At 38.8% G+C, this 144179-nt stretch overlaps 6 protein-coding genes and 1 pseudogene across 9 annotated transcripts in view; 4 read left to right on the top strand and 3 right to left on the bottom strand.

Moving 5' to 3' along the window:
* ncaph (non-SMC condensin I complex, subunit H) overlaps window positions 1-469 on the top strand; it is an 11138-nt gene extending 10669 nt beyond the window's left edge. Inside the window, exon 18 of the mRNA XM_073861234.1 lies at window positions 1-469. This exon is cut by the window's left edge and continues 25 nt beyond it. Coding sequence (XP_073717335.1) covers window positions 1-35 — 35 coding nt within the window. The 3' untranslated portion in view covers window positions 36-469.
* Window positions 470-821: 352 nt separating this feature from the next.
* On the top strand, window positions 822-8594 carry vamp8 (vesicle-associated membrane protein 8 (endobrevin)). Of its 2 annotated transcripts, none has more exons than XM_055199229.2 (3): window positions 822-1005; window positions 6681-6842; window positions 6938-8594. In XM_055199229.2, exons 1-3 carry the CDS (start codon window positions 979-981, stop codon window positions 7112-7114), a joined length of 366 nt encoding a protein of 121 aa, XP_055055204.1. In that variant the 5' UTR covers window positions 822-978; the 3' UTR covers window positions 7115-8594. The 2 variants fall into 2 exon arrangements, with proteins under 2 accessions (XP_055055204.1, XP_055055203.1); XM_055199228.2 differs by having other exon boundaries at window positions 823-1005; window positions 6678-6842.
* Window positions 8595-9755: 1161 nt separating this feature from the next.
* Window positions 9756-14536, top strand: vamp5 (vesicle-associated membrane protein 5). The gene is made up of 3 exons (XM_055199230.2): window positions 9756-9955; window positions 11914-12057; window positions 12616-14536. The coding sequence occupies exons 1-3, from the start codon at window positions 9953-9955 to the stop codon at window positions 12829-12831; spliced, it is 363 nt and encodes a 120-aa protein (XP_055055205.2). The 5' UTR covers window positions 9756-9952; the 3' UTR covers window positions 12832-14536.
* A 345-nt stretch (window positions 14537-14881) lies between these two features.
* Window positions 14882-53637, top strand: dnah10 (dynein axonemal heavy chain 10). The gene is given in 80 exon segments (XM_055199231.2): window positions 14882-15218; window positions 15455-15565; window positions 15648-15778; window positions 15921-16026; window positions 16115-16230; window positions 16325-16550; window positions 16722-16879; window positions 17780-18010; window positions 18151-18248; window positions 18250-18339; window positions 19507-19705; window positions 20132-20326; window positions 20407-20577; window positions 20675-20851; window positions 20960-21133; window positions 21228-21385; window positions 23078-23229; window positions 23324-23488; window positions 23581-23788; window positions 23929-24085; window positions 24337-24816; window positions 24942-25100; window positions 25244-25360; window positions 25522-25624; window positions 26213-26391; window positions 26502-26713; window positions 26895-27051; window positions 27739-27972; window positions 28415-28537; window positions 28638-28871; window positions 28998-29221; window positions 29374-29643; window positions 29720-29903; window positions 29984-30118; window positions 30208-30360; window positions 30439-30627; window positions 30836-30982; window positions 31074-31265; window positions 31869-31987; window positions 32094-32252; window positions 32389-32524; window positions 32609-32731; window positions 34271-34402; window positions 34480-34696; window positions 34790-34909; window positions 35054-35196; window positions 35296-35448; window positions 35609-35869; window positions 35973-36145; window positions 36300-36393; window positions 36467-36631; window positions 36726-36914; window positions 38045-38216; window positions 38365-38568; window positions 38770-38850; window positions 39418-39615; window positions 39708-39869; window positions 40301-40475; window positions 42205-42386; window positions 42492-42628; window positions 42732-42949; window positions 43331-43552; window positions 43658-43805; window positions 43960-44239; window positions 45746-45975; window positions 46132-46405; window positions 46903-47007; window positions 47111-47265; window positions 47610-47764; window positions 48134-48317; window positions 48479-48679; window positions 49938-50147; window positions 50284-50379; window positions 50500-50671; window positions 50750-50881; window positions 51060-51271; window positions 51428-51595; window positions 52823-53003; window positions 53101-53246; window positions 53406-53637. Coding segments are annotated over 80 exon segments (13872 nt in total). The 5' UTR covers window positions 14882-14992; the 3' UTR covers window positions 53553-53637.
* Window positions 53638-81801: 28164 nt separating this feature from the next.
* nsmfb (NMDA receptor synaptonuclear signaling and neuronal migration factor b) lies at window positions 81802-119609 on the bottom strand. 3 transcript variants are annotated; one of them, XM_055199234.2, is made up of 15 exons: window positions 119128-119609; window positions 110251-110307; window positions 109265-109924; window positions 109099-109171; window positions 103552-103620; window positions 95683-95735; window positions 94580-94669; window positions 92836-92963; window positions 92639-92722; window positions 92326-92359; window positions 92143-92213; window positions 91962-92041; window positions 91766-91868; window positions 85882-85957; window positions 81802-85129 (listed from the first exon to the last, which is right to left on the bottom strand). In XM_055199234.2, the coding sequence occupies exons 1-15, from the start codon at window positions 119159-119161 to the stop codon at window positions 85032-85034; spliced, it is 1710 nt and encodes a 569-aa protein (XP_055055209.1). In that variant the 5' UTR covers window positions 119162-119609; the 3' UTR covers window positions 81802-85031. The 3 variants fall into 3 exon arrangements, with proteins under 3 accessions (XP_055055209.1, XP_055055207.1, XP_055055210.1); XM_055199232.2 differs by having other exon boundaries at window positions 110251-110312; window positions 119128-119605; XM_055199235.2 differs by lacking the exon at window positions 103552-103620 and having other exon boundaries at window positions 81803-85129; window positions 110251-110312; window positions 119128-119597.
* Window positions 119610-119767: 158 nt separating this feature from the next.
* On the bottom strand, window positions 119768-121957 carry LOC129439348 (leukotriene B4 receptor 1-like). The gene has a single exon (XM_055197971.2). The coding sequence runs from the start codon at window positions 121700-121702 to the stop codon at window positions 120713-120715; it is 990 nt and encodes a 329-aa protein (XP_055053946.2). The 5' UTR covers window positions 121703-121957; the 3' UTR covers window positions 119768-120712.
* A 5870-nt stretch (window positions 121958-127827) lies between these two features.
* Window positions 127828-129870, bottom strand: LOC129439349 (leukotriene B4 receptor 1-like; annotated as a pseudogene).
* Between the last annotated feature and the right edge of the window lie 14309 nt (window positions 129871-144179).

Genomic DNA, 144179 nt, shown 5'->3' with positions numbered 1-144179 from the left:
GCATGACTGATATCATCATCAAACAAGGCCAATGAAAAAGAATAAATCTTTTTTACAAAATCTTTTCTTTATTTGTATTATAATTCCAGTATGTTTTTATAGTGTGTATTTTTTTACTGTATGTGTAAACCACATGTCATTCAAAACCAATTATCTAGTGAAAATGGTTTTTAGATCATGTTAAAATAAACCAGAAACCTCAACAGAATTGTTCAGTGTATCTTAAAGATGTGATAAAAGTGTGTCATTGTCAGGAAAATGCTTGGCTGTGTAAAAGCTATGAATAACAAGATTTTCAAGATCATCCTGTTTTGAGCCACTTATTTTAGTAGACATGATTGTTTCTCCGCCCTCATTAAAAGTAAAACTGAAATTGCTTTTCTCAGTCACTTTTTATAGTTTTATTTAATTAATATGAGGAAAAATAAAATGATTTTATCAATAAAGCCAACATAATTGTTTAACCTTTTCACTGCGTAAGGTTTTTGGTGTCCAGTATGATGTAATTAGTGAATGGTACTATGAATACATTCTGTGCCAGAGGCCATAAGGTGGAGTCAGTTTTTGTCCATCAGAGTCTGTAAACCTTCCTTAAATATTGTGTTTCAAATATTAAAGTGTCTAAATACACGGTTAAGGTCTTCAGAGTTTTTTTTAACTACTAGTTTAACCGAATTAAAGTCACTAACTCTGACGTCCTTTCATCGGAAAAGAATGTTGATGGGTTGATACGGAGCCTGGCTTTGTTACCTGTCAGGTGCGTGCGTCATGAATATAGCGCCCTCATGAGGATGCTATTAGTAGTAGCAGACCCCAAACCAGTTCATGTGCTGGAGAAAAAAAAAGTACAGACCAGGAAGTGTTGGCACAGTGCATAGCTGTCGGTCATTCGGAAACACATACAAACATTTTAAGTCAAAGGACTAACGTTTAATCGTTTATTGTGGATTAAATCAAAAGTCACCAGAAAAGGAAACTATGGGGCTGGGCGATCCAGATAGTACGGTAAGTGACAAAAATCAGCGATGATCAGTCGGCAGGTGCTTAAAACTTGCCTCGCCTATACTTGGAGACGTATAATAAAGACGATTTAACTGTATACTCGGTTTTAATTTCCTCCATTATAAAGCAAAATGTCCGTAGTGTTGCTGAAAGAGTTTCCACCAGAGTTGGTTAGTCTTTATTTATTTTGGGTTTTAAAGTTGTGATATGGGCGAAGCTTGTTTTTCAAGTCTTGCTTAAAGTTTCTGTTGTGTGCGTTGTACGTCGAGCTATTACGTTAGGTTACTTAACTTACCTTAAACAAATTTGCAACTCTTCACATTTTGTTTAGTCTAGCCGTCATCCAATTTGCGTTAACGGTAGAGTCTTCAGATTTGTTTACATAGTATGATTGAATTTACTTAAAACTAAAATAACCGCTAAGTTACACTGAAAAAAAATACTGTAAATAATCTGTTTTTAGATATGTTTGGGCGGATAATTGTAACAGTATGCAAATGTGCTGATCCTATCGCGCGTCTCTTGACTGCTGAAACGAGGCAGAAGAAGTGTGAAAGTTGATCAACTGTCAACGAACGTTTTTATCTTTCATCATTGCGGCACATGCAATATAGTTTAATTCCTGTTGACTGTGGTTAAATTACGTACAAAGGTAGTTTTCATTAACAATGTAAGTTTATGGATTCCTTTGAAAGCTGTTGAGGCTGGGAATTTAAGGTGACATGTACATGTTTTGGCCTTGGCACCGTATTAAATGCACTAATCATACTTACTGGTGGACATTTTATACATTCCAGCTTAGATGGTAAAGCAGTTAAGTAAACTTGAACACTAAATTAAAGTTATGCTAGTAACTTCAACTCTTTTATCATCACATTAAATCACAATAGGATCTCAGTATTCGGTGTTACCTAATAGCTTTCTACCATTCTGCAGACACAAACACAGGCAGCCATTGTGACCATTCACAGGGGGTGACGCATTGCTCTTACCAGTTTCCTGGTAACACATTTGTTTTTGAACTATCAGCAGCACAAATATACCTTATGAGATAAAGATGATCCTAAATAATAAGTAAGCTAAGTTTAAGTTAAATTAAGTGACTAAATGACACAATGCAAAAGATGGCTAATACAGGCTTCAAATATTAGTTTTATTCAACTGATATACTGTACAGTATTTGATGCCTAATTGCCTATAAAGCTATTTTAGCTAAGGCGTGTTGCATTTTTTTTGTCAGTGTCACACATAAGATGACACATTGAATCACCACATAATACTAAGCATTTTTTTAAATTCTAAAATAGCTTCATAGAAATCAATTATTGTACAGTATATCAGTGGAATAAAACTAATAGGGGAAGCCTGTATTAGCCATCTTTTGCATTGTGTCATTTAAACACTTAAAGGAAAGTTTTTGAATATTTTATTATGTTCTTACCTCAACTTAGACGGATTAATATAAACCAATTTTTTTTTCAATGCGTGCACTTTTTAATCTTTGTACAGCGCCTCGTGAATGTGTTAGGATTTAGCCAAGCCCCATTCATCCCTAAGGATCCAAACAAAAGTTTTATTTTGTGCTACCGCACCATACTTACTCGTGTAACTACTCATGTAAGAGCCTTTAAATAGGGAAAACATGGTGGCTTCTAAATTCATCCCTGTTTAGATCCTAAGGAATGAATAGGGCTAGGCTAAATGCTAACACATACAAGAGGCGCTGTACAAAGGTTAAGAGTGAACACATTGAAAACAGATAGGTATGTATTAATTTGTCTAAGCTGATGTAAGAACATGGTAAAATATTGAAAAGCTGTGATGTTTTCCTTTAAGAGTAATTTAACTTAAAGGTGCCCTTCCTCTGTCGTTTTTATTGTTTTATACTGTTGTCTGAGGTCTACTCATGACGTTTGCATGCAATAAGTAATAGGCCATTTTGTACCCTGGTTTTGAGGCTGGTTAGAGAAATGATCCGTTTTGATGGGCGGGCCGTATTGACAACTTGGAAGTAAACGCCCACTGCTATGATTGGATAACAGTTTTTCGGAGTCAAACTAACTTTCAATACTTATTTAATCTCATGTGTAATCAGTTTAATGTTAAGTGAGTGTCTTAAGACACATTGACCCTCATTTATCATTCTTGCGTAGAAACGGGCGTATATGTTGGCGTAAGATTATGCTTACACTCCTCTCACGGCCTGATTTATGAAGCTGTGCGTACCTCTGAAATTCAGGTGTAAGCAATATCTGCCCTTCATAAATGCTGCGGCTGAAAACGATCGTCATTAGACTAAAACGCCCATATAAATTCAAGTCTCCGCCTCCCCCACGCCCTCATTTTATGACATTGACACATGGAAGACGGCAAAGAAAAGAAACCAGGGAAGTGGAAAGAAACAAAATTGTTTTATTTGGGAGTTTAAAGAGCGGGATTAAAGACACATTAATAATTGACATTATGACATTTTTTAATATTTGTATTTTTTTTTTAATTATTAATGACACTTAATTGATATTTAGAAGAAGAATAATTTATTATTATTATAATTATTATTTACTGTTGCCTACATCTAAATTATATGTCTGCTTAATGGTTCGGTTAAGTTTTTTTTTTTTAAATGATATTTTAAAATGATGTAGTAACTTTTGTAGTGTGTTTTTCTGTATTTACATAGAGTTGTTTTTTAGCTAAGATCCAGTTTGATACGTAGCTCCGGAAATTAACAATTTGTTTCCATGACATCCACATGTTTTACTAGGCTAATTCATAATTTGAAATAATAATAATTGTAATAGTAATTAAGAATTATTATAATAATTAATTCCAAGGAACAAACTGTTGAATATTGGGAACGAATTTTATATTTATGACCATACTTTAGACTAAATAAGAAAAAGAAGTGTCCATAGCATAAAAGATAATTCGTGGCCATGATTTTGTCCGCATGTCATCATGATCGGATTTATGGCTCCATTCAACACAAGCATTTTACCTTACCTATTCATTTGTAGCTATTTATTTATCATCGAATGGTATGTAACTAGCTTACCTTTTGATGCATTATTACCATGTTTTCGTAGCACATCCTTGTGCTTTCTTGCAATGTGCTGCTTCAGATTCCAGGATGAATATTTGCTAACTTTTACAGTCCCTCCACAGTCCCTTTCAATGTTTTCTTCCTGTCCAATCTTAACTTTGATTTTTACTTTACACTTATGTATAAGGCTTGAATTCCATAACTTATTGCTAGACGTTTTTACAGATTCTCGAACTAGCAAATTATCAAAGGGCGTTCTGGGTTCAACGAGCGGTGCTGAGCGAGCGGATTTTTTGGAAAAAGGCGCTCTGATGGTATTACCGCACCGCTCAACGCTCCGATCCGCTCACGTGCTCTGCCCTGAAACGGCTCGCAACTTAAGGAATACATATGCATACAAATCAAATGCTTTGGTAAAGTCACACAAATTAAACATTGAAGTTCATGTTGCAAAAAAAAACCCTTAAGTTTATAAATACTATGTTGTTGTTTTTTACAGTAGGTCATAATATATCATATACTATTTTAGTTTGTCAGTGCGGTTTGTTGTGTTAGGAATTTTTTCTGTGCATTTCCTAACTCAAAATGTGCGTACACCACCTCCTGAGCAGGTGTAGGATTTGAGCGTGCCGTACGCCACCGTCCATATTGATAAATATCAAAGTCACCCTGGTTTTTGGTGTACGCTGGAAATTTGGTGTACGCACTTTTGATAAATAAGGGCCAGTGTCTTTCACACATTTTGTCATTAACCCTTTCGGCACACACACGGGTGTGTTTTATTGTAAACACGTGCACAAAAACACACACGTGTCTTTTATCCTAAACCCTTTCGATGCGCGTGTAGCAGCGCGCGCACGCACACAAACACACACACACGTGTCTTTACATAAAACCTTTCGACGCGCGTGTAGCACATATGGACCTAACACGTATCAAAAAATACATGTAAAAATGTTTTTATGTGGAAGGGCCTCTTTAAATCTAGTTCACTTTTTTAATGATTGAGCTAACAGTGTTAAAAAGTAGTTTGCTGAATTGGAGTACAGCATAACTTTGAATATAGAAATGGCGATTGTTATATTACAGAAATGTAGAAATCCAGTCTAAAGTTTCGATGTAATTTGGACATTAGGAGCATTAAAATAGGATTTCAATCACTGATTTTACTTTAAATTCAGTTCACTTTACCATGACCTTACTCGGTCAATATTAAAGAGATTAAAGGTGCAGTGTGTAAATTTTAGCTGCATTTTAGGGGCAACTTAGTAAAAACGTTAAGGGCTTCTGTAGAAACATGGCGGCCCAAAATGGCGACTTCCATGTAAGGGGACCCTCGATGTATGTAGATAAAATCGTCTCATTCTAAGGTAATAAACACATAACGGTTCATTATGAAAGGTTTTTATACACCCCTGATAATATAGTTTTGTGTATTATTTTGTATCTCTGTCAAAAGATCCTTCTAAAAATTACACACTGCCCCTTTAAGGTTATAGTTTTACTGAATGTTTGAATAACGCTATGTAGGAAGATTTATTTGTTTAAAAAAATTGCCATCGATATAAAATTATTTTTGCTGGGTTTCACAGGAAGGGTCACACATTATTGTAAGCTTTGTTTAAATCATCAGTCTATCACATGTTTAAATGCAATACACTCCAATAGTAGGGTTTATAATTCTAGTGTTTTATACACTTCTGATAAAAAGATACACAATAGAGTGCCTCAGGGATGACGTGTTTTTGTAGGCCGACCTGGAAGTTAAGGGCACACTGGTTCCCTCGCATAAAAACCTGTTCATTTTTCCCATAGACTTTTGGATTGTTGCAAAAAATAAGCTCTTTGTTTAACAAAAGTTAAAGTTTAACAAGTTAGTCTTCACAGATAAATCCAAAGTTTATGAATTTTGATGTGTACATGTATTTACTCTAAATATAAAAATCCCAACTCTGACTTACAAGTTCATTGTGTTCATCTGTGAAGATGAGCTTGTTGGGCTAAATGTGTCTTAAACTTTTGGGCTATTATTTTGGCGATAATCCAAAAGTCTATGGGAGAAATGGATGGGCTTTTTGCGAGGAACCAGTGTCCCGCTAACTTCCGGGTTGACTTACAAAAAATACATAATTCCTGTGGCACTCTATACGCATTATATATATATTCTTTAAATTTCTTTAAAATTAGAAATTAGGATTTAATTTTATTTAGGTTTAAGAGATCCTGCAGTTTCCTGCTATTGCTCAAGTGGAAGGGGAGTTTACCCTAAAAACTTGACACATCAGTTTACATTTTTATACAGTTTTTAATACTATACACATTTCCTGTATTTTCTGGATGTATTCTATTAAAGAGACTGAGAAACAATTATATATGATCACTATAACATTACAAAAACAACAAATCTAATGGCATGGTGGCCTAAGACTTTTGCACAGTATTGTACATATTATAATTTATATATGATATGCCAGATGATAGTTGATAGCGTGCCATTAAGTAAACTATATGTGCGGCATAACAACAATGAGATTATATTTCACTGTTCAGTTTGACAGTAATGCAGGTTATTTGCATAACCCTCCATATATGCTCAATGGCATTATTTGATTCATATTATCTCTGAGTCCAGCAGCAGAGAGATGAGGAAGCAGCTCAGGAGGTGGATCGGGTTAAAGCTCTACAGTCTCAAGTGGATGGTGTAAAGGATATTATGACCCAGAATGTGGATCGGATCCTGGCTCGTGGAGAGAGGCTTGACGATCTGATGGGGAAATCTGAGGACCTGCAGGCTGGGGTGTGTCTTTTTGTCCCACTTTATTTATTTATTTTTACTGTGTGTGTTTCGTCCATTTTATTTTAAGTTAACATAATTGTTTTTCTGTTTCTTAGGCCCAGAACTTCAAACATACCTCTCAGAAGGTTGCTCGTGCTTACTGGTGGAAAAATGTGAAATTGATTGTGGTTATCGTCGTGATTGTCCTCATCGTTATTCTGATAATAATATTCCTTGCTACTGGTGTAATTCCAACCAGTTCTCCTCCGCCTTTACCCACTTCGAAACCTTAGAGTTGCACTCTCTCTCTTACACACATACAAACCAAAACAATTAGGACCTACACACATAACACACACACACTTCAGTTTGCACATTTTACTCATATACCTTCATATCACTTGGTGTCTCACCACCCTGTAATGAGGTAACAGAGCTTCCATAATGACAGCTTTAAAACCTTGAAGTGGATTTTAAGTTGTCTTTTACATATTTTACTCCCAGATCATGCTAATGACCACTTCAGCTGCCTTATGGTTCTCTAAAACTTGTGAGAAAACCTCATAATATTACATGCAAACTATAATTACTAAGTACTATAGATATCCTTGAAATAATCCTATATGCTGGCATTGAATCAGAGAAGGTAATGGGTAAAAGTTCTGTCTATTGAATTATGAAGTATATTTAAGACTGATAGATTCATTGAAATGTTAGTAGGAATTATACCACATTTCTAGTCTGTATTTTGTATCTGATGGGTTACTGTCTTTGTTATTTTTACAGTTTTGTGACATTTGTAAAAAAAAATCAACCAAGTATGTTTTTCTTAAAATGTTAAAAGTAAGAATATCATTGACTTGTTTAGGGAATTTATTTCACTTAAGGAAACTTCTTGGAGTTAAGCACAAATTGTCCTCTAACAGAAAAAATTAAAAATTCTAACGGCATATACAGAGCATGTGAACAAGGTTATCTAGTCTTGCTTGTGCCCTTTAAATGGGTATTTTTTATCGATAAATGTGCTATTTGTCTTTTCACGTCATATCACTGCACTGAGTTGTACCTCCACAGTTACTGTAAAAATTTAAAATTTGGACACCGTTTGCCGTCGGTCAGCTAAAGCTTTTTTTAAAGCCGAGACACACAACTTTAATTTCTGTAAAGAGCATCAATGAGGAATATTTAGCTGTGTTGTAATGTTTAGTTTGTTAAAAAGCTCTAACTCTTGACATTTAAAAATTAGCCAATGACAATTAACTTTCCACATATCAGTAGTCGTTTCCTTCACAGGCATTCCTGGTGTTATAAGATGATCTCTTTTTAACCTATTGACTAGCTGTATGCACTTTGTTTTGGAGAGGTCAAGATGTTTTTGTCTGTTTGAATGTTTGTTACTTGAATCTCATTACGTATTTCTTTTAGCTTTCCTTAACCTTGTACATGTATTTGTTTAAAAATGTAATGTATTAGTCACCTTTATTATTATAAACAAGAAGTTTAATATTTTTTTCCATAAATAAATCTACTTAAAGTAACATTTTTAAACACATCTGTGAATTTGGAACCTTATCTAATTAAATCACCAATTTCACCTTTCATCTGTGCTCATTTTTGCCACAGAAACAGTTTGTGCTGGTTTGGTGTTTGTTTATTTGAGATGCCAAATTCACAGAGGGATTGTAAACCTTTAAAGTGCCTTTGAAGTAAATACTTGGAGGACACAAGAGACTTGTAAAAATGTTTTGGCAATAAATATTTAATCTGGCATTACTATGACTAGATAATGAGTGTTTTGTATTGGCTAATCAGCCCATCTTTTGTTGGTGAACACTATTACCAAATTTAGTTCCATTATTCCACCATAGGTTTACAATAGACATGTTTCCAAGAAGAGCCCATGCTATTTTTCAGCAATAACATAAACATAAGAAGTGTCAGCAGCTGCATTAGTATCAGCAACATTTAACAAAATTTGATTTTTTTCCCCTGTGGTTTTGTTTAACCAAAAATCTTTTCTTCCAACAGTTCACACTTCTATGAAACAGGAACCTTGATATTTCTGTTCGGTTTTATTTAAAGGGATAGTTCACACAAAAATTAAAATTCTGTAATTATTCACTTACCCTTAAGTTGCTCCAACCCTGTTTTAAATTCTTTGTTTTGCTGAACACAAAGGAAGACATTTGTAATCGAGCAAGAAACAGCACCGTTGACTTCCATAGTAGGAAAGAAAAATACTGTCAAAAAATCAGTCAAAAAAATGTGGTTACAAACATTGCTCAAAATATCTTCCCTTTTGTTCACCAGAACAAAGATATTTAGGCTATACTAATTTATAACAACGTGAGGGTGAGTAAATGTTGAGAGAATTTTATTTTGGGGTATTTTTGGAATACCTATAAGTATTTGTTGAATGAATTATTTTTAAATGTATCGATTGAGTCGATCCTTCTGTCACTTGTTTTGATTGCTTTAGCTTTTGTAAATATCCGCCTTCATATTTGATGCATTTTGCTGCTTGACTAGAAACATTAGGCTTGTTCAACTTCAAGAACCGTCAGGCGGATGACGTCAAAGTACCGCGAGACCTATGCAAGAAATCATACGGAGAGTCTACTTTCGACTCCATCTCGCGGTACTTTCACGTCATCCGCCTGTCAGTAGCAGCACCGCATGAAGTCGAACAAGCTTAGTAGCATACTGAGACAGGCAGCGTATTTTACCCATAACACGCATGACACATGAAATGCGTATTCGACTTAATGTAGCGCTGCGCAGACCGATATGCGTATGACATCGGTCAGACAACTGTGGCATGCCCCTGAAGCAGTCTCGCGGTACTTTGATGTCATACAATGATGAGTATGCGCAGTGCCACATGTAGTCGGGCACATGCACACAGCGGCTGCGCAGTGTGATCTGATCTACCCACCCAAGCTAAAAAGGGGACGGCCTTCTTTACAACAACAGTGTGCATTACGAAAAAACAACCGTGTGAAAGATTAAAGTTTTTGGGAAGTTCTTGGGAAAGTTTGTAGGAATCGATCCTACGTCGGCAGCTGGTTTCTTTATCAGATGCAGTTTACTCGGTGACAGTATTTGGTGTATAAACGTGACAGATTCATACCATGGTAAGTTGTCATTGAAGACTTGAACTTTTCGTTTCGTTTTACTAAAACATGGCTGGAACGATAAAAAATAACTTATATAAGAACAATACTATAGAAATGGAGAAGAATAACACGCACAAGCATTTTTTAGATTAAACATATAGACCGTGACTTTTTATAAAATACTACCAACTCGATACACAAATGTCATGATTTACATGATATTTAAATGTGTTCGTTCGTTCGTTCGTTCGTTTATGTGTCCCAAATGTGTTTGGGTTAAAGTCTAGATGACTTTAACAACTTTGTTTGAGTGTTAGACATAAAGTCTGTCACCAAGTGTTTGACAGCTGTTTCGCTAACGTGATGATTTAATGTGTTTTACAAGCTACCTTATATAATAACGTTAGCAGGTTATTCAAACAACTTCACTGAGATCTACTGTAGTGAAGAAAGATAAACGATATTGGTGGTGACTGTTAACATTTTGTCAAATTTTATCAAATGTTTTTAACCTGAAAAGTCATTTGAATGTCATTTAGTTTCTTTAACCCTTATTGTTGGTAAAGTTCAGGTTGGTTGAAATGACAACATTGGAAGTGTTGAATTGAAACACACAGGAGGGGGATTTCACCTAGTCTCAAGGAAATTCCATATTCATTATTGGTCAGAGTAAGAGAGGAAGGAAGGATGTAAAGAAAGGATGTGAAAAGAGGTGTGTATCCTGCAGTCCCCTGTTCATGAGACCGCATTATTTAATAGAGTTTATCTGTTTATCTAATGAGTTACAGGCTACAACTGACTTGCATAGTTTTTTTGGTGTTATAATTATAATTTGCCATTATTTCATCATTGTGTATGATTTTGATATAAATATCATTTTCAGATCTTGAGGGGCAAATATATTGAATTAAACTTTTAGTTCAACCCCTGGCAAGCACAAACCACAGACAAAACTTTGAAACTAGCAGTGATAACTAACAGTGTAAACAGCAACATAAATGCATAGCTGAAACATCAAATGGTAATTAATAATGCATAAACATATAACATTTTCATGTTACAATGCATGCTGGGAACAAGTAAACCTTTAGCACTGTTGATTGTAAAATTGTTTATTCAAATGACTCTGTTTGTCAGGTTGGGTAAACATTTGGACACAGTTTCTAAGAAAGGTCAACAAAATCTTTGTTGCTAACATGTTACGGCTAAATTTTTTTTGTGTTCGGTTTACACAACATATAAAAATAAACCGATTCCTCCTAACAAAAATATTTTTTGCAAATTCAATAATAAAACGATTTGCTGTGTGACCACATTTGTGGTTGTTTTGCAGTACAATTCTTGAGGAAAGTCTCATGATATTTATTTGTAGACAGGGTTGTCCTAAGATCTGTTATGTGATGGCATGAATAATAAGTAGTTTCCGGTGAAAGGGTTTTTTTGTTTTTTACTATAGATCGTTGACCAACCTTGACCTTATGCCTCTTACATCCTTCTTAGCACAAAGAAAGGAATTAACAGTCAGAGTCAGCTGATATACAGGATGATGCAGATGCCTGTCTGATACTGTAGAGATTGTTAATGTCAGGATGGTCACCAACTCTAAGTGACCATAATTCACGTCATTTACAAGTGTTGTTCTCACAAAGACCTCATTGTGAATGCTGTCGCTTCCAGAAAAGCACACTTTGTCTGTCTCCCATGTGCTGTTCCTGGTTAAACTGTAATTGGGCCTTTGAGAGAGCAGAGGCACTGTTCCAGGATGACATTCCCACAGCTTGGTGTAAACAGAAATCCGCTATCATGGGAGTTTTAAAGGAAATTTTCTTCTCTACTTTTTGCTCTTAGTTGTTCAGTAACTCCAGTTATTGCAAATGTCTTTCTCTTGTACTAAATATATATAGTGGGAAGATTCAGATCCAACATGGGAAAAATGTTGTTACTGCATAAATCATTTGATCTGCATCTGTCCTTAGGAGAATGGGCAAAACCGTCTCCGTAAGGCTCAGGAGGATGTGGAAGAAGTGAAGGTAATCATGCTGGACAACCTAAACAAGGCAGATGAGCGATCAACGAAACTTGGGGATCTGGAGGACAGAGCTGATGAACTACGGCAAAAGGTGCTACATTTGTGTGAATTTTAGTTTACTCTTGACAAAACATGCTTCACAAAAATGTGTGTGCTGAGGAAATAAATATTTGAGGAAACTGGTAAACATAAACAATGTTTCCGGTATTACAAGTGTTTTATGGCCTTACAAGGAAATATCATTTTTGAGTATATAAATAGTCTTTAGGTGGGATGTATGGAAAAAGTGGACAATTTACATCCTGACATTAGTTTACTATGTTAATTTTAGAAAATAATTTCCTTTGGTAATTAAATGAACAAAAACTTGTGTAATACAGTATGGCAGTTTTTGTGCACAGATTATGCAGGACATGCCAGATTCTTGGTTTGCAAGTCTAAACAAAGACTTGGTTAATTTACATTACATTAGACTTAGGAAGAAAACACATGAGTCCAGTTATAAAGCCAATTCCTAAACCTCCTACTGTTTATTAAGATGGATAGTCTGGAGAAGTCCTCCGTAAATACTGAAATTATACATTTAATAAATTTGGGTCATAAAGACTTTGATGATTAATTTGCATGTTTGTGTTCATTTTCATTTCAGGGAGAAGCCTTCTCAAAAACCTCAGCTAAGGTGAAACAAAAGAAGCGCTGGGAGAATAATAAGCTTAAAGTGATAATGGCAGCAGTAATAGTTGGAGTGGTCATCCTCATAATTGTGATTATAATAATGAATACGATTCCAGATTCCAGTGGAAATGGCTCAAGTGGTCAAAGAGCTGCAACTTCAAAGCCACCACTAGAAAATTCATCAGGATGAGGTCAATCTTAAAAAGGTATCGGATAAAAAATGAAAAATATACAATTTAAATGGTTCTACTTAATATCAGTTTGCTAATAATGTGGTGGGTCATACAAAAATGGTACCATGGCATCAACTTAATTTTTGCTTTTATCTTCATTTTTACAATGGTAGCAGTTAACATGTGCCCTTGTTGGACTTAACTGATTAATCACAAAAAAAACATGGACGGGTGTGATAATCTCAAGACAACTTTTGTGTCAAGTTTGACTTTTTATTAGTCATTATGGAATAGAACGGGTGGGTATCAGAAATGTATATTATTGCCAATGTTTTGAGCATGATCTTGTACATTTAAATGTGTTCCAAAATGTAATGTGATTGACATGTTAAAGGGACTGTTAACCCCAAAAAATCTTTTAACCTTGTTTTTCATTTACTTTGAAGTATTTGCAAAAAACACAAGTATTGATCAGCTCAGTCACCATTTACTTTCTTTGAATGGAAGAAGGTGAAGAATGAAAGTGGTTATTTACATTTACATTTATACATCTTATTGAGTTGCAGATATTAAACTGCATGAATTTGAGTAAATTATTTTTCATGTTTGAGTAAAATATCCCAATCAAGGCTTTATAGAAATAGTTCAACCATAAAAGAAAATATATTAAGGTTATATTGAAAATGTCCTGGTATATTATTTTTAGATTTCTAATAGCATTGGATAGTGCCTCATTTTTAAAAGACATTTTAAAGTGGATCCATCATCAAAAACTAATCCATATGTTATTAATTGTCTTACAAGGCATTGTAAGGAGCTATTGTAGGAAAACATTTATATTTCAATCTTTATAAACTATAGCCAGATGCCTGTTTTCAAGATAGTTGAGCTCAGAAAAACACATTTCTTCACTTCGGAATAATATGGATTAGTTTTATGGGTGGATGAGCTTTTGGAGCTTTAGAAATGGGGCACTATCCAATATCATTATATAAAGCTGAAAAGGAAATTAGCCAGGTTTTGACTGAATATAAGGTCATATACACGAGTTGTTCAAAGCTTGATTGTTTTCTTTGTTTATCTGAACCAAAACCGATTTGTTTTAAGGTTGGCTCTTCTCTCATGGTCGAAAGGATGCAAAAGCATCATTTTAAATCCATGCAACTTGTGCCATAGATATAAAGTTTCCAAAAGGCACACAAATGGGTTTGGAAAAAACAAACAAAAAAATATCTATTACTTATAAAATATGTAATTCATTCATCCTCTTAGTATGAATTCTCTGTGCCTGCATTTTTACGATGTGTTAGGCAGAACATTTACTTATATAATATATACCCATGTATTCTTCATGTAAAAGCATTTCAGTACTGCAGTTGTAACTTGAGAGAGATATCAAACTTTTGCTGCTAAAATCAGCTTGAATCTTTTTGTATGTGTGTGTATGTTGCTTATGTAAATACAAATTGTCTAAAAAAAATCATTTTTGTAATGTATATTTATTTAGACATTTATTGCATTTCACTGTTTGTTGTCTTTTGTAATGCTAGTTGAGCTTTTGTAATATCAAAAAATGAGGGTATCTGAATTGTCATGCAGTTAAACTAAGGAAGCATCAACCGGTGCTTCATAAATTAGAGGTGAGCTTTACAGTACATAGTGTATAATTGTGAGTATGGTGTATTTGTAAATTTAATACAAACAAGCATTAGGGGCGGAATAAAAATTTTTTGCCAAATCAAATTCTTCTGCACTTAGAAAAAGCAAATGCACACAAAAAATTACCAAATTGCAAATTAATTAACACCAGTGCATGCACAATGAATTTCCAATAAAGTGCCACATTTTGCAACAAGGCATTACAGTTTCACAGTTAAACTTCTTTAACAAACTACATTTATACATTTGATATTAATTAATATTTATTTTGTTTTTTAACAAATGAAACTTGCAATTTGGAATTCACCAAAGAACACACTGCTTAGGCCAGTAATTCGTAACAAAAAATAGGCATCTGGCAACCCTAACCCTTATCTGGCAACAACACAGGCCGCGTGCGAGACAAGTTGATGTTGCTATAGTAACGTCAACTGAAACCAGTATGTGTTTTAGGTTGCTGAAATATCACAGTAGATTTTCATACGATTTTCCTATTTCATAAACAAAAAACAAAGCAAAATGGCCATCGACGACCTTCGAGTGGAGTGGATTAAAAACGCAGTTTGTGTCATGTTTAACCTGCCTGATTCAGGCTGCTTTGAGGAGTTACTCGCCCGCGCTGATGGAGACGAGGAGCAAAAAATCTTACACTTTTTAAACGCAGTTACTGAAGAGGAGGAGACGTCAACGCTTTATTTCTTCAAGTATATAAGGGAAGAAGAGGTGGAGGTGGAAGTTCCTGACGGTAAGTTTTTAGTAATTTGATATCTAACGTTAGGGTTATTCAGTCCAAACTTACAGTAATATGTATTGTAACGTTTTGGATATTTAACGGTTTTCTTTAAGTAACTGTAAAACGCGTGACGTTTAACTGATATCAGGTCAGATTTTTTTGAATGCTTCACTGCACTTCATTTATTTATTTTTTATAAAAATGGTACCTGCTCATAACTAAAAGTTAAATGGTATGTAATTTCTCAGTAATTACAAGCCAAGATTCAACAGATATTGCGGAGAATGGCATTGAGAGAAGTCAGTCAGTTTCTTCTGAAGAATCCCTCACATCAAGCAGAGCCAAAACACCTGTTGACAGTAAGGTTCCTTCATTTGACCAAAAATAAATTGTTTAAAGTTACAAACAAACCATTTTATTTTGTGTCCATCTTGTTTTAAGGGGGAAAAGGGTCAAAAGGTCAAAAAGAAAACAGTCACGAGTCCTTGCACCCTACAGAAGACTCTAAGATGCAAGATTTTGCAGTCGAGGGCCTGTCAGAAGCCATAAATGAGGATAAACCTCATCGCAATGTAATACTCCTTTATTAACCATAAAGATCATTCTCTGTTTTGGGTTCATTTCAAACTCTAGAAGTTCCAGTCAATATTTTTGTTAAGATCTTTGCAATATTTTAACAAAATGCATTCTTGCACTTTAATCTGCCACCACAAGTTTGAGATTAAGGTTGTGTATCATGTGGAGCTTCATGCGGCTGTGAATAACATCCCGGAGAAATTTGTGAACTACAACGCTGTCTACTTTCTGAGGAACACTAATGGTAAAATAACTAAATCAGTCCCAATATGTGTGTTTTTGCCACTTTATTTGCTAATAAACTAATATGTCTGCTTTTTTATCTATTCCAGAAACTCTCAGTGAACCTTTGGATGTCAATGAGGCTAATCAATTGATGCCCAAACTTGTTGAGTTTGGCAGGATGAATGGCCACCCTTTAACGGTGTTTAGAGGGCTTCTCAACAATGTCCGTGACTACATATCTTATATTTATTACAGATGGAATATTATGCAGTAAAACCAGATTTATTTAAAATACTATGTCTTTCTAATCCATGCAGATCTATATCCCTCTTCTGTCAGTGAACCAGTTAAGGCTCACTGATGGTGGCTATCACGGGGCAGCTGCCTTTCAAGACAAAGACATGGTGGATGAGATAAAAGAAGATGAGGTCGATGAGCGGCAGCTTTTGGAATCTTATGGTGCTTTGGAATTCAGAGATGAACTCCTTAGCGCTGCAAATAAATTCTTAGGGGTCATGGACAACACCCTGCAGCAGCTGGAAGGTGTGCTGGTGTCTTTCATTTCAACTGTTTGACTAAAATTCACTTGTGGCATTCAGAAATGAAAGAAAATATTTCTTTTTTTTTCATAAAAAAACTTTAAGTGTGTGAATTGACGAGATATTTGTCACATTTGAATGCAATATTGAGGTTAAACCTTTTTTTTTATTATAGGTGAATTTAAATTAGACATTCCAGATCTTGATTTGAATGCTGAAGTGGAGGTGATTTCGTCCAATTTGACAATGGTGGAGAAGCTTGAGCTGTGTATGATGAACTGGCAAACACAAATCACTATTGTCATTGAAGAGCAAAAAAGGAAGAAACCGCAGGTCTGTGAAAAAAAGTTAAAAGGATGAGGGCATCTATACAAAACAGTTTATGCAACAGTGAATATTGCAAATCTCTTTATTTAAATGGGCTTGTTGCGTTGTAAGAACATGGAGGACAAGCGCAGTTGTTTGGAACAATTTAATGCAATTTGTAGTGTGGTGGTTCATTGTAATTTTCTTTTCAAATTAGTGATTGGGGATCCAACTTTTTTAAATACTTTTTAAAGGGACACTCCACTTTTTTTGAAAATATTCTTATTTTCCAGCTCCCTTAGAGTTAAACATTTGATTTTTACCATTTTGGAATCCATTCAGCTGAACTCCGGGTCTGGCTGTAACACTTTTAGCATAGCTTAGCACAATCCATTGAATCTAATTAGACCATTTAGCATCGTGCTCAAAAATAACCAGGAGGCGCAAAGATATTACGCAGTTCCCGGAAATAGTCCCCTGCTATTAAAAGTTATAAAGAGGACTATTTTGCTGCTGTGTAATATCATTGCACCTCCTACAGTCATGTTAGAGCAGCAAAGTCCTTGATTATTATGCCAGAATGAGAGTATAGTTCTTAGCCATATCGGCCTAGAAAATCGCAACCTTTAATTTTCTGTCGGTCTTAGTACACGATGTTACTACAGCAGAGTCAAGTTTTAAATAGGAAAAATAACTCTTTGGTTATTTTTAAGCGTAAATGCTAAATGGTCTAATCAGATTCAATGGATTGTGCTAAGCTATGCTAAAAGTGCTAGCGCCAGACCCGTAGATTGGCTGAATAGATTTCAAAATGATAAAAAAATCTAAAATTTAACTCTAGGGGAGCTAGAAAATGAAAATATTAAAAAAAAAAGTGGAGTGTCGCTTTAAGCAAAGATCTGACTCACTGTTTTTTTACCTCTGAAGGGACCTGGACCTTTGGCTGAGATTGACTTTTGGCGTGAACGTACTGCTGTCCTGAGTAATGTCAATGATCAGCTAAAGCTCCCAGTGGTCAAGAAGATTATGGATGTGATGCTTCGAGCAGAATCATTCACAATGCAGGAGCTGGAAAAGACAACAGCTGAGCTTATTAAATATTATGAGGAGTCTGTCAACAATGTACAATTTCTTAGCACTTTGGAACGACAATTTAAGGTAAGAAGAATCCACATTCACTTGTACTGTAGTTCCACCTCTAGAACTATAAAAGGTATTTTAAATATACATGCATATAATGTGTCATTTGTACATACTGTATGTGTATCTTATGTACTGTGCATTATATTAACTTACAGAACCTTGCCACAGGGGTGGATTTTAAAGTGGTCTTGAACACTATTCCTGAAATTATGAATGGGTTGAGAATGATCTGGATAATATCCAGGCATTACAACAGATGAGCGTATGGCATCTCTGATGGAATCCATAGCTTGGGAACTGTCGGAACGGGTTGCCAGGGTTGTGAACATCCGTGTTCTTTTTAAGTGAGTAAGAAAAAAGTTCCAAGACCCCAAGCCTTTAAAATAAACTTTGCCAAAACATACAATAAAATAAAAGCTTTTAGGCTTCAGGCACATGTAAATTAAAATAATTCTCGTCTTTAGGTAATATGCATTTTAAAGGTGGGGTGCATGATCTCTGAAAGCCAATGTTGATATTTGAGATCACCTAAACAAACACACCCCTACCCCAATAGAATCTGGACCTTCTTTTGATAGACCCATCCCAAACATATGCAACCCAGGCAACTATGTCGGTTAGTAGACACGCCTCTTACTGCTGATTGGCTACAAGTGTGTTTTGGTACTCGGCCCGACTCCCTTTTCCAAAGTGTTTTTCAAAAATCATGCACCCCACCTTTAAAATGAGGGTTAAACTTATTTTATTATTTATTACATGTAATAGAGCAGTTTCCTAGGCAAAATTAAGATTAAGCCAAGACTATGCATTAGTTTTTACAAACAAACCTTACAAAAACATTACTGGTGTGCAATGGCGGCCGGTGACTTCTCTTCCAAGGGGCACAAATTCAAAATATGTGTTCGGAGTGTCATGTGTGTAGCTCGTTATTTCAAAATATGTGTTTGTTGCGTCATGTGAACCATGTGCATCATGTGTCTTCTTGTCAAAATACATGCCTGCTGCACACGCGTCGAAAGGAGTTATGATAAAAGAGATGCTCACGTTCACAAAACACTCGAAAGACACTAATTACTTAACAGTAAACTCTGAGTACACATGAGATTAAAGAAGTATCTGGCAAACGCGAGCGTCTCTTTTATCATAAACCCCTTCGAAGCATCTGCAGCAGGCTCACGTGATGCACATAAGTTGACACATACATGACACGCTGAACACATATTTTGAAATGACGAGCCACACACATGATAGGCATACATGTTGTGACGAGCTTCACACCCTGTTGTGCATCTTGAGACAAAACAATGGCACTGTTATATTTTATGATATTTTTATTTCAGTTAAGACAACTCGAAGCATTTTAGTCTTGGACTAGACTTAAGACCTGTCCAGGAAACTGCCCCAATATTTATTTATGCTTGATTATTTTAGGAGGAATTGCTTTTCGAAGATACAAAAACTTACAGAATATTTCTTAATGATAATTCATAATGACTTTTGATATTATGCAGAGACAAAAGGGTAGTGGCCAAAGCCAAGGCTAAGGATGGAAAGCAAGTCTTAGAGCGCTGGAAGACCTGTTATTTTGAGGTCCGGGCACGGATTGAGTCATCAGATCGAGATCCCCGCTGGGAATTCGATCGCAAAAAGCTGTTTGAAAAGACAGACTACATGGCTTCAATCTGTCAGGATTTGTATAACGTCTTGCAGGTTAGCTCATTTATATTTGACATTAGGGCTGGGTGGCAATATACAGCAAATATATCTAGATAAATGTTTGCATGCAAGTCAAAGCCTCATGTGAGATAACACAATCACACTTTTATTAAAACAGCGTATGATAAAAATAAAATTGAAATACAGGGTTCACCTCCCTGTTTGAACAACATCTGTACAACATGTGAGCTGGTTGGAAAGCTCACCTCAGTATATATTTTTGGCAAAGCTTCTGTTGCAAAGAAAAAGGGTCATGTCAGACCATACCGATGTAGACAGTATCGTTTCATCCCGTATCCTGCTGGGAAAAATACCAAAACTCAATATACCACCCAGCCCTATTTGACATGAAGGAATTGAACTTAAATATATATACCTCACAGACAATAACCTACTCTCACAAATTGTATTCACTAATAGACCCTAGATGAGTTTTACATTATCTTTGGACCTGAGTTAAAAGCAGTGACGGGAAATCAGAAGCGAATAGATGAAGTTTTACGCCAAGTTGACTGCCTCGTCACACCATTTGAGGAACTTACTTTTGACCCTTTCGACATCCGTAGAATGGGAAGTTGGAAGATGGCAATGCAAGAATTTAAAACTGAAGTCCAGGTTAGAATTTGTGAAAAAAAAACTACAACTTCATTTTTTTAAAGGTGTTTTTTATTAATTGCTTTAGTTATTTTTTATAGGCTATCGAAGGAGAAGCTATCAGTTTCATTGATCAGTCCTTCAAGTCGCTGCGTTCTGCCTCTGCCGCCTTTGACCTCCTGCTAAAATTTAAGCACATCCGCTCCAGAGATGCCATCAACAATCAGTTAATGAAGAAGTTTAACGATATCCTCGCTCAGTACGCCAAAGAGGTGCCTCAAGACCTCAAGAGAAAAAAATTGTTTTTCAAATGATATCTTCATTATAAAGAGGTAATATTGTGTCATCTTTGGTAATGTTGTCATCCAGGTGGACTTTATAAATGACATATTTGTGAAGCACAAGGACAATCCACCTTTGAATAAGAATCAGCCTCCTGTGGCAGGAGCCATCTACTGGGAACGTTCGCTGATGGAGCGCATAACAAGCCCCATCGAACGTTTTATGGAGATGAAAGAGATGATGGAGAGTAAAGAGGGCAAAGCAGTAAGTTTGTAGTCACAACTAGTTTTCCATATAGATAAACGTGTGTTTTACTGTATATTATCCACTTAAAAAACACAGCCAAATATATAATCTTTCCTTTTTTGGCAGGTAAAAGCCAAGTACACAGAGGTGACAAGTTGTATGAAAGACTATGAGATGCAGCTCTATCTGAGCTGGAAAACGGAGACTCAGCAGGCTTTACCACTGCTAATGAAGAAAAGTGTGCTACTCATGGTCAACAGTGCTGGTGTTGTGTGTGCAGACTTTGCAAAGCCAGATATTGTACGTTTTCCGCAGTACATCATATACTTCTAAAAGCAATGCTTTGAAATGATACTTCATGTTATTATCTCTATATATGATTGTTATTGCTCAGGATTCAGAGAGGAATGTGGAGAGGGACGTGCGCTTCTCTGTAAATTTTGATTTTGAGCTAAAGAAGATCATATCGGAATCCAAATACCTGGATCAGCTGGGCTTTACCGTATCAGATTTGGCACGAAACATTGCTCTGCAGGAAGAAAGGTTTATGAGGTAATAAAGCAAATGTTGCACCTTCATAGTAAATATATATTTAGCATTCCCCCCCCATTGAAAAGTTATCTGTCAATTAATACACTTCCCTGACGAGTTTTTACAGCAATCTATATTTCCACTACTATCCACTAGGTGGTGCTCATACCCAACTTATGAACATTTAAGCATCCACTGATTTAAAAACAATAAAAACTCAGTTTATGTTTTGATCATAGTTTTGAATCTGGTCACTAACAAAAGTCATTTACAAAATTGCTATTATCTCAGCTTTTTTGCTTAAAATTTGGTATTTTTGAAGAAACCTACCTATATTTGAGAGGTGATAAAAAGAGAACAAATGAGGATAGGATGAACATTTTTCCTGCTTTGTTTGTTTGTTTAAAGCAGATGGTCTGTTTATTTGATGTATTGTATGTTTATATATTTCTAAAAGTACATTTCCTGGAAGGCATTAAAACTTAAAAATGCTGCCGCTGGCTGGCAACTTAAAAAAAAAAACACTGGCGGGGAAAGAGTTAAAATAAATTTGGACTTGATGTTAAATTTTAATTCTATGAGATACAGTACTGTGCAAAAGTCTTTGGCCACCAACACCAGACTTGTTGTTTTAGAAGTTTTAATGTCCATCCATATTTATTGTTCAGTCTATTTTATTTAGATACAAACAGAAAATACAGGAAATAAGTAAATAAAAAATAAGAAATTTCAGGATTAAATGTCTTCTTTAGGCATCGTCTGTGTTTAGTGTGACCTCTCTTGGCACTAAACGCATCTTGAGCGTTTTGGAGCAGTAAAAAGACTAATTTCTTTAAAGTTAAGCCCCGGGAGAGGCGGCAAAAACGCGCTATTTGCTCGTAGTTGGATGCTTGAACATTTGAGTTTACTCGCTTCATTCGCGTGTTAAAGCTGCGCGTGAAATTTTAGTCATTTGAGACATTCACCCGGAAATTTGCGTCATGGGAGGGGCTTCTGCGACTGTAATCACGTCACTACTACAGCAAGGTCCTGATTGGTTAACGCGGCGCGGTAATCCGTCGAAGTTCAGATTTTTCAAATCGCGCATGTTTCCCGCGGCAACGCTTAATTCGTATGGAACACGCCATCCACGCTGCGCCTACCGCGCCGCAGGATGCCTAATCGCACCTTTGCATTGACTTAACATGTAAACCACTTGCGCTTGCCACCTCTACAGCATTTGGTGTGAACCCTGCATTAGAAAATTATAATTACGTTTAATGCTACGTACACACCAAACGCCGGGCAGCGCGTTACTCGCTTTAGATTATTCACGGGATTTAACTTTGTGTCATGCAAATTTTTCGAGGAACCATCTGATCGCGTCTTTGCATTGACTTTGTATGTAATCTACTCGCGCAAATCGTTGAACTCACATCTGGTGTGAACCCACAGTAAGAGATCCTGCAGTTTCCTGCTATTGCTCAACTGGAAAGGGAGTTACCCCTTGACACATCAGTTTACATTTTTATACAGTTTTTAATACTATATGCACATTTCCTGTATTTTCTGGATGTATTTAGACCGAGACTGAGAAACAATTATATATGATCACTATAACATTGCAAAAACAACAAATCTAATTCTGGCATATTGGCCTAAGGCTTTTGCACAGTACTGTATGTGTTTTAAATTTGGCTGTCCTTAATTCATTTACCATGTTTTTACATGCAGGTACATAAATGGACTTCAGACATTAGTGAACCATTACCATTCTCTGATGGACAGCTTAAATGATACAGAGTTCTCACTAATGGCTGAGCACGTGCAGGATCTGAGAAAAGTGCTGCATTATGGGTGCAAAAGACTCAACTGGAATTTTCTGAGTAAGTAAACGGGATTTCACATTATTTGTGCTTCACTGTTTCCGTTTTTAAAGTTTGAAGCAAAGTAGTTCAATTCAACTTTTTTGTTCTAAAGGTATACCAGAATTCATCCAGCGTGGAAACCTGGCCACTTCAAAGTTTGAGTCTCTTATGAACCAAATTCAGAAGAATGTAAGAGACATTGAAGATAAACTTAAATTTATTGAATCAGCAAACCTTTTCAGGTTCCCAGCACCAGACAAAACAGGACATGTACCAGGTAAAAACTGCAATGTGTATTTTCATTGACTAGATCATCTAATTCCTTGCTCTGCCAAATTGTTTTGCTGTGTTTTCTTTGCGTACTTTTAGGTGTAAAGGAGTTCTTTGAAGTCATTGAGGGTGAAAGGGCAAAGGTTGTGAACCTGCTGGTAAATAAGTATGCAGCAATCAGTCCTCTTCTCACCAGGATGGAGAGTCTGATCGTGGGGACTAACACTGGCAAAGCCAAGCGCATGGCTCAGCTGTACACTTACTGGGAGCGCAAGATCTTTGATTCACTCACCAAGATGGTGCTCAAGTAAGTGTAAATATTTCCTATATAGTATGTTCCCTTGCCCTTACATCAATAGGGTCATCCTATTTTATGCTTACAGAACATATTTTTATATGGTTTATTAGTGTATTTTAATGTACTATTTTGTAAATTCTGTCTTTCAGGAATATTCAAGTGTTCAACACTGCACTGATGGGCACTACTCCACTCTTCCAAATTGACACCATCCTCTCTGCTCCTGAGATTGCACTGTATCCCAAGAGCAGTGAGGTGTACAGGCTTATTAAGCAGTCTGTTGGTGAATGTGTGGAAACCACTAGGGTATGCTAATTCGGGGACTAGATTTGCATAGCACATGATTTATTGGAAATGGTTTCTAAGCAAAAATACATGAGGCCGCAAGAATCTGATTCTTGGCCTGCCGATATTTAATTCTGTTATGAATTTAAATCTAATATGAAAGCTGGAAATACGTTTTAGTTCCAACAGTCAGGTCTTATTTGAATTGCTGTTGCCATTAAGTGAATATTTGGTCATTCCCATCACCTTTTCTTCCATTTCTTTGTTTTTAGGGGTTTGTTCGCTGGATGCATGGCAGTTGCATCCAGTGTCCTCCACAGCAAGTGATTGGTGAAGATAAACCGTTCGTCTTCACTTTTTACAGTGAAGTTTGTCAGGTTCCACAGATAAATGAGCAAATCACGGGCGTCACCCACAGTATGCAGCGTCTCCTCAATGGTGTAAGTGTCTACGTCAAGCACTGGATGAGCTACCGCTCTCTCTGGAATCTCGATAAGTCTATAGTCTTGGAGAAATTCGCAGAGAAGAAGCCCTCGTGCGTGATGTATGATGAGAAGTTTCAGTATTACATCAAGGTCAGCAAAGAGGTGGCAAAGCAGCCTTTAGTGAAGAACGAGCACATCATCAGGCTAAACCTAGAGCCACTGGCTCGTGCCGTCCTGGAGAACGCTCAGGCATGGATCACGTCTCTGGGCAGGCTGTTGAATGACTCTGTGCGAGAGGAACTTTTCAACCTCCGTAATGAGCTGTTGGTGAGGACTGTGCATCAAACTTTTCGTAATGTTGTCTGTCTGTGAATCATACTTGTCTACCAATCAATTAAAAGAAGTTGAGAATTTATGTTTTTTTGCATTAAACATGGTTTTACTGTGAATAGAAATTGTCTGATAATTTGAAGAGGAGCCCAAGTACCTTGGAGGACCTGAAATTTATTCTGGGCACCATCACAGATATCAGAGATATGTCTCTATCAGTAGAGATGAGAATCAATGACATCCAAGAGAGATACAGAACTCTTCACATGTACAGCGTAGAGGTAAGTAATCCTGACCGTGTTAGACACTACTAGAGGAACAGTAGTTATTATAATTTATAGATTGGATAGGAAAATGTGAAAGTTGGTAAGTTAAGCGTCAAAATATTTCCAATAGTCAACATGATTTACAACCTTTACAATAGGTTACAGAGGAGGAGCTGCAGCTATCTGCGAACATTGGCAATCTGTGGAGTGAGCTGTTTCTCGAGTCTAGACAGGTTGACCGCAGTCTGGGAAAAGTAAAGAAGACTTTTTCTGAGGTAGGTCGTCATTCACATTAGGCACTGTTGGTTTGTAAACTGTACAACAGATTTTGCATCCCCTCTGGGATAATTGAAGAACAGTTTTTCATACTTGGATCTTTATTGTGAAGCAACAATACTTACAATCTTGATTTTTATCAATATTCCCTCTGTCTCAGATCACTATTAATCAGACTGAGGAGTATAAACAGGAGCTTTCCATATTTGCAGAAAGCTTCAACATGCATGGGCCTGGAGCTGTGGGAAATGATCTCGAGAAAGGCAAGAGATCAAGTGCACCAAACACATTAGAGGCGGATCACACAGAACGCATTTATGGCAGTGGGAGATGCCTTCTTTGAATGGTTTTCTATTAGCCGTGAGCGTTATTTGCGCCGTTTATGCACGTGGAACGGCTCGCATTTTTGCTGCCTGCCACACTTCGCATTTTTGCAGGAGTGTTCTGACTGCCTCAAGTTGTTAAAAGTTAACTCTGTGTGGAAAAAGCGCCCAACTTCATTTGCATTTTTCCTATTGTCCATTCGAATGAGGGGAAGTTAACAGTTGCTTGAAACAACTGGATACTGCACTCAATCACTGTCTCCTGTGTGTTTGTGCAACTCTCTCCCAAGGTCAGAGCAAGCGTCCTGTTTTTAAAGTTTGTGCTAATATGACAGTTAAAAGCAAACCATAGTTTCAAGAGCGCTCATGCTTCAATATTTGCTTGACAGGACAGCTGACTCTGTGGTTGCCTAGCAAAGGCAGTGTGGCACGCCTCACGTTTTTAACGGCGTTTTGTGTGATCTGCCCCTTAGTTCTTCTTTAACATCATATCCACGTGGTATTATATCACAATGTGTGGTCTTATAGGATTGATGATCATGGACACCTACGAGGCAGAGCTAGCGAAGGTAGAGGCAAGCCGTCAGGAACTGGCTAAAGCTGAGAAGCTGTTTAACCTGCCCATCACTACGTATCCAGAGCTCCTCAATGTGCAAAAGGAGATGAACGGCCTAAGACAGATCTATGAGATTTATAAGAACCAGAAGGTTACAATCACAATTTGTAATACAGCTTTATAACTTATTATGTGGTCAAATGATCTGACAATGTTTAAAATGAAAGGCATGTTTTATTGGTGTGTGTTTGTGTTACTCAGGAAGCTAAGGCAGAGTGGTCACAGACCCTGTGGGTAAATCTAAACATCGATGTCCTCCAAGAGGGTATAGAGGGATTTATCAAGAGTTTGCGGAAGTTGCCAAAGGATGTGAGGGCTCTTCCTGTGTCTTTCTTCCTGGAGGGACGGTTGAAGGAGTTCAAAGAATCGCTCCCCCTCTTGTTGAATCTAAAGAATAAAGCTCTTAGAAACAGGTGATTGGTTTAATTTGTCGTTTTATATGTCAACATCACATATAATTTAATCTCTAAACACAGCTGGTAAGTATGATTTAAAGGATAAACGGTGTGATGTCAGATGGGGAACCTAAAACTTATCTCACCATGCTAGATTGTTATCTGTCTGAGCCCATGAGACTCACACTATGTTGTACAGGCACTGGAAGAACCTGATGGAAGGGACTGGCACTAGCTTTGAGATGAACCCAGCCACCTTCACTCTGGAGAACATGTTCTCCATGGAACTGCACAAGTATGGCAATGTCATAAGTGACATTGTTAACTCAGCTGTAAAGGAGCTTGGTATTGAAAAGGTTAGAAATCTCACAGATTTGACCAAACATATGTCTTCCTATTAAAGATAGAGCTTTAGTACTATTTTAAAGGAACACGCTGACTTTTTGGGACATTAGCTTATTCACCGTATCCCCCCTGAGTTAGAAAAGTCCATACATACCCTTTTTTGCATCCCGTAACTCTGTCTGACGCACCCACCGCTAGCCTACCTTAGCACAAAGACTGGAAGTAAATGGCTCCAGCTAGCATACTGCTCCCAATAAGTGACAAAATATCACCAACATTTACATCAGCGTGTACAAATAACAAGGTCATATGAGACACAGCCATGTTTTAATCGTATACATACTGAGAACTATATTCTTAGTAGGCAAATCACTGCTATTTGGGCGGAGTGATTAGCGCAACACTTGTGTGAACTCTCTGCTCCTCACCAAGGGGTTTCTCAGGTGCTGCGAGCAAATCACTCCGCTCAAGTAGCAATGCTTCGCCTTTTGAGATTATAGTTCCCAGTATGTATACAGCATTATTTTGTCACTTATTGGGAGCAGGATGCTAGCTTGAGCCATCAGGCAGAGTTAACTCCAGTGGATACGGTGAATAAGCTAATGTCCCAAAAAGTCGCCATGTTTCTTTAAGTTTTCCAGTGTTTTAATAAGATGCACACAGTGGCAAGCTTTTATAAGTTAAGAGTGTTTTTACAGGGAGTGAAAGAGGTAGAGGATACCTGGGAGAATTTGAAGTTCAATGTGCAGAGGTACCTAAAAGGCACAAAGGAGCATGGGTTCATCCTCGGTGCTGTGGATGAAATTCTCCAGCGTCTGGATGATGATGCAATGAACCTGCAGAGTATGGCAGGCAGCCTTTTTGTTGGTCCCTTCCTATCCACTGTGCAAAAGTGGGAGAAACATCTATCGCTTATCAGTGAGATTATTGAGGTCAGTGGGTTACCCTCAAAAACCCTATGAAATGAACACTGCCTGTAATTAATATCTTTAGATTTCAAAACACATATATCCTAGTCTACTTGACTTAAATTGCATTTCAAATGTTATGGGAAATTTAAGTAAAATATTGATACTAATGACTTTTAGTAATGGCTTCTCTAAACTGTCTCTACACTGTAATCATAAATACATCCTGATATTCACTTACAGTAGCATGCAGTTAATCGTAGTTCATCAAAGTACCACTAGTTGGGATTAACTAAAGGCTATTTTCTACCAAAAAAAGTCTTTTGATATATCCTGCCTATAAGAAATAAGTCAACAACAGGAAAGATGTATGTGGATATGTAATGGACACTTCGCTCATATGCAAGTAATTACTTAATTAGTTAACTAATTAACTGTTTTTGCTGATACACTGAAATGTGTGTAGGTATGGATGTTAGTACAACAAAAATGGATGTACCTGGAGAGTATTTTCATTGGAGGTGACATTCGCTCTCAGCTACCCGAGGAAGCCAAAAAATTTGACAATATTGACAAAATGTTCAAAAAGGCGAGTCTTTTATTGCCAATAAATGTAAATGTGTTTTGTAAGACATTGAAATGTAAAAATAATTTTTTTTAAATATATTCTGTATATATTATATCTCCAGATAATGACAGACACAGTGAAGGACCCTGGCATTAAAAAGTGTTGTCTAGTTCCAAATCGCCTGACTGATCTGCAAAATCTAAGTGATGGTTTGGAACGCTGTCAGAAGAGTCTAAACGATTACCTTGATTCCAAACGAAACGCTTTCCCGCGCTTCTTCTTCATCTCTGATGATGAGCTGCTCAGTATTCTGGGCAGCAGTGAGCCTACTTGTGTGCAGGAGCACATGATTAAGGTGCTTTTGCCATGTTTACATACAGGAAAACATCAACTGTTATAATTGTGTTGTATAAGTCATTCTCATATCAGAACAGCTCTTAAACCATAACTGTCCTTCTGCATTGTCTCTTTACACCTACAGATGTATGATAATATAGCAGCTCTGCGCTTTGATATGGGAATGAAAGGAGAGATGCTTGCGAATGCACTGGTGTCTGCGGAAGGGGAGGTGATGGAGCTCAAGCAACCTGTACCTGCAGAAGGCTGTGTGGAGGACTGGATGACTGGAGTGCTGCTGGAGATGAGGAGAACCAACCGACTCATCACCAAAGAGGCTATTTACTTCTACAGTCACCAGAAGTCTAGGTGAGGAAATGACTAATCCACCATGCTTTCAAATTAAACTTATCACACTTTTCAGATTTGCATTTGTAAGAATGTAAAATAGTTTTGGGAAGGTTTTGCTGTTAGTTTAAGTAGTTTTATCATTAATCATCATCATTCTGCCTGTCTGTCAGGGTGGACTGGATGCTTGACTACCAGGGCATGGTGGTGCTGGCAGCAAGCCAGGTGTGGTGGACTTGGGAGGTGGAGGATGTCTTCAAAAGGATGAATAATGGAGAGAAGCAGGCGTTGAAACAGTATGCAAAGAAAATGCACCAGCAGATTGATGACCTGGTGAGGCGCATCACACAACCCTTAAAGAAGAATGACAGACGCAAACTCAACACTGTCCTTATCATAGATGTCCATGCTAGGGACATTGTGGACACTTTTGTCAGAGACAGGTATGTTGCAAATACTGTGCGGTCTTGTAATTTTCAATAATTATCTTTCCTAACATGCACTTTTTTATGTGGACAGTATTACAGATGCACGTGAGTTTGAGTGGGAAAGTCAGTTGAGATTCTACTGGGTTAAGGAGCCCGATGAACTGTTTGTGCGTCAATGCAGTGCTCAGTTCTCCTATGGCTACGAGTACATGGGACTGAATGGACGGCTGGTTATTACTCCATTGACTGACCGTATCTATCTCACACTGACTCAGGTATTCGTCTTACACAGTTGTTCTGTCCTAGGTGCCTTGATTTGTGCATGTCTTATTTATATAAGCTTTGGTGCTCTCAGGCCTTGTCTATGTTCTTGGGTGGAGCACCAGCTGGGCCTGCAGGTACAGGGAAGACTGAATCCACTAAAGATCTGGCAAAGGCTTTGGGACTTTTGTGTGTGGTTACCAACTGTGGAGAGGGAATGGACTACATGGTACTGTAAAAGACCTCAGACTCATAAAGATTATTTGCTTTGCTTGGTTACATGTTGTAACATTATTACTGTGTCTCTTTATCCCTAAGGCTGTGGGGAAAATCCTCTCTGGTTTAGCTCAATGTGGAGCGTGGGGATGTTTTGATGAGTTCAACCGCATTGATGCATCTGTGCTGTCTGTCATCTCCTCTCAGATCCAAACCATCCGAAACGCTCTCATGCTTCATCTCAAGAGGTTTCATGTGAGTTTAATATATTCATGGTTAGTCGGCTTTATAAACTATATCATGGTCTAAATGTCTTGTTTTTGTGATGGTTAGTTCGAAGGCCAGGAGATCAATCTGGACAGCCGTATTGGGATCTTCATCACAATGAATCCTGGTTATGCTGGCCGCACGGAGTTGCCAGAGTCAGTGAAAGCTCTGTTTAGACCAGTGGTGGTCATTGTGCCTGACCTGCAGCAGATCTGCGAGATCATGCTCTTCTCTGAGGGCTTCCTCATGGCTAAGGTTAGGACATCTTGTATGCTGTATGAAAATTCGGCCTGTCCTTTGATTTGAAAAATAGAACACTCAGCACTAATAAAACTGTAGTGTTTACTTTAAAAAAAAGACTTTTAACATTTATATCTATGCAATTTTATTCATAGCGACTGACAGTGAATATTGACTAATATAAATATAAAAATTCCTAATTGTTATACGGATTTACTTGCAGGTTTTAGCAAAGAAGATGACTGTGTTGTACAAATTGGCACGGGAGCAGCTGTCCAAACAGGCACACTATGACTTTGGGCTCAGAGCACTGAAGTCAGTGTTAGTAATGGCAGGAGAGCTAAAGAGAGGTTCACCCAATCTCAATGAGGTACTGATCTCTCTGCAATCCTTGACCACCTAAATTAACTTCTTACAGTTCTACTACAGTTAATTTTGTAATTTTTGTTCCCCTCTGATAGGATGTCGTCTTGATGAGGGCTCTTAGAGACATGAACCTGCCCAAGTTTGTATTTGAGGATGTTCCTTTGTTCTTGGGCCTTATATCAGATCTGTTCCCTGGGCTCGACTGCCCACGCGTTCGTTACGCCAGCTTCAATGATGCTGTAGAAGCCGCCCTGCAAGAGAATAATTATATTTTGCTGCCCGACCAGGTGACTCTTCCTTTATTCATGATTATCAGTCACGTGACCTCATACGTCATCCTCTCTTTTTCCAGTTGATTGCCGCCATTTTGAGTACCTACTGAGTACTGTCTATAGCTAGCTTGCTACGATTTACAGCATATTTTCCCCCACATATATTATTTTGTTGTTTTTAGTTTGTATATTCTATGCATTAGATTCATATAGCCATAAATATGATGCAATTACATATCATGTCATAGAAAAATGAGCCCATGGAAAACTCGCGTCATCTCCACTGTTATTTTTATAATCAAAAACAGCAAACATGAAACAAAAACTGTAAATATATGAAGAACATAACAATGCAAACTTACTTTATCCGAGCCCAGCTCCACAGTCCGGTGCAACTCTGCGACGCAATTTCATTTTTATACAGTCTGGTATTTTTGCACCTCGATCTTGCTCCTTATTACCTTCTCCAAAACACTTTCAACAGTAATCTGCAGTCGACGATCAGTGAGAAGATGTTGTTGACGTCATCTGATATTCATGTATAGTCTAATCTTCAGAGGATTGGTTGCATGATCCAACAGATGCATTCAGTCCATAATTTTACATTTGTGAATGTAGGTGGACAAAGTGGTGCAAATGTATGAGACTATGATGACCAGACACACCACCATGGTGGTTGGACCAACAGGGGGAGGGAAATCTGTGGTGATCAACACACTCTGCCAATCACAGACCAGGTCTCTGTCTACTCATAACTACCTATTTATTTTTCTATAGAATTTCTAGAATTTACATGTTTTCTTCTACGCAAAACAAAAAAGAAACTCTAAATTGTATCTGTAGGTTGGGCCTGCTGACCAAAATGTACACCCTGAATCCTAAAGCGATGAGTGTGATTGAGTTGTATGGGATCCTGGATCCGGTCACACGAGATTGGACTGATGGGATACTGTCTAACATCTTCAGAGACATCAACAGACCCACAGATAAAAAAGAAAGGAGGTAAACATCATGTCTTTTCTAACCAAAATCCTGAAAAATTCTTTATCAAACATCAAATCAAAGTATTTCTAACTGATGCGGTGCTTTTATATTAAAAGCATAAAATACAGAGTTTTACATCTGCTTGGATCCACAGGTACATACTGTTTGATGGAGATGTGGATGCCCTGTGGGTGGAGAACATGAATTCAGTTATGGATGATAACAAGCTTCTCACATTGGCTAATGGAGAGAGAATCCGACTACAGAACCACTGTGCACTACTTTTTGAAGTAAACCTGCTTTATTGTCATTTAATTCAAGAGAATATTCGGTGTAATGTTTGTAGATTTATAAACAGAAGTGATATGTTTTAGGTCGGAGATCTGCAGTATGCCTCTCCTGCTACAGTTTCTCGGTGTGGAATGGTGTTTGTGGACCCCAAGAACCTACGCTATGCTCCCTACTGGGAAAAGTGGGTCAACAGCAGACCCTCTAAAGTGAGAAACAAATTATTTGGGTTCTGCCGTATCGTAGTCCAAGAATAACCGGTAGCTAGTCAGAGTTGGCAAGGGAGGCTAAGCATGCACACATGTTTATTTTAATAATGAATGTACAATATGTGCACAACAAAATGATGAAATATTTTAAAGAGCACCTATTGTCTGATTTAAGTTTTACATTTCCTTTGGTGAGTAAGTGTGTATTAGTACATGTTAACGATATGCGAAAGGTACAAACCCCAAAGTAAACGATGACGCGAGTTATCGTCTCCAATGTAAATCTCTTTTCTTAGACTAAAACAAACACACGGATTGTAGGCAACAGTTTACTTTTCTGGGCCAGATGACGTGGACTAGACGGTCATTATCATTATTCCTCCCACTTGGACTCACAGTCTGCAAGTTAACTCCTGTTTGCATTGCATTGTGATCGAATCTTTCAAACATGGTAAGGAGCGTCACATTTCTGGCTGATGTCAGAGTTATTCAGGTCAATCACAACGTACAGATTAGCTGGCCAATCAGGGACACACAGCTTTTCAAATCTGTGCGTTTCAGGAAGAGAGTGAAATCTGGAGCAACAAAAATGTACGGTATGTGGAAAGTAATGTGTTTTTTTAACCATAAACCATGCGAACACATTGTATTATAACAAATACACAAAATAACGTGTTTTTTAGCAATGAAATAGGTGCTCTTAAAATATTATGCAAATATTAGGGATGCACGGATACAAAAGTCAATATTCGATTACTTAGAATGACATCTACCGATACTCATAGTTTTGCTTTTTACTACTTGTTTCCAATTATTACGTTATCAAGCTGAAACTCTTTTGTCATTGTTATGCTGTGTTCACACCAGCCGTGGTAGAGGCGTCAAGCGCGAGTGATTTCAATGTTAAGTCAATGTGAAGACGCGCGTCTTGAGGTCTTGCGGTGCGAATGAGGCATTTAGCGTGGCGCGGTAGATGCTATTCCGCCTCATTTGCGCGAATGGCGCGAATTGAGCGTTGCCGCGGTAAACGCGCAAGTTGAAAAATTTAAACTGGCAGAAAAACGCACCGCTTTAACCAATCAGGAGCTTGCTTTAGTAGTGACGTAATTACAGGAAGCGAGCGGAGTCGCAGAAGCCCCTCCCATGATGCGGATTTCCGCATGAATGTCTCGATGACTAGAATTTCACCCACGGCTTTCACGCGCGAATGTAGCGAGTAAACTCAAAATGTTCAAGGGGCAAACTAGACTCGAAATTGAAGCCTCAAAGTTGATGTCTGATAGTGGGAAAATTGCTTCTATCTGCTAATACCGATTATAGGCCAATACGTCGGTGCATCCCTAGCTAATATTATTAAATACATTTACTAAAATGAACACATTGTCTAAACACACTTAAAGCTTAAACTGACCAGTCAGAATGGATGCTAAAATAGAGTAACTTATTTTGTTTCACAAAATGAGATAATACCCCTTATGATGTTCTGTCATCAATATTTATTAATATTTTGTTTTTTGTATGCTTTTGTTGTGTCAACAGGTGCAGGCTGATCTCCGGAAACTGTTTGAAAAGTATGTACCAAGTGCCATTGATATGATAGTGGAAGGAATAGTTGATGGTAAACAGACAGAGAAACTGAAGACCGTCATTCCACAGACAGATTTAAACATGGTACGTCAGTCCGTAGTGACCTGGAGAACATTACAGCATAGGCAGTTTGTACTGTAAAAGTCTTTTGCTCTCTGTAGGTGAGGCAGTTGACCGTGATGCTGGATGCTCTGCTTGAGAATGAAGACTTCAGTTTTGAAGATCTGGAGTGTTTTTTTCTGGAAGCACTTTACTGTTCACTGGGGGCTTCTCTCCTCGACAAAGGCAGACAGAAGTTTGATCATTTCATTAAAAGGTTGTCCTGTCTGAATGATGTTAACGATGAGAAGGCTCTTGCTGGCCCTGGAGAGATTCCAGGTAAGTTGGCCGTTTTGTAATTTTAGCTATACCACATTTTGTCCTTTTATCTGTTTCTCAATAAATAAAATGCATGTTTTGTTTAATTTGCAGTTTACTTGCCAACTCTCTATGATTTCCACTTTGATGGGACCCAAAAGAAGTGGGTTCCTTGGAACTCCATGGTTTCAACATACGCTCATAATCCTGATATGAAGTTCATTGACATCCTTGGTAAAACAGCTGATTTCTTTTCTTTCACCATCATCCTTTTTGTTCCTTTCTTTTCTGCTTTTGTCCTGTCCTATTCACTATATACATTTTATTAAAACTAATTCAAAATATTATTGTGTCTATCTATCTGCTGCTTTCTTCCAGTTCCAACAGTGGATACCACTCGTGCTAACTGGCTGTTGGAACAAATGGTGAAGGTGAAAAGGCCAGTGGTGCTGGTTGGAGAGTCCGGTACCTCTAAAACAGCCACCATACAGAATTTCCTCAGCAATCTCAATACAGATACAGTATGTTTACTGCTATAAATATCACATAAGCAGTTTGTAAACAATCAGGGTTCTCTAGCAAAAACAACATACAGTAGAATAACAATTCACTTTTTCCAGATAATGATGACCATCAATTTCTCATCGAGAACAACGTCCATGGACCTCCAGAGAACTCTGGAGGCAAGTGTAGAGAAAAGGACCAAGGATACGTATGGTCCTCCAATGGGCAAAAGGCTTTTGGTTTTTATGGATGACCTCAACATGCCAAGGGTAAGACTGGATTTGTATTGTAGGTCAGAGCTTTGTCTGAAGACTGTACATACTTGTACAACTGTATAAAAATAATACAATAACCAAAACATTGGCATTGGGGACAGAATGTTCTACATGTTTTCTCATCATATGCTGAAAATTGTCTCATTGGTCTCAGGTGGATGAATATGGCACCCAGCAACCTATAGCTCTGCTGAAGCTGCTGTTGGACAAAGGTGGCATGTATGACAGAGGCAAGGAACTTAACTATAAGATCATAAAGGACTTGGGATTTATTGCCGCAATGGGAAAAGCAGGGGGCGGAAGGAATGAGGTGGACCCTCGATTCATCTCTCTCTTCAGTGTGTTCAACATTCCATTCCCCGAGGAGGAGTCCCTCCATCTCATCTACTCTTCTATTCTGAAAGGACACACCAAAGTAATTCGGATCACCATCTTTGAACAATGAAATTTGCTGTTATAAAGTATTTAAAGTCTATTAGATGTAAAATGTTAATCTGAATCATTACTGCAATTTATAGCCCTTTGAGGAATGCATCCAAAACATCTGCGACAAGTTGACATTTTGTACACTCGAGTTGTACAAAACCATAATTAAAGATCTGCCACCGACACCCTCCAAGTTCCACTACATCTTTAACTTGAGAGATCTCTCCAGAGTTTACCACGGCTTGACACTAACCAATCCTGAAAGGTTAAGAGTTTTATCATTAGCTATATATAAAGATGATAACCTTAAAGTAGCTTTTGTTTTTTGATGCGAATTAAAGGTTAAAAACAACTTTAATGCTAATGTTTAATGTAACATTTTAAGTGTTTTACTTTTATTTTTTTACTTTGTGCATCAGGTTCTCTACGGTCACCCAGTTTGTGCGCGTGTGGAGAAATGAATGCTTAAGAGTCTTCCATGACAGACTTATCAATGAAACCGACAAAATCTTGGTATGCATTTTGACCTTCTGTAATCTATAGGAAGTATGAGATAAATGATGCACTTACACTCTGCTCTTTACAGGTTCAGACACACATAAAAAATCTGATTGAAGAGCACTTTAGATCAGACCTTGAATCAGTCACGAGAGATCCAATTCTGTTTGGAGATTACAGAACAGCTCTTAAGTCTGAGCCAAGAGTCTACGAGGACCTACTAGACTACGATGCATCCAAAGCTCTGTTTCAGGTGTGGTGATGTCACAACAACCATCATCATATCTTTGGTGGTTAACATTTTTTATTGGCTATCACACTTTACTTTTTTTATCTGACTTCTGTAGGAGATCCTGGAGGAATATAATGAAAGCAAGAACAGAATGAACTTGGTTTTATTTGATGATGCTCTTGAGCACTTGACTGTCATTCATCGCATTATCAGAATGGACCGAGGTCATGCTTTGCTGGTTGGTGTGGGAGGTTCAGGAAAACAGTCTCTTACAAAGCTAGCTGCCTTTACTGCAGGTTATGAGGTAAATTATCAGCTTGATCATTTGGGGGTGGGGGCTTATTCTAGTCTCAGAAAATTTTTTATGTTTAAGCTGCCCTAATTTAAAAACAAATTGACATCTCTTAACATATCATTGCCATTGTTTTATCTTAAAGGTCTTGTTCTTTCTGTGTTTTGCAGCTTTGATTGTGTTTACAGTGCGCAATATAACATGTGTCATATTTCACGTGTAAAAAACGTGGTATTTTTCACACACTTTACTTATCTGTATACCGCTGTTTTCAATGTCCTAAAAACGGGCTGATGTCTTTCTTGTTCTTTAAAGTCAGAAATACATAACAAGTTCTGATAGTGTAGTTTGTGTAGTGTGTTGTGATTTGACAGCAGCTTAACTTAGCAGTTCCGTTTGAGCTTAGCTGGCGACTGACGTATTCCTGTGGGCGGAGTTTAGTCAAAAACTCTTATATTGACGTCATTCAACTGGGAAGTAGAGGGCTGTAGTCCAAACCGTCCGCTCGCTGAAGGCTTTGAAAGGGGAATTCTGTTAAAGAAAATATATCGCCTGGCAGTGAACTTTGAGCTTTTTATGATCTAACAGCAACATTACACACTAACTCAAGTTTGAAAAATGGGATCAGGAAGAACATGACCTTTAAAGAGTAACTAAACCCCTGGTAATATTTAAAAAAAAGCAAGACAAGTAGGCAGACCCCAACAGTGATAGAGGGGACGAACTGAGCTCCTAACAAGGGCGTTGAACCTGCTTACGTCACGTCGCACCGCTTACGTCACGTAGTACCGCAACGTCCAAAGGAAAATTCAACTTCAGTAGCCACCGTTCAACCTGAAGAGGGTAGCACTCAGACATTTTTACACCATATATTGTAGCATTAAAACACTTTATACCCAAATGTCAAAATAGTTACTCAAATCAATGATAAAAACTACTTTAATACCATAATATAACTACGATTAATCTAAATCATGTCTGAGAAACTGCCCCTTGATGAAGCTTATACAGCCTAACGCCATATTTATTGTAACATTTTTTTATTTGCATCATTTTGCTTTCTTCTTCATTCTTTATAAACAGTCAATTTAATAATAGTAATATTGGGTCATGAATTATAATGCTGTTATGTTTATTTGCAGGTTTTTGAAATTGTGCTTAGTAGAGGATACTCCGAGACTAACTTCCGTGAAGATCTGAAAACTCTTTACCTTAAATTGGGTATAGAGAATAAGAAAATGGTCTTTCTTTTCACCGATGCCCATGTGGCTGAGGAAGGTTTTCTGGAACTCATAAACAACATGCTTACCTCAGGTAAATCATGAATATACAAAAGAAAATATTTGTAAATAACCCATTAAACGCATTTCCTTTGCTTTGTAATGTAAAAATAATCATATTACTCAACTTTTATTGATGCTTTTCATTTAAATGAGCTTTTAACAGACATATGTGTGTATAGGGATGGTTCCAGCACTGTTTCCTGATGATGAGAAGGAATCAGTCCTGAACCAACTGCGAGATGAGGCCATGAAGATGGGTTGTGGTCCATCTAAAGAGAGCGTGTGGCAATACTTTGTCAACAAGAGTGCTAACAACTTGCACATAGTGCTGGCCATGTCTCCTGTAGGAGAAACACTCAGAACACGCTGCAGGAATTTTCCAGGTCCTTGAGCAATACACAAAGGGGCGGTTTCCCTGACAGGGTTTAGATTAATCCAGGACTAGGCCTTAGTTATTTTAAAACATATAAGTAGTGTTTATAAACCTTTTTTTGTATGTTTGTAAGCATTTACTTCCATTTTCTTAATTTTCAAGCTTCAAGTCTCCTTTGAATTAATTTTCTCTTTGTGTGTGTACTTATTAGGGTTGGTAAATAATACTGGCATTGACTGGTTCTCCCCGTGGCCACTTCAGGCTTTACACGCAGTGGCTAAGTCATTCCTAGGTATGGAAAATGTTTCTTTCAATATAGTCAAGTCCAATCTTTACTAGCCTAAACTGATCTGAGCTTAGTACCCAAAGTTGGGAGGAAATTCATGATTTACATTTCCATTCATGATGTTTTAAAGGGGACATACTGTATCATGAGAATCTGTATTTTTTCATGTTTAAGTGCTATAATTGGGTCCCCACCATCAACCTAGAAAATGTGAAAAAGAACAACCCAGTAACTTAGTTTTGGTAAACCATTCTCTGCAAGCATGTAATTGAAATTTGGCTCCCCTTATGATGTCAGAAGGGAATAATGGCGCCCCTTAATCTGCACTATCCAACCACAGCACTGCCATTTAGTGCAGAGATCAGCTCATTTGCATTTTAAAGGACACACCCCAAAACAGCACATTTTTGCTCACACCTACAAAGTGGCAATTTTAAGTAATATGCTATAATAAATTATCTATATGTTATTTTGAGCTAGAACTTCACATACGTACTCTCAGACGCCAAAGATTTATTTTACATCCTAAAAAGTCTTGTAAAATGTCCCTTTTAACTGTCTGCCCTGTAACAGGTGAGAGTCCCATGATCCCAGAATGCAATGCAGAGGCAGTGATTGATCACGTGTGCATGGTGCACAGCTCCGTAGGCGAGTACAGTAAACTGTTCCAGCAAACTCTTCGTCGAAGCAACTACGTGACCCCCAAAAACTACCTGGACTTCATTAGCACCTATTCCAACCTACTGGAGGACAGAGATAAATACATCCTAGGTAAGAGAACATTTGTCTTGTGCTGTTTAGTGATTTTTGTGTCTGTGCTATTAGTATTAAATGAATGTAATGCATGTGTGCGAACGTTCCAGCACAATGCAAACGTCTGGAGGGGGGTTTGGATAAGCTGAAGGAGGCAAGTGGACAGCTAGCTGAGCTCAACATTAAACTAGCCGAGCAAAAAGTGGTTCTGGCAGAGAAGGCCTCAGCATGTGAGATCCTTTTACAGGAGATCTGCTCTAATACTGCTGTTGGTAAGGACAAATTCACATTTCAGAAAACTTGCGACTTATTCAGATTCTGGCAGACCTATTTGGTTGTTGTTCTTTTTGCATTAATAGATATTAGGGCTGGGTATCGATTCAGATGTTCCAGATCGATCGATTCCATTTCAAATTCACAAGCTATCAAATTGATTCAATTTCGATTAGATTTTCGATTCTGATTTTCGGGTCGATTTTTATACTCGATTCAACTCAATGAATATATAGATTATAAAGAATATTATATAATATTATATTAGAATATAGACTGAATGAATGCCCAGCCCTAATAGATATTATTTTTTATTTATCACATTTATTCAGATCATACTGTCAAGAAGATGAAAATGTGGGACAAGATGCATATAATGTACCTAAAACTTTCACACAGCGACATAGCAAGCTCTACTTTTCTCTTTCAGCGGAGGAGAAGAAAGCAATGGCAGAGGAGAAGGCTAAAGAGATAGAGGAGCAAAATAAGGTGATAGTGATTGAGAAGAAAGATGCTGAGACCTCTCTGGCCGCTGCTCTCCCTGCTTTAGAGGCTGCACGCATCGCCCTCCAAGACTTGGACAAATCTGATGTCACTGAAATCAGGTGGGAACTGTTCTTCTAGGTCGGCACTAGATATAGCCACAAATTTACATTTTTACAGATCAATTTCAAAACAGATGATCTTGAGATTCAAATGATTCAAATAATGATAGGAAATATATATAAAATGCTTTTATAAACATTTGTGTAATACAAAGGTGAATACATGGGATTTCTAAACAGACTGAACAAATGGAAATAACATAATATAGGCTTTTGAATATACCATTCAAGTACTTCAACTATAAAATTTGTTTCTGATTTCATTGCAAAACACAGTAGAGACAGATTGTTATGTGCCATATATGTGACCCTGGACCACAAAACCAGTCTTAGATTGCATATATATTATAGCAAAAGCCAATAATACATTGTATGAAGATATTTTGTACTTTTTTTCTACCACAAATATATCAAAAATGTATTTATTATTACTAATAGATGTTGCTAAGGACTTCATTTGGACAACTTTAAAGAATATTTGACAAGTTTGGTTCCAAAACATGATAAATGCCATTAAAAAAAGAGGTACCACCAAAATCAGTATTGTATCAGGTCATTATTAAAAAGTAAATTCTTAATTTTACACAAAATCCGTGTTATTCTGTCATATTTTCTCCCTTTTTTCCAAAACGCAATAAACGCCAGTCTTCCTTCTCTGCAGAATGCAATTAATCCACTCAACAAATCACAGCACACCATTTCACACATTGTAAACACAATGGTGGCGCTTTGTACTTTGTGATTAACAAACAAACAAAAACAAAATAATACTTTAGATTGCATTGAACCTGTGGTGGTTTTCTGTGGCGGGGAAGAAACATAAGGCACTCGGGCGAAGGAAAAATGCCGGCTGTTGCTTGTTCTCACACGACAGCATCAAACTTCCGTCATGCTTACACATTGACCCCAGGGGATCTTATGAAAAAATTTTACTTGAAGTCACCGAAAATCGTCAGAACCAAAACATTTTACAGCTGATCGCTGTCTAAAACGTTCAGCGCCGACGTCCCAAGGATGACAGCAGCAATGACGGTGTTCTTAATATGAATAAGTGTTTTGATTAATGCCATTAATGGTTTTTTTTTCAGTGTATACCACTAGTCAACTAAATGAATATAACATGGCAAAGATAAATGCACATGTATATATTGATGCAATAGATTTATAGCATTTTGAAAAAAAAAATCTGTTGTTATAATAAATCTTTGAAGGTCAAATTATGGATTTTACATTTTAATGTTATTATAACCTAAAGATGCTATGTGTAAGTTTGTCACAGAAAATAGTGGATTTCATCTTGTCACTTTCTTGGTATAGAAAACACCGAAATTAGTCAAAATGAATTTATTGCGTTTTGGAACAAAACTCTTCATTTTCTCAGTATTTAAATTTTTTGCACCCAGATTTTTAGATAGTTGTATCTTAATCAAATATTGTCCTATACAAACCATACATCAATGGAAAACTTATTGATTCAAATCTCAATATTAAAACATTGACTCTTTTGCCTGGTTTTTTGGTCCAAGTCCTCATATGTTTTTTCATGTAATCTCTTAAAGTAGGGTTCAAGTCTGGATATATAAGTCTAAAAGAAAGTAAAATTTTCCTACATAAACAACTGTCAAATCAGGCCATAAAACCATTCCAAAATGTTCCAGTTCTTTCTGTGCTTGTGGAAAATAACAAAATAGCTTTGAATGTTTCCTTGCTCTTCTTCATGATGTTGTAGATCTTTCGCCAAGCCGCCCAAACAGGTGCAGGTTGTGTGCGAGTGTATCCTGGTGATACGCAACTACAAAGAGATCAGCTGGAAGATGGCCAAGGGCATGATGTCAGAGGCCAACTTCCTGCGCTCACTTATGGAGATGGACTGTGACTCCATCAATTCAGGTCAAATCAAAACAGTCAAAGGTAAACCAGCATCCAAGAAAAGTCAGAATCGTTTAGTTTTATCATTTTATCTTGTGATTCCTATCCCAGAGGTTCTGATAAGTTATTACATACTCATTTATTCAGCCTACCTAAAAAACCTTAACACCAGTTTTGAGGAGATGCAAGCCATCAGTAAAGCTGGTTCTGGCATGCTAAGGTTCGTGGAGGCGGTCATGGGCTACTGTGATGTGGCCAGAGATATCAAACCTAAGAGGGAGAAGGTCTGATATGCCTATATTATTTGAGACTATATATGTATGAATCATACAAACTAAATCATTTGTTTTTGAATTTCAAGGACTAGCATACATTTTTGTGTTATAGGTGGCTCGTCTGGAGAAAAACTTTTTCCAAAGCAAGCGTGAGCTAGAACGAATCCAGAATGAGCTTGGTGCCATCCAGAAAGAGCTTGGAGCTCTTGGAGAAAAATATGAGGATGCCATGGCAGAAAAACAGCTTCTGCAGGAGGAGGCGGAGATAATGGAGAGAAGACTCATAGCTGCAGACAAACTTATCTCTGGCCTGGGATCAGAGAATGAGCGGTCAGTTTACTCCATAAAAATAAATGGCTGATCTAAGATAAGATTCCTGTCATCAGCACTTAAATTGTTATCTGATAGCTATTTAGATTTATCACTTTATTAAAGAAACATATAGAGTACATATACTGTAGATAGTTTCAGCAGTAACAACATAAACAAAGGCCTTTTAGAGTAATTTATATCTGATAACAATCAAAATGAACAGCAAGTAGTTCCTTAGTGAAATCATAGCTTAAGCGCATCAAAACTACACTAAGCTGACGATATTGTGCAAAATGATTCATGTTGAATGTTCATGTCTTATATCTGTGAGAAAGCTCCCATGTGTGTTCATTAGCTTTGTTTATTTGTTTTTATTTGTATCTCTGTGCTTGACCGTAGGTGGACAGAGGATCTTGAAGAGCTGAAGCAAAGGCGAGTGCGCCTTCTGGGAGATTGTCTGATCTGCGCTGCCTTTCTAAGCTATGAAGGAGCATTCAACTGGGACCTGCGCTATGAAATGGTGTATGAGGTGTGGCAGAAAGACGTGCAGGAGAGAGGCATCCCTCTGAGCCAGCCCTTCCGAATAGAAAACCTGCTCACTGATGAGGTGGAGATCAGCAGGTGAGATACCAGCTTACACAATGTACTAAGAGCATATTTGTGTGTGTGTGTGTGTGTGTGTGTGTGTGTGTCTTTTTTGGGAACATCCTCTGTGCATTGTCCTAGGTGGGGTTCTGAAGGTCTTCCTCCAGATGAGCTTTCAGTGCAGAACGGCATCCTGACCACCAGAGCCAGCCGCTTCCCCTTGTGCATCGATCCGCAGCAGCAAGCCCTCAACTGGATCAAAAAGAAGGAGGAGAAGAACAATTTGAAGGTCTAAACTTGTACCAGACCCTCTTAAATCCATCTGGCCTCTTGATGTTCATCTGTAATCAATCTTAAAAGGCATTGCCTTTTTGCTTAGGCATGCAGTAGATCTTTCCCAGGTTGCAAGATAACATATTTCACTCCTCTTTTCTGATTTGTAGATCTCATCATTTAATGACCCAGACTTCTTAAAGGGACTGGAGTTGGCCATTAAATATGGCTTCCCTTTTCTGTTCCAAGATGTGGATGAATATATTGACCCAGTTATTGACAATGTCCTTGAGAAGAATGTGAAAGGGACAGAGGGACGTCAGGTTGTTGTACTGGGTGATAAAGAAGTTGACTATGATCCCAACTTCAAACTCTACCTTAATACCAAACTGGCAAACCCCAAGTTTTCTCCTGCAGTATTTGGAAAGGCCATGGTTATTAACTATACCGGTGAGAGCAAATTTTATGTGATAAATGTACATTTGTGTTTTTTGAAGTGTAAACCTGCTTTTATATTTTTGGGGATCTTAGTTATTTAACCCTTATAAGTCCCTTGGGGTCAATCTTACCCCCAAGCCACTTTTCTTTAGTTAAAAAACATGGTTCCCTTCATCTCAGCGGAACAAGATTTTGTGACTTTTCCAGACTATATGTCAATATTCATATAAAAACTGGCATTGATTCAGTTGTTCTAAAGATGTTTAAAAAAATTACCAAAGAGGCCCTTTGGGGGTAAAAATGACCCCAGTTGAAAATGAATGGGAAATGCAAAAATATATATTTTTCTTTTTACAGTATTTGTCAAAAAAAATCTAAAAATGTCAACACACAGAAAAGTAGGCCTGGTACTAGAGCACAAATGCAATATAGAAAAGACATGCTTAATCACACACAAACACACAAAGGTATGACTGGCATAGAGAGCCTTTTTTAACAGAATTTGGCAAAAACAGCCACAGATGCAAAACAAAGATGTAAATTGGTGGGCTCTTATGCTCACACAGATGCGTGCACAGACACATGCGCACAAACACACACACAGGCTCACACACACACACACACTGTCATAGTAAAACTTACACACACATAAAGACACAGACACACACATAATGACACAAACACACATGCACGCACACACACGTGCACACACATTCAGTCAAATTTCTGTGGCATTTTGTAAAAACAGACATTTCAAAATGCATCATACAACAACTACAAAAAAATCTACTATTTGAAATAATATTTATATTTATTATAAATATTTATTTATGTCCTTTCTAATTTTTATATATACATAAATTCACAAAATGTATCACTAAAGTAGTGATGTGAGCAGTTGGCCACATCCAGTGAAATGAATCGGGTCTCTGTGGGCATCTGCTGGTCGAAATGATTTATTTCCTAAACTGTAATTCTTTTATGTTTTTTTCTAAACACCTGATGGCTGAATTCAACACATAACATCTAGATCAATATCTAAAAACTATTTAAATCAAAATTAGATCATAATTTATGTGAATTTTTCACAAAAATGTGATATTTTACAGGCAAGCTGATGGTGTAGTTGAGGAATTTAGTGGTAAACAGGTTTAAAAGTACTTCATATCTCCCAAAACACAGCATTAATGCTTAGATGGGAATTAAACAAAAAAAGATATATTATTTGTATCATTAAAAATTTTATATTTTTGTAATCACTCTTTTAGTTTCTGGGGTCATTTTTACGTATTCAGTAAAATAGGGGCTTGTGAGGGTTAAATAATGTCAGGTTGTAGGTTTTTTTTTCAGATTCCGTGTCAAGGTTTTTACTGCAATGCAGTTTCCATTATGATATTGCTTTTTTGTGTCTAAAATAGGTGTGAATATCTTTGTAATCTGATGCTTTTAACTTTGGTAATGATATCAAAATACTGTATGAAGACAATTCAACATGATTTTCTAAATACTGTGTATCAGTGACACTGAAGGGCCTGGAAGACCAGTTGCTGAGTGTCATTGTAGGATTTGAGCGGAAAGAACTGGAGGAGCAGAGAGAGCGTCTCATTCAGGAGACCAGTGAGAACAAGCGTTTGCTAAAAGATCTGGAGGACTCGCTGCTGAGAGAGCTGGCCACCTCTACTGGAAACATGCTAGATAATATGGAGCTGATCTACACCCTGGAAGAAACCAAATCCAAGGCCATCGAGGTCAGTTTGCATACACACATGCATATTGGTACTTTTGTTTTATAAATCACTGAGGTTTGGAGATAAGTGGTAAGTGTATTTTTTTAAGGAAACTGGATATGAGTTAAGTCAGCTGGAAGAACAAAACATATTTACAGTCCTTATTTAATCCAACAGGTGTTTGAGAAACTAAAGCTGGCAGAAAAGACAGCCATTGACATTGACACTCTGAGAGATGGCTATCGTCCAGCCGCTAAGCGTGGGGCTGTCCTATTCTTCGTCCTGGCTGAGATGGCTCTGGTCAACAGCATGTATCAGTATTCACTCGCATCCTTCTTGGAGGTGTTTGATCTCTCACTGTCCAAATCCTTGCCTCACGCCATCCTGCCCAACAGGCTGAAGAACATCATGGACACACTCACACAGAACGTCTACAACTATGGCTGTACTGGTACGGACACTCGATCTCTGACTCTAAAATCAGTAACTTTGCTTTCTTGTAGCTCAGTTGGTTACAGTACGGTGCAAAAGTCACAGGTTCAAAACATAGGGAATTCATCTTCTTGTCAAAGTTATAGCTAGAATGCTCTTTAAATTGATTTAAATAAAACAAGAACTGATGAACTTTGTGGGCCCTATTTTAACGATCTAAGAGCATGGTCTAAAGTGCACTTAGTCCAAATCCACTTTTGCTAGTTTAACGACAGGAAAAATGGTCTTTGCACCTGGCACACCGTCTAAAAGGGTTGTTCCTATTCTCGTAATGAGTAATGGGTGTGTTTTGGGTGTAACATATACAATAAACCAATGAGAGTCTTATCTCCTATCCCCTTTAAAAGCCAGTTGTTTAACAGTCTGTTATGACAAAGAAAATATTTCAAATAAAATCACTGTCAATGCTTTGATGAAATGCAGAGAGATAGTAAACTTAACTTAACGTTGTTTCAGGTCTGTTTGAGAGGCACAAACTTCTCTTCTCCTTCAACATGACTATTAAAATTGAACAGGCTGAGGGTCGAGCTCCTCAGGATGAACTAGAATTCTTCCTCAAAGGTGATGCTTCAGAAAAACTTTCTTTCATATAGTACTTTGCCTTCCTCTCCTTTTTTCCCCCTAAGAATACAAAAACACACATTCAGGGGTTTCCTTTCTTCAGGTAACCTGTCCCTGGAGAAGAGTCAACGTAAGAAGCCGTGTGCCTGGCTGCCTGATCAAGGTTGGGAGGATATTGTGCATCTTATGGAACTCTTTCCTAATGAGTTTGGATCTTTAGCTGATGATATAGAGAGGAATCCTGAAGAATGGAAGACAGTGAGTGGACAATTCATACATAATGTAGATGAATCCACAGAGCGATATTATGATATTTCACCCAGTCTCTGAAAACCCGATAATTTTTTTTTGCTATTTACTGTTTTCTACATAAATCACCGTACATAATATAAAGAAAACATAACTTTTATGTCTTTAATATTGACTTAGTAAGGTCATGTCAAAGATTAAAATTAATGTGAAACAATGAGTGGAATCAGACACCTGTGACTCCTTATCTTATAATTAGATTTTGATACTTCATCTTATATTTCACAGGGAGGGTCACATTTATTATTATGAATGCAATTCCAGACATATTGTCCCTCTGTTGCTGTTTTTAGTGGTACGATCTGGATGGCCCAGAGCAGGCATCCTTCCCCATGAAGTACAAAGACCACCTCACCCCCTTCCAGAAGCTTCTGCTGATTCGCTGCTTCAGGCTCGACCGAGTCTTCCGAGCTGTCAGTGATTATGTCACACTTACCATGGGAGAGAAGTAAGAGAGAGCCTACTGTAAAAACATTCGTGCACTTCACCATGATGCAGCACAGAAAATAAAGTAATGTAAAGATTTGATAGATGATATTATATTAATATATTTCAATATGAAATAAATCCATCAAATATTGGACATTATTATAATCATTTTATTTGCACGTTATAATGTATTGGATGTTCATTGTCAGATTGCATTGTGTTTGCATTGCACTGCCACGGTATTGTTTAATAAAAAAATTTAAATGAAAGTGCATTGATGAAGAATCTAAGTAATTTAATGACAGACCAGAAAAAGCATGTGTTTGAGATAAAGAAATGTTAACACTCTCTGTCATTCTATGTGTGTCTCTATCTATCTGTCACTCAGATATGTGCAGCCTCCAGTGATCAGTTTTGAAGCTATCTTTGAGCAGAGCTCCCCAAACTCTCCCATCGTGTTTATTCTGAGTCCAGGCTCCGAACCAGCCAATGATCTGTTGAAGCTAGCCAAACGTACCGGCTTTGGAGCAAACAGACTCAAATTTCTCGCTATGGGGCAGGGACAAGAAAAGGTACACATCTATAATAAATGTGCACAGACCCCGAAGCATAATACAGTACACTTCAGTGGTGGTGCAGATCCAACTCTAGAATAACATACTGTTTTTGAGATATCTACACTTGGAATGTAAGATGGCAGTAGAAATCTATAAATATAATATCTGTATTTCAGGTTGCACTGCAGTTGTTGGATACTGCAGTGGCTAGGGGTCAGTGGCTGATGCTGCAGAACTGTCACCTGTTGGTGAAATGGCTGAAGGACCTAGAGAAAGCTCTGGAGAGAATTACGAAACCCCATCCAGACTTTCGCCTGTGGCTCACAACAGAACCCATTAAAGACTTTCCCATCGGCATCTTGCAAAAGTCCCTGAAGGTCAGCATGCATTATGCCACTCGAGAATAGATGGATTCAGCAGTAACAACATAAACAAGCAGCTTTTCTGGTCAACACGTAGTTCAGTTTAACTAGTCAGACCATTAAAAAAACTGAAACTGGAAGTACATTTCGGACCAGACGTGTATCGCGTCACAGCACGTGCGTCAGGTGAAATGGTCTATAAACTACGTATTTGCTAGAAAAAGATGGCAAAACCCTTGCCTGGTGTCCATTGGTAACACACAGCACTAGCATTGCTAATGTCATTTCCAGCGAAGTTCTCACTAATGCTGCGTTCAAACCAGCCGCGGTAGATGCTTCAAGTGCGAGTGATTTCAATGTTAAAGGGACACAAGGCAGCATTTTTATGTTAATAAATCATCTTCGTAACTCGATATATGGTTAAATGACTCATTACCGGACGAATGAAGTATCTCTCGCCCGCCCCTACCGTCTGTAGGAAGAATACCCCACTTGCAACTTCGCTGTATCCGACCCGGTGTTTTTCAGTCTCGCAAAGTCTCAGATATCACGAGAAGCAGTATCACTTTACAGCAAACAACACAGAGGCAGGCGAGCTAAACACGGCTAGCGATTGTTGCAAATGGCAGAGCCAGGGAAGAAGCATTGAAAACCCTTGATGGAAGGAAAACATAACTGGATTGGAAATAAGCTGATAAACTTGGTTCCGAGGGGGGACGGACAACAGTTCGTTTTTACGACAGTGTGTTTGAAAGCATTTACTTTCAGACACTAGGGGGAGCTCGTAGAGAAATATTACGCAGACTTGCCTGGTTTCCCTTTAAGTCAATGTAAAAACACATTGGAGGTCTTGCGGCGCGAATGAGGCGTTTAGCGCTGTGCGGTAGACGCGATTCCGCCTGATACGTTGAGTGTTGCCGCGGGAAACCCGCGTGTTGAACATTTTTTACTTTAGCAGAAAAACGCGCTGCGCTAACCAACTTGCTCTAGAGCTTGCTCTAGTAGTGACGTGATTACAGAAAGCGAGTGGAGTCGAAGGCCCTCCCATGACGCGAATTTTCGCGTGAATGTCTCGATGACTAGAATTTCACGCACGGCTTTCACGTGAGAATGAAGCGAGTAAACTCAAAATGTTCAAGCGGCAAACTAGACGCGGTAGACGTGAATTTGACGCTTTAAACACGGCTGGTGTGAATCCACAGTAATAGTAAAAATGCATGTCATGAATGAACTGTAAGTTTGTTATTGTCTAATGTTCCTTATCGGCCTTTAGGTTGTAACAGAACCTCCAAATGGGCTGAAGCTGAACATGAGGGCAACGTATTTTAAGATTCCTCACGATAAGCTCATGGGATGTGCCCACCCAGCTTTTCGCAGTCTGGTTTATGTGCTGGCTTTCTTCCATGCTGTGGTACAGGAAAGACGCAAGTATGGAAAGATCGGCTGGAATGTGCCTTATGATTTCAACGAGTCTGACTTCCTGGTAAATTCAATTCTAATTTTTAGTCTTCTATTTTTGCAGCTGGTCTTATCTAAGTGTGTTTAAAATGTTGCCATCACACCTTTAAAAGTATTGTCATTGACAGAATTTAAAACACTTTTTAATTATTTTCTCTCAGGTGTGTATGGAAATTTTGGACACCTACCTGACTAAAGCCCAAACTCAAGGAGATGCCATGATACCATGGGGAAGTCTCAAATACCTCATTGGAGAGGTCAAACACATTACTAAAAATTATTAGATATAATAAAATATACCTGGCATTTTTTATGCTATATATTTAAACACCTCATGCATTAGTTGTTTAGTAAAATTTTCGAATTTGTCTCGAAAGGTAATGTACGGCGGCAGAGCTATTGACAGCTTTGATCGTAGGATCCTCACAATTTACATGGATGAGTATCTGGGAGATTTCATCTTTGACACCTTTCAGCCCTTCCACTTCTTTCACAATAAAGATGTGGACTACAAGATCCCACCAGACGGACCCAAGCAGGTTTATGTCGGTATGTCACTGCCTACAGTCTAGCATCAATCCATGGCTGGATTATGACTGTCACTCAAACTCATGCCATGTTTTGTAGATGAGATCGAATCGCTCCCCCTTGCTAACACAGCAGAGGTGTTTGGTCTGCACCCCAATGCTGAGATTGGATACTACACACAGGCTGTCCGAGACATGTGGACTCACCTCATAGAGCTACAACCACAGACAGGTACAGACTGATACTTAACATTACTTAAATAGTATGATATTTATGATTAAGCCCTTTGTCTTCCAACCTTTGAACACATGTCAGAAGGGTGCAGTTCTTGACATAATGTCTATTTTCTTAGTCAGTTATCAACTTTATTACCTGTTTAATTGCATTTACTGTCACAAATAATACGAAGGTGACTCCGGTGGTGGCTTTAGTCGAGATGAGTATATCAGCCAGGTGGCGCGGGACATCCAGAGCAAACTGCCTGAAGTGTTTGACCTGGACGTGATCCGCAAGAAGTTTGGGCTTGAGATCTCTCCAACGTCTGTAGTACTGCTACAGGAGCTGGAGCGCTTCAACAAACTCATTGTAAGGATGAGACGGTCTCTGGCTGAACTACAGCGGGTGAGTGACACTCAAGATATTGAAAGAAAGAGAGAATGATTATTTTAGCAAGCAACTACTACATGTATGTAACGCATTGGTTGTCAAAAAAATGTACATGAGTAGACTGTTTGTGATTTCTATCTAATCTGTCTAATGTGTGTATTTTGTGCCAAGGCGCTTGCTGGAGAGGTTGGAATGAGCAGTGAGTTGGATGAGGTGGCGAGAGCTCTGTATAAGGGCCAGATTCCTGTTATCTGGAGGAAACTGGCTCCAGACACTCTCAAATCTCTTGGAAACTGGATGATTCACTTTAAGAGACGGCATGAGCAGTACTGCTCATGGGTGAGAATTGAATATCATAATGCTTCATTTTCTTGGCAGACACTCTCACAACAGATAAGAATACGCTTATCTTGCTACCTACATGTGTGCTATCTTATTATTATTGTAAGATTTCATAGGTCATTGCAGAAAAAATATTTTTCTTAAGGTTATAAGAATTTTTAAGGTCTTTTTTTTATTCTCCTATGTGTTAAAAGGATCCAGATGTTGTAGCAATGCAATTAGAAATAAGTCTTTTTACGTTTTACATAAATATGATGAGTCAAGGTTTTAAAACCACAAAAATTTTCTGTGATACGTCATATAATTGATTTGATGTTTACATTTAATATGTATCAATAAAAAATATATATATTTTTAATTATAATTTAAATGCTTAATTTTTATGTGGCATACCTGTTGTATGTTGCTTAACAATAAATTGATTGTGTCCAGTAGAAAAGTTGTATGCAGACATGAAACACTGTGAAACCGTGGTATTTTGGCTTAAGGTTATCATACCGCCAAAATCTCATACACATTATATACAAAAATACATATTTAAAGTAAAGCAAATCTGTTATTGTGTATTTAAAAGATATGATGTCAATAAGGGGTGTGTATCGGCAAGAATCTCTTGATACGATATGTATCACAATACGTGAGGTGCAATATTTTGAGATATTTCCTGTTTTGGGAATATAATAGGATATAATTTTAGGAAAGCTGTCATTGAGAACACACCGCCAAATGCAAACCTTAGCAAAAATAATTGTGGCACGGCCCTATGCTTGTACTTCCTGTCACTGTTTAAGTTTAGAGATAAAAAAGAACGCTATCTAGTGGTCAGGATGTAACAAACCAACTGTCATAAATATTATATGATTTGTATTTTTTAAATATTGATATTGCTTTTTTTGAGAATCGATACATTATTTCCAAACAAAATATCATAATATTCAAATGTATCAATATTTTCTTACACCCCCTAATGTAAATTTACTAAATGTAACCCTGCTTGTAAAAACTAACTGATTTTCTCTTTTCTACATTAAATCATCCTATAAATGTAAAGAACATTCTGTGAAAATATAACCTTGATATCTTTAATATTGACTTGTCAGGTCATGTCAAAGAATGTCCAATTATCATAATTAGACCATAGGCTACTGTAGGTGTAGGGTCAAATGTGTTAACAAAGTATATTAATAAATCTATTTTTCTTTCATCTTTGTTAAAACTCTATAGGTGGATGAGGGCGAGCCTGGTGTGATGTGGTTGTCAGGATTACATATCCCAGAATCATATCTGACAGCACTCGTTCAGGCCACCTGCAGGAAAAATGGCTGGCCACTGGACCACTCCACCCTGTACACACAGGTTACACAATACATGAGTGAGGAAGAAGTCAAAGAAAGACCGGGACAGGGTAAGAAGAACACGCCTATACTGTTGGATATACAAGGAAAGTCATGAGATTCAAGCAGTGAGGTTAACGCTGTGAACCATTTTATCTTTTCCATCAGGATGTTTTGTATCAGGTCTTTATCTGGAGGGGGCAGACTGGGATGTTGAAAACTGCTGTCTGGTCCGCAGCAAACCCAGAGGTCTAGTGACCCAGCTGCCCATTCTCAAAATCATACCTATTGAAGCACGTCGGCTTAAACTTCAGGCAAGACACTCTTTATTATCTTACTCTGCTTAGTACATGTCGAAAGCATTCAGTTACAACCATCATCTCATTTTTTTGATGGAGGTGGCATTTAGCGTCTTGTGCATCTTCAGTTTTAATATTTAAGTAATGAGTGTTTCTGAACTGTTTTAAATCTAGAATACCTTGAGGACTCCGGTCTACACCACGTCCATGAGGAGGAATGCTATGGGAGTTGGATTGGTATTTGAGGCCGATCTTTACACCACTAAACACATTTCTCACTGGGTGCTGCAAGGAGTATGTCTTTGTCTCAATGCTGACTGACTCTCTTGATGTTTTCATTAATACGGTTTCAGGGTTTAACCTATAATTAAACATATATTACAAATAATAAAATGATTGTTCCTAATTGTGGCCTGTCTGATCTTATTACTTTATCAAAATGTCATTATTTTTTTCACCACATGGTGGCAGCATACAACGCTTTGTCTCAAGAACGTCTCGGTTACGTATGTAACCCTCGTTCCCTGAAGGAAGGGAACGGAGACGTCACGTCGTGACCGACGAATTGGGAACCGCTTCGCGGGTGACCTATCTACTTCGAGAACTATCAAAAACGCCAATGAACTTGGCATGCAGGTATTTGCATAATGCCGGCGCCGCCCCGCCAGGTGCGTATATAAGGCACAGGTGCATAATACCAAATCAGCTATATTATTGCTGAGAAGCCGAGCAACAGTGCCCGGCCTGAACAGCAATGGAACAGCAAACTGTGGCGACGGGACGTGACGTCTCCGTTCCCTTCCTTCAGGGAACGAGGGTTACATACGTAACCGAGACGTTCCCTTTCAGTCGGTCACTACGACGTCACGTCGTGACCGACGAATTGGGAATCCCTACCAAAACGCCACTGCAGCTGAACCCTTCCAGTGCCTGCAAAAGCCCTCCGCCCTCCACATAAGGGGCGGAACCTAAGGCGAAATGCAGAAGGCCGGTCACTACCTGTTCCTTAACCCACGATAGTGAAGCAGCGAACTGGGAGAAGCGTCTAAACTGAGCGGAGCTAGAACACTGCGGAAGCCATCCCCTAAGAAGGTTAAATGGATGACATAAAAATATATGAAACAACCGACAGGTTGCTCAAATAAGTCTCTGAACAATACATGGTATGTTAAGAGATGCAGAGCAGGCTCTGCTAAGGAAAAACGTGGAGGATTAGAACCCCACGGACTATACACACAAATGAACCCCACGTAGGGGACAAATGTGGATGCCTAGCCTACACAGGTTTACAGAGAATACATCAGTGATAGGTTGACAGCGGATGCTCCGCAACACCAGCTATCAGGGCGGTGGAGGAGAGGCAAAAACAGTTTTTTAGACGTTTTTGCCCCGATGGCCTTCCATAATGGTGCAAATGTGCAGCACCAAAATAGAGGCTCCAAGCCGACACACGAGCCGACCCTCGGCATTCTTAACTAGTTAGTAGAAAGAACCCGAGTGGAAACCGGTTCGACACGAACACTATAGAATCTTGTGAACGTATTAGGTGTCGCCCAGCCTGCAGCTCTACAAATATCTGTTAGCGAGGAACCGCGAGCCAGTGCCCAAGATGATGCCACACTGCGAGTAGAGTGGGCACGTAAATTAAATGGACAAGGCACATTCTGCTTTTGATATGCAAGGGCTATAGTATCCACAATCCAATGGGACATCCTCTGCTTGGTGACAGCTTTTCCTTTCTGCTGACCACCGTAACAAACAAAGAGCTGATCTGAGGTCCTAAAACTTTGCGTCCTGTCTATATACACACGTAGTGCACGAACAGGACATAACAAAGCCATGGCTGGTTCTGCCTCCTCCAAAGGCAGTGCTTGGAGATTCACCACTTGATCTCTAAAAGGAGTGGTGGGAACTTTGGGCACAAAGCCGGGCCGGGGTCTCAGTGTTACGCTGGATGCAGCCGGCCCGAACTGAAGGCACGATTCATCGACCGAAAATGCATGAATATCCCCTATCCTCTTAACAGAAGCCAAAGCAAGGAGAGTTAAAGTTTTCATTGTAAGAAACTTAACACTCACACTATGCAGAGGCTCGAATGGGGCTTCCTGGAGTGATTTCAGCACCAAGGACAGGTCCCAAGGAGGAATAGAGGGGGGACGCGAAGGATTCAGTCTTCGAGCGCCTCTGAGAAATCTAATGACTAGGTCGTGCTGACCCACTGTTCTACCGTTTACGGGTGAATGGTGAGCTGATATCGCAGCGATATCGACTTTAATAGTGGATGGTGACAGCCTATTCTCCAAGCGACGCTGGAGATATAAAAGCACAACACTAATCGGGCATTCTCGGGGGTTTTCTCTTCGGGAAGAACACCAGTCGACAAACAGGTTCCATTTAAGCGCGTAAGCCTGTCTCGTAGACGGCGCTCGCGCAGCAGCAATAGTGTTAGATACCTCTTGCGGTAAATCACTCATATCCTCCGTGCCCCGTCCAGAGACCACACATGGAGGTTCCACAGGTCGGGGCGCGGGTGCCATAATGTGCCCTCTTGTTGAGAAAGAAGGTCCTTCCTCAGGGGAATCTTCCACAGAGGGGCTGTCGCGAGGAGAGAGAGTTCTGGAAACCAGCTCCTGGTTGTCCAATACGGTGCCACCAACAGCACGCTCTCCTCGTCCTCCCGGATTTTGCATAAGGTTTGCGCAATGAGGCTCACCGGAGGGAACGCGTATTTGCGCATGTTTCGCGGCCAGCTGTGTGCCAATGCATCCACGCCGAGCGAGTCGTCGGCTAGTGAATAGAACAGGCGACAATGGGTCGTCTCTGGGGAAGCAAACAGATCTATCTGCGCTTTGCCGAAACGTCTCCAAATTTGCTGAACCGCAATGGGGTGGAGTCGCCATTCGCCGGGACGCGCAGCCCGAGAGAGCGCATCCGCCTCTACATTGAGCGTGCCCGGGATGTAAATGGCACGAAGAGACCTCAAATTCTTCTGACTCCAAGTGAGGAGGTGACGGGCGAGATGCGACAGGTGACGCGAGCGTAAACCGCCTTGACGATTGATGTACGCCACGGTCGCAGTGTTGTCTGTACGAACTAATACATCTTTGCCCCGTAACTCGTTGCTGAAACGGACGAGCGCAAGATATACAGCCCACATTTCCCGGCAGTTTATGTGCCAATGCAGCTGGGGTGTCGTCCAGACCCCCGAAGCCGCAAGCCCATCGTACGTGGCCCCCCACCCCGTGTCTGACGCATCTGTGCATACTATCGCGTGCCTGGAGACCTGTCTCAGAGGCACACCGGCTCGGAGAAACGCACGGTCTGACCACGGAGTGAAAGTGCGACGACACGCAGGTGTAATGATAACACGGTGAATGCCGCGCAACCACGCTCTCCTCGGGACTCGATCGTGAAGCCAACGCTGAAGCGGTCGCATATGAAGCAGTCCGAGCGGAGTTACAGCTGCGGCTGCTGCCATATGCCCCAAAAGCTTCTGAAATTGTTTCAGCGGGACCGCGCTCTTGCTCTTGAATGTATTCAGGCAAGTCAGAATCGACTGTACACGCGCTTCTGTTAGACGAGCTGTCAAATCGATCGAGTCCAGTTCCATACCGAGAAAAGAGATTCTCTGCACGGGGCAAAGCTTGCTCTTTTCCCAGTTGACCCGAAGACCCAAACGAGCGAGGTGTTTTAAAGTTAAATCTCTGTGATCGCACAGCGTCTGACGTGTTTGAGCTATTATTAGCCAATCGTCCAGATACGCGAGAATGCGCACACCTCTCTCTCTCAGGGGTTGTAAAGCCCCCTCCACTACTTTGGTGAATACACGGGGCGACAGAGAGAGCCCGAATGGGAGGACTTTGTACTGGTATGCTCGCCCCTCGAACGCAAAGCGGAGAAACGGCCTGTGTCGGGGGAGAATCGATACGTGAAAGTACGCGTCCTTCAGGTCGATAGATGCGAACCAATCGTTTGGACGAATGCATGGAAATATGCGTTTGGGCGTCAGCATTTTGAACGGCATTCTGTGAAGTGCACGGTTCAGCGAACGCAGGTCCAGGATCGGTCGCAAGCCGCCGCTTTTCTTGGGTACAATAAAGTAAGGGCTGTAAAACCCCGACCTCATCTCGGCTGGAGGGACCGGCTGAATCGCGTCTTTCGCCAATAAGACAGCGATCTCCGCACGGAGGACGTGCGCATCGGCAGCTCTCACCGTAGTGAAACGAACGCCGGAGAATTTGGGGGGACGCCGGGCAAATTGGATCGCATAGCCGAGACGAATCGTGCGTAAAAGCCAACGCGACGGGCTGGGAAGCTGTTCCCACGCCCCCAGATACCGTGCGAGAGGGACTAAAGGCACGATCGGTGTACCCGCGGCGGGCGCAACGGAGGTGATCGCCGGTGTGTGCGTAACGGCCGCACCGACAGCAGTGTTGTGTGTGATAACACTCACCTGAGTCCGTTGCTGGGTGGTTGAGTAAGGGAGGCTCTGCTGAAGACACCTCACACCACTCGATGCACCCTCTGGCGAAGGAGGAGGGAGACGATGGGTTATGAGCCCGTAGCTGTCTCCTACCGGCTGAGAGCGCGGTGGGGTTATGAGCCCGTGCGCCGCTCTCGTTCTCCTCTGATGAGTCGGAGAACGAGGGGGGGTTATGAGCCCTCTCGTATCTCCGGAGCTCATCTGAAGACCTAGAGATGGAAGTGGAATTCGCTCTTTTTGTGGATTTGTGGGTGCCGACTGAAAAGTCGGCGGAACAGAAAAATGAAACAAAAGATTCCCCAACCGGCCCTCCTCCGGTGGGGGGAGTGGTGCCTTCACCATCTCCCGAAGAGCGATCCCCTCCATCTCTAGGTCGCCCGTCTCAGGGCCGCTTTGATCTTCTTTTACCACCCTTTGCAGCGGGCTGAGCGGGCGGGGCGGGCTGCTGACGACCGGTTCCTCGCTTCTTAGAAGAGCCCCGGGGAGGAACGGAGGCGGCCGCGGCAGGACGCCCTCGGCGAGGAGCAGGCTGAGGCGCCGACGTGGATGGGGCAGGCGCAGGACGCTTCCGACGTGGCATGATCTGAGCGATGGCCTCAGTCTGCTTCTTGGCCGCGGAGAATTGCTGGGCAAACTCCTCGACCGTCTCGCCGAACAGGCCGGTCTGGGAAACCGGAGCATTCAGGAGCCGGGTTTTATCAGCGTCCTTCATGTCCGCCAGACACAGCCAGAGATGGCGTTCCTGGACTACCAGGGTAGACATCGCACGCCCGACGGCGCGTGCGGTGACCTAGGTCGCACGAAGCGCCAGATCAGTAGCCGCACGTAGTTCCGAGAACTCCGCCGAGTCGTGACCTCCCGCGTGCAGATCCCTCAGAGCCTTAGCCTGATGGACCTGCAGCAATGCCATGGCATGCAGGGCAGAGGCTGCCTCCCCACAAGCCTTGTAAGCAGCACCGGACAGCGCCGAAGACTGCTTACAGGCCCGTGAGGGGAGAGTAGGCTGGTCCCGCCAGGAGGAAGCGACACCGGCCGGACACAACTGCATCGCGACCGGGCGCTCCACTGACGGGATACCAGTGTACCCCTTGGCATCTCCACCCTCGAGAGAGGTGAGAGGTGAAGGCTGATACGGCCGGTTCCGGGCGGAAAACGGGGTTTTCCACGACCGCGTCAGCTCTTCATGCACCTCGGGGAAGAAAGGCACCGGGGGCGAGGACTGAGAAGCCCTGGCACCCCCGAAGAACCAATCATCGAGGCGGGACGGTTCAGGTGGGGGAGGTTTAGTCCACTCCAAGCCGACCGCCTCCGCCGCCCGAGCGAGCATGGCTGCCATCTCAGGGTCGAACGCAGAAGCCGCAACCTGGCCCGAAGGCGGGAGCGGATCCGGATCGACGTCTGAGGCTGACAACCCCCCCTCCGACGTTACGGTGGATATCGCGTCAGGTGGAGGCTCGACAGAGCGCGAGGACACCGTAGAACACGGGCCACTCGTCTCCATCGGGACCTCCGCTGGCAACGGATCAGGGCGCTGGGAGCTACTGGACGAACCAGCAGACCGACCCAGCACCGTTATACGGAGGTCATCCTTCGCAAGTCTGGTAGCTGCGCCCTTAGCAGCACCAGACTGGGAAGGCGGGGGCCGTTGCCGGAGGAACGACACCCGTCTCCGCAAATCCGCCATAGTCATACCCTCACAGATGGGGCATGAGCTATCACGCAACGCTGCCTCTGCGTGCTGGAGCCCCAGACACGAAAGACAACGCTTGTGGCCATCCTGGGGGGCGATAAACACACCGCATCCAGAAACGGAACACGGACGGAAATCCATCTTTAAAAAGACGACCCCGACCGTGACACGAATGAGTGGCTGTCTTTAAAAAGACACAAAGCTCAAACGTGCTGCTCTTTCAGGGAAATCACTCTTTTGTGCGAGCTGGTGAAACACACAGGGAGAGGCAAACGCACTCACTCGAACTCAAGTCCTAAATTAAGAGACAGAGAGAGAGAGAAAGGGTGGAAAAAAACACTGCGAGCCTCCGCTGAGGTGTCGTTGCCCAACCAACTTCAGCAAGCTGAGACTTTTCTTCCCAGAACAGGATCTACGAAGATCAGATTTGGAATAGCTTCTCGTGAGCAGATGTCTGCCGGCTTCGAAGCAATAAAGCTGATTTGGTATTATGCACCTGTGCCTTATATACGCACCTGGCGGGGCGGCGCCGGCATTATGCAAATACCTGCATGCCAAGTTCATTGGCGTTTTTGATAGTTCTCGAAGTAGATAGGTCACCCGCGAAGCGGTTCCCAATTCGTCGGTCACGACGTGACGTCGTAGTGACCGACTGAAAGGGAACTTGTTGCAGTTATTTTCAGGGAACTCTACTACAGTACTTGATTCCATATAAGATCATCCATATGTAAGTACATACTTTTTCTTACGTTCTTATGAGTGCCTAACACAAAAAAAATGCTGTGATTTTTTTAACCCAGCTTTGGGTATAAATGGGATCTCTTGGTCCATATCACAGAGCTGGCATCCACATTTTTGTTACAATAATGAAACACTGAGGGGCGGTGTGTCGCCACTACACCAAACTTAATGCCATTTCAAAATGTAAAATTATTATGACATTACTCAGCCCCAACTCTTTGTAATTCCTATAAGAAAATAGGGGAAAAGAATACGTAAAATGAAACAAAAAAGAAAGTTGTATCACAGAGACGAAAAAATATAATAAATTGTGCAAGTGACACGAAAAAGAAAAAGCTTAATTTCGTGCCATGGAAACAGAATAAATTAATACAATTTTTTGTGACTATAACACGACTTTCCATTGGACATAACACAAAACAAAACATAACAGCATTACAAACAAAAAACAAACTTGCAGAACATATTACAGAGGAGGACAACATGATAAAATACACTGTTAACACATAATGTGGTCAGTGTGCAATGATAAACATATAGAATAAAAATCTATTTACAGCAACACAGAGAAGAATAGATTTCAGGTAAAAAATATATGCTTTAATGCCACTAACTTTAGGGATATGCACACTTTCCCCTCTTTGTATCCTTTTTATTTGTTTTGTAAATAATATAAACACATTTTTTAAATAGAAATTAACTGCTTATTGTAATGAGAAACACAGTAGGCTATATGTTTATTACGGCTATAAAGTGTTTTAATGAACATCATTTATTTGCATGAAGAAAGCAGTCTTAACCTCAAAAGGCCAGTATTTTGTTATGCATATTACTGTGCATACAAAACTGTAAAGGAGCTTCTCCTCTCTGTACTTAATTATGCCATTTTTCTTCACTTCTGAAAGCTAGAAACCAATAAGAACGTTTCGAAGCTTGTCAGTTTAGTTTCACAAAATTAAAGGTGCACCGTGTAATTTTTAGTTGGATCTAAAAAAATGCAATATAATATACATAACTATATTATCAGTGGTGTATTAAGACCTAACATAATGAACTGAATTGTTTTTATTACTTTAAAATTAGATATTTTTATCTACATAGACCGCATGTCTCCTTAAATGGAAGTCGCCATTTCGCACAGCCATGTTTCTACAGTAGCACTAAATGGACAAAGTGCTCTACAGAGCGTGTTTCGTCACTACATTGTCTCAGACTAAATGTTTGTCGTGAGCTGTTGACTTATCCATTGTTTGCCATTCACAATCTCACCAATTAAAAATCACCTTTAAAGGGGACATTTCACAAGACTTTAAAATTTTTTTAAAATAAGTCTTTGGTGTCCCCAGAGTACGTATGTGAAGTTTTAGCTCAAAATTGCCCACAGATAATTCATTATAACATGATAAAATTGCCACTTTAGGTGTGAGCAATAATGTGCAGTTTTTAAGTGTGTCCTTTAAAATGCAAATGAGCTGATCTGTACTAAATGGCAGTGTTGTGGTTACTGTGATAGTGCAGATTAAGGGGCGGTATTATTCCCTTCTGACATCCCAAGGGGAACCAAATTTCAATGACCTATTTTTCACATGCTTGCAGAGAATGGTTTACCAAAACTAAGTTACTGGGTTGTTCTTTTTCCCATTTTCTAGGTTGATAAAAGCACTGGGGACCCAGTTTTAAAACTTAAACATGGAAAACGTCTGATTTTCATGATATGTCTCCTTTAAAATATATATCTGAAAAATATTTAGTTTTGTTTGGGGAACTTATGGACAGCTATATAACTGTATACCCCGGGTTGTTGAATGCTTCAGTCTGATTGGTTTAATAAGTTCAAAGGATGTGCAGACGCACACCTGTAAAGTAGTTCCAGGTCTGTCGACCACACTACAGCACACACTATCACTTCACCAAGTTTAACTGAAATAATGGATTTATTTAATTTCAACAAATAAAGCATAAATATATCTGTGGTAGCAAAATAAATAAATATTTTTAAAAATGAATAAAATAATTAAAAAGAAAATTAATTAATTAATTAATAAAATAAATAGATACTGATTACCTACTTGTTCAGTTTTGTTTTTGCTTCATTTCTAATAATATAAAAATAGAACAAAACATAAATACTGAAGAAAATATATTATATATAAATAATTTGCTTTGCGTTGTGTCTGCATTACCACCTTCGGTGTGCTTTTTTATCCAAACATTCAATGGCCCATTGTCAATTATTCCCCACTAAGACGGTTAGTTTCAGTCCTTAATCCCGATTGGTCAATAGCTGTGGTTTATTTACAATTTACTCCCCCTAATGATTCTGTGTATCACTGCCGCACCCTTAGCAAGGATTTTTAGCAACATAAACATATATGCGAAATATTCTGTTGCTGTTCATTCAGGCATTTTTTTTTTCAGCGGAAGGAAGGTTTTTACTTCATGAAAGTTGCATTGATACATATTTTGCTGTAATATTTGTATTGTTTGGTAACCGCAATAAAGTACTCGATGCTAGTGCTGTATCATGAAAAAGTCACGACTGAAGGGGTTGCAGCCTTTTAGCCTTATTGCAATGCTTACGTAAAGGCTACTCTTCTCTGTCAGCAAGAACTTTATCATTAAAGTTCTGGAGTCTCATTTATAAAACTGTGCATAGGATCCTAACTAAAAGTCTACGTACGCACAAAAGCCAAAAATGGCATATGCCAAAAAATATTACTTATAAAACAAAGCAATGTTCCCTTTATAAGTCACAGATCACTTGCAAGTGTGCTTACATGAATCATCCTCAGATCCCACCCTGCAAGCCCATTTTTCCATCAAGTTTGTTTTTTATAGATCACAACCTTTGCGTGGGAGCTGGCGTACGCACATTTCCAGCCCCATTTGGGCATATGCACACTTTTAAATGAGACCCCTGATCAGTCTCCATACACCAATTTAGTAACATGATGTAACTTCTTTCATATAAACTCACAAAAACAACAACAAAGTGTTTTGTGTCATTTTACATCTCTTCTTTTCTTGGCAAGAATAAATTACAATGTGAACACTATATGTCATAATAAAGTCTATTTATTATTTTATTTTTAAGACAATCTTCTTTTCTACTCTATAAGCAATATACTGTAGTTTGCTTTTCAATGGTTTTCTGTTCAGAAGACATCCCACTTACTAAGCAAATTGTGTAATGATGTATGCCATGCCCTTGGGAGAAAAAGACTATTAATTTGTTCACTTAAAAAATGACATCTCTTTTGCTGACCACATAAAGGAGGTCTTGCTGTATCGTGAAATCTCAGCAAACAGTGATTTGTATTCCGGGAAGCTTTTCTGGTGGTTTAGGTGGGTGTAAACTGGACTGTACATTACAGTTGTTTTCTGTAATTGAAGTGCTGAGATGACAGGGGATTTACGGCTTTTCCAATAGCGTGTGTTTGGAGATCGATCAGAGCTGGCAAGTCACAGAATATTATGCTGGGGACAGGTCTGTTTGTTATCTGATCTCTACCGGTGAAGGTTACTTTGGAGTAAAACGTGAGCAAAGTGAAAACCGTAAAGAGAGATCATAAAGGTGGTTAGTGCTAAGCATTGATTTTAGGGGCCATACGCAAACTACTTTACACAGAGACATGCAGAAGAATTAATTGTACACAGTCATTTATCTGCATTCGCTTTTTGTTGTTCACTGTATAATCCAGCTCATGGAAAGAATTGCAAATTCTTGGACTACGCAAATCAAATCCAAACTTTCATAAACACTACTCATGCAACCTTGCCCTAAATAATGGAAACTCTGTAAAAGTCAATTATTTGTGGCACCTACAGTATAAAGTGTTACCCAGTGATTGATAGAATGGTGTAAGGAGAAAGAGAAGACATCTGGGTCAATGATAAGCAAATGGACAGTGACGTCCAGAGAAATAGGATGAGTGTAGGAACATAAGCAATGCTGTTTCTAAAGAAAAGTATGCTAGGTCAAGGTGAAAAATGATAAGGAATGCAAAAAATAGATCAGCACAGACTCATGAGATTATCGTGGCTCTTGCTTAAAGGGTGAGAAGTCAGCAGGCTAATAAAGCTGGTGCTAAAATAACCAGTGGCCTTCAAAGAAAGAGCGAGGGGGGGCTATCTGAACGCAGATACTGTAAGATGCATTCACTGCCAGATTCTCTCATTTCTTTGAATGCTTGAGGGGATGCTGATAAGATGCCAAGCCTGGAATTGTTGTCTACTTTAAACCAAATTAAATTTATCATCAGGTCTGTGGGGCAATAGCCACTTTACAAGGATTTGAAGAGACAAGAGACGGTTTGTGTTGAGTGATGCCATTTTAAGATTTTGGTTCTAAAATACGATAAACACCATTTAAAAAAAATAAGTTAACGCCAAAATCAGTATTGTATCAGGTCAGTATTAAAAAGTAAATTCTTCATTTTACGCAAAATCCGATATTCGGCGTGTTATTCTGTCATCTTTTCTCCCTTTTTGTCCAAACCATGACAAACGCCAGTCCTCCTCCTCTGCAGAATGCAATAAATTTGCTTAATCGCAGCACACCATTCCACGCATTGTAAACAATGGTGGCGCGTTGAATACACATGGAATCCTATTTTTCTCATCTACTTTGTATTTCGTGATCAACAAACAAACAAAACAACATAGTAATTTTGATGGCATTAATAAACCTGTGGTGGTTTTCTGTGGCGGGGAAGAAACGTAAGCGAAATCTAATAATTTACGTAAGATGCACTCGGGTGAAGGAAAAATGCCAGCTGTTGCTTGTTCTCACACTACAGCATCAAGCTTCTGTCATGCTAACACATTGACCCCAGGGGATCTTATGAAAAACTTTACATTATTTTACTCAAAGTCAACGAAAATCGAGCAGGACCAAAACATTTTACAGCTCATCGCCGTCAAAAAAGTTCAGTGACAATGTCCCAAGGATTACAGCAGCAATGACAGAATATAAAGTATTTTGATTAATGCCATTAATGTTTATTTATTTAATCAGTGTATACCACTAGTCAACTAAATGAATATAACATGGCAAAGATGAATGCACATTTATATATTGATTCAGTAGATTTATAATATTAAAAAAAATGTCATGGATTTATTGCATTTTGTGGAAAAAAATAATCAGTTTTTATAATAAATCTTTGAAAATCTAATTATGGATTAGAATTTTTTATGTTATTATAACCTAAATATGCTATGTGAAAGTTTGTAACAGAAAATAGTGGTTTTCATCTTGTCACTTTCTTGGTATAGAAAACACATTTTTACCCAAATTAGTCAATATGGATTTATTGCCAAACTCTTCAAATGAATACATACTGTATACAGAATAATTATTGTAATTTATCAGCCTATATCAGTCAAGACAGAGAGTTCACTAAGTAGGTTAATAGTTATTAAAGGAATCAGTGGTGGCATGTCTAATGTTCTGTATAATTCTTTATCTTTACCCTACATTCTTAGTTACAAGAGGATCTTCACAGCAATGCCAGAAAAAGGACAGTTTCTGGTTCGTCGAAGAATCTTCCAATCAACAGTTCTTAAAATCACAATGATGTAGTAATTGACTTAAAGGTAGGGCAGGACTTTTATTCCTCAATCGAAAATTGATTGGATTGTTGGAAGTTGGTTCATGTTGCTGCCAATATATGCAATTTATTTCCCCGGGCCCCGCTTCTCACCAATCTAAAACTTTTCCCACTACAAAGAATTTTTGGTGCAACAGAAAGGTCCTCTTTATATTAAAGTTTTTCGGTAACGCTTTTCAATAAGGTTGTATTTGTTAAAGGTCCCGTTCTTTCTGTGTTTTTAAAGCTTTGATTGTGTTTACAGTGCGCAATTCAACATGTGTTTATGTTTCACGTGTAAAAAAAACGCAGTATTTTTCACACAATTTACTTATCTGTATAGCACTGTTTTCACTGTCCTAAAAACGGGCTGATGTCTTCCTCATTCTAAGAAGTACGTAATGAGTTCTGATTGTGTAGTTTGTTTAGTGTGTTGTGATTTGATAGCAGCTTAGCTTGCCTTTAGCTTAGCTGGCGACTGACGTATTCCTGTGGGCGGAGTTTAGTTAAAAAAGTAAAAAAGTTTTACTGATGTCATTAAAGCAGGAAGTAGAGTGCTGTAGTCCAAACCGGCCGTTCGCTGTAGGCTTTGAAAGGGGAATTCTGTTAAAGAAAATAAATCACCTGGCAGTGAACTTTATCATTTTACAGGTATTATTTATGCTATTATAGCAACATTACACACTTACTAGGGTTTAAAAAATGAGATCAGGAAGAACGTGACCTTTAACTGCCTTAGCTAACATGAACTAACAATGATCATAGTTATTAAGCATTTACTAACCTTTGTTAATGTTAGTTTATGACAATATAGTTATTCATGTTAGTTCATGGTGCATGAACTAATGTTAACAGTTATAGTAATAATATATTAATAAATGCCGAAAATTACATGAACTAAGATTAATAAAGGCTGTAGAAGTATTGTTTAATGTTAGTTCATGTTACCTAATGCATTTACTAATGTTTACAAATACAACCGGAACCACGCATCCTGACCACAAAAGTTTTTTAACCTTTATTTTCAAGATTGTAGGGTTTTCTGAAATGTTAAGATAATGTTTTATATTGATATGAATAAAGCATCATATGATTATGGTTTTTTAATGTCATAAATATTTTTCATATTTTAATGTGGACCCCAACGTATGTGGAAGCTAATGAAAATCTGAATTACGGATGCAGATTAATATAGACATTAGGACAACAGCAGCTAAACCAGTCACACGAAGGACAACGCTGCAATATTACTGCATTGCTCTATAAAATCTCTATACGCTGTGCTTTCTGTAAGTGATTCTGTTCCTCTGAGCCGAGTAGAAGCCAGGTGGAAGGACAGATAATGAAAATAGAAGGGATGCTGTAAATGACAAAAACGATGAAGAAACTCAGCCTGAAGCCAGAAGATTCATCCAAGGGGAAAGTGAATAATATCTGGGAGAAGAGGAGTACGATGTAAAGGTGATAAATTAGCAAGAGTCTGCACAACTGAAGTAACATGAGCAATATACGATCAGCTCTTGTGCACACAGAACAGGCAACCAATGAGGTGAATAAAGAGAGGAAGGTGAATTTAATGAAGGTTGCATTCGCTTGGGAATAGGTGTGCAAATGTGCTTGTTTATTGAAAGATGAGCTGTAGAACAGAATGCAATTTTTACTTTATAAAGACTAATGTAAAATTATAGAAAAAAAACTGTAGTTTTATATCATGGAAAATTTCTGTAATTTATTGTGCCCGTTATTTGACTGTACCCCAGCTGGCGGTATTTTACTGTTTTATTACAGTTTTTTTTTTACAGTGAAATACGTCCTACTTCTCATTACAGAGAATTACAAAGAAAGAAACGGATGCAAACAGAGAAACAGGACATAGTGTAAAAAAAATGTGTACTTCTAACCTTAGCATTTAATCAGTGGTTCCTGTGTGTCTATGACTCAGTCAGAAACAATGTTATCAACGTGCCACAATGTTTGATTTTACCAGGTTGATCTGGATGTTTCCATTAATACACAAAATTTCAATCTCTAAATACACTGAAAATATTATTTGTTTTTCTTACAAACATTTTGTTTAGAAATTTTCATATTTGGGTAAACCGTTCACTTACATTTACATACATTTAGGCCAATATGATCTCAAAAAATGTTACTTTTTTGTGCCTTGAGCACAAATGTCTTTTTGATGTCAATCAGCACGAATTTCTATAAATAGTTTTTCGTGTCTGTGGCATGAATTTCTTTTTCGTGTAATTTAATGTAGTTTTCTATTTTTTTCTACTGTTAAATCATTGTCGCTTGTGGTTTGGGTTAGATCTGGGGTTTGGGTTAGGATGTACTTTTATGTATTGGTTTCTACATGTAACAGAAAGTGATTCTAATCCCAACCCCAAGCGACAATGGTAAGAAAATAGGAAAAAAAGAAATAAGAAAACAATACATAAAATGACATGAAAAAAAGTCATGCCACGGACACGAAGCAGAATTTCGTGCCATTAACACGAAAACGAACAAGGACAAGATAAATTAATCAAAATTTTCGTGACTATAATACGACTTTAGGTAAAATCTGTCTGATTTAGACATTTAACAGATGCTTTTGTCTAAAGCGACTTATAGGAAACAATGAAAGTGTCATAGGGAGGCGCAAAATACAAAGGTGCAAAGATAAAGATACAAATTTTCACTATTTCAAAACAATGACTTAAAGGCAGGGTATCTCATTTGATCCAGAAAATTTTTTAGTTATGCTCGTTAAAAGTCTCCTCACATCCTGATAGCAATCACTATTAAGTTGTTTAAATGTTTTTGTAGAAATTTATGTTATCTGCGAAAGGCGTAGGACCAAAAAATGTTCAACCAATCATAGATCTCGGTCCGAACGGACGTTGCCTTTTTTGTCCCTCATCCGCAAGCGTAATTTGAATGCCACCGCGCAGCTTGTTCATGCAGACACCATACGTCATCTGCGCCTTTACGTGCCCTTACCTCCCGTCTGTAACAGAGGGGGAATGGCAAACTTTTCTGCTGAATTGACAACCTGCACAGGAGCCACAAACCGAAAGAAATGTTTTGAAACAACAACAACAGCAAAAACTGCCTGGATCAGCAAGAGCAAAAACCCAAATGAACATCGGTAACTTTACTGCTTTACCACGAGATGCAAACAGCTGCAAGAGGCAAAGGGTCTGAAATGGTCGTTGAACTGTTTATTTTGGTAAGGTAGGTACGCGATATAATTGTATTGAGATGGATTCCGATAATCTACTTTGATTAAACATTGTGTTGCTTATGAAATTTGTTTTCGTTTACGGATAAGTGTAACGATATAGTTACTACATCTACACAACCGAAAGTGTGCTTTAACTTATTCTGATGTAAACCAGTTGGTTATTTTGGAAGTGTTATTCACTTTGTACTGCAAAGTTTTCTCACTGGTGAATGAGACATGAGATGTGACCGTCTGATCTGTGCGTGTTCATGTGTTTTGAAAGAGGCGTGACTTTGGATGGCGATTTGAATGGAGGGTGGGATCGTGATTTCATTGCTAGTCGGTTACCGTTAGCATTTTTCAAAATGTGATACCCTACCTTTATAAAATTACTTTTATGACCAATTAATTTTAGTGAAGGTTAATGATATGTTAAATAATATTAATAACCAAAATAAATTCTGTTACTTAAGACTTTTATATTGATTTGCGGGAAAACCAACAGCCAACAAAACAAAAACAAGAAAGATCAAGATCAAGGCATTATACTTGACCATAATAACACATAGGGTGGCCATTCGTGCCAGTTCCGCCAGACACGTCCCGAACATGTTTTCGGGTTTGTTCTCCGGAAGTCGCGTTGGTCGACCGCATACGTCATCAAGGTTTAATATTTCGGGTTTAATTTCAGAAAAGCAACCGTTACATTTCAAGGTAAGAATGAAACTACGATTGTATGTCTTAAAAGAAATAAATCTTAATTTTCTAATGTATTTTAACTAAAATGCAAGAACTTCGATGACGTATGCGCGCGACTTCCGGAGAACGAACCCGAAAACATGTTTGGGACGTGTCCGGCGGAACTGGCACGAATGGCCACCCTATAAACACAGAGTGAGCTACATCATTAGAAATAATCTGAAATCGATGACAGATTACCCAGGGTCCCATGACAAGTCAAATTAAATCTTGAAAATAAAACACCAGCTCCCAACAAACCCTTATGGGGAAAGAAGCAATCTGTCATCGCTAGAATCACTCATGAAGCCCAGCCCGCCTGCAAAGTGCAGACAATCTCTTCATAATGGCTCTACAATAATGTTGCCTGACCTTTCAGCAGATGAACAGGGAGGTCTAATCCTCATGTCATCCCTGTTGCTTACAGAAAACCACTGTCATGCTTTATTAGTGTCCAAAAAGCTGCACGCAGGACCCTACAGATTTAACATGCATGACATTTTTAAACACATCATTCTGCTAATTAAAGTCAGTTTGATAGCCATGCTCAGGCACTGATGTGGAAGCAGATGCAAGCTTTCTCTGATATTTTCACCCAAGGGAATCCAAATTTGGTTCTGTAAGAATCAGTGGAGGCCATCACTCAAAAACACAAAGTACAGATTTACTCTAAGTGCATATCTAGAGCAAGTCTAAAGCACTTTGTTTGCCCTTCATACTGTGACATTAGCGGAGGAAAATCTGCTGCAGTAATGAATAAGCATTCAGTAATTAATGCTGGGCAGCTTTGATGTACAAGGATGGATCATCCACTAATTGCATCTTATCATAAAATTCATATCAACAGGGCTCAGTGGATATTGCAAATAAACCCGTGGAAGAGAAAGGGAGAAAAGAGCATCGATACTGATGAGAGAGAGAAAGTGAGAGTTAGTAGACCTTTTGTCTGGGTGACTGCTGTACTTGTATTCATGGAGATAAACATAAGCTTTTACCTTTTCAGACAGGGCATGTCTGGGTCAAGATGTGTAAATGTCTCTAATCCTGACATTTGATGCCTGCCACGAGCAATGTGAACTATGACCAAGTGCGCTACTTCATGGCCTAAATCACCACATTATTTATAATAGTCCGGCTAGCTGGGTGGCCTTTATAGCTCAATCGCACACATACTTTAAATTCTAATCAGAAAAGTGAGATTGATAACAGCGCTGCTTTTTGCCAGAATCTGCCCCAAAAAGATGACTATTATTTGAGTAAACTTTCATCTCTTGACAGTCTGCAACAAACATGCTCTCACCGGTCGCTAGCTCTCTCTGTCAGAGTCTCTCACGATCGCCACGGGATGATGAGGAGAGACACGACACCCGCCAACAATGTACCGGACACATCCTCCTCTGTATAGCCGCTGCAACACGTGTCACAGACCGCTTCCAGTAACGTGTTTCAACCTGCCCAGGTTCATAACAAGTACACACGCTGCTAGAACACTACAAACGTGACATTTTGTGAATACCACTTATATAACATATTGGTGCCAGTGTCAATGACATGCCTGCCTATACTCAACTGTTATCATCCATTAATGACTCATTCTTGTCGCTATTAGCATCTGTTCAGTTCGTCGTAGCTCATTTTTGTTTAGGGTGCTGTGTTAAGGGTCTTTCAGAAACACGTTTGGATTCATGCAAAATACGCTATTGAAACAAAGTGCTCTTAAATTCGCACACATTATTTTTTATCAGATCAAATTTTGGACATGTGACAGAAACCTCAAATTCATCAGGTCTGTGCTACCTCGATTGGTGATGCTGGTTAAAGTGACACTTTGTAGTTTTTTACCCTTCATAATATATTTTCAAGACCCTTGTGATGGTACATCGACTTAAAATAGGTTAAAGGGATAGTTCAGCCAAAAATTATATTAAACCCATGATTTACTCACCCCCAAGCTGTCCGAGTTGCATATGTCCATCGTTTTTCAGACAAACACATTTTCGGATATTTTAGAAAATGTTTTAGATCTTTCAGTTAATTAAATGTGAAGTCCCGGGGTCCACGACCTTCAAGTCCAAAAAAGTGCGTCCTTCCTTCACAAAATAAATCCAAACGGCTCCACGATGATAAATAAAGTTCTTCTGAGGGTAATCCGTGCGGTGTTGTTGTAGAAATATCCATATTTAAAACTTTATTAACGAAAATAACTAGCTTCCGGTAGTGCCGCCATCTTGGTCGTGTCCGCATTCAAGATGAGAGCTTACGCAGCCTACGGAGGTTACTCTGCTGCTGCTCTGTGCCCCCGCCCTCCGAATTTGTCATACGTCACTAAGAAAAGTGCGTACACTACGCTAATACTCTCTCCTGAATACAGAGGAGTTTAAGATGGCGGCGCTACCGGAAGGTTTTTATTTTCGTTAATAAAGTTTTAAATATGGATATTTCTACAACAGCACCGCACGGATTACCCTTATCATCCTGGAGACGTTTGGATTTATTTTGTGAAGGATGGATGCACTTTTTTTGGACTCGCTGGCGTGAACTAAAGAAGGAGGAGGGGTTTCTGACCGATGCTGACTTGGCCCTCATGCTTTTGTACTTAGTAAGTAATGTTATATTGCTTACATATTGAAGTCCTGTCTGGCGCCCGAACACTATTTTTACTTTTTAGGCTACTTGGAGAGTTTAGAGAGACTTATATCACGTGACATTGTGGCGCCATGGTGGCTTCATGGACCTAGGACACGGCGATCTGGGTTCGATTCCCCTTTAAGGCAATATTTTTTTAATATAAAATTTAACCAAGGGATTACAATTACAACTGGCTTGAAAACGTGAGCTATGCGATCTTTTGGCGTTTGAAATAAAACCCATGAAATTATATTCATATGACATGCTGAAAGGCACACTTTGTGACCTAAAGAGTTGTCTTCTTTTCCTTTGCGACAGTGTTGCGGCGCTTGTGGCCTCTAGGAGCGCTAGACGTGAAAAATACATGTCTAGCACCCCCTAGTGGCCAAAAAGTTCCATGGTGTGCCTTTAATAATGCAATCCATAACTTGTTGGTTGAAAATAAAAATGAGCTGCTGAGTAACAACACAAAATCAGTGTAGAAAACTCACAACAAGGTTATTTTAAAGAGCAACTATTGTCTGATTCACAATTTTACATTTCCTTTGGTGTGTAAGTGTGTATTAGTACATGTTAACGATATGCAAAAGGTACAAACTCCAAAGTAATGATGACGCGAGTTGTCGTTCACGTAAACTCTTTCTTGGACTACAACAAACACACGGATTGTAGGCAACAGTTTACTTCCTGGGATTGGTGTTGTAGACAAGATGGACATTATCATAATTCCTCCCACTTCGGACTTATAGCCTGTAAATTTTTTTGCTATTTTCCTTTATTTTAACAGCGATTGAGGAGAGGACAGGAAAGAGAGAGGGGTACGGGATCGACAAATGACCACATGCAGGGAATCGAACTCGGGTCGCCGAAAGCAACACATGTTGGAGCGCTGCCCACTTCACCATCGGCTCCGACCACAGCCTGTAAGTTAACTCTTGTTAGCATTGCATTGTGAGCAAATCTTTCAAACATGGTAAGCAGCGTCACATTTCCGGCTGATGTCAGAGGTATTCCGGCCAATCACAACGTACAGATTAGCTGGCCAATCAGGGACACAGCGGTTTATAAAATCTGTGCGTTTCGGGAAGAGAGGGAAATCTGGAGCTACAAAAATGTACGGTGTGTGAAAAATAATGTGTTTTTTTTTAACCATAAACCACACAAAGCTATCAACACATTGTCATTGTGCATTGTTTGAATTTTAGCACTCAGATTTGCTTTTTGATTAAAAATGTTTATCACACTCGCCTATCATTTTCACTTTAGAAGACATTAACTTAACCCACTGGAGTTGTTCGGATTAGTTTTATAATGATGTATTATGATTTTGGAGCGTTAACATTTTGTGAGCTATATTTTTGATAAAAAATTTTGTTCAGCTGTTTGTGTTGTAGAGTTGTGGTCGACCCAAATTTAAATTGTTCTCTGCAGCTAAAACGACACTATGAAATTCAAAGCACAGCTCAGTTGAACGCCTAAAGTGTCTGGCACTCCTTCGTGTTGAGGTTGCATCTACAGATAAATGAGTAGACAGCCTTTCTAACTGAGAGCCATTACAGAGCTCTGATTAAAGAAATTAGGCCAATCAGAAGCATGCTAGCATCAGATGGCACCGAAGAAGTGCATCACAGATAGATGCACGAACCTTAGGGGGTGCATTGGTAAACAATCTGATTTGATATTGTTCACTGATTAACATCGACAAACAGCTATAATTTAACTTCTTACAGCGCAAAACAATAGAAATCACTTACAGCAGCTTTATGAATATTCCAGTTTAAGTACTTCTGTCATTTATTTTCAAAGGGGTAGTTCACACCCTAAAATAAGTATTCTGTGAACATTTCTTTCGTCTGCTGAATACAAAGGAAGATATTTTTAATCAAGCAGGAGCACCATTGACTTCCATAGTAGGAATGAAAAATACTATGGAAGTCAATGGTGCTCCAAAACAGTTTTGTGTTTTAATAATAATAATAATTAATTGAAATATAATTTGTTACATTTATATAGCGCTTTTCTGCAGCACTCAAAGCGCTTTACATATGAATGGGGGATTCTGCTCAACCACCACCAATGTGCAGCATCCACCTGGATACAAAGGATGATAATATTTTTTGTTTTTGGGTAAACTATAACAGTATGTTTGATTGTGGCCAAAACTGGTATTGCAATCATAAAACTTGTGGCTAAAACTGGTACTGCAATCACACAACTGGTGGCCAATACACAAAATGACAACATAAACATCAGTTGAGGGCTGCAACTCCACTTTTTAAATGACAAATATCCTGGCCAGATCACTGTTGTCAGTGATATAAGTATTTGAAATGAAAATTATTTCTTAATGTCTAGTGACATATCAGGGCCATTTTATGATTGATTTATATACATTTCTTACATACTGTTCCTTTAAATTATACTATTTATTTGCATTTCTAATTATATTGCGTGTGGTAATCCACAGCATGCTGTCGATAATGAAGATGCTGTCAATAAAGAAGATGCTGTCAATAGGATGCATTTAACCCTGTTTACTCTTCTAAAAACAAAATCAGCATCACTAGGACTTGATTTTATTCCTCTAGAGGTAAAGCAAGTTGTAAGTAATAAGATATATTATTTTAATACAAATTATTTTATTATTTTATTTTTAAAATAATAATTTATTTTATTATATTATTTTATTACTTTATTTTATTATTTTATTACTACCATCGGTAGAGGGTATGACATCACTTTTTCACGTGACCACGCCGGAGCACTCCCTGTTGAGTGGCAAATATTCAACAAAATGTCTGGTTTTCATAGCGGCTGCTGCGAAAATTGCTGGAAAACTGACAATTATCAGCTTAAATTTAATTTAGTTGGACTTCATAGCAGAGATGGACAACGCTTCTTTACATTAGTTACATTTTCCAAGCATCTGTGCTTTATTAGGGTGTTTGTATTGGGAAAATTTTTACTTTAATACATTCTAAAGCATAGAATCATACTGTGTATTCTTTAATATTGCATATTAAAATTTATTAATACCTAATTACATTAAAATTGCATACTTTTACTTGAGATAAAGTATGTTAATGTACTTAAATATTAAATGTTAAACAAAAACTTGTATTTATGAAATGTAATAGAGTAAAAGTTATGATAATATCCTTTGTAATGTATGTTTTCTAAAGAAAAAAACTGATAAAATACAAATACTTGAAAAAATACTTTTAAGTAGAAAGTAAACTTCTGCTTAATAGTGACCCTAGCAACTTGTCAACCCACCTGTGGTCTGTGGACGTTGGCGTGAACGATCAATTTATTTCTCCTTTCGGTGTTTCTTGGCAGTCTTCAAAACGATAGCTCCGAATTCTTGTTAATCTGTTAGTACAATCTACAATCTAAACAGCTTTTTCCCAATTAGACGCGTTTTCACAGTGTTTTCGCTGATTTCACACTGTACACATATGCTTCCGCTCTGTCTCTTGGCACTCGGTGGGCATAACCTCAGTCACTTTCACCAAAGGTGACGTCACGTGCATACCTTCTATTGTGTAAGGAATAAATTATGTCGGGCCATTGAATTATTCGAAATAATGCACACCCAAGGTGTTAAAACGGCACGAAGCGGAGTGCTGTTACATTATTTTCAAATAATTCAAAAGACCGGAGTCAATTATTCTGCTTATACCACAAACATTGTTTTGGTGGTTTATACTTCACGTGAACACATTACATAAGAGCAATATCTGGAAAGCCTCAGTAGACATTTTATCAACGTCCACAATCACCATGTGGCACCAGGGCATTATGAGTAAGTGAAGCAGAGCGGGGTGGAGCATTACCCGCTTCCACATAATCATGATGGATGCACTTGGGCAATACACCCAATAATTCCCATCTCCCATCAGAACACATTGCCGTAATCACTTCAGACACCAGAATGCTCCAGCCAGTCACGCTAAATAACCAAACTGGAAATAGATTAGGCAATGTTGCTTCTCTCTCTTGTGTGTGTGTGTCAGGGTAGCGTGCTGTATAAAATTAATCTTAAAATCAATTGTCGTCTTATTGGAGCCTTCAGTGCAGTAGGTCACAATCCATTGGCAGATTTGGAGCAACGGTATAAATCCTAAGCTTGATCAGCCTGAATCAGATCTTTGTGATCTTTATCTGAGTTCAGTCCAATTAACCTTCAAAAACTGCAAACAGATATATTTGATATATTCAAGGCATTGGCTTATTATGCAATGTGGGCATATTAAGACAGATAAAAGAAAGGTTAATCTAAGCGCTATCATTCTGAGCACGGGATTACACCTGACAAAGATCAAGATCTTGGTAGAGGGCCAGAGCCTGAAATGGATATTTGATAGCCTGCATAAGCATGCAAAAGAAATAGAAGAGCAGAGTGCTCCATTAATCCCATGTCCATTGGGTTTGCTGACCTAGTTTCTTTTAAGGTATACTGTAGTAATTCAGCCATAACCTTCTCTTTTCTGTGGAATCCAAATTATATATTATTATTTACATAATTTTTATATAATAGATGGCAAGCTTTAAAATGAAAAAAAAAAAGCCATTAAAGTCTCATAAACATGGTCCATCTGACACATTACACTCTCAGAAAAATCTGTCACTGGCTGGGTGCACATTAGTACCTTAAAAGTATGGGTGCGCGGGGCAAAAACTAACGCGGGGTTAGTTGTAACACGGACTGTTTACATTGATGCACAAGGTTGAGCCTTTTGTTTTTCTGGTATTTTTTTCACGCTGCCAAAAGACAAATTATTGGAAATGTATAATGTTTTTACAAAGATGAACGAGTGTTTTGGTGGCATGCATGTACATTTTTTCATCATATGGTACCAAATCCAATGCTATGTCGTATTAATCAGTGCCTTGTTGACTAAAACATAACATTGTTTTGAAATATGTCTACAGGTCTTAGCAACTTTTTTGGTGGGCTTGAAAATATTTTGACCAAGCGAGGTTAATTGTAACGGTGTGTTACAAATATCCCCTCAGCACTTACGAAGGACGCTAACGCTAGCGTAATTCTTGCTGTTGTTTTAAATAGGCTACACACGAATGATTGCTGGCTGCTAACAAATAAATGTGCCTGTCTTATCAAAAATCGTGTGTCTAATTTATTGTTGTTCATATCATTAATATTGATTGAATAAGGTCACGCCAAAGATTGAAATCATAATGAATGGCTAAAATCAGACATTGATGCTCATTATCTCAGAATAAAGCAATAAGCACCAAGAAGCAGTGGGTATCAGTGCATTTTATAACAGCTAAGGGGCGTTGTTAGGCATGACGCGAAGAGGAGTGCACTGTAACACCACTGCTTCGCGGGGCTTATTGCTTTTATAAAACGGTTACTTCATATGCATAGCAGGATTTAATAAAATAAAACACAAATAAGTTGGTATTAGTACAAATATTACTCTTCCGCCGAACAAAGTAGTTCCTCAGAATTAAGTGTGGCTGGCTGCAGAGAGGCAGCAAAGACACAATGAAAATATGATTAAAGACTGTGGTGTTTATTTTCATAAATCAACATTCATCTAATTTATACATTAACATTTATATCGTGCAAATTAACATTTATATCGTACAACTGTTGAAGTAATCAAATATGCTTGGAAGCATGCTTAAAGGTGGAGTCCACGATGTTTGAAAGCCAATGTTGATATTTGAAATCACCTAAACAAACACGCCCCTACCCCAATAGAATCTGGACCTTCTGTTGATAGACCCGCCCCACACATACGCAACCCGGCAAGGATGTCGGTTAGTAGACACGCTCCTTACTGCTGATCGGCTATAAGTGTGTTTTGGTAGTCGGCCCGTCTCCTTTTCCAAAGCGTTTTTCAAACATCGTGGACTCCGCCTTTAACTCTTTCCCATTCAGCTTTTTTTAAGTTGGGTAAGATCGCCACCCAGTGGATAATAGCGGAAATATGGATTTGAGATAGAAACTCCTCAGGGAACGTTTTCTCTTTATAGACGAGATGACTTAACAATATTTATTGACATTTATCTGGATATCGCCATTAATTGTGCAATTGTAGAAAAACTAAAAATATGATTAAAGACCGTGGTGTTTATTTTCATAAATCAGTACGCAGCAACAGTGGCGCAGTGATACTTATGTAATGCGGTCTGAACTGCGGGGTTACAAGGATATTTTATTACGGCTTAGAACGCGTTTCAACCAATCAGAATGAAGAACCAGAACTGCCCGTTTTATAATAAGTATTGTGAAGGCATCTGAATCTGATAGCTTTGTTGAAAAACCCACTGAATGATCATTCACATTATTCACCACTGTATAGCTCTCCTTAGCAAGTTCATTAGAGTAAAAAAAAAAACGTGATTCCTTTCTTTTAAATTAGATCTTTGTGAACTACACAGTCTATCAAGCTGTATTGCTAAGCAGTTATTCTGACTAATGCAGAGAGGGCCTGTATTGTACCACGCTAGCAGAATATTACAGTGCGTTATTCAAAGAGAAAACTAGCAGTGCAAAGCAGGATCAGACGTTTTTAAAGTCTGAAACACACTATTTTCTTTCCAATACATGTCTAAGGGGCAGCGGGGTAGAGAAATATATTATAGCAATTGCAGTGCATAACAGATTTCAGATCCGAATGGATAATTGTTTTCCACTGTAATGCACTTTTGTGCAATAGGAGAGAGTAAGTGGTGTTGTGACTCTGGTGTATTTGGGTTGATGCCAATGAATACCAGTACACACTCCGTTTCTCTCTGACAGCCTGTATTTGTGGTTGTGGGAGATTTGTGGTCTGTTTCTCTTTCTTCGTGTACCCAGAAACAAATAGCTTCTCTCTCTCTCTCTCTCTCTCTCTCTCTCTCTCTCTCTCTCTCTCTTTCTTGTTATAGAACATAACATTCTTTATACAGTATGTGTAGGTGATTGTGTGTTCTTTTTAATTATTTTTTTTTGATGCTCATAATTCCTGACTGAACACTAAAACATTCTGCCGTGGTGCTGCTGGTCTGAGTCATGATTTTTAATGAACCGAAAATCCCCTGGGACAATCGCTTTCACAACCCAAACCCTGCTGCAGCACCAATTAACCAGAGCAAACTCTGATTATATAAAGAGATTTGAAGGAGTGACCTTTGCCACACTTCAGGTCATTATTGGAAACTGATAAAAGAGCAAAGGATGATAAAGCATGAGGCCAGATTTTAAAATATCAACTTTAGACCCACAGTATCACATAAAAACATGATGAAAACCACGACCAGCTGAATATGTAGGAGAGATTTATAAGCTGAGGGGCAGTGAGTAACACAACACCATTATGAAAGCCGACACCCGGCAATGATGAGCATTTACCACTTTAATGCATCGTGCATTATTTTAATGAGCAATTTGCTACATCATATTCTCTTTCAATCCAATTATTTTCCTGTGTATTCTGTTAACATGTCCTCCATATATGTTAATTTACTACTTATAGTGTCTGTTTTGATATACAAGATGCTCCATATGTTTTAGTGTTATCGTAAATGTAAACAGCCATGCTAATCATTTTTTCTCTGAATCAGAGAGAGAGAGAGCTGTCAAACTAAATTAGTTCATGCTGTTCTATTACTTACATTCATACTAGGCAATTATCAGAAGGATTCAAATCCCACTGGACTCATTGTCATGCCAGGCTACTAGAGATGAGTTGCTACAACTTATAAAATGAAGTTGACTTTTTTCAACTATATTTTATAAGTTACATCTCATCTGCAGTTATAACAACTCATGTCTAGTTAAGATAAATAATACTAAATTGAAATGACTTGTAAATCTGAGTTGATCTAACAAAATAATTTAAAGGGACACTCCACTTTTTTGAAAATAAGGCTCATTTTCCAGCTCCCCTAGATTTAAACATTTGACTTTTACCGTTTTGGAATCCATTCAGCTGATCTCCGGGTCTGGCACTACCACTTTTAGCATAGCTTAGCATAATCCATTGAATATGATTAGACCATTAGCATCACGCTCAAAAATGATCAAAGCATTTCAGTATTTTTCCTATTTAAAACTTGACTCTTCTGTAGTTACATCGTGTAATCAAGTTTTAAATAGGAAAAATATTGAAACTCTTTGGTCCTTTTTGAGCGTGATGCCAATTGTCCAATCAGATTCAATGGATTATGCTTAAAGTTGTACCGCCAGACCCAGAGACCGGCCGAATGGACTCCAAAACGGCAAAAATCAAACGCCCAACTCCAGGGGAGCTGGAAAATGAGCATATTTCCAAAAAAAGTGGAGTGTCCCTTTAAGACAGCAAAGAGTGTAATTTTATAGTGTATGTGTTGTTCAAACAGCATTTGAAAATGCCACCCATATCTCTTAAAATCTCTTTGTGTGCACACCTAAAGGTATACAAAAGTTGTCACATTGGTGTTATCCTTTCCAAAAGTACACCTAAAGAGTGCATATTAGTACCTTAAAGGTAAATATTGGTAGCAAATTTATACTGTACATAGCTGTACCTAAATTTAAAGGTGACATTTCACAAGAATTTTTAAAGAACTAAAATAAATCTTTGTCGTCCCCAGAGTACGTATGTGACGTTTTAGCTCAAAATACCATATAGATCATTTATTAAACATGTTAAAATTGCCACTTTGTAGGTGTGAGCAAAAATGTGCCATTTTGGGTGTGTCCTTTAAAATGCAAATGAGCTGATCTCTGCACTAAATGGCAGTGCTGTAGTTGCACAGAGCAGATTAAGGGGCGGTATTATCCCCTTCTGACATCACAAGGGGAGCCAAATTTCAATGAGCTATTTTTTTACATGCTTGCAGAGAATGGTTTACTAAAACTAAGTTACTGGGTTGATCTTTTTCACATTTTTTAGGTTGATAAAAGAACTGGGGACCCAATTATAGCACTTAAACATGGAAAAAGTTAGATTTTCATGATATGTCCCCTTTAAGACTAGTCCCAAACTAGTACATATTTCTAAGATGTCTTAACAAAAAACAACTTGCATTAATGTATATCTTAAATATGTCACTGCAATGAGTTTGTCTCAAGATATAGTCGTAAAAACTACTTAAATACCCTAATATATCTAATGACTAGTCCTGGCTTAATCTAAACCCTGTCCGTTAAACCAGCCCAGGACCTTTTTAAAGTGAATTGTCCCAATGACAGCTTTTGTACTTAGATTCACACACCTCTGACAAGCGTTTTCTGTAACAAAACACTTTTTGTTTACAGATTTACAGAAAATTTATTTTTATTTGAAAATCATCACTGAAAAAAATTATTCATTTAATTTACTGTGGTCGCAATCAATTTATTTAAGCTACATTTAAACAAAAAAATAGAAAAACAAAACAAAACAACTTGTTTAAATGTAGCTTAAATAAATTCATTGCAACCACTTACCTTAAAAAAATAAGTAAATTGAATTAATAATTTTTTTAGTGTATTTAAGGTAAGAAAAGACGACTCAGGACACAATTACACTTCAAACTGGGCACATTTTACTGTGAAACATATTAGGAAACATTTCCAGTGTTCATTGCTGTGAAGAGGTTGTACAAGGAAAAAAAACAACCTTTTCATAAAGTACAATTTTACAGCAAATGATCTTCCTGAATACAACTTCTGTAAATAGTGAGCTAATAAAGAGTTAGAAACTACAGCCAATATTTTAAAGTAACCAAATGACAAGATGAAGAATCGAATTTACCCAAGAAATTATTTTTTTTAACTAGTCACTGTTATGTCAAATATTAGGCAATTTAGCCAGACTAAGAAAACATGTTTACAATCGTTACACTTATTATAATATAGGCTATTAAAACTATTATCCTTGCTACTGAAAATGCTTAATGCTTTGTGATTAGATCCACACATAGGCTTTGTGGAGAATAAGAAAGACATTGCGAGTCCTTTTAAAAACATATTTCTTCGAAAACATCATGAGCCCAAGAGTCCGACTGTGCAATCATGATGCTGTCAATCATTCCACATTAAATGTAATCAACAACTTCACATGGAACAGCAGGATGTCACCTTAAAAGCTGCGGGAAAATGGCTTGAAATAAAACATTTGACATTTTCAAGTAGTATAACATGGTCCAGCCATAAAACAAATCTGCAAGTATTTCTGTCCCTCAACAAACCGAAGAGAACCTGATCTGAACTTTCTACTCTTATTTCAAGTTTTGGCTCTACTGTATAAAATGCTAAGGGCACAATCGATACATTTCTCTATACATTAATATAATATTTCAAGAATTATTAATGTCCAGATAGCAGCAGCACAAGTAATAAACGTATTTAATTCTTTCATAATACGAAAGAAACCTTAAGCCTGAAGCTTACCAAAGCTTTCGACAGTCTCTCATCATTATGCAAAAAGGTAGGCTGCTGAAAACATAATCATCATCATCATCATCATCCAAAGATACAAACAACAGTACAAGCTGTACAGTCTTTCCTAGAAATAAAATAGCTAAGGTTACAATGTCTATTGCTACAAAATAGTATTAAAGTTCAAGATGATGTATTAAGCTCCTCCTAGTAATGAATATGTTAAGTTGCTCACAAAAGTTTTAGTGATGCATATGATAAAATCGACACAAGGACATACAGCATACACTAAATATCTTATTGCAAGAGCAGCATTCATTTTCATAGACCTTCATCCTTTTTTACAAATCCAGAAGGCTTAAAGATCCCCAAACTCTTATGGTTCTTATGTCTCATTGGCTTTATGCCTCAACACACAATACAATAAGATTTATAAATCTAATGCTAAGACCTATTACCCACACAATATATATATATATATATTGCATGGTTTTATGAGTTTAAATGAGCCTGAAAGGCATAACACAAAGCTTTTGAACCATATATGATGCAATGAAACAATTGTATTACACAAATTCTAAAGACATAAAGCACAAATCTTTGATTTCCTCAGTAAAGGTTGAATTGTTTTGATCTTATCACAACTGAACACAATCCATTCCCCTGATGGACTTACAGATACACAGATTTGCTTTTATGCTTTATTTGATTTTCTGTTCATAAGATGAAAAGAGTACAATGGCTCAACACGAGACAAACACAGATGCAAGAAATCACATCTCAGTGCCCTTTTCCACATCTTTAAACTCATTCTTACAAACAAAGACGCACACACCCCACGAATTCAGGCGTGTAGTAAATATCTTTTCTGCTTGCTGCCAACACATATTGCAATGTTTCTCCTCCCGTTGTTAGATGTCTTGGACTGTTTTTGTACCAGCTGCTGGCACTCGAACATCCACCATTAAAGAACAACCATCTACCGATCTATCTTGTTATCTATTTGGCGCGTCCAAAAACACCCACACACTAAATTCGAGAGCGTAGAGAACATATCCTCCTTCTTTAGAGTCTAAGTGTACTATCTTGTATACTATTTTTAAAAAGCAATGTGAAAAGCTAACCTTGATATTTGAACGTGTTTACAGTAACATTAAGTACTACTACTACTATTTTAAATATTGCACTTTGACTAATATGATTCGTTTGTCTCCATCTACAGAGAAAACACCATATAACAGGGATGCTAGTGCTATTAAAGACCAAATAGTTTGAGAAGTGCTTGTGAAATAACACTAACTACATAAATGCACGTGACAAAACACAGCTAGAGAAATATAATGACGCAATTATTCTACTGTAGTCTATATTTAAACAAAATTATTATTTAAAGTCTTATTCGATGTCTGCTCAAGAATATTTAAAACGTTTGAAGTTTTTAAATGTTGGAGGACACCACAGGACAAAACTGATCAGTCTATAATAATAAGCACTGCGTTAACATTACACATGATTACACAATTCATTTATGTTAATGTAGACAATGAATCTGCAAACTTAATCTACAGAAAACTTACACAAAGCCCCTGATACAGATACAGCAATTATAAGTTTTACTTTAAACCCACTCAGGTAACTACTAAACAACTTCCTGTTGAGTAAAAAAACTAATCTTTCCTCTCCTACCTATTTTCTTTCGTTCTCTTTGTCTCTCGTCTACAGAAGAATGTCAGTAAAAAAACAGAAACCTGAGTTTTTCTTCCTTTCAAGAATCCTAGAAAAACATTACTGTACTTTAAAAACTAAAATGTGCAATATTATTATGCTAACATTAAATTACATTAGTTATTTTATAGAGTGGATGTGTAAAAACAACAGATATGTAGTTCCACAGGTTACCTGCACTTGTAGTGAATAACATGTTCGAAAAATGATCGCTGTATCGCCATTCCTGCTAGTTTAACACAACTACCACAGCTACTTAAAATAGTTCCTTAAATAAAAACACTTCCTATATTTCCATCTTCCCATCGCAGTTTTTGTTTATCCCACAAAAATCGAAGAACATGTACTACACCTTCACAAAGGCTAAAAGGTAAGATTGCGTTATCTACCGAAAGTTCCTCTTTCATTCGTTGGCCGAACGCTCAAATGGACGGGGTGAACATACGGCACCTATCCCCCTTCCTGTTACATCTGAGGGTGGACATCTTCTCAATGTCAGCCACCATCCTAATCATTCTCCATCCTCCACCTCAGGACATTGCCCGGGCTCGTTTGGGAGAGAATGTTGGCACGTGGGCCCTAAAGTATAAGCTACCTGCCTCTCAGGCTTCTTAAACCGATGCCAGAATGTCACAGAAGGTCGTCGTAATCGTGAAGTTTGGAGTGTTGGCGGCTCTTCCACAAACGATAGAGGCGAAAGTCGAAGTACGTCTCGATCATCTCCTTACCTGAGAACAGAGAGAGCCAAATATTTTTAGCTCTCCTCCTAAATATATCTGACAAAAAAAATCACACAGGCAGTATATCACATCTACTGCACCATCCGCTGTGTTATATAGTTACAGGTTACAGGGATTTGTGGGTGTTTTAAATACAGTTCTCTATTTAAAACCGGCGTAATTATCCTCAACAGTGCAAATCAAACCACGCAGAGGACACAAAGGAAGATGAGAAAAGAGAGGGGGGAGAATTGAACCTCATGGGTCCAACGAAGAGACAGAAACAGTGGGAGCGTTAATGAGGTTTTAATTGAAGAATAATTACCGTTAAATCAATGAGAAAATTGTGTTGGGGTCAAAGATCACACGGAAGAAAGGTTTCGACAAAACAGTCTGCACTGAAAAAAATGATTCATTGAATTTAATCAATTTTTTTAAGGTAAGTGGTTGCAATTAATTTATTTAAGCTACATTTAAACAAAAGTTTTATATTTTATTTTACTTTACTAATCTTTTTTGTTTAAATGTAGCTTAAATAAATTGATTGCAACCACTTACCTTAAAAAAACTGATTAAATTCAATCAATAATTTTTTTCAGTGTGATGAGTTTTCATTAGACATACCATCCCTATAGTAAAGGATTGTATAGTATCCAGTGTTTCTATAGCTACGCTCAGTTGGTAGTGCATTACAGTGACAGCGCATAGTTTGTTGGTGTGTGTGTGTGTAGGTGTGTAGTTGTGTAGTAGCCTATACTTACCCTGTGCTGATAGTTCCAGAGGAGACTTAAATTCAATGATTCGAGGTTTCATCAGTCGCTTGAGATTTTGAAAAAGCTGAGGAAGAGAGAAAGTTTTGTCATATCAGTCATTTTTTTTACAGTTATTAAAAGCAAAACAACAAAAATTTTAAATGTACAAAACAACTTCAATATTACCTCTGGTTCAATAGTATGAGGTCTTAAAGATAATCTTTGTAATTGTGACATCACACAAGGTCATAGGCCGAGCTCTTGAATATTATTTGAATATTAACATTCTTATGTCATATTCATAGATTGTACTGTAACCTTATCTAATTAATATTCATGAGCAAATACCTAACAATTGCTGAACTCATATCTTGTTCAGATGTGCTTAAACTTCCATGCAACAGTATTTGGCACAAAGAAGTCGGAGTTCATCTCAGAGACTTCAAAGCTTAAATGCTAAAAACTAGTACTGGGCAAAGATTTATCACGATTAATTGCATATAAAATAAAAGTGATTTTTTTTGCATAATATATGTGTGTGTGTGTGTGTGCGAGATAAACAGCATTTTTTTTTTTTAATGAAGTACTGCCAAAATCAGTATAATATCAGGCCAGTATCTAAAAGTAAATTCTTAATTTTACGCAAAATACGATATCCGCCATGTTATTCTGTCATCTTTTCTCCCTTTTTGCCCAAAACGCGATAAACGCCACTCCTCCTTTTATGCAGAATGCAATAAATCCGCTCAACAAATCACAGCGCACCATTCCACGCATTGTAAACAAACAATGGTGGCGCGTTGAATACACAGAATCTTAGTTTTCCTCATCTTGTACTTCGTGATCAACAAACAAACAAACAAAATAATACTTTAATGGCATGGATAAACGTGTGGTGGTTTTCTGTGATGGGAAAGAAACGTAAGCCATCAACATCTAATAAGGCACTCGGGAGACGGAAAATGCCGGTTGCTTGTTTCCCCGACAGCATCAATCTTCTGTCATACTAACACATTGACCCCAAGGGATCTTATGAAAAACTTTCTATTATTTTACTCAAAGTCAACGAAAATCGAGCAGGACCAAAACATTTTACAGCTGATCGCTGTGAAAAATGTTAAGCGACGATGTCCCAAATATAACAGCAGCAATGACAGTGTTCTTAATATGACAAAGTAAGTGTTTGATTAATCCAATTAATGTTTATTTTTTAATCAGTGTATACCACTAGTCAACTAAATGAATGCACATTTATATATTATTGATTCAATAGATTTATAGCATTTTGAAAAAAAAAAACTTGTCATGGATTTATTGCATTTTGTGAAAAAAAAATAGTTTTTATAATAAATCTTTGAAAATCAAATTATGGATTTGAATTTTTTATGTTTTATTACCTAAAGATGCTAAGTGAAAGTTTGTAACAGAAAATAGTGGTTTTCATCTTGTCACTTTCTTGGTATAGAAAACACATTTTTACCAAAATTAGTCAAAATGGATTTATTGCGTTTTGGCACCAAACTCTTCATAATTTAAATTCAGAATTTTTATTTATATATAATGTTTTAAAAAATCTAAATAAATATATATACCTAATAATTACACACAGCACACACTCTTTTTTTATGCCAAAAATCACTTTATTTTGTATGTGATTAATCTTTGCCCAGCACTACAAAAAACATAACAAAATTACCATTTGGAAATTTGGAACAATACCCGTTCTTGACAACTTTGATGAACTTATTTTACAATTCGAAAACAATTAATCTACAGGTCTTCCTGTAGCTCAGTTTGTAGACCATTGCCTTCGATGACGTGGAACACACATACAAAAATAATGTATAGCTTAAATGCTCTGTAAGTCACTTTGGATAAAAGCGTCCGCCAAATGCATAAATGTAAACGTAATATTGCAACCCTGCTCTGACTGACAGTACTCTAAATGCGTATAAACCCTTTTACTGTTTGTACACAATGATGACGTGGCAACGTATGTGCGCGCATTTTGGCAACGGAAGTATGGCAAGAATCAGCAGTGAAGCAACACAGACACAGAAAGTTATTTTAAAAAATTGACTTATCAACTTTTTCAACACAGCTACAGATCTGTGTACTATAGTGGAGTGGATAGAAGACGTTAACTGATGGCCAAATATAAAGTGGCCAGATACATATATACATGTATTAGTATATTATATAAGCGCAACCAAACGCATCAACCAGAAATTTTGATTCTGGGAAACCATTTTAATAAACTTTCTGAGTTGCTAACACGTTAGAACCACTGGGGAACAACACCACTTCTGTTGCCAAAATGCGCGTGCAGGCTATTTGATCACGTGGGCTGTAAAAGGGTCTATACTGAATGCCATACAGACTAGAAGCCATACAGACCAGTGGGAACTGAATAGGAGCAAACTGTGAAGAGTTAAATTTGTTCTTTCATGCTGTGGTTGACCAGAGCTGGAGGGGATCTGGTAATGCCGATAAAAATCCGTCATATAAGGACAAAGCTTTCAGAGTGCATTAACTGCCTCCTGCCTCTCAGTCCTTCGATTTCTGTTTCTCTGGCCACTGTCAGCTTCATCTCTCATCATCTGGTCTTTTATCTGCTTTTCTTGAAGTAACTCTACAACTCTCTCATCAATCATAAAAGCCACAGATAGCCTGCTGGATCCACTGTCTGCTAATTTATTTGATTTCCTATAGTAAGGAAGAGGTGTCTGCCTCTGCGGCCAGATCATTTTCAAACCATTACCAAACAAAGGGCCTCCATTAAGAAACGGCTTTGAGCCAAATATAAGGCAAGCAGGAGACATCATTAATATTTAGTCTTAAACCGCTTAAACAAGTCTTAGCTATTTTTTATGATCTTGCTGTCACCAAAACTGCAGATCACAGCGCCCCCAATGTGGTACAGTTTTGTTTATTTTTACATTCAGACTTTAATCATTTGCAATGTTTCTAGTAGCATCTCTAGTGATTTTGCAATTGTGTTAACTATGTCTTGTCCAAAGAAGTGGACAGTTTTTTAGAAGTAGAGGCTTTTGCCAAAAAGAATGCATGCACTTAGTGGGTTTTGCAGTGAAAGGCAATCAAACTTTTTCAAGATGGGGTTTTTCATATGAACTCCTCATTTGTTACCAGTGTAGGCTGTTTTTAAGGACGTTGAGCTGATCAGCTTAAATTGACAACAGCAACAACGGCATTCATACATACAGTATGGAATTTATGCCATACACAGGCATTTGCTAAAGACTTATCTTCCAGGTATAAAGCACGCAAGATATATGGCCGCCTGCTGGTGTCTTGGCACAGCTAACAATAACAAATCAATGAGACAATTTATTACTGTTATCCGATTGTAACAATACAGCAATGAACAAAAGCAGGAGAAATTGACATGGAGCTGCACGGATGCTTTATGCTGAAACTATATATAGAAAGACCACTTCATCTTCTACCTTTACCTTCTGAAGTAAAAGGCCAGTGTAAGAGAACAGTAGGGGAAAATTGCTAAATTCAGCAAAAAAGCCTCCATGTTCTTATTTTGCTCTCTGTAGACCTGCTTGGAGAAACTGGTTGACTAGTTTGCTTAAGTTGCAGAAAGTACAAGACTGTGTAAGAGTGTAAGCTCTGGGGTTTGAGCCTGGCACTTTTACCCGCACTTCAATCGGGAAATTGTGGCCACTTCAATCAACAGACTGTATTGTGGTTTGTTTATCAGGTGTCTGGTAGGGGAGCAGTGGCTTATTAAAAAAATCGGATAATTTTGAACACAAAAATAAAGCAAAATAAATAAAATAATAATATATAGACCACTAACTTTACTAAAGTAACGCTTCATGAGTAAATAAAGTCTCATGGGTATCTCACTGTGTTCCCATCGAGGTTGTACACAACGTGGCGCGAGTTAAAAAAAACACATTTAGATTGAACAAAAAACACAAATGTAGAAAAGGGAATTTTTCTCCTCATGTTACAGGACCAACACTGAATACAGAGGCACAGCAAAGCTGTACCCCTTAATGTCGAGATGATGTTCAAGAACATTAAAATATGCTTGTGATAGATGCATACACTCACCTAAAGGATTATTAGGAACACCTGTTCAATTTCTCATTAATGCAACTATCTAATCAACCAATCACATGGCAGTTGTTTCAATGCATTTAGGGGTGTGGTCCTGGTCAAGACAATCTTCTGAACTCCAAACTGATTGTCAGAATGGGAAAGAAAGGTGATTTAAGCAATTTTGAGTGTGGCATGGTTGTTGGTGCCAAACTGGCCGGTCTGAGTATTTCACAACATATCTGCTCAGTTACTGGGATTTTCTAGCACAACCATTTCTAGGGTTTACAAAGAATGGTGTGAAAAGGGAAAAACATCCAGTATGCGGCAGTCCTGTGGGCAAAAATGGCTTGTTGATGCTAGAGGTCAGAGGAGAATGGGCCAACTGATTCAAGCTGATAGAAGAGCAACTTTGACTGAAATAACCACTCGTTACAACCAAGGTATGCAGCAAAGCATTTGTAAAGACACAACATGCACAACCTTGAGGCGGATGGGCTACAACAGCAGAAGACCCCACCGGGTACCACTCATCTCCACTACAAATAGGAAAAAGAGGCTACAATTTGCACGAGCTCACCAAAATTGGACGGTTGAAGACTGGAAATTTTTTGCCTGGTCTGATGAGTCTCGATTTCTGTTGAGACATTCAGATGATAGAGTCAGAATTTGGCGTAAACAGAATCAGAAAATGGATCCATCATGCCTTGTTACCACTGTGCATGCTGGTGGTGGTGGTGTAATGGTGCGGGGGATGTTTTCTTGGCACACTTTAGGCCCCTTAGTGCCAACTGGGTATCGTTTAAATGCCACGGCCTACCTGAGCATTGTTTCTGACCATGTCCATCCCTTTATGACCACCATGTACCCATCCACTGATGGCTACTTCCAGCACGATAATGCACCATGTCACAAAGCTCGAATCATTTTAAATTGGATTCTTGAACATGACAATGAGTTCACTGTACTAAAATGGCCCCCACAGTCACCAGATCTCAACCCAATAGAGCATCTTTGGGATGTGGTGGAACGGGAGCTTCGTGCCCTGGATGTGCATCCCACAAATCTCCATCAACTGAAAGATGCTATCCTATCAATATGGGCCAACATTTCTAAAGAATGCTTTCAGCACCTTGTTGAATAAATGTCACGTAGAATTAAGGCAGTTCTGAAGGCGAAAGGGGGTCAAACACAGTATTAGTATGGTGTTCCTAATAATCCCTTGGATATGACCACGTATATACCATTTCAAAATACAATGTTAGTACTATCTGATGCCATCACTGCACAATAGTACCACCACCACAGTATTTTTTGTAAGGGGCAGTGATACAACCTCCTATTCAGGCAGGCTGACACAATCGATTGCATGCCCAGAGCTGCAACGGCCAGCGGCGACACTCGGTGTGATCGCTGAGAGACTCTCTGTGTGCGTTTCTCTATCTGTGTGTGTTTGTGTGGCGTATGCGAGGCAGAGTTGTGCGGGGGCCGGAGGGTGACAGACTATCTATCTGTCACTCACAGAACAGTTGGCTGTCAATCTGCCACCTCCATCTCCTGCCATAATATCAAAACTTGACCCAAAACGCACTTCATCCAAGAGTGCTAAAAGAATATATGTACATATGAGATACAAACAGTATAAATTCAATTCTGCTGTAAACACCGGTTGACGTCTAGTAGACGTCGTTGTGGAAAAATACAAATTTGAGTATGTCCCCATCTCATTCCTCCTATTTCTCATTTATACAGGTAATATGCATCTTTAAGAAAATGTAAGAAAGCTTATGACATGAAACAGTTATACCAAAAAGAGTACCTTTTCCCCATTAGCATTTCCAAGCACATAGCAGCCCATAATATGGATGAGGTTTGGCTCTGGATTTAATAAACTCATAAATCTGCCAAGTTTCTTCCAAAACCTGCACACAGAAATTCAAAGAGAATTATGGATATTTTAGATAAAGATATCATTTGTATTTAAAAAATGTGGCTTTGGGAAGGTGACCACTTACTGCATCATGTCTTCTTCCTTCTCTACCTTAGCAAACGTGGCCACCTTGTTCTTCAGTAGGTACAGATGGCCTGGACCTCCCTAGAGAAAACACAGAGAGCCAACTAATACGCTGCAACATAACATGCACATACATACACCACATGCACAGCAGATATGCAAATAATACATCATTTTCGAACCTGACAGAAAATAAGCATGTTCCAGATTTTGCAGCCTTTTCTGTAGGCGGCGAGCTTCTTTTCAATCTCCTCTGAAGAGCAGAGATGAGAGAAGATAAAAAGAGAGACAACAAGGGAATACATTTACAATGCAGCATTTTCATAGTAAACAAACACGCAAAAAACACGTTTATAATAGCATACCTAATATATCATCAAAGGTTGCATGTTCATGATCCTGTGGACAGACGTAAAAAAGGAAGCACTTATCAGAGACACTGTTAATATTCAGTCAGATTAGCAGGCATACTTTATATATCGCAAGCATATTATCGGTTACTTTTCCATTACAATGCAGTTGCCAAGGCAATCTCAAATGATGATGATTTGCACTACTAAACCTTACATGAGAGTGCTGACTGGAAGAGATCATTAGCACTGTTTAACATGACGGTCTTTGTGCTAGATAATCAAAACTTTGATCTCGTTCGTGACTGCGTCAATATATTCTACTCACGTAGAGAATAGGGATTATGGACGGGTCGTCCCGGCGGATGATGTTCGGTACGTACTCTGCCTTTGGTACTTTTGATGAAATTAGCTGTTGAATGGATAATGAATAGAACACATGCTTATTAATGAGGCCATCTGTGATAAAAAGCCAGCGTGTAATGAGCAATTCGTAGGATCGTAATGACCGTAGGATCAACGCACCATGATTTTGGGTGGGATGAAATCGTCACCCTCGCATGCCGCTCTTTCCATCTCCTTCTCTCCCTCCCAGTCTACATCATCACAGTCTTCCTCATCCAGATTCCCAGATGATGCCTGAAGGTCTCCACCTGGGGATGAGAACATATGCACACGCACAGGAACACACTCAGACACAACCGATGAGATGACGGGTCTATACAAAAAGCATTGTATAATTCATGCAATGGGTATTAACATGCGTGCACACTCTTGTTTGTGAGAAAGGGATCTTAAGAGCAAACCTTAAAACAAGTAAAAGCTTTTAGTGTTATGTTTAAACACAGAACAGATACAGACGGTAGACCGAGAACAAATAATGAAAACTGACTGGGGGAATGTTGGCCAAAGCGTGCATGTGTCATGTTGTCAATTTTTTGCTTTGAGTATTTGCATCTGATTGGTGGATCTCAAACCAGTCATAACAGAAGTTATAAAAAGCATTCTTTTAGGACCATCAAGATTTTTTTGCATTGTGACATTTCCATTAAATAAGCACATCCCCACCTTAGTCCTCATTACTGTGATGCAATGCAAAAATGTTAAATGTCCTCAAATATGCCTCATTTTCTTAGTGCAATTTAATTGAATATTTATTTAATTTTTAGGGTTTAAATATGAGCAGGACATATGAAGAGTTTGGTTCCAAAACGCGATAAACACCATAAAAAAAGAGTTACTGCCAAAATCAGTATTATATCGGGTCAGTATTTAAAAGTAACTTCTTAATTTTACGCAAAATCCAATATCCGCCGTGTTATTCTGTCATCTTTTCTCGCTTTTTTCCCAAAACGCAATAAACGCCACTCCCCCTTTTCTACAGAATGCAATAAATCCGCTCCACAAATTACAGCGCACCATTCCACGCATTGTAAACCAACAATGGCGGCACGTTGAGTACTCCTAGTTATCCTCATCTACTTTGTTCTTCATGATCAACAAACAAACAAAAACAAAATTATACTTTAATGGCATGGATAAACGTGTGGTGTTTTTTTGTGACGGGAAAGAAACGTAAGCCATCAACATCTAACGTTAATAATATACCCGAGAGGCACTCAGGAGGAGCAGTTTGCTTGTACTGCCGACAGCATTTAGTTTCTCTCGTGCTAACACATTGACCCCAGGGGATATTATGATAAACTTTCTATTATTTTACTCAAAGTCAACGAAAATCGAGCAAGACCAAAACATTTTACAGCTGATCGCTGTCAAAAATGTTAAGCGATGATGTCCCATTTATAACAGCAGCATTGACTAACGTTATATGACAAAGTAAGTGTTTTGATTGTAATGTTTATTTTTTTAAATCAGTATACCACTAGTCAACTAAATGAATATATCATGGCAAAGATGAATGCACATTTATATATTGATTCAATAGATTTATAGCATTTTGAAAAAAACGTAAAAAATAATTATTTTTATAATAAATCTTTGAAAATCTAATTATGGATTTGAATTTTTTATGTTTTTATAACCTAAAGATGCTATGTGAAGGTTTGTGACAGAAAATAGTAGTTTTCATCTTGTCATTTCTTGGTATAGAAAACACGTTTTTACCGAAATTTGTCAAAATGGATTTATTGCGTTTTGGAACCAAACTCTTCATATAAACCTGACAGGGTTTTGAGATCCACCTGGGTATGAGTGACCGATGATGTGCATTTGATAAAATCAGATAAAGACAAAGTGTGTGTGGACTCACTGTCTCTGGAGTCATGAAGAGAGTCGGGCTTGACAGGGGTGGGGTCACTCCAGGAGCGGCTAAAGCTCTTCGCTTTGCGATCAGTAAATGCTAATGATAAAGCGGAGGAGGAAAGCATCACACGCTGCTCTTCAACACACACACACATTTGGCTCTGAGTCTGGACTGATGTGACATGTTTGAGTTTTTCTCTGTTTTAGACAATCTAACTCTAAAAATCAATTTCATCACATATATACTGTGTCCATTATTGATGAGAGGGAGATGAGATTGGTCCTGTTTACACCTGGTATTAAAATCTGGCTCGTGGGAGACATCAACATTTGGGTCTCCAGGTGTAAGCAGGATCTTACAGAGACTAAACCATGTCACTATCAGACAAGCGCAGAATGGTTTGGTTTTCTTTATGTCTGAAGCATGTGTAGAATTCATCTGACACCATGAATTATTGGAAACAAGCAATGGTATGTTCACGTATTTGCATATAAGATTTGCAGACGACTTAAGATGAAATCAGACAAACACACTAACAGCAAACTTTGACTTAAAGGGGACATTTTACAAGACTTTTTAAAGATGACAAATACATATTTGGTGTCCCCAAGAGTATGTATGTGACGTTCTAGCTCAAAATACTATATAATTTATAATTGCATGTTGAAATGGACACTTTGTAGGTGTGAGCAAAAATGTGCCGTTTTGGGTGTGTCCTTTAAAATGCAAATGAGTTGATCTCTGCACTAAATGGCAGTGCCGTGGTTGGATAGTGCAGATTAAGGGGCGGTATTATCCCCTTCTGACATCACAAGGAAAGCCAGATTTCAATGATCTATTTTTTAAAATGCTTGCAGAGAATGGTTTATCAAAACTAAGTTACTGGGTTGATCTTTTACACATTTTCTTGTTTGATAAAAGCGCTGGGGACCCAATTATAGCACTTAAACAAAAAAGTCTGATTTTCGTGATCCGTCCCCTTTAAACATACTATCACGCATACTGTATACTGTATCAGCAGTTATACTAAGGCACACACAAATAGACACACATCTAAAAACGCAAACAAGTACACACAATCACACCCACAGATATCTGCAAATACTCACTTTGGACCTTAACCCGCCTGCTGCCCACCATCCTCAGGTGCTTTCGGAAGTTTCTGGGATAGAAAGGATTTGCAGAAGCATAGTGGATTGTAAAGAGATGAACAACACAAGGGAAAAACACAAGAAAAATGGGAGACGGAGGAAGAGGAGACAAAAATGAAAATGTTAAAAACTTAAAACCAAACCATTTATACATGATAGCATTAGCCACGCCTGAGTATGGACACAGTGAGTGTTTGAAGTTATATGTCAACTGTAAAAACACATTCTTAACAAATTCTAATGAGCTGGTATATTTGGATGCTGCCATGTTGAGATCACATGACCAAGACAAATACTATTAGTCACTGGTAGCCAAAAACAATAAGCAATGTAAGCAATGCTACACTGTAAAAAAGTAAAAGTTGGATCAACTTTAAAAATGACTTCAATTCGTAATGCAATTTTTGGATGAAAATGTTTAAATATTTACCGATAAAAGCAATAAAAAAAATCACCTTGAATTTTTCAGTTAAAGTGAGAAAATGTAAGTTTATAAAAATTTTTTTAGATGTTATCAATTGAAGTAAGTAGAGCAGCTTCCACTTTTCCTTGTTGCACTTAAATTGTTAAGAAATGATCAATTCATTTTTGAACTTTCTTTACTAGCGAGGGGTTGCTATTTTTTATAAATTATAAAAAATAAAGTTGAAATAACTAAAACTAATTCAAGTTTATTTAATTCAACTTAAAGGTATAGCGGAAGATTTTCTTTTTCCGGGTGGATCATCAAGACTATTGGTCATCACACTTGTCAATCATTCTGATGATTTGTACGTGCTGGTCCCTAGTGATGGGAGAAACTAAGCTTTTCGAAGCTTCAAATCAATTGAACCAATTGCTTCGCAAATTGATTCAGATTTTCAAAGTGTTCGTACATGCTGGCGACACCTGCCGATCAAAATAGTGTAAAAGCAGCAAGATCTGTCCAAACATTTTACACGTTTTACAAAATAATAGCAAGATTGTTCTAAAAATAGGTTTTTAGGAAAAATAAATTATTTAATTTAATTAAGACATAATTGTATTATGTGTATTATGTGTGTTTAGTTTTATTTATGGCAAACAAATCATTAAAACTGACCCCCTTTTTAATTATGCACATTTTTGTCATTAAATCTATAAACAAAAAAGTAGACAAAATGGTAGTGTTAGTAGTCAGAAGGACTTTTATAATAAAACTGACCCGAGTTCACACTGGTCATTTGTGATCAACTCCTCCTAGTGGTGAATCGTTGGATCAAAACAGTTATGACGTAATAAAGCCTCGTTTGCTAAAATCACGTGACTTTGGCCAGTTTGAAACAAGCTCCAAACCAATGATTTGAAACAAAAGATTCGTAAATGTTTCGAAGCCTCATGAAGCGTGCTTCGAAATCGCCCATCACTACTCTTCCATAGTTTCGCTTTCGGCACATGCGCACTTTCAGGTGACGGTTTCAGCAGTAAAAACATAAACAAGCGGCTGTCGTGGTCCGCACGTAACTTCTGGTAAACTCCGCTAAGAATAAATAACAACACAGTTCTTTAAACATAGTTTATAACAAGCAAAAAAACAACACACAGATTACATAGGAAACCAAAATATTTGTTATTTTCGACGAGGCATTTGTTCAAGAGATCAGTTTAGCAACTAGTCAGACCATTAAAAAAACGAAACCGGAAGTAAAATTTGGATCCAGACGTGTATCGTGTCAACACACGTGCGTCCGATGAAACCGTCTCGTTCTCACCGTGTTTTTACAAAATGTCTAGGTTCACAAGAGAAAAGTGTCTGCGAATTGCATGACAAGAAGAGAAAGGCCTCTGAAGAAAGAAACAAGACCCGAGTGTTTTTGGGAGAATATTTCACACGCTGGCGTGCGCTAAAGGAGCACAGGTTAGCTTCCCATTGATGCCTCAGTCGCAAAGTTTCTATTCAACAGGTAAAGTTTGGCATGCTATTTGGAGAAATCCATTTAAAATCACTGCTAGCAAAAGTTGATGTAAGCAATGATTAGCGATGCGAGCCCTGGCACAAGTCACGAACCGCGCAGACACGGTAAACGTCTCAATGTATGATGCCGGCAGCAGCAACTTGTAAACAGAGCGAAGAGAAGAGGCTTGTGCATGCTCTCTCTCGTGCACACGTTTAATAGGCATTCCCTCTCGGGAGCAGGTAGAGTGTTGTGCATGTGCATTTTTTTTAAGTGGAGGGGCGGTTCTTTTCAAAAAATTTTGAAAATCTTCCGCTATACCTTTTAATTTTTTAGAATTTATATCAACTCCTTACTACTGAAGAAAGTTGAAATGAATTGTAAATTCAAGTTGATAAAACTTAAAATTTAAGTGCAACAAGGATTTTTTTACAGTGTAGGGGTCCATAAAGTCCAAAATAATTTAAGTATTGCCAAGTAAACATTAAAAGACTTGGTACACCATTAATTTTCTTGTATATGACATGCCATCTACAACCTTGTGTCTCAATACACCACAAGTGTAAATGAGCTTAGGGAGTGTGAAGAAATGAAAGCTATAGATCTGAAAAAGTTAGACTGTGACTGTGGCAGTATTTACTGTGTTTCTTGTCTTCCTCAGTACATTTCTGATATTTTTCTTGCACTGAAATAATTTGTCATCGTACTATCATTGTATCTTCTCACAAAATATACCACTATAAATTGGCACATCAGAAAATCAAAGCAAGTTCAGCTGACCCTCTCTATCATCCCCTCACTCTCTCCTCTTGTTAGCACTCCATCACATCACCATGGTTACGCCGTAGTGTGTTGTAGTAAAGTAGGCGGGTGGAAAAGTAGACAGTCCTCATTTACCAACGAATAATACAGCTGCTTATTCAGTCAACGCCCTTATAATAAAAGACAGCTGGACCAGGAGGTAAGGAATTACGAGGCAATTCGGTACTTGGATAAAACTAAATTGAATATGATAAGCAAGATATCATTTCCAGCACATGGCAAGCTGTTCAAATCTTACAGTTATCAGTTTTCTGAAAGCATAATTTTGCAGCGCAAACCCGCAATATGCTGCCGCACGTGGCCTAAACTACAAAAATCCAGCGCATGATACCTAATTTCCTTTCAGTGTAGTGATGTATAGCACCGGTGACTTTTTAATGTAGCTGTGCTGTTATGTGAGCATCTAATCAAATCCACCAACGTGAATATTTCACAAAAGAGATACATGCTTTTTAATATCTTCCTCCTGTTACAAAGAGCTCCGTGACAATGCATCTGCATCTGTTGTCAGAATTGCTTTTCTGCATATGTCCATCTTGCTGACATCCCTCTAAACTGCTGTCAAAGTCATTTGGCGGAGTGACAAGGAAAGAGTGCATATCTTCATCAAGTTTCAAAAATAGGACACATAAAGAGAACTACATCTTTTCGGAGAGACGTTTTTAATTAAAAGAGAGCTCTTAAAATAGAGAGATCGTGTGACATGCTGATTCTCATAGTTATGTATAACCAAATGTATATATGCTTATTATTTAGTAGTTTTCTATTATCCTGACCCATTGCTTTTTAAACAAAGAATATAAATTAGACAACAACCACCACTGTGCATAACAAATATAGCTTAGAGTTACTGAAAAACAGGATGATTTATTGCAGTGCTTTTCTACTGGTAGGTCATGGGGTCATTCTTGAGAATGTCACAGACGGCGGAGAAATGAATAATATTCTTAATAACAAGAAAAGACAGACTGACTGATAGAGATAAACTTTAACAAGAGAGGGGGAAATTCTTCCTTTACATTTTGGTGTTTATCATAAAGTGCATTTAAACATATTTTGGGCAGAAATTCATTTGTCACTTGGTACAAGGACGACGGCAGCATTGGCAGGTTGTGTTAAGAATTAATGCAAAACCTTGAAATCAACACTACACAAGGTAAAAGAAAACAGGACTCAGCCAACTATACTATTTTGTGCCAAAATATTTTATCCCCAGGGAAGACGCATACTAATAAAAATTTACAGACTGAATGTCATTTACTTTATGATGATCTTTTAAATAATTTTATTTAAAATATATATAATTCATTTTAATCTATTACATTTTAGATTATGTTGGGCTGGGTCATAGCCTGGGGAAAACCCAGACAATTTCCGGCAAATTTGGATTTGCTCTGTCTGCAAGTAGTCTGGAAAAGAGGCAATTCAAGCCCATTTCTAATGCCAAGAAATCGCGGCACCAATCAGAAATGTTGGGGCGGGCTTTACACGATGACGACAGCGCAGCGACAGTAAAGCAAATTTTGTACCTAAAGATGGATGCCGCCGTGAAACATTACTCGTTCGAATCAGCTATCGCTCTGTTTTAAAGTGACACTTTGTAGTTTTTCAACCTTCATAATATATTTTCAAGACCCTTGTGATGGTACATCGACTTAAAATAGGTTGAATGACATGTCCACCCTAGCCTGACGGGGTCTGTATCGCTTTTACTTGTACTTTTAAACTTGGGGTTTCGGGTAGTAACCCGAGCACAAAACAAAAAACTATCAAAAATCTGCTTTACGGCATAAGTCACTTTCTCCACTTCCTCAAATTCGGACGTGAGAGCGCAAACTCTACTTGGAGAGTTTAGAGAGAGCCTTATATTACGTGACATTGTGGCGCCGTGGTGGTGTCATGAACCTGGGCGATCCAGGTTCGATTCTCCTTTAAGGCAATATTTTTTTAAATATAAACTTTAACCAAGCAATCACCATTACAACTGGCGTGTAAACGTGAGCTACGCGATCTTTTGGCGATTGAAAAAAATAAACCCATTAAATTATATTCATATGACATGCTGGAAGGCACACTTTGTGACCTAAAGAGTTGTCTTCTTTTCCTTTGCGACAGTGCTGCGGCTAGTGGCCAAAAAGTTACATGGTGTGCCTTTAAGCGTTTTAAACATTTCCTTTTCGTTAAAACCCGAGCAAAGAACAACACTCGAAGCCTTCATATCTAAAAAAAAAAAGGTCATAAACCCTGGCTCCCCATGTTATTCGATGGGACTTAAGACCAACTAAACAATTTAATTACACTTCAAATATCTTTTTTCCGAAGCAGATTTCTGTCATTTACTGTGATTTTTATCACGCTGATGTAAATTCAAATGTTTGTTTTTAAAATAAGTTTGTTTTAAGTTAATTATTTATTGTTATAAAAACATTGGTGTTACGTCATGACTCATGATTGACAGCTGTGATATGTGCATTTTGTGAGAGCGAGGGCGGGGCTTTGCTTTCGCGGCTTTACTTCCTGCTCACTACTGCGCAGGACTGGTCCCGAAATGGCTACTGCGCAGACTCAAGACCCAAGATGTCAGCGCCGTATTGAGACACTGATGGCTTCACTTTTCACCAATGGAAGAGAGCGAACGGGTGTCTTCCATCTTTTTTTACAGTCTATGGTAGGGCTGTTGAAACGAATTTCAGTAATCAAATATAATTCGAATATTAAAAAAAATAATACTAATCGAATGTTAAAACTACTATTTGAATGGGATTTTAAAAAAATAGATTTAAAAATATTTTTTTTATGTGTTCACTATCTAACGCATTTATGCTGTTAAATACCGCTAGCTACCTCGACCCGCATTTCCATCGGCTAATTCATTTGAAACAAGACCAGCAGCAGGAGGTACGTGAGAAAGAGAAAGCGGAGCTGATAGCGATTGCGGAGGAAGGTTATGAGGAAGACGAGAGCGGAGCAGCCAAGGTGAAGAGGACAGTGTCAGGAGAAAACCGCTCTCAGTCGGGACGACCGTTTTGGGAATGTCTTTAATGCTAATTTGTTTGGATAAGTTTGTCTTTTCGACCAGTGACAAAATACTTGTTCAAGATCACACTTCCTTTAAGGTGTGTTTAAATGAAAAAAGAATAGTGAAATTGGAGGCCAGGGGATGTGTGTGCTGTGTGTAAGTATTGCATAACTAATGATGCGATCTACGCAGCCCTCATACGTGAACAAAGAGAACTGCGTTGATAATGAAATTTTTCATTAAAGTTGACAACTTTGTTAATTTTGTGTCTAAGCTTAATCATTAATTAGCAAGAAAGCTATCACCTGTTATTAAATAATGACATGTTTATTAGTAATACTGCAATGTCTTCTAGTGGACATAATTTAAAACAAGTCAACTATACGAGCTCATAGTGGCATTGGCAATGCATAAGCCCGTTTTTACAACGTGTGTAGAAAGGTATAGTAAATATTAATAAGTCAAATTTGAGCATTAAATAATCTATTATAAATCGAATATTAAAAAAAAATAATGAATGAAATTCGAATGGGATAATAGAGGAAGATTGACAGCCCTAGTCTATGGTAAACCCTGGTACACTGCAAGACAAAATGGTCAAAAAAATGTTCCCTAGCTGTATCTTGTGTGGCACCTTTTCAAAAGTAAGGAGTTTGAACTACCTAAGGACATATTGTTTCCAAATGTATCTGTACCTAAACAGTAAATACAGTATTAGGACCTTTTAAAAGGGTACAGCGGCAGCCCCAGTGACAGCTTGGGACAAAAAAGTTTCTGCCAGTGTAAGAAGCTCTGGTTTAGTGTACGTCCAACTTTCTTCAAAAAAAAACCTGAACAATAATAAAACTCTTATCTGCAGATCTGATCAAATTGTGTTGTTTTGTACAACCGCAATATTCCTGTATTTTAGATTCAAAAGCTTGTGTTAGCAGCACTGAAGGTAACACATGCATAATGATAAAAAATGTAGAGCTTGTAATGCACTTTAAGTCACTTTGGATAAAAGCATCTGCCAAATGCATAAATTAAATGTAAGTGCTACAACCAAAACCTGTTTACAAAAAGTGTTTACAGAGGAATCGGGCATTTACAGTAATGATATGAAACAATATCTTCTTTCAGATTTTTGCACAACACCCTAAAATACCACACTGGAGAAATTACTGAGAAGCTGAAGATCATATCTGTCCTTTCTGTCTACCTTCAGTGCACTCTGTGGACTGATTATCTCTAGTAATTCAAAATTAAGCTGAATGACTTTTTGATGATAAAGCTGCCAGCGAGTCAATTAGAAGGTGTGTTTAAATATGTAAGCCACCCGGGCCAGGCAAAATCAAATCTGGAGTTGAGTTATTCATCATGCGTATGGCGTCAGTGTGCCGCATGACACTTGACTGGAAAGCAGAACTCCGAAGGTCTTCATTTGTCAGCTGTATCGACTGACACACTTCAGGCACTGGACCCCGAGTAATTCGATTGGCCTATTGATCCGAACAGTCAAACAGACACGCACGTATGCCCAGGTTGGTGTGTTTTTAATGGTTCGGATCAATAAGCCTAACATCACAACTCTACAGGTCAATGTGCAGTCGGGGAGGGAGAAAAGGACAGTTCTGCAGTATAGTGCGGAGGAGTGGACTTTTAAGTCCTGAAAGGTTAAACACACAACAACACTAAAGTAAAACAGCAGTTTGACAGTTCATTTAAGTGCTCCGGTAGAGCATTGCATTAACAGGGCGAAAGGTTGTGAGTTCGATTCCCAGGGAACACATCATGATAATATATATATATATATATATAGCTTAAATGCACTATAAGTCGTTTTGGATAAAAGCGTCTGCCATATGCACAAGTGTAAATGATGTACCCAAGCAATTCATATAAGGTCATGTTATACAGTATGTAAAATATACATCAGGGGTTTTGAAATAAAAGAGTGTGCATGAGGCTAAAACTGTTTAATGTAAAAATTCAATTGGCCAAATCAAGTCCTTGTGTTCGAGTTGAGCGAGCTGCAATATGTATATAGGGGGGTGTGGCCTGGACACAGGACAATGGAGCAGTAGACAGTACCTCTCTATCAGTGCGGTGGCCTCTTGCTCTCTTTTCCTCCTCTTTCTCTCTGCAATTCCCCGGAATGCCCTGCTGGGACCGTCATAACGTTATAGGCTGTGGGTGTGGATGTGTACGCACGCACAAGGAACAGCGCAAAGGGAAAGTTTAGAGTAGGTTCAAGCCAAAAGGTTCTGATCACCACCCACATGTCAACTAGACACACGCACAAATACACACTAAACATTACAACCACAAGGGGGTCAAGTGTAACAGACACTCATTTACCAACCAGCACAGAGGATAAAAATCTCTTACTACATCCAGTTTGTGTGAGACTGCATGCATGCATGTCTGTCATGTATAGTCTTGTTTTTGACAGGGTGACAGAAGATATAGCCATCATAATTGACAGCTGATGTTGGACCTCAACGGATGAGGTAAAAGTCCAAGGCCAAATTCTGACAGTGCTTGTGCCTGTAATTTTAAGCCAGTGTGGATGTGTTTATGTGATTAGAGCTTGAAATCTTTAAGAAACCTGACAGATACAGTCTGCATGAATCTTGAGATGAGTGACTTTTCTGGGGTACATCCAGGCTATATTTATATATTTTGCATGTAATATTTAACACAGTGATGGAAACAGACAATCTTTCTAACTGAGCCATTTTGTCCTCATGTCTGAAAATGTAAGATATACAAGATATAGGCAAGTGTAATTTACATTAAAACTGTGCATTTACAAGTTTCAGATGTTAGGTCACAGCAATGCTACTTCTTCATACAAAAAAGGTCAAAAATGACAGCTATACTAAACACTATTACTTAATATTGGTATTACAGTATGGCTTTGTTCCAAAACCTAGCAAGCCCCCAATATAGACAGCATTTAAAAGCACTGAACACTAATGTTAATACCAATATTAATGTTAATGTTAATTATTAGTTAATTTAACATAGTTCAAAAATACCCAATATAAAAAGAATAAAGTCCCCCCTGTAGTTTAGTTTTATCACTTAAAACTTATCTTTGAGCATTATATTAAATATATGAAGAGTTTCGTTGCAAAACAAGAAAAATCCGATTTTTAACATTTTTGTCAAAACATGTTTATTATTATGTTATCATGTTATTATTTTGTTTTATGGTTAGCTGTATTTTTTAAGTTATGAAGGTTTAAATCAAAACAAACCAACTTTAGTTGTATTGATATTAATTGGAATGCTCAACCAAAAAACGAGATTTCTAAAAAAGTAAAAAAACGAAGTTATCTCGTTTCGCAACAAAACTCTTCATATGTTTTTCCTGAGATGTTAATTTCGTCATGCTTTAAAACAGCTTGCCTCATTTAGTATGACAGAGCTATGAATATGTGAATCAGTGGCGGCTCGTGACTGCTCATCCGAGGGGCGCTAATTCAAAATAAGTGTTCGGAGTGTCACGTGTGTTCCTTGCGTTTTCAAAATATGTGTTTGTTGCATCATGTAAACCATGTGCATCACGTGTTTTGTCAGAATAAGTGTCTGCTGCACACGCGTCAAAACCGTTTATGATAAAAGATATTATGCGAGTATCTGGCAAATGCGAGCGTCTTTTTTATCATAAACCCTTTAGACACGTCTGCAGCAGGCACTTATTTTGACAAGACATGTGATACACACAGGATCTTTCGACGCACAGAACACATATTTTGAAATTACGAACCACACACATGACGGGCTACATACATGTTTGAGCGCCCTCGAAAAAAGAAGTCACCGGCTGCCACTGATGTGAACTAATGCCTGCCTCTACTCTTTCGCATCACCTCGGACGATAGATATATATGTAAATAGATGCTACATTCGTCAGTTTCAGACACTTAACTGCTAAGTCCCATTTCACACAATGCATACGTGAACTGCATGCTTGCAGCACTATTTTTTTAGCGCTGATGTTAACAGGTTAAAGCTTTCACACTGTGCACATAAATGCTGTGATCATGTTAGCGCAAAGTCTGTGTGGCATCCATAAATATATCTATGGCTCGAACTACTGATCCACTCGTTTAACAGTGAAGATGTGATTAATAATTAATAATAACAATAAAATTGTTAATAGTAACAATAAAAAGGGAATTTTTACCTCAGGGGGACTTTAAAATAATTGCACAGAGGTTTGTTTTTAAAATAATATTGTTAGCTTAGCTTTAACCTTGTAACATCCAAATGTAGAGCCTCGACTATTGAGAAGTGTTATTGTATGAAAGGCTCCTTTATAGTTAGCATGACGTAGTAGGCAGTAAGACAGCAAGGTAGCTCATACGTTTTTGAAACAGAGCTTATCTGTGTTGTGTGAGACAGAGTTTCTCCATAACTTCAAACACTCTGTCCAATGCTGGTGGAGTGAGAGTTTTACACAGGACAGGAAAAGCAGCAGCACAGAGGAGCAGAGGGTGGGGATGAGATGAGGTGTTCGCTGTTTAAAACAGTGGGCCAATGTTAAAGACATACTTACGATATTCTTTAGACCCGGAAAGACAAAAAAGAGAAAAAAGAAAACCTTTAACCTTCGCAAGCAACCACATAGTAAGGAAACACAAAGAGTCTTTAATGTGTTAGCACTGGGTCAGTTAATATGAAAAGATCACCAAACGCTTCATCGCTTCCTATTACACTCAATTATCACTAAAAATGGCAGTTCGACGGCCGACCACAGAAGACAGAAAAAACACTGACATTTCACACAAACTGAAAAGGTGTGGGTGTCAACTAGAAGTAAGCAAAGGGAAGAAATGAGTAAATCTGAAGTGAAAGTGAATTAGGTAGTCTGAGAGACAGCAATGAATTCTCGGAGAGGACGATGGCGAGGGAAAGGAAGGAGAAATGTCAAGAGAAGTGACACCAGATGATGAGGTGGGAGGGCATCGGGAGGTTGAAGAGAAAACATGCATGCCGACTGGAGGGAGGTGGACCGAACATCAGCAGGCGTCTCAACTAGTGGGCTCTGTTATTAAGACTTCTGTGCGACAGGTGATAATTAAACATTCACACTGAGCAAGAACTTCTGCACAATGAATAATGAAGCCTGAATGAAACACTGAAGAGAAAGACAGCGAGAGAAAGCGATAGGAAAAATGGAAAGATTAAGAAATAGAAAAAGAGGCAGAAAACCAGGGCTTTGAACCAGATTTTTTCCCAATTGGTTTGTTCCGAACTTTTCCGGCATTTTAACGTTTCCGGTTTTCGGTTCAACCCTAAAATTGACATTCCTGAACCGGTTAGAACAAAAAAATTAAGTTCCCGAAATGGTTAATAACGTTCCATGTCAGCTGTGGGACATACAAATAAGAAGGCTAATCATTAGGACATTAAATTTAAATTATTAGTCAACATAATTTTCCTTAAGTCTCCATCTTGTCATCAAACATTAAAAAAGGCTACATTATGTAGCCTTATATACCTTAGTTAACCTTATACCTTAGTTAACTTCAAATTCAAGGACCTTTGAAGGACTTCCAGGTCCAATACCCTCAAATTCAAGTACTAAATATGAAGACACATTTCAAGTGTGAGCAAGGTTACAATGTGCTCCCTTTTAAGATATATTGTTACAGTTCCCTTTCGAGGGAACTCTTGCTGCGTCACTGCGGTGACACTTTGGGGACGCCTCCAGGGGTGAGTCTGAATGTGTATATCAAATTTAAACAATGGTGAAGCTTAACGACAAAGACAGGGTGACGCAGGAGCCAGGAAGTATATTACTATCTAAAATATTGCCAAATACGGCATTACAGGGACGCAGGAAGTATGGCAAGGCAGACGCAGCGCCTCGTTCCCTTCTCAGGGAACAACAGTTACATACGTAACCCGAGATGTTTTCATGTGTCAAACACAACTATGCAAAAAAGCATTTTTGCTTTTCAACATTGGCATACAGAAGATATAAGCATTTAAAGCGAACAGTTTAGCACGTGTGCTTAAAGGCTAGAATTTTTATGATATTATCCTACACTAGACAGGGAATAATATGGATTTTTTTCTAAAAAAAACTTCTACAAAAACTTCTTGTATAAAATAGATTCGAGCACTTTCAATGACCTGTATTTGAATTTTTTTCCCCAGATTCACAAACTTTTAAGGATTTCAAGGACACGTGGGAACCCTGATAACTGTAATTCTGACATGCCTACATATGTTTCAGCATTATACATGAATAAAGACAAGGACAACTTCTGCTTGTCATTTATTAGCTAACAACTTAAACAAATGTTTTTATTAGAAAAAAGAATACTGTGGTATTTCGAGATCATTTTGTTTGTATATGTCCTGTCAAGAACAGAAAGATTGTTCGCTTGCTATTTGAAACGCATCTCTTCATGTATGCACTTTTGAGTGCACTTAAACACACACAGACGGACGACGAAAGGACGAATTCCAAACGGCACTTCGGGAAGAAGATGCAGCATAAACAGTCACTCCACATTACGTGAAAATTACTTTGTTTTTCAGTGCTTTAATTGCCAAATTTATTTTAATGTACTACAGTATGAGACACAGTAGCGCAACTTTCTCTCAAATTTATACATTCAACCGCGTGTGCGTATAGAAAATTGCTCACTTTAGCCCCTTTCTGTGGTGAAATAGTTTAAAATCACTGTGTTAACATTTGCAAGCCTTTGAAACACGTGCAAATAATCAACTTTCACCCTATTTAAATTTGCGTATTAATCAGCGAATCGCATGATAGCACGATAGATCTGTACGGATCACGGATCAACTGTGATCCGTTACACCACTAATTAGTATTAAAAAAAAACATCTTGAGATACTTGGTAGCCTACAATATTTACCTCTTATGATTAAGCATTAGAGACTTGGGCTTGAATAGGCTAAGCTACTTGCTGGTGGCAAGCTTCTCATTTCTTTGATGAGTCAACAACGACTGGAAGTGAACTTATATATAAAAAAATAACGGTATTAACCGGTTAACATTTATTTTAAATAAACAATTCTGTTCCGGAACATATATTTTTGGAAAGTTTCTGGTTTCATTTCTGTTCCTTACAAAACATCAAAAGTTTTTGGTTTTCGTTCCATGAACCGGTTCAAAGCCTTGGCAAAAACTAACAAAGAAATTAGAGGAAAAGGATAAAGAAAAAAAAATCCAAAAAGATGAAAGAGAAGGGGACAGAAAAAGAAAGAGGACAAAAAAGAGAAATAAAGCCACCTCAAGATTTTAAGGAGTCAAAATCGCTTAGTTTAACACGATGACTATCTTAACAGATAAAAAGATCCTGTAGTGTGAAGCGGGCATAAAAAAGAGAGAAAAGCAGAAAAGACAGAGAAAAAAACAAAATTATAAATCAGGAAAAGACAAAAAAGACAAATATAAAAAAAGAGAAAATGAAACAAAGATAAAAAGAAAAGAAAGATATTGGAAAATAGAAATATGAAAAATAATACCACATTTGCTCCCACATGCATGCATAAAGACAACTTAAGCGACAAGTCTGCCATATATACCATCCCTCCTCCATAAAAACCTGAAGAAAAGCTGTGAAGTCATGGATTCCCAAGTGTACTCACGCTTGCATTGTGGTGGTCGCAGTCTGGAAGCTGAACATGTTTTCTTTAGGGAACCAACTGTTGGCATGATCCTCTGCGAACAAAAAGAGATGAGAGACATGAGGCATGAATCTCACGATGAAACTACCATTCGGCGATGACAATTCTTCCATCGCTACATCCTCACCTCTGTCCTCAGATGACCCTCTGTCCTCACTGTACATCCTCTCCAGCTTCTTGTGATGCTTGCCACCGTCATGTGTTGAGGTCTCAAGGTCCAAAGAACGCTGGCTCTGGCAGTGTGGTCGAATGCAGGCCACACAATCTGGGGTGCAGTCCTCCCTTGACCTGCTCCGCCTAGATCCCCAGTCTCGGATGTTATGGGCGCTCCCTGAGCTCTGCAATGGTTGCGTCAGAGGGGCGTGTCCAGAGTGATGTTGATGGTTGTGGCTATTGTTTCCACGTTGATGGCTGCCACGTATGTTAGAAGGAGCGTTGGTACGCGATGGCTCGCCGGTTCTCTTTAACACTTCCAGTTCCAAGCTCTCCTCGGTTCCCTTTCCGCCAAGCATATCTCGCTCTCTGGTAATAGTGTAGACGCGTGCTGGTTTCAACGAGTTCTCTGTGCACCTCCTCGGCTGGTCCTCAGAAGAAAGACTGCGTTCTGTGAAGAGACGACGCTTGGAGGTAGTAGAAAGAGCGGTGGGGTGGCTACCTGGCTTTTCTTGAAGGGGTTTAACTATGAGAGTGTGATGAGAGTACGGCTGGAGGCTGTTGTTGTTGTTTAGTCGGCTGATGTCTGGAGAGTCCGTGTCTTGACCAGTGAAGGTGTCAGAAAGCAAATGGTCTGGAGAAGGAGAGAGTAAGAGAAAGACAAAAAGAAACAAGAGAAACACATTGTTTTTTGTGTGTCTCATCCATTGAGGCTTGGGAACAGGAGGGCAAACAGTAAACTGGCAATAAAGCTCTTATCTAATGAGCAATTATATAAAGCTGGCCTGTGAAGGGCTGGGGTTGAGAAGGGTAAAATCTAAAATGGCAGACGACAAAAAAATACGAGTGAGTGGTATGAGGTGGAATGAATGTCAAACTAAAACTGCTTTACTACTGTAAGTGATAAAACACTCAAGAGCCTTACGAAAAGAAATAAAATGGAGGTGAAATGGACCTAACCTGATCCGTTGCGGTTCTCAGGGTGCGTGTGAGAAAGGTATTCTCCAAATGCACGGGCTGCTCTGCAGAGAGACAAACAGAAAAACAAATCAAATCTGCTCCTTTCGGACGTTTCTGGGTCTGAACAAACTTTTGGTTTTACAAACTTTTGTAATGCTTATCTTGCAAACAGCTCACGTAGTGGTGGACTCACGCCATATAAAGACATTACCAGGCCATTACGTTAAAATGCTTTTCTAGCGTTCCATCAATGCCTTCAGACAGAATGATTTATGCCTAATGTAATGCTTTATAAATTGATCATTTTACCTGAACATTACGTACTGAGTTGCTTTATATAAAAACGCAATTCTCACATTACAAGCAAAAATGACAAACCATTATTGACATAATGTCGTAAGATATGGATATAGGCAGCAATTTAAACTGGGCCAAGATGCCCGTATGTGCTTTCGGGAAAAATAAGAAAAACTCCCCATCTCATGACTTCTAGGGGTAATGAGGTGTAAAGCAGAAAATCAAATCTGAATGCATATGGGAGGCTTTCAGTTTTGGGTCATTTGGGGGTGGGGGTGGGGGATTCGGGCAGGCGTAACACCTGTGATATAAAAACACAGTTCTTATAAGACTCCCTGTTGGACAAAGGGAGACAGAGAGGGTGGTAGACATCAGTCAGGAAGACGAGTTTGGAGAACAGGTAATAAAGAAGGAAAAACAGCTTGATGATGGCAGGCATGTGTGGTCAGCAATAACAAGGCAAATTCAGAGTAATCTGTGTCCTATATTACTCTGTTAGCCCTTTCTCTCATCTAAACCAAAAAACCCCCCAAAAAAGAGCTTATGTGCTTGTCTCACAGAAATGGCTCTGAAAAAGCAGTATGTGGTTTTAGTGTTGAAAATAAAAAAAAGTTAATTTTCAATAATTAATGCATCTGAAAAGATGTCAAACTTCATTATCAAAGGCATGGCTTTATGAACCATGGATATGATTTTCCGATATTCCCCCTCCTGTGTGGCCCAGCAAGAACACTCCTAATGCAGACTAATTAACGTCATACACTACGGGAGTACTCAAACAAGCATGTACAAATGACTAATAGTACCCAACCTGTTTCGCTCACTTCATCTTTAATCCCTAACTAATGATTATAATTCCTTCCTACACAAATCTTTCTTCTAGTAGCATGCACAAGCTCTCTCATAAATTGTGAAATTCACAGTAAGTTTTTTTTAAAGCTCGCCTCCACTCCCTGTCTAGAACCATGCATTAATCTGAGCTTCCAGTATCCATGCTTTCCTCCACTGACACGCTGAATAATTAAATACTAACCAGCAGGTGCATTTACTTCTCTCTCTCGCTCTCTCTCTCTCTTGCACTTAACAAACTCGTCCAATAAATAGTAAGAGTGAAATCATCCCATCACTGGGTTATCACTCCCGCTTACTCAATCCACAGTGCTTGGTGAAGCAACAAAGTGTTTTTAAGTGTGATTGGCCAAACAAAAAACACTGTATGCCGGTTATAGAGAACCAAGTGTAAATGTTAAACCCAGTAATGGGCAAAGGATTTGAGAAGTGAATCAGGGAAAGTAATACTTCACCTTATATATATGACCTTTAGAGTAACGTAAAAAGCTCCTATAGTTACATTTCCTTTGGTGTGTAAGTGTGTATTAGTACATGTTAACGATGTGCAAAAGGTACAAACCCCAAAGTAAATGATGACGCAAGTTATAGTCTCCAACGTAAATCACTTTTCTTGGACAACAAGTGATTCGGAAGTTAACTCCTGTTAGTATTGCATTGTGAGCAAATCTTTCAAACATGGTAAGGAGCGTCACATTTCCGGCTGACGTCAGAGGTATTCAGGCCAATAACAACATAAAGATTAGCTTTATAAACCACACAAACACATTGTATTATACCAAATATTCAAAATAACATTGTTTTTTGGCAATGAAAAAGGTGCACTTTAAAACCTAAACTACCCCTTAAAATTGCTTAAAGAAATCCTACAAACCATAAATTTAAACCATAAGAATGTGTACTAAATTACTGCCTCCCAAAACTTTCACCTTTATGCCATGAAGCGGTATTCCGAATGCATAAATGTAAAGGTAGGGCTTACATTTTGCGCATTTAAGACAAAAAAGGTCAGTAAGGGACTGTGTAAAAAGTTCACACATTACGTATAAACAACCCTGCATTGCAACACATTCTCACTTCCCAAGGCATCAAAATCTGAAGCATGTTCAAACGCCTTCAGAGTCAGTATGAAGATGCGAATAGTGCCCCTATACGTTACTATATTGACGAAATGGAAAACTCCGTTGCTTTCATGCTAATCCCTCAGCATCGGATATAGACGAAAGGGCATGCAACGTCAACGTATGTGAGGATCGACAGGATCATGCCACTTCTGGACGGTAACTACTCAATTTTTTTCTATTTTTAAACCATTGTCACTTGGGGTTGGGGTTAGAGTTCGGGTTTGGATGTCAGTTTATGTATTCGTTTATACTTTTTGTCTTCTGATTTTTAAACCATTGTTGCTTGGGGTTAGGGTTAGAGTTCGGGTTAGGATGTCTGTTTTGGTTTATACTTTTTGTCTTCTGATTTTTAAACCATTGTCGCTTGGGGTTAGGGTTAGAGTTGGGTTTGGGTTAGGATGTAATTTTATGAAACAGAAAGTCGTTCTAACCCCAACCCCATGCGACAATAATAAAACATTTGGAACAGACATTGAGTAATTACCGTCCAGAAGCGGCATTATCCTGCCGATCCTCGCATACGTTGACTTCGCATAACATGATGGCATCACCTTGCGGGATGCCCTTTCGTCTATATCCGACGCTGAGGGATTAGCATGAAAGCAACGGAGTTCCCATTTCGTCGATATAGTGACGCATAGGTGCACCCTTCGCGTCTTCATACTGACGCTGAAGGTGATTGAACATGTTTTAGATTTTGACGCCTGGGGAGTGAGAACAGGTTGTGCATTTTGATTGATATCGAGGGTCAAATGCCATTTTATAATGAGACGCAAAGTTTAGATGGCGCTATGAGGTCAATTTTGAAGGACTGCCTCGATTTCTTTGTTCCTTTGGCTTGCCACATTGAAACTCGATTGTTCTGCAATGATACCTTCCACTTAAGCGCAAGGCACAAGCAATTACCTTGAATTAACATGAGGATAGCATACTGTTCTTTTCTTTAACTAGAAATCGTAGACTCAGATTAAAAACAACCAAAAGCTGCTCAGTCAGACAGAATTACAACATGAATAATACATAATGAGAAGCACTGTAGGGTATCACAGGCCCAAATCACACACAAACATCATCCCTCCCTTTCTCATTTGATCCACCTTCACATACACAAAATGGAAATTATATTGTTACAAAAGGAATAGATTAAAATATTACTTAAACAGTACACTAAGGTCAAATCTACTCTCAGCCATTTTTTTTCTGCAGACACATCATCATCATCTTGTTTCGTCTGTGTATCGTGTACTTCAGGGAGCATCTCACATGTTTTCAGCCATGTGACAAAAAAGAAAGGGGGAAGGGTAAGAAGGGTTGAAGAAACACAGGAAAAGCAGGACAAGGCAAAAGTGGCACAAATGAGGGAGAGAATGTGAGAACGGAGAGAAGCGTATTAACCACATTAACCAAAGCAGATGCTTTAACCAAGCTGTGGACTGCTGGTGAAGAGGCAGACAGTGTGACTCAGAAGAGCAATGTAACATTAGAGATACAAGCAGATGTAACAAAACATACAATTCCTGCCAATCCTTGTAAAGGAAAGGTCATGGGATCGATACCACAGTAAGTCATTTTGGATACAACTGTAAAATATAAAACAAACTTAGACATGCATGCATGACTGAACACAAGGCTAAATGTGAGCCCAGTGAAGATAGCCGCATGGTGCATAAAACAAAACAATATTTCCACCCTACAGCTGTTGGTTTGACTGTTTTCGTGTCTGTCCACAAACATTTACAGAACGAGTGTTTTTGCCTTGGGTGACTGTGACTTCAACAGACTCGGCTAATTTGGTAAAAGCAAGTACAGTTTGTTCCCGAGCGTGCATTAAGCCGGATACTGTATGTGAGACTCGACCCCTTCCTCTAGCAGTCTCTCTCATCCTCCTCCTCATAGTCTCTCAAGCCGAACTTGTACACTTTGTGTTCCTTTGACTTGTGTTTATACTGTTCCTACGGTCAGCTACAGTAGCATTTATGTAAGCTCGTAGTGCGAACTAAACACTGAGTCATATTCATCTTGAAAATTCACAACATCTGCCATTGGCATCCAGTTTTTAAAATCACCTCATTATTACGAACACTTGTGCAAGTCTCTAAATACGCTGCACTTACAAACACTTCAAATGACAACGGACCAAATCTACTAGATAGTCCATTTCATTTTTGAGAGTCGTTAAACTCAAAATGAGCAAAAATGCAAATATGCCTTTAAAAAGACTTAGCCTGTTCAGACACCGTAAATAGAGAAAGCTGAACAGATACTTTTACTATTCCTTTCCATTTAGTAAATTATTCCAGATGGTCTATAACTAAAGTGGGTGACGTTTGCCAAATGTTGTTCTGTTCTCAGCTGTGGAGTATCGTCTGAGTGTCTGTATATTGCTTTTCAAATGATCCCAATGATTTTTAATAAGGTCTCACATCAATCCGACCTTCACAGTTTGTGCTGCACATTTCAGATCATTTTGTAAATCTGTCAGTGTAATGGAGGATTTTAAATTGGATAGAACCTGTGATTGACAGATGGGGCAAAGCCAACTATGACACAACAGCAAACCTACAGTATAAGATTTAAGTACGCAGTATGACTAAATGTACATGCAAAGTGGTTAGACAATAATAACGGAAGACATTTATATCTTAAATGTACAGTAAAAAACAAAACCTAACGACTAATACAAGTTTAATTCTAGCACAGACAGGCAAACATCATGTTAGAAATTTCACAAAGGCTACATTCACGGTTTCACACAATCTGGGCTTTCGTCCATTACAACTGCAGGTGGTCTCATCATCGAATTAGACCATTTACAGATGAGACTATGAGACAGTGGGCAGCTCATAGACCTACAGTATAGCCACTTACTGCAGAATTTTAATTGGCTTGGGCTGTCATTGCATTGGTTCTCACTTTCTGTTCTTGTCTTAAGATGAGAGAAAACTATAAGGATAAAAAGTGCAAAGGAACAGGATCCTTAAATCAACGGTCATTAAAACAGGTCACTGTTCTACATGTCGTAGTCTTATTAAGTCTTTATAATGACTGTTACACCAAAGCTAATCCATTTAGAGAAGATAACACTCAGGATACTATAACTGATAAAAGGGAAATAATGTTGCATATTATTTGAAAATATCATGTTTAATAAATAACAATTTAGATTATAAGATTATTTATCAAGCTGATTTCACAATGTTCTGTGGGATAGTCACGGAATTTTTCCGTGGCATTCTCACGGATTGGTTACTCTACTGCTTTTTCCTATTTTCAAACCATTGACGCTTCGGTTTAGGGTAAGATTTGGTGTTTGCGTTAGAATGTCACTTTAAGTATTGGTTTATACTAGGGATGCACCGATAGGATTTTTTTGGGCCGATACCGATTTAAACAGATAACTTCTGGCCGATACCGATGCCAATACCGATATTAAACACTTGTATACAATACTATACAGTTGGTCTTTTAGCTAGTTTATTTCTGCATTAAATAATTTTTACTGAACATGGATTGGATCTAATTAACATTCAACTGACCAACATAATAAGAGAGGCACAAATTAAGCTCAAACAAATATAATAAGACAGCATGACAACCTTCAAAGGTGGTTTTTGCTATTCAGCATTAATTTTATTAACAAACTTTAACTATTTTTTTACATATAATGGATTTCTTTATGCAGTTAATTAATAAACAATCGGTATAAGCCTTTCTTGTGCTATTGCCGATATGCCGATGGTTTCAAATTGATCAAAAATCGGCCGATAAATATCGGCGGCCGATACATCGGTGCATCACTAGTTTATACTATTTTTTCTGCTTTATCTTTTATATTTTCTAAACTTTAAACAATTGTCGCCTGGCGTTGGGTTAGAGTTGGGTTTGGGTAAGGATGTAATTTTATGTAAATCTAACCCTAAACCGAAGCGACAACTGCAAGAAAACAGGACAAAACAATTGAGCAACCAATCCGCGAGAATGCCACGGAAAAAGACAGTCCGTGGCAGGGCCACGGAAAAATGTGGAGATCCGTGAGAATGCCACGGAAAAATTAGCAAACAATTCCATGACTATCCCACGGAAATTCGTGAGATCAGGCTGTTATTTATATAAATCACTTAAAAAATGTTTTTATGACAACCATTTATTTATAACATTCTGTTGTTTTCTGCTTTGTTCCTACATTTTAAAGTTATTGTTATTAAAGTAACTCTTATGCATTCCTTAATATAGTAATAATGTGAATGGTAATAGTCTATTTTTCTGGCTTATTTTTCTTGTGTGAATGTGAAGTAGATACATTTACTTCCCACTACTTGGTTTTTATTTCATTGTGAGATATATTGCTATTTCAAAAGTTCACGTGCCATAGTGAATAAAGCATGCAAGCAGACAAACTGCTTACAAATTCTTATAAATATTTCATTTATGCAGGCTTTTTACTATTTATTTGTATTACACTTTAGCTTTGATTTAATACTCCTACATGTTGTTTCTATCATCAGATGAATAAAGGTATAACACAGTTATATGTGTTATATACCCTATATCAGTGTTTCCCAACCTTTTTTCTGCCAGGTCGCAGTTTTGATAAGTAAAAAAATCAAACGGCACATCACTTTCACAATACAGTAAGCATTAACAGATCTTCACAAATGTTTTGCAATGCTTTAATGACTTGTTAAACTGGAATATTATACTGTATTAAATGTAGTATTCACATAACACAAATGATATCCTGGCTGGAATTGATGACTGTGACACACGCAGCTTTGACCAACTCAGCAAACTGGTAGCTAGCTTCGAGCACTTTGTGTTTTTGGTGTAATTTTCCATGGCGCACCAAACAAGGGGTCTATGAGCAAACCTTTCACGTAGTATAGATATCGAATTCCACTCAGCCATGATTTCAAAATTTGCATTTCATTTTATCTGATCACATTCATGCCAACCTAACTTTACAAGATTAGAAATGCAAAATTCATTTAGGTCCCCAAACATCCACCCTGCGCGTGCTCACAATAGAAATTGTCCTATGAATTTTGATGACAGCGCCGAGTCCATCAACTTCAAGCCAAGCCATTTCAAGCTCCCCTGAGGTCTGTGTACAGTCCGGTCTATATCTAAACTAGTAAATGAATCTTACACAACCATAGCCCACTTGAGAGAACTATTACAACTAGATTACATCAGCAGCAGAGTCAGAGAGGACACTTACCACATCTACAGTAGCATTTCTCTTGTATAATTCTGTGAAATTATTTTTTTTTTTTTGAGATTTAATGAAAGTTATCAAGCATCACACATTCAAGATAAATTATAAAGTGAGGACGAATGTAAGAAGTTCAATGCACAGGATATCTCCAAAGTTTGCCAACAGCTGATTTGTTATTATTGTGAGTAATTGGTTGGTTTAGTTTGTTAAAGGTCAACTTATGAATCAGTAAGTTAAAGTAGTGTGATTTTAGCTGAGTGAAACTGACCGACTGAACGAATGAGTTGGTAAGCGAATGATTGGCTGATTTGAATAAGTGAGGATGCAGTAATTGGAAAAATAAGTGCGAGAAGATCGAAACAAATAATGTAATGTGATCACATGAGGCCAATAAACATTCACTTTAACCTGCGCTGTCCATTCATTGGATGTAAATAAACCTGTCATCTATCTAACATTTAAAATAGCAATTGGGAGTGAGAATGTGTGCCAAACACATTGCCAGTTGCCAAAGCTTAAAATTACCCAGTGTTTTCAGTTAAGTTCAATGGTTCATTAGAGACTCTCAAATGTTAACATTTAAAGAGGAAATATACAAAAAATTGAACTAACAAACACGGAACGGTTTACATGTCGATACCCAATACATGTCAGCGCCTGTACAAATTCTCATCTGTGATGATGAGCATGTGATGTTCGCTCTTAAAATAAAGATTACTAAAAGGGTCTTTGTCAGGCTGTATGGTGCCATCTGAACCTTTCTGTTGCACAACAGGTTCTCTGCAGTGGAAGAAGATTCTAGAGACTGTAATAAGATAAAATATGGGAACCTTTGACTAAAACCTTCAGGTTATTAGCATCAATGCAAAGAGCACTATTTATAACCTTTATTTTTAAGAGTGTAGTGTACCTGTCATAAATAAACCTATTGAAAGGTAAAAAGTAAATAGGTAAATTGGTAAAAAAAAATCAACACCTAACAAACAACAGAAAAAAAAATAATAATACCTGCAGCCCTGAACTAATTATATAATAAATATATAGGCTGAAATTGTCCAACAGTGTTCATAACACTACCACCGTTGCGAATTGCGAAATCATTTAATATTAATCATATGTAGAATAATAATAATTTTAATAATAAAATAATAATTCAGAATAAACACATCCCATGAAAAAAAAAAGGATTTCTACACAATATGGGGATAAATCGTGAGTTTGTCACGAGAACAGCATTTTAATTTGAAAAGTCTTTAAAAGTAGACTAGTTTTAGTAAAGAAGTACACTGCACCGGAAGTTATTTGTAGTTATGAGAAGTCAAGATAAACGACGCTCGTGTCGCATATCCGAATGGTACAGCAGCTCAAGTCTGCGTCGCTGCAGACACTCACCTAACTTTTGCGGCAACAGAAGAAATCGCATCATTCCTCAAATTCTTCTTCTTGGACACGGCAGTTCCCATGCTGCAGTGGAAACCAACGAGATGTAAAATCACTCATCCCACCCGTCACATCTGCAATGGAGAAGAGAAATGCAGAACGCAAACGAATCATCCGCAGAATGGAGATGTATCGCCAACTCTCTCGTTCCTGAGGTAAACTGATAGACGGGGTCTAGGCTAGATGGTGCTCCGATTGCTCCTCATGGTTAGGGATGAGATAACAGTAACACAGTGTTACTACATGAAGTGTGAGTTTCAGCTAGTTCTTCACAGCACAGTGAAGAAAAAAATCTGCCAGCATTTGCCTGTGAGCGTCTCCTCACTCCCCTTCACTATCACACACACGCACGCGCGCGCGCACGCACAAACGCACACACTTCATCGTACTCCCTGTTTATCTTGATAAAGGGACACTGGACATAACGGAAACTAGGTCCATATAAGGAACAATGTTGCTAATCCCATACTTTGGTGTCGGCCTAAAAGTGGAGAAATTAATAAGAAAACTGAAAAATATTTTAGGTTTCTTTTTTTCAGTAGCCTGCAATTTATATACTGATTAAAAACAGGGCACTGTATTACAAAAATATGATAATGATAATAATTATATATAGAAATGTTTTAAAATTCATATAAATCTTTAACTGCCTTAAATATAGGACAATAAATTACAATTAGCCTAAATGATAAAAATTTGATAAATAATAAAAATCATACAGTTCTGTAGGTAGAGTTGGGGTCCCACCACGTGTTGTTGAATAAATATAAGACTTTAATATATCCACCAAGAAAAATTGCCTTTAATTTAGTGATTTAAAACTAAGTGAAACAGCTTTGGATAATACTGTACAATATATCACTGCTGCTATATTTACTTTAAAATAAGAATTTATTTTTATTATGTCACTGCTTTTAAGAGCTAAGGTCAGTAGAGCAAGAGTGCTGTACTTTTATGCAAAGAGTGCTATGCTTTTATGCAAAGCGACCTACAAATGCTTTGTTATTAGTTAGCCTATTATTAACAAATAGAGAGTTACAACTGGAGAGAGATTAACAACATTATCATTTTTTAAACGGTTAAAAACAAAGGCAAAACAGGATAACAGTTAAACAATGGTAAACTGCCTTGAAAATAGCAAAGTTCCCCTGCTTGTTTAAGAGAATCTGAAAAGGTCGTTCTACAACCTTCAATTTTTAAAGAGTCAGACTTCTGTAAACAAGCAGTTACTGTTTATCTTAACCATCCTTACCATATTTAGCTGATCATTCTAATATTCTGATGAAATGAAACAAGTACACAAAGACATACGAGGAAAATACACACAATGTGATACATTTGATATTGACTTGAGGACATTTATACAACAAGTACTTTTGTTAGAATAGACATTAAAAAGTGGTAACACAATACTCTTGAGCCTTCTTATAATAATCAAGCAGTATAGCCTTATAGTCAAATATGATTAAAAACAGATGCTCATTTTACAGACTAAACATTGGTGCATTGTGCCTAGCTGCACTTACAATATATAGTTTTATTCTGTTGTGTCCGTAAGTGCCTGGTCTGAAGAATGCTGTCTCGTTCTGCATGGTGGCGTTCCAGCTGGAAAGGCATAAAGGAAGGGGTTCACGCAACTGTTGATAAAGAAAAGAGCCCCAAGTACATTTGTGCCATCTTCTAATTCCTTAGTCACTGCCATTTGAACTACATTGATAATCATGCATGGGGTGCTGAAAATAAAAAAAGTCACAATAATTCTGACCACCATTTTTGAGAACTTGTTAATGCTGAAAGATGATTGACGTATCCTTTGATAAAGTCGTAGGTAGAAGCAAAGAAGGCTTAAGAAAGGCACAAAGAATAACACAACAGTCTCTAAAAGTAAGATAGCAATTTTTTCTTGATTGTCTCTAAAAGACGGAGAGCAGAGTACAAGGTTCTCATTAGTCTTTTTAACCGTTCGGTAAACAAGAGCATAGGAAGCAAAAAGGCTACCTAATGTCCAAATCCCACAAATGAGCCCATTATGTCCACTTCTTCCAAGCTTAGCCCATCGCTGTGGATACAGCACCTGTATGTATCTCTGCACGCTCATCAAGGTGATGCAAAGCACGCTACTGTACAAACTCCAGTACACTAAATAGGACAAGAACTTGCACAGACCGTGGCCAAAAATCCAGCCGTATAGTAGAGAGTAGATCCACACAGGCAGTGAAATCAGACTCAGCAGATCAGAGACGGCCAGACTCATCATCAGTTTTGGAGTGATGCTGCCCTCCTTTAAATTTCTGGCAAGCATTACCAACACTGCTACATTACCCGGTACACCCAGCACACAGCACATTCCCAAAATGGAGCTGGACACTAACATACCCACTGAAGTATGGCCAACATGTGAACTGTTGGAAACATTCATGTTCTCCATTGTCATCTCACAGCTGCTGATGTGAATATGAAGTTGAGGTCTGCTTAGCGATGGATAAGGAAGTACTTTGAGGAAACTGACCTTAGTTTGGTGCCACATGTCTATTTAAATGAGTATGCAAAATACAGTGTCTAAAACACAGAAGTTAAAATATACAAAGGAAATGCATTGTAATAATAGAGTAGTGCGAAAAACTGAACAGACACCCCTTTAGCAACTACAACACACTCGCTGTTAAATACGCATCTGCTCTGTTGGTCTGGTTCATGTTGGGGTAAGCTTACAAGAGCATTGCATCAAGAGCTTTACATTTAAAACATTTAATTCCGAACCCCAAGAAATATATTTTACTTGATGTCAGGATGATGTTTATTTTATGCAGGAAAAAAATAGTTTTGTCCCTGTAGTGTTGTCATGCATTCTATGCATATTGCACATGTGGAGTCTAATACATCATGCTAATATGACTGTCTAGAGAGGGATGATGCTACAAGAGAGTGGTTATCTAAAACAGAAAACTGTAAAAACCTAGCCTGGTGCTGAAGTACATGTTACCCGTAAAGACAACAGGAGCCTATGCATATAAAGCCAGCTTATGTCGTGCATTTTGGGCACATCTGGATTAAGAGGTCTGGATCTACACTGTAAAACAATTCCTATCAACATAAGTTTTTGTTTCAAATTTAATTTAATAATTTCAACTTGTTGTAAAGTTGTCAACTATATACTAATCAAAAATGTAAAACTAAAATTGGTGACAACATTTTGGGTAGTAATGCTGTATTGGGTCACAATGAGACACTACTGAAATCACGCAAACAGGGGGCGCTTACTGACAATGCATGGAGTTCACTTACGCTGTAGTGAGTGATGCCAAATAGAAATGCAGTTTCTTTCTGTCTGTCTGTCTTCAGATGTCTGACTGTATTGGCTAAAATGGGGTTTGACACAGAAAGTCAGAACTGTGCGTGCAACGTTTGTTCGAACATTTATTGAGTTTTATCATTAAAATAACAATTTAATTTATTTATTTACTTTTAAACCAATATAATAAATTTCACAACTAAATTTGTCAAGACAATCTCAGAAAAAAGGTGCAAAAATTGTATGTTTTTGTCATTGTGACGGTATTTAAAAAGGCCCTTTTTAAATACCTTTTTTTCAGTACAAAGGTACCATGTATCTCCCAGCATGTAACCTAGGGGGCAGTTTCCCGTACAGGGCATATCCTAGTCCCTGACTAAAATGCATGTTTGAGCTGCCTTAATTTTAAAACATCTTGCACTGATATATCTTAACATATATCAGTGCCATTGTTTTGTCTCAAGATGCACACCAGTATGGTTTTTTGTAAGGTTTCTTTGTAAAAAAAAACACTTAAATGTCCTAATATAACTAGGCCTTGTCCTGGATTAATCTAAACCCTGTCCAGGAAACTGGCCCTAGAGGTACCACGTACCTTTTAGGTACAAAAGTGTACTTTTTAAAAAGGTCCCGCCCAAGTGACCACTTTTGTACCTTCATGTACCTTTATTCTGAGAGTATAGAAAGTAATATCAATATAAATAATAGTTTATACATAATTCTTATAAACAATGTCATTACATTTGAAAAGGACGAACCAGAAGCTTAGAACTGGGATGAAGCAGAAATTACACTGTAAAATGTTGGATCAAAATTCTTCACTAAAACAACAAATTTGAGGGGGTTCCTTTCCACCTAATTTTTTTTTATTTTAATTGGAAAAATTAAGTTGAAAATGTTTAAATATTTGTGTGCTACCAATTGAAGTAAGTATTTTTTAAATAGAGTAGCTTTCACTTTTTACAGTGCAATAGAAATTATAAACAGATCTTCCCTTAACCCTTATAAGTCCATTGGGGTTAAAATGACCCCAAGCCACTTTTCTTTAGTGAAAAATGGTCCCCTTCATTTCAGTGGAATAAGATTTTGTGACTTTTCTACATTATCTATCAATGTTCATATAAAAAGTCTTGATTTGGTCGTTCTGAAAACGTGAATTATTTTACAAAAGAGGACCTTGGGGGTCAAAATGACCCCAATTGAAAATGAATGGGAAAGGCAATTTTTTTTATTATTTGTCAAAAAAAAAAATCAATGCATCCAGAGTAAATCTGAAAATTTCAACACAGAAAAGAAGGCCTGGTACTAGAGCACAAATGCAATATAGAAAAGACATGCTCAATCTCACACACACACACACACACACACACACACACACACACACACACACACACACACACACACACACACACACACACACACACGTTGGCATATGTGGTTTACAGGGACGATTCCATAGACACAATGCATTTTATACTGTACAAATTCTATTCCTCTAACATACCCCAGTCCAAAACCCCAACGTCACAAACACTTGTTGGCAGTCTTAAATCTTTGAAAAAGTACCATTTAGTATGTTTTTTTAGCTGTTCAGTTTATGGGGACACTTCCTATGTCACCGTAAACCATGTTTATACACTCTAAAAAAACAAACGGTGCTATATAGAACCAAAACTGTTGCTTTGGATCGTAATCATAGAAGAACCGTTTTTAGTGCCATATAGCACCGGTGAAGCACCTGTGTAGAACCATATAGGGGCCATATAGAACCACTATAGCACCAAATATGGTTCTACATGGCACTATGTGGTTCTGCACCGGTGCTTCGCTGGTGCTTCGCCGGTGCTATGTGGCACTGAAGGCGGTTCTTCTGTGATTACGAGCAAAGAACCACTTTTGGTGCTATATAGCACCGTTTGTTTTTAGAGTGAAACATACACTATTCATGTCCCTGTAAACCACATATACCAACCCACTTACATTCTGTCAAATGTCTGGGGCATTTTGTAAAAACAGACATTTCAAAATGCATCAAAAACTACAAAAAAATCTGCTATTTGAAAAATATTTATTTTTATTGTCCTTTCTTATGTTTATATACAAGAATTCACAAAATGTATCACTAAAGTAGTGATGTGGGCAGTTGGCCACATCCAGTGAAATGAATGGGCCTTTATGGACCTCTGCTGGTCAAAATGATTTATTTCCTAAACTGTAATTGTTTATGTTTTTTCTTACCAGCAGATGGCCGAATTCAACACATAACATCTAGATCAATATCTAAAAACAATTTAAGTCATAATTTATGTACATTTTTCATAGAAATTTGATATTTTACACGCAAGCTAGGTGTAGTTGAGGAATTTAGAGGTAAACAGGTACAAAAGTACTTCATAACTCCCAAAACACAACATTAATGTATAGATGGTAAGTAAACAAGAAAAAGATATATTATTAAAGGGGTCATATTATGAGATTTTTTAAAGTTGTTAACTAAATCTTTGGGGTCCCTAGGGTGCATAATTGAAGTTCTAGCTCAAAATACCCCACAGATAATTAATTACAGCATGTTTAATTTGCGACTTTGTAGGTCTTAGCAAAAGTGTGCAGTTTTTGGGTGTGCCATTTAAAATGCAAATGAGCAAATGAAGTGCAAACCCTGATCACAATGATGGTGGTTTGTTGCAATTGAAACTCAGTTGTGCTGTTAATTATTTTCTCTCTCTTTCTCTCTCTGCACTAAATGGCTGTGCCGTGGTTGGATAGTGCAGATAAAGGGGGCGGTATTATCCTATTCTGACATCACAATAGGTGCCAAATTACAATGACCTCTTTTTTCACATGCTTGCAGAGAATGGTTTACCAAAACTACTGCGTTGATCTTTTTCACATTTTCTAGCTTGATAGAAGCACTGGAGACACAATTATAGCAATTAAACATGGAAAAAGTCAGATTTTCAGGATATGTCCCCTTTAATTTATATATTTTTTGTAATCACTTTTATCAATTTCTGGGGTCATTTTGAGCCCCACCTACCCTTGATTTAAACAGGAAAATCGGGGCTTATGAGAGTTAATACAACCCTGTTACCAGTGCTTTAAGTGGGCCGGAACGCCCCGGTACTCAGTACCGCCACTTCTAAAAATAGCTCTTGAGCGTACCACCACCTCTACGTGCGCCCAGAACGTGCTTTTAGCGTACCGGAACGCTCATCTGTTTAAAAATCAGAGGTTTAATTTAATCATTTGGCTGCGCTGCCGCTTTTCAGAGCGCCCTTAATGTACGCTTCCTAATTCGTTCCACCGAGAGCAGAGACTACATTACCCATACACCCTTGCGTTTACAAGTTAAAAGCGCATGCGTCCTTCAGTCAGTGTCAACGTGCTCTGGAGAGGTGTGTGTTTGTGTGTGAAACGCGCAACCATAGCTGCTCGGTTAAAATGAAAATACAATGAACACGTAATATGCCCTCCTTGTTTTAGACTCTGAGTAGTAAAAGAACGCCGTCAGAATCAGACTCGCTGACATCCCACCAAGCCAGAATGATAGCTGCAGGTCAGACGCAAGCCTTGTAGGTACGTGATAATCTCCGCTGTCGCGGCTTTCAGTTTGGTTCCCCTCGACGCAACTTCGGATTTCCTCAGGCGATGTGCAGAAAACATTCTTGAAATTGTAATATACATTTAGTTTAATTGCTAAACTAAAAGTAAACGAAATTTCAATGAATTTGAACGACGTGCACAGTAGTTTTACCACCCGCAAAATGGAAAACAACAGGACAAAATAAATGACTTTAATAAGAGTTTCAAATGGCCAGTATTTTGTTATTCTTGACCCCACAGACATGGTCTTGGTGTCATTTTAAAGTTTTTTTTCAAGCTTTTTCTATCTGAACCACTAGTTTTAGCATTTAACCATGCTGAAAATTTTACTCACATATCTACCTTTTGCACATTTTATTTATGTTCAAAAACTCTTTCTACAGTAGCTCTTTCTAATGGTATTTTTTCAAAATCCTTTTGCACATTTTATTTATGTTCAGTAGCTATTTCTTGCTCAAGCAAATCCACAAATTTATAAAAGTATTAATTATTTTTTAAAAGGTCGTCTTTTTACTGCTAAATATAAAACCCCTTCAATATAGGAGTCGAGTCAGCAAAAAAAAAAAAAAAAAAAATAGAGTACCGGCACTTCTTTTGGGCCACTTAAAGCACTGCCTGTTACATCCCCGAGAGTCTATCCCCCATGCCATAAGAAAATATAAATTGAGCAAAAAAAACAACTGAGTTTTAAGCCTTCTGTACTGTAGAGTGTAGGGTCCCACCATGTGCTGTTAAAAAAGACACTATGAGACTTAAATATTTCCACCAAGAAAAATTAGGCTTTAATTTCTTGAAAAGTAAAACAGCATTAGATAATACAAAAGATTGCTTCTGCTAATAAGAGTTGAGGTCAGCAGAGCAAGAGAAGTGTACTGTACATACATTTACATGCAAAGCAACTTACAAACAAAGGAGGCTTCAATGGTAAATTTTACTTTCATGGTAAATGTTTGCATTCTTAGAAAAGTTTACACTCTTAGAAAGAATGTGTTAATTTTTTACACATCTTTTTTGTGTTAAGCTTTTAACACATAATGTTTCATTTTAACACACTGTGTGTCCTTTTGTGTTGATGTTGTGTTAAAATAAAACACAAGTTGTGTTAAAAGTAACACAAAATATGTTGCTTCAATAATGGGTGGATTCTGGGACAACGCATTTAGTGTGTTGTTCCATAATCAATACTAATGTGTGTTTTTTAACAAATGCGTCCTAAGAGTGTAATTTTTGTTAATCTTTACTGTTTATGCATTTACTGTATAGCTGCTTTAAAACAATGCAAAACTGTGAAAGGAACTACAAAAATATATTTGAATTAAAATACAAATGGAAACATATACAATACTTTTGAGCCTTCCAGTAGTCACATACACTCTTATAACGCATGTGTTAAAAACAACACAATCAGTGTTAGTTTTGGGACAACACCCTAAATGCGGTGTCCCAAAATACACACATTACTTGTGTTGTCACTTTTATTTAACACAAAATGACATATGTGTTAAAATGACAAACAATGTGTTAAAATGACACATAATCTGTTAAAGGCGGAGTCCACGATATTTGAAAAACGCTTTGGAAAAGAAGACGGTCCGACTACCAAAACACACTTATAGCCAATCAAATCAAATCAAATGCCGGGTTGCGTATGTGTGGGGCGGGTCTATCAACAGAAGGTCCAGATTCTATTGGGGTAGGGGCGTTTTTGTTTAGGTGATTTCAAATATCAACATTGGCTTTCAAACATCATGGCCTTTAAATAGCATAACACGAAAAATATGTAAAAAAAAATGAAGACTTAAAAAAAATCAAGTATTAAAGGGGCCATTTTAAATATCCGCCAAAAAAAAAATCTATTCATACTCCACACTCCAAAAAGATGGTGGCAGTATACCTCCAGAAAGTGAGTTGGTCTATTTTAATTTAGCAGCTGCTAATTTAGCAGCATATATCAAGTTTGAGTTACATTAGCAACTAAGTAAGTTATCATTAGTCACCAAAAAAAAAAAACATTCGGTCTCATTAACATTGCAATGTTTTCCGTATACGTTTCGTGTGTCCATTTGGTGTTCATTATCATCGAAGGCATTTCAAGCTTCTTAGCTAATGTTACATTTTAGCATCAGCTTGGTAGATAACAGGTGAAAACCGGATCGGATCTGTGGGTAGAGCTAACTATTAAACGCTAACAGCTAAGGCTGATGGAGCCACATTTACTGCACAAAGCCGTAGTTCATGTACAAGCTGAGCATAGATTATCGCAGGCCTATTACTGTATAAGTGAAGTTCTAGCGAAATACTAACTGCATCTTTCTTACCAACTGAAAAGAAATGTTGTTATTTCGGAGTCAAACCTGATTTCTTTCATGTCCATTAGTTGCCTCCAGCGATGAAAAGCAGTGCCAGTATTTACTCTGGTTGGGTTCCTGTATTTATCAGATTTTATTTGTGATTCCGAGCGCGTTTTTTCCCTGCAGCGAATTGTTGGGGTAGTGGTAAATGTTGTTTCTTCTCATTCTTTTGATGCGTGTAGCTCATTTTTAAAAATCTTTTACCTCAATTCTTACAAATGGCCCCTTTAAAGACAGATCCTCATTTTACAGAAACTAAACCCAAGTGCACTGACCATAATTGCAATGAGAATATGTTACATAGTTTTATTCTGAGGCATGTGCCTGGTCTGAATGCTGTCTTTGGCTTTGTAGCATTCGAGCTGAAAAGGCATAAAGGAAGGGGTTAACACAACTGTTGATGAAGAAAAGAGCCCCAGTAACATTGTTGCTTACTTCTAATTTTTTTGGCACTGCTATTTGGACTACATTGTTAATCATACATGGGGTGCTGAAAATAAAGAAAGTCACTATAATTCTGACCACCAGTTTTGTCAACCTGTTACTGCTGAAAGATGATTGACGTATCCGTCGATGAAGTCGAAGGTAGAAGCAGAGAAGACTTAAGAGAGGTACAAAGAACATTACAATAGTCTCTAAAAGTAAAATAGCTGTTTTTTCTTGATTGTCTCTGTAGGATTGGTAGCAGTGTAACTTCCCATCAGTCTTCTTAACCATTCGATAAACAAGAGCATACGAAGCAAAAATGCTACTTAATGTCCAAATCCCACAAATGAGCCCATAATGTCCACTTCTTCCAAGCTTAGCCCACCGCTGTGGATACAGAACCTGTATGTATCTCTGCACGCTCATCAAGGTGACGCAAAGCACGCTACTGTACAAGCTCCAGTACACTACACAGGACAAGAACTTGCACAGACCGTGGCCAAAAATCCAGCCGTTCAGTAGAGCGTAGATCCACATAGGCAGGGAAATCAGACTCAGCAGATCAGAGACGGCCAGACTCATCATCAGTTTTGGAGTGATGCTGTCCTCCTTTAAATGTGGGGCAAGCATTACCAGCACTGCTACATTACCCGGTACACCCAGCACACAGCACATTCCCAAAACGGAGCTGGACACTAACATACCCACTGAAGTATGGCCAACAAGAGAATTGTTGGAAACATTCATGTTCTCCATCATCTCACAGTGGCTGATGTGAATATGAAATTTGAGGTGTGCTTAGCGGGCACTGCATGAGGAAGTAGTCTCAGGAAGTGAACTATGGTCTGACAACAAATCATTTTGAATCTTGACTAAACATGCAATGTAAGAAGTGGTAAATGTGGGGGCACCTAACTAATATTGTATGAGAAAAAAAAAGTTTATAGCACTTTACATGCTATATTATATATTAGGCTTTTCATGTAAATGCTGTACTGTTGCTTCATGTGCGATAAATGCATTAAAAGAATGCATCTAGATTTTGATGTTTTTGAAGAGGGATCGAGCAGTTCCCCCAGTAAATCCCACACTGAAAAAAATGTGCTCTTATATACTAAACATACAAAACACAAATGAATATAGTGTTCAAAACTGGGCTGTTGGATATGCATCTAATGTGTTGGTCTGGTTCATGTTAAGGTCATATTCACCTAAAATAGACCAAATTTTTATAGGTAATTTATTATTGAAAACTTGGTAGCAGGTACACACCCAAGAAATATCATACAGGAAATACATCACAGGTTCACATTGTACACACCGTAAAAGCATGAGCAAAAGTATGAAAGTGTTTGTAGGCTAAATGATTAATGTTAGTACATTTTTATACGTATGACATATGACAGCATTCACAAATATGCATAACTGCCTTTAAAAAGTATGGCAAGAGCTTCCCAGTTAGATTTTCCCACTAGATTTAGATTTTTAACTTTACCATCACATATGTGATGGGTTAAACTGACACCCACAGTCAGAGTACGGACACATATTTGTGTTTAAAAAAAACCTCGAGAACTGATAACACAGACATGCTGGATAAGCAGTTTTTGGTAACACTTTACAAAAAGGTTGTATTGATAACAATTCCCTAACGAATTAGCTAAAATGAACTAACAATGAACAAAACTTCTACAGCATTTATTATTCTTAGTTCATGTTAATTTTGGTATTTACTTATATAAAATTAAACATTGTAACTGTTAACATTAATGAATGACAAACATTATTTACTATATTGACATAAACTAAGACTAACAAGAATTAATACATGCTGAAAACAATGTTGTTCATTGTTTGTTCATGTTAGTTAATGCGTTTACTATCAAAATATCTTCTTTTGTGTTCCGCAGAATAAAGAAACTCATATAGGTTTAGATCAACATGAGAGTTGGTAAATAAGGACAGGATTTTCATTTTTGGTTGAACTAAAATGACAATTTTGGTCAATTTAAAGCTAAACTTTAGACATTCTTCTTTAACAAAGCATTCACACACTGAAAAAACTAACTTTTTAGTGTAGTAATATTTATTAGATTAACTCTCATAATTTCTACATAATAATATTAACATTTATTGAGAACTAGATTTTCCTAAGTAAAATGATGATAAATACACAATTAATTCATGTAAAAAATGAACTGTGTGGGAATAGTAAGTCTTATTAGATATTTTCTTGTATTATTTAAGTAAAATTTACTTACATTTATTTGCACATGTTGTAAGGAATACCCACAATTCTTTGCGCCTGAATATTTTTATTTTTTAAGCTTTATCACAGAATAAGAACTGATAAGAACTTTAACTACTTAAATATTTGTTAGCAAAATGTCATAAAGGTTTAAGCTCTTATATTATTGATGTTGTTTTGTTGTAAATAATAATTTTGTGAAGTCACCGTTCAGGTGATCAGTGTTTCTTTACATGAACCCTGTTCAGAACATTGTACTGTAATTCTCTCCACAGTGCTGATAAAGCATGTCAGAAACACAGTTTGTGTGCGTTTCTGTTCCGAATCAAGTTTATTCAATGACTGACTTGTTGTCAGTCAAGAATTTTGTGTTATAGTGCCATTTATAACACTAAAAATAACTGGGTCCATAGACATATGTTAAAGAAAATAACGAACAGAAAATACGATTTATTTAATATTATTAGGACAGCAATGCTTCAATTTTCAAAAAAACCTAATAGACTTTACCTAAACGATTAAAATAAATCTAACTTCTAAATAAAATAATTTTAAGTAACATTTAATTAATCATTTAACATATGTTTTATCATGCAATTTTAATTAAATTTTATTAGATTTTAGTAGGTAAGTTTTACTTATAAAAAAGCAGTACATTTTACTTAAAAAAAGTTCGTGCAAATTGTTACAAGGATTTTTTAAAGTAAATTTTACAAGTTGTTTTTTTCAGTGCATAAAATGTCCAGTAAATGTACTTATCCCGCAATAGTTAGTTTGTCTAGAACAAAGAACTCACATACCTCTTATGGGTAATATACTTATGCTGCAATAGTTAGCCTGTCTGGAACCCAGCTGACTTAAACCACTATAACGTATGACACTTGCATTACATGTGAACAGCCCATATGCTAATAGGATTCTGTTTCTCTGATCCCTGTCTCGTCCTCGACCCTGAGGACAATGAGACAAACAGACCCAGTTCCTGCAGCTGTGAAGGTAATCACATCACTGACCGTACTTCAACGAGATGCCCAGCCGATGCCTGACCAGTGACCACCGGCGGAAACCAGTTTAATTCGCTTACCCGTTCACATACCCCGGTAGTATATAAGTATATAAGTATATATATATATATATATTAGGGCCGGGACTTTAACGCGTTAATTAAGATTAATTAATTACACAAAAAATAACGCGTTAAACATTTTAACGCATTTTAATCGCACTTATTAACGGAGTCATTCGTAAATGCTACAGACCCTGTTTTAGTTCGAGAACTCCGGAGTTGTGCTGCAGTTTAAATAAAAGTAGACGGAACCTAAACGAACAGCTGATTTTAACGGGACAACGCATCAGTTTCAAAGTAAAAATGGTTTGCAACGGAGGTTTTGCCCAATAAACATCTACCAACAAACTACAGATTATTTTAACATGTATCGTAATGTCTGTTATATGTTAATGTTTGAGTATTGTTGGGTTTAAATATTGTTGTAATGTTGTTTTGTTTCAATTTAATTAGCTTATTACGAGTTTAATTTAAGTTTTCTTTGCTACTTTAAAACGAATTTCGTTTCAAATAATTTGTCTCGTAATTATAAACAATGTTTTGTTGTTAGGTTTTGTGAATATAAATTAAAAAGAACATTAAAAGCAACACCGTGCATCTCATTGATGCATATGCTTCCGAATGCCAAAACATGCAGTGAGTAAATCACTTACTTTTCAAAAAATCAGCCTGGCAGTGCCCAGAAATTAAATTTACACGCGCATTTAGAGCATAATGTAGCAGCACGTTTGATTTGCGGTGTTCTTAAGACTTTTAAAAATCAACTTCATATTAATTTTAATAGGCTACTTTGACGGAGGACACGCACAGAGAACAGCATCGGCAGGTAAAGGAAAAAGTTAAATGGTGTTTTTCTGACGAATAGAGTCAGTTTGTAAGAACATTTTTAAATGGACTATAAGATCATCAATATGAACTCTGAACAATGAACTATTATAAACATAACAGCAAGAAAATCTGAAGAGGAACTCGCAACATTAAAGCAATAATCATTTATGTAGGCTAAAGCTATATATCACCTCTTATTTTTTAATTTAGTTAAGTTTCAATGGTAAGACTAAAGGCGCGTACATTATGCAGCGCTTTTCACATCCGAATCCCACTTAAGAAAACTATAATGTGGAAGTTAAAAATGTGCATAACATATTTTTATATATTTTAATATAGGCTATATAGTATATGTTTTGTTGTTTTTATACGTGAGGTGGGGGGTCCGCGCAAATAGGTTCCGGAACACAGACAGTCAAAACCCGAGAATCCCGAACCCTGCAATTATTAAAAAAATGACTACTTTAAGAAATGCGGGCCAGGAAGCGGGTCGGGTATAATATATATATTTTTTCTTTACGGTCCGAGTTGCGGGCGGGTTAGATGAAAACCTCGGTCGGGTTCTGGTTGTTTTGACCCGCGCATCACTGGTAAGCGTCGATAAGAGCATGGTTGTGTGTAAGCTATGCAACAAGGAATTCACATATCACCGCAGCACATCGAGCCTCAAGTATCATCTCAATGCAAAACATACAGCAGCTAGCGTGGACATTAGCCCGACTCCGGGTACAACGACTTGGTTGAACAAAAATAAACAATATTTTGTTGCTTAAGCTTATGCATGTTCAGTCATTATTCATGTTACACTCTTAGAACGAATGTGTTAAAAACAACACATTAGTGTTGATTCTGGGACAAAACACTAACTGCGTTATCCTGGAATCTCTGTGTTATTATTGAAACAACACATTTTGTGTTACTTTTAACACAACATGTGTTATACTTGAACACAAAATCAACACAAAATGACACATAATGTGTTAAAATTACACATAATGTGTTAAAAGCTTACCGCACAATGATGTGTAAACAATTAACATATCCATCCTTTCTAAGAGTGTATACTAAGAGTGTAAAAAAATTACTTCTTAATGTTCTCAGGTCAAATATTTATATGTGATTAAAATGCGATTAATTTAGATTAATTAATTACAAAGCCTCTAATTAATTAGATTAATTTTTTTAATCGAGTCCCGCCCTAATATATATATATATATATATATATATATATATATATATATATATATATATATATATATATATATATATATATATATATATATATATATATATACACTGTATATATATATATATATATATATATATATATATATATATATATATATATATATATATATATATATATATATATATATATATATATATATCAGGGGTTTTTCTCCTCCTAGGAGTTTTCCCCCTGGACTAGCCAGGAGGGTTATTCTCCTAGGGAGAGACCGCTGAAGAGTCCGCCACCTTTGGCTTAACTTACTACTTTACTGTATAGAACGTTTCAGCAGTAGCAACATAAACAAGCGGCTGTCGCGGTCCGCACGTAACTTCCGGTAAACTCCGCTAAGAATAAATAACAACAAAGTTCTTTAAATGTGGTTTATTTATATAAGCAAAATAAACAACATAAAGATTACCTAGGAAAACAAAACATTTGTTATTTTCGACAAGGCATTTGTTCAAGAGATCAGTTTAGCAACTAGTCAGACCATTAAAAAAAACGAAACCGGAAGTAAGGTTCGGATCCAGACGTGTATCACGTGCGTCCGATGAAACCGTCTATACGTTACATTATTACTACGCTCGCTTTTCTATGCTTTTCCTACATCTATTAATGTAAAGCTGCTTTGAAACAATTAACAATTGTGAAAATATAAATAAAATTGAATTGAAGTGAACAATTAAATGCCAAATTTTCACTTAGCAACGTCCTCTTTGTGTCACGGTCTTGTCAGATATCTGTGCTAGATGTAGGTCTGAGTGCATCTGACAGGACCGTGGCAGTATCATGTTCTGTGTGGGCGCATGTGGAATCACATGGTGTGTGTGGCTTCCACATGTTCCCGGTGTCTTGTTGCTGTCGTGATCTTGCCAGACCTTAGTATAGTTCAGGTCTATGTTAGAGGGCAAGATCCCGACAGCATTGTGTCTACATGGGAACACGTGTGTTTCACATTATGTCTGTGTAACACGTGTTCCCAGTGTTTTGTGGCTGTCATAGTCTTGCCTGACCCTGGTTATTATCCAGGTGGTATGTTAGAGGGCAAGACTATGACAGCATGGTGTTTATGTGGGAATACGTGTTGTTTCACATCATGTATGTGTAACACGTGTTCCCAGTGTCTTGTCACTTTTACCCTACTCCCTTACGTACTCGTGTCTTAAGTGATTAATTATGTTCACCTGTTCCCCATTGATGTGCTGTCTATATAATGCCCTCGTGTTCCCTTTCAGTCGGTCACTACGACGTCACGTCGTGACCGACGAATTGGGAGCTCGCTTAGAGAGACCAATCTGCTTCGAATACTACTAAAACGCCAATGAACTTGGCATTGAGATATTTGCATAATGCTGGCGCCGCCCCGCCAGGTGCGTATATAAGGCGCACGTGCAAATAGGGAAATCAGCTTTTTATCGCTTCGAAAGCCGGCAGTATCTGCTACTGAGAAGCTACTTCACTCTGTTGGGATCGATTGCGGAAGTTGGTTGGACTGGCAGTACCACAGCGGACGCTTCGCAGTATTCCACAGGCTCTGCATCTTTTTTGTTTTGAGTTTAGTGTGTGCGTTGCCTTCCCTGTGCGCATCATCAACTGAGCATCTGAGTGAATTTCCCTAAAAGAGTGATACGAGAGAGCTTTGTGCCTTGTTAAAGGCAGCCACTCTCTCGTATATCCGGAGATTAGCGTCCTTTTCAGGATGGCTTTTCGTCCGTGCGATCTTGGATGCGGGAAGTATATGGGTCCGAAGGACGGTCACGAGCGTTGTCTTTCGTGCTTGGGCATCGAGCACGCTGAGGCAGCGTTCGCTGGGGGTAAGTGTTCTCACTGCGAGAACATGTCCCTTGTGGATTTGCGGAGACGGTTGTCTTTCCTCCGGGAAAAACGCAACCCACGTCCGACGAGCTCTGATCGCCGCCACGGTGCGGCTGTGAAGCTCTCGAAGGATGATCTCCGCATCACTGTGCTGAACCGGGCAGGGGATTCGTCCTCTGCCTCTCAGCCTCCTCATCCACAGCCGGTTGATGCGCCGATGGAAACTTCAGAGTCGTGTTCTACGATGTCTGTTGGATCTGTCGTGCCTCCCTCCGGGTCCACGGAGACCGCAGCATCCGAGGGTGGGCCCTCTACCTCTGAGGATCTGGATGTCCTCCCCCCTTCCGGACGGGTCGTGACGCCGGATTTCGATCCAGAGATGGTGGCCGTGCTCTCTCGAGCGGCGGAGACCGTCGGGTTGGAGTGGGTTCACCCCCCACAGCCCGAGCCGTCCCGCCTGGATGATTGGTTCTTTGGAGCTGCCCGGGTTTCACAACCCTCTCCGCCGGTACCTTTCTTCCCCGAGGTGCACGAGGAGCTGACCAGGACCTGGAGGTCGCCGTATTCTACCCGTTTACGGCCGTTTCAGCCCTCCCCCCTCACCTCCCTCACCGATGGAGCCGCTAAGGGCTATACGGGAACCCCCCCCGTGGCGCGGGCGGTTGTGATGCAATTGTGTCCGGCCACCGCTTCCACCTGGAAGGATCGCCCAGCCCTCCCCTCCCGTGCTTGCAGACAGTCTTCCGGTTTAACGGGGGCTGCCTATCATGCATGTGGAGAGGCGGCTTCAGCCCTGCACGCTATGGCGTTGCTGCAGGTCCACCAGGCCAAGGCCTTGAGAGATCTGCACGAGGGAGGACACGACTCGCCTGTGCTTTCGGAGCTCCGGGCCGCTACGGATCTGGCCCTCCGTGCTACGAAGGTCACGGCACAGGCGATCGGTCGTGCGATGTCCACGATGGTGGTCCAGGAACGCCATCTGTGGCTCTGTCTGGCTGACATGACGGATGCAGAAAAGAACAAGTTCTTGGATGCGCCCGTATCCCAGGCAGGCCTGTTCGGCGAGTCGGTGGAGTCGTTTGCCCAGCAGTTCTCCGCCGCCCAGAAGCAGACGGAAGCGATCGCTCGGATCATGCCCCGGCGCAAGCGACCTGCATCTCGCCCCCCAGCGCCGGCGGCCCCGTCTGCTCCTCGCCGAGAGCGCCCTCCGGCGGCTGCCTCCGCCCCCCCCCCCGCTAGAACGTCTTCTAGACCACGGAGAGGGAACAGCCGTCGGCAGCCCGCCCCGCCCGCACCACCCGCTTCCCGTGGCAAACGGAAATCGAAGCGGCCCTGAGACGGGCGACCTGGAGTTGGATGGGATCACTCTACGGGAGACGGTGACGGCACCGCTCCTTCCACCGGTAGAGGGCCGGGTGGAAAATCTTTTGTTTCGTTTTGTTTCTGTTCCGCCGGCTTCTCAGCCGGCACCCACAAAACCACAAAAAGAGTGCATTCCTATTCCTTCTCCAGGTCTCCAGAGGATCGAGAGAGATGTGAGCGGGCAGTCAGATGCTCTTCCTCCCTCTCCTCTGTCGCCAGTGGGTGTTCTGAGGAGTTCGAGCTCTCCCCTTCGGAGACCGGACCACCAGCAACCCCTTCGGAGTCTGCGTCCTCAGCTGAGGAGACCGGACGACCGTTTACCTCAGCGGGCTCAGGTCAGTGTCACACACACACATACTGTAGATGCTTATGCTGTCACGGCAGACGCACCGGCAGTCCCGCCTGTCCCGCCTCGCTGCCCCGCCGCGGGTACACCGGTAGTGCCGTTAATTCCTCTCGTACGGTCCCTGGGGGCTTGGCTTCAGCTTCCCAGTCCGTCTCGTTGGGTTTTACGCACAATCCGCCTCGGTTACGAAATTCAATTCAATCGGCACACTCCCAAATTTGCGGGCATACGTTTCACCACGGTGAAAGCGTCCGTTGCACATGTACTGCGTGCAGAGGTCGAAGTCCTGCTGGCGAAGGATGCGATCGAGCCGATCCCTCTTACCGAGATGAGATCGGGTTTCTACAGCCCGTATTTCATAGTACCCAAGAAAGGCGGCGGGTTACGACCGATTTTGGATTTGCGTGTCCTGAACAAATCTCTTCAGAAGAGGTCTTTCAGGATGATTACACCGAAACAAATTTTCAGTGCAATACGCCCCCAAGATTGGTTTGCAGCGATAGACCTGAAAGACGCGTACTTTCATGTGTCCATTCTCCCTCGTCACCGACCGTTTCTCCGGTTTGCGTTCGAGGGGCGGGCATACCAATACAAAGTACTACCGTTCGGGCTGTCTCTCTCTCCCCGTGTGTTCACGAAAGTGGTAGAGGCGGCGTTAAAGCCCCTCAGAGAGAGCGGTGTTCGCATTCTGGCTTACCTCGACGATTGGCTTATAATAGCGCATTCTCGGCGGACGCTGTGCGAACACAGAGATCTAACACTTCAACATCTCGCCCGTTTGGGTCTTCGGGTCAACTGGGAAAAGAGCAAACTCTGCCCCACGCAGAGGATCTCTTTTCTCGGTATGGAACTGGACTCGATCGATTTATCGGCGCGTTTAACAGAAGAGCGCGTCCAATCAATTCTGACTTGCCTCGGTTCATTCCGAGGGAAGAATGCGGTCCCTCTGAAACAATTTCAGAGACTCCTGGGGCGTATGGCAGCAGCAGCGGCCGTGACACCGCTCGGGCTGCTCCATATGAGACCGCTTCAGCGTTGGCTTCACGATCGAGTCCCGAGGAGAGCGTGGCGCGCTGGCATTCATCGTGTAACCATTACACCTGCGTGTCGCCTAACATTCCCCCCGTGGTCAGACCCCGCGTTTCTCAGGGCCGGCGTGTCCATGAGACAGGTCTCCCGGCATGCTGTTGTGCACACAGATGCCTTCGACACGGGCTGGGGAGCCACGTACGACGAGCTCACGGCTTCGGGGGTGTGGACAACACCCCAGTTGCATTGGCATATCAATTGCCGCGAGTTATGGGCAGTATATCTGGGACTCGTACGCTTCGCTCAGGAGCTGCGAGGGAAGGATGTACTAGTGCGCTCAGACAACACTGCGACCGTAGCGTATATCAACCGTCAAGGCGGTTTGCGCTCTCGTCACCTGTCGCATCTCGCTCGTCGTCTCCTCCTTTGGAGTCAGAAGCATCTGAGGTCCCTTCGTGCCATTTACATACCGGGCTCGCTCAATACAGCGGCAGACGCGCTTTCCCGAGCGGCGCGCCCCGGCGAATGGCGACTCCACCCCCAGACGGTCCAGCTGATTTGGAGGAAATTCGGTCGAGCGCAGATAGACCTATTTGCGTCACCGAACAATACCCATTGTCACCTGTTTTATTCACTAACCGAGGGCAGCCTCGGCGTGGATGCGTTGGCACACAGCTGGCCGCGGGGCATGCGCAAATATGCGTTCCCCCCAGTGAGTTTAATAGCACAGATACTGTGCAAAGTCAGGCAGGACGAGGAGAGCCTTTTAATGATCGCCCCATATTGGACGACCAGGAATTGGTTTCCGGAACTAATGCTCCTCGCGACAGCCCCTCCCTGGCGGATTCCCCTGAGGAAGGACCTTCTTTCTCAGGGAGGGGGCACATTATGGCACCCGCGCCCCGACCTGTGGAATCTCCACGTTTGGTCGTTGAGCGCGCGCAAGGTTTAAGTGATTTGCCCCAGGCGATATCTAACACTATTGACGCGGCACGAGCTCCGTCCACGAGACGGGCTTATGCGTTAAAATGGAACCTTTTCGTCACCTGGTGCTCTTCGCAACGCGAGGACCCCAGAGAATGCCCTATTAACATTGTGCTTTTATATCTTCAACAAAGGTTAGATGGTAGGCTGTCACCGTCCACTATTAAAGTTGATATCGCCGCTATATCTGCGCATCACTCACTTATTAACGGCAGATCAGTGGGCCAGCATGATTTGGTTATTAGATTCCTGAGAGGCGCTCGCAGGCTAAACCCCTCACGCCCTCCTTCTATTCCTCCCTGGGACCTGTCCATGGTGCTGAAAGCGCTACAGAGTCCTCCGTTCGAGCCTTTGCAGTCTGCGAGTCTGAAGCTTCTATCCATGAAGGCTCTGACCCTACTAGCATTGGCCTCGGTGAAGAGAATAGGGGATTTACATGCATTCTCTGTTGACGATTCGTGCCTTCAGTTTGGTCCTTCTGTCTCGAGCGTGACCTTGAGACCCAGACCAGGCTACGTGCCCAAAGTTCCCACTACTCCCTTTAGAGATCAAGTGGTGAGCTTGCAAGCATTGCCTTTGGAGCAGGCAAACCCAACCGAGGCTTTGTTGTGCCCCGTACGCGCACTGCGATTCTACGTGGACCGCACGCAAAGCTTCAGGACCTCAGACCAGCTCTTTGTTTGTTATGGTGGCCAGCAGAAAGGGAAAGCTGTCACTAAGCAGAGGATGTCTCATTGGATAGTTGATACTATCGCCCTGGCTTACAATTTGCAGGGCATTCCTTGCCCCTTTAATTTGAGAGCGCACTCCACTCGGAGTGTTGCCTCATCTTGGGCATTAGCTCGTGGTTCCTCGCTAACAGACATCTGTAGAGCTGCTGGTTGGGCGACACCTAATACGTTCATTAGATTCTACAATGTTCGTATCGAGCCTGTATCCTCTCGTGTTCTGTCCTCACCAGGGAGGACACAGAGAGCAGACTCGCAAGTCGGCTTGCAGCCTCCGACTGAGGCTCCAAATTGAGTTTTCAGTATGGAAGGCTAACAGAGCAAAAATGCGTAATGGTTTGATTTGCTCTCTCCACTGCCTTGACAGCCTTTGTTGCGGAGCATTGGCTGTCAGCCTTTCACTAGTTGTATTCTTACGAACCTACGTGTTTGGCCAGGGCCCCACATTGTGTCCCAACGGGTTCCTTTGTGAGTATTATTCCGTGGGGTTAATCCTACCAGCCCACGTTTCCCTTAGCAGAGCACTGCTTTGCTTACACAGCCACGGCTGTCATTTATACCTCAACTACGGTTGACTTTCGTCCACCATTAGCCCTTAACGGGGCGGTGGCTTCCGCAGCGTCCCTATACCGCTCAGTTAGGGCGCTTCCCAGTCGCTGGCACTACTGTGGGGTTAAAGGAACATCTAGTGCCCGGCCTTCTGCCTTGAAACCTAATTCTCCTATCCTTAAGTGGAACCGGAGGGCTTTAAGCAGACACTGGAAGAGGTCAGCCCCTAGTGGCGTTTTAGTAGGGTTTCCCAATTCGTCGGTCACGACGTGACGTCGTAGTGACCGACTGAAAGGGAACGTCTCGGTTACGGATGTAACCCTCGTTCCCTGAAGGAGGGAACGGAGACGTCACGTCCCGTCGCCACAGGTGCTGCCACCTGCTGTTTAGGCCGGTCACCTTCCGGCTTTCTCAGCGAACAGAAGCTGATTTCCCTATTTGCACGTGCGCCTTATATACGCACCTGGCGGGGCGGCGCCAGCATTATGCAAATATCTCAATGCCAAGTTCATTGGCGTTTTAGTAGTATTCGAAGCAGATTGGTCTCTCTAAGCGAGCTCCCAATTCGTCGGTCACGACGTGACGTCTCCGTTCCCTCCTTCAGGGAACGAGGGTTACATCCGTAACCGAGACGTTCTCTGTGTGGTGTGTGTGCGTTGTTTGAGAAAACCCTGTTCATGTGCTTCGTGTCCATATCTGTTCCTATTTACCAGTGTTTAGTTTGTGTTCATCACAGTGTTTGGTTTACTTTCTGTTTTACCCCCACGTGGGTGTTTTTGTTCTACATTGTAAATAAACCTATAGTTATTTTTGATACATCTTTGCGTTTGGGTTCGTCTTCCTTTAGTTTTCTTTATTCGGTGTCATACACACCGTGACACTTTGAGCACAGAAAAAAATTTATGTTCCCGCATCAATCTTTTGCAATAAAAACTCATGCTGGGGAGCCAGTCACGAAAGTCAAAATTCACAGCTGAAAGGTTTAGAAATTAGAATTTAGAAAGATGTTACAATGCTTATGCACTGTAAAGTCAGATATTAAACCACCCAATCAAATTTGAATGCTGGAAAAAACACCAAGTAAATAAAATATGTTATGAAAATCTTGGAAAAATAGGCAGCATTCTCTGCTCTCATGAGGTGGGACGTGTTTACTGTTGGCGCTAAAACCACATCCTCTTTCGGGAAAACTGCCGTCTCTCTCACATTTCAATAGATGCTCGCAATCGTGTTAAGGGTGAGGCTATTGCACGGTGGCCAAAATAATCCTGAACACAGAAATGGTGAAAACTGTATTACGATCTCAGCAAATCAGCACTACATAATTTACAGTCTTTTTAATGTGTATCAGCAATACATTTCTAACATTCAAGACTGATTTACAGAGACTTTCATGTTATAACATTTAGCTTGCATGCCATACTGATTCACAGGACAATTTAATGAGACTTTGTTTTGGAATTGAAACTGTTGTTGTGGTCGCAGCAGGTCGCCACAAAGTGCACACATACAGACAGAAATAAAGGCAGTGCAGTAAACAAGCTAAATAAATTGGTGCCTAAAAAAGGTGTGGAGATTACTCTGCAATAATAAATAATTCATTTTTACTGAGTCAGGGATATCGCTTAGTTTATTCTGTGCAATGTGTAGAAAACTGAAGTTAACTGTACTTTAATGATTTTAATAAACCAGATTACGGTGCAGTCTTGTATAATTTCATCAAGAAAGTGGACTTTTGCCATGACCTTGTACAGCATGTACTGTAAACTGGAGGAGACTTCAATATATCTTACTATGTCATCTCAAAAGATTTTCCTATTGAGCAAACACACTTGATTGATATGCATGTCAATAGCCATTTGAAGAGCGATCTGTATGTTTGTATGGTCATAATGATCACAGGATTTGCCAGTGAGAAACCCAGGAGGGGTAAGGCAGAGGAATGGAGCAGATGTAAAAATACATATATGTTATAATAAATATATATATTTGTATATACCAAAAAGGCAAGAGATGTGAAAATTACAGACTGATATGGAAAATGGAGGGAGGAGAGAGAGAGAGAGAGAGAGAGAGAGAGAGAGCAGCAAGTACAGTAATATGACGCTTGTTAATTAGATAGAGACAGAGCGCCGTTATGCAAATTTGAAAACCACGCCCACCGGGGGGGAAATCAATCCAACCGTCTCCATTGACTTTGTATTGCGAGAAGCCGCCTCCTTGTCATTTCTGGCTTATAACAAAAAACTGAATAATGCCTAAAAGCTGCTGTGTGACAATATGTACAGCTAACAAGCCAAAGAACCCAGAAATAAGTTTTTATAAGCTGTTGAGCCGTAAAACCCAGTCTTTAAGGAGAATAAAGTGGATCGCCGACTGCGTTTCCCCCTAGTGGACGCAGTTCTACTAATAGAAGTACTATGAAAAGTTGCCTGTGTCCATTTTTGTGTCTTTAGGCGCTCGTTTTTTGGGGTCGACAGCTTATAAAAACTTATTTACAGATTAAACTTAAAAACAGAATAATACCTAAAAGCTGCTGTGTGACAAGGTGTACATCTAACACGCCAAAAAAATAAATAAAAATTTTTTATAAGCTGTCGACTTCAAAAAGCGAGCGTTTAGACACAGAAATGGAAACAGGCAACTTTTCATACTCCTATTAGTAAAACTGCGTCCAATAGGGGGAAACGTAATCGGCGATCCACTTTGTTCTCCTTGAAGGCTGGGTTTTGCGGCTCGACAGCTTATGGGGGCTTGTTTCTGTGTTCTTTGGCTTGTTGGCTGTACATATTGTCCCGGTGCTTTTGGGCATTGTTCAGTTTTTTGTTATAAGCCAGAAATGACCAGGAGGCGGCCTTTTGCAATACAAAGTCAATGGAGACTGTTGGATTGCTTTCCCCCCCGGTGGGCGTGGTTTTCAGGTTGTGACGCGCTGCGCTCTGTCTCTATTGATGGTGGTTAAATGAATCAGCTTTATATGTCCTGCTCTGGAGATACTTACAGATTACTGTTAATATATATATGCTTTTTAAACCTTTAAGAGTTTATACTTAAATTAGTTTTACAGGCAAATGATATATTCCATTACAAAACTTCAATTTTTTAGTTTAAATTGATAAGTTGGCACATAGTGATAAACCAGCCAG

The sequence above is a fragment of the Misgurnus anguillicaudatus genome, chromosome 22 (assembly GCF_027580225.2).
Source record: "Misgurnus anguillicaudatus chromosome 22, ASM2758022v2, whole genome shotgun sequence".
NCBI classification, from domain to species: domain Eukaryota; kingdom Metazoa; phylum Chordata; class Actinopteri; order Cypriniformes; family Cobitidae; genus Misgurnus; species Misgurnus anguillicaudatus.
The sequence above is the reverse complement of the archived record's forward strand: the minus strand, read 5'-3'. Positions and strand labels throughout refer to the sequence as shown.

Coding starts and splice junctions, on each gene's coding strand:
- vamp8 (XM_055199228.2), top strand. CDS start 979: ATGGGGCTGGGCGATCCAGATAGTACG. Junction 1,006..6,677: donor TGGGCGATCCAGATAGTACG/GTAAGTGACAAA, acceptor CTCTGAGTCCAG/CAGCAGAGAGATGAGGAAGC. Junction 6,843..6,937: donor CTGAGGACCTGCAGGCTGGG/GTGTGTCTTTTT, acceptor TCTGTTTCTTAG/GCCCAGAACTTCAAACATAC.
- vamp5 (XM_055199230.2), top strand. Junction 12,058..12,615: donor CTGATGAACTACGGCAAAAG/GTGCTACATTTG, acceptor TTTTCATTTCAG/GGAGAAGCCTTCTCAAAAAC.
- nsmfb (XM_055199232.2), bottom strand. CDS start 119,198: ATGGGAACTGCCGTGTCCAAGAAGAAGAATTTGAGGAATGATGCGATT. Junction 94,670..95,682: donor CAGGCGGGTTAAGGTCCAAA/GTGAGTATTTGC, acceptor CTTTATCATTAG/CATTTACTGATCGCAAAGCG. Junction 91,869..91,961: donor AAGGAAGAAGACATGATGCA/GTAAGTGGTCAC, acceptor TTCTGTGTGCAG/GTTTTGGAAGAAACTTGGCA.
- LOC129439348 (XM_055197971.2), bottom strand. CDS start 121,702: ATGTGGCACCAAACTAAGGTCAGTTTCCTCAAAGTACTTCCTTATCCA.